Source organism: Arvicola amphibius, chromosome 15, assembly GCF_903992535.2.
Source record: "Arvicola amphibius chromosome 15, mArvAmp1.2, whole genome shotgun sequence".
NCBI classification, from domain to species: domain Eukaryota; kingdom Metazoa; phylum Chordata; class Mammalia; order Rodentia; family Cricetidae; genus Arvicola; species Arvicola amphibius.
In genome coordinates this window covers 31,408,713-31,552,891 of record NC_052061.1, presented here as the reverse complement: position 1 = coordinate 31,552,891, position 144,179 = coordinate 31,408,713, and the positions used below count along the sequence as shown (strand labels likewise).

Here is a 144,179-nt window from a genome sequence, read left to right as displayed (position 1 = left end):
GCTTTGATCCAACTTATATGAAATGCTTCGCCCATGGGTCAGAAATGTTGGATGTTATGGTTTGATTGGCCTCTAGGGCCTAGAGTACAAACATATAGGCTTTGCTCAGTAGCTGTGTCTTTTTCCTTAAAAAGCAAACAAACGAACTGGGAGGGCTGGGAAGATAGCTCGGTGGTAGAGACTAGCCCAGGTTTTAAACTCTGGAGCTGAGAAGAAAGGAAGGAAGGAAGGAAGGAAGGAAGGAAGGAAGGAAGGAAGGAAGGAAGGAAGGAAAAGAAATGTGTGTGGGTTTGAATTACTGGGACAATAATCTCTAGATCTAAACAGCCAGACTCAGTACAGTTGCAAGTGACAGGAAATCAGTGCAAACAGATTTAAGACATAGTTTTATCTGCAGAGCTGGGCCTCTGGGAAGTGGGTCACATTTTGAGCACTGTATTAGGGACTTTCCTGTAGCTGTGACTAAGACTCAGCAAGAAACAACTTAAAGGAGGGCTCCTTTGGCCTGGGCTTTGAGGGTACAGTCCATCATGGTGGGTTAGACCCGTTCTGGATTCAGTTTGGAGCTAGGCAGCAGGAATATGAAGCTGCTTGTTCACATCTCAGTGGGCTGAGAAGCAAAGAAAAGGAAAGCATAGACACTCAGCGGCTTCCTCGGCTTCACCTTTCTAGTCTGTCTGGCTCTCCAGATGGCCAGAGGGTGTCTTCTACATTCAGGCGAGTCTTTCCCCCTTAGTCCTCTCCAGCAAAGCCTTCAGACACCCCCTAAGGTTGCCGCATTCACGCTGAGGGTGCACTGATCCAATCCATATATGAAAGTTTACATTTCTTCTCTTTCCCTCTTATTTTTATTATTGCTTTTTTGAGACAGGATCATGCTATATTCCTGTTTTTCTAGACTAGCCTGAACTTGATGGTCCTCCTGGCTCAGACTTCCAAGTAGATCAGATGACACATGCATGTCACTAATTGAAGATCTTCTGTTTGTCCTTTAAAGAAAGATTAATTTTTTTATTTATTTGTATATGGGTGTGTGCCACATGTGTGCAGATGTCCTTTGAGGTCTGAAGAAGTCAGATCCCCCAGAACCAGAGTTCAGGTGGTTACAAACCGCCTGACTTGGGTGCTGGGAACCAAACCTGGGTCCTCTGGAAGATCAGGAAATATTCTTAACTGCTAAGCTATCTCTCCAGTCCAGATTTTCTTATTTTGAAAAAACGATTCTGGATCAGCAAAATGGCTCAGCTGGTAAAGGCTGAACAAACCTGATGACCTGAGTTTAGTTCCAGGGACCCTTATGGTAAAGAGAACCAATGTGCACAAGTTGTCCTCTGACCTTCACGCATGTGCTGTGTGCATGCACACATATGCACACATATGCACACACACACACACTAGATTAAAACTGTAAGAAAAATAAAAAACGATTTGTCTTTTTTTTTTTTTTTTTTTTTTTTGAGATAGGGTTTCTCTGTACAACAGTTCCAGCTATCCTGGAACTTGCTCTGTTGACCAGGCTGGCCTCTGCCTCCCAAGTGCTGGGATTAGAAGCATGCACCACCACTGCCTGGAGATTTGTTAGGATTTTTATGTATCCAGAGTATTAATCTTTTGTTGGATAAATGAGTTGTGAACATCAAAATTATAGATTAAGCTCTGGTAGTTTCTATGTTGATCTTTTGTACCACACATTATAATGTTTGTATTGTGTTTGTGTCAGGGGTGTCCCTGTGTGGGTGTGAACTCTGTGCTTGTACAGAGGCCAGAAGTCAACATGGGTGCTATTCCTCAGGAGCCATCTACCTCGTTTGTTTGAAAGAGGGCCTCTCATTGGAGCCTAAGTTTTACTAATTATCTTAGGCTGGCTGGCCAATGAGCTTCAGGGATCCCCCTGTGTCCACCTCCCAGGACAGAGCTGGGATTACAAGGACAAGCTTTCATAGCTTCATTCCTCCATGAATGGCTTTTTTTTAAAGCAACAACAACAGGAAAAAACAAAACAAAACAAAACAAAAAAAAAAAACAAAAAAAAAACATGCGAGTCCTAGGGTCCAAACTCAGGTTCTCAGGGTCCTCTCATGCTTGCATTTTTACTGATTGAGCCATCTGTTCATTCCCTGTACACAGATATTTTGTGGTGTGTGCGTGTGTGTGTGTGTGTGTGTGTGTGTGGTGTGTGGGGGAAGGGGTGGGGGGCCATCATTCGAGACAGGGTTTTTCTATGAAACAGCCCTACCTGTCCTGGAACTTGAGCTCACTTTGTAGACCAGGATGGCCTTGAACTCACAGAGGTCAGCCTGCCTCTGCCTCCCAAATGCTGGGATTAAAGACATGTGCCACCACCGCCTGGCTCACTCAACGTACTTTTTAAAATTGAATTTCTTCTAGCTCCAGGACAGGCTCTAGAAACTACAGGGAAACCCTGTCTCGAAAAACAAAAAAAAAAAAAAAAAAAAAAAAAAAAAAAAAAATTGAATTTCTTTCTTTAATTTAATTTGCTTAAATAGCTAATAGTTTCAGAACACCTAAGTTTTTCATCTTTTCCCATTGATTTGTAGTGCTGTTTCTGTTTTATAAGTTACTATGTGTATTTAAACTGTTTCTGGCCTATCTTCTTGGGTATTTGTCCGTCCCTCAATAAATAGTGCATTAAATGAAATAAGACTATATGATAAGTGCATTTATCTGATGGATGAAGTCTCCTTCCCTGTTGTTGTTTTTAACCTCAGAGTTTTTTTTGTGGCTATTTTGGTCAATTCATATAAAATTTAAGACTAGTTATAAGAGCTTTAGACGTACCCTTGGGGCCTGAAAAGATGGTTCAGCAGTTAAGTGCACCACCACTCTTCCTGAGGACTCCAGGTTTGATTCCAAACACCCGGATGGTGGCTCGCAGCCATCTTCAACTCCATTTCCAGAGGATCTGACATCTGCTCTTGGCCTCCACAGGCACCAGGCACATAGTGCATATACGTACATCCAGCAAAACATCCAAACTAAAGAAATGAGTTTTAAAAATGTTTTCAAGCCCTCTTGGGAGTCGAGCATGGTGTTAAATGCCGGCAGCCTCAGCATTTGGGAGGTGAAGGCGGGAAAATCAAGGTGGGTTCAATGCCAGTACAGGAACTTTCTTGGCAGGGAAAAGGTACTCGCCACAAAGCCACCCCAAATGAGTTTGATCTTCAGGATTCACACAGTAGGAGAGTGACTCTTAAGTTACACACAGACACACAAACACAGAGACACACGCACACACATGGTTTGGAGAGAAGACAAGACAAGAGCTTGCTTTTGCAGAGATTCAGTTTGGAGAACCCTTATGGAACCCACATCCTTTTGTAACCCTAGATCCAGGGGATCTACACCCTCTCCATGGCTTCCTAGGGCATCAGGCATGCACATGGTGCACATATATACATGCAGGTGAACATACACATAAAATAAAAATTAAATAAGTCTATAAAAAGCAAATAAACAAAAAATTCTTCTCAGATTCTTTGTAGGGGAGAAAGCACAGGGTATCACAACACAAACCTGGCTGGCTCGGTTGGTTTTTCACTGTCTAGATCAGGCTAGCCTTGAATTCAGAGATCTTCCTTCTTCCGCCTCCCAAATGCTGGATTTAAAGGTTTGTGCCACGTCACCTGGCTTCTCCTTGTAATTTTTGTGACGTGGCAGTGAACTTTCTAATACTAAGCCAATTTAGGAACACACTGCAGCCTCCAGATTTGTTTTTAAGATTACTTTTATTCTATGTGTATGGGTATTTTTGCTTGCATGCTTGTCTGGGCACCACATGCATGCAGGGTCAGAGTCGGGCATTCGATCTTCTGAAACTGCAGTCCTCTAGAAGAGCAGCCAGTGCTCTTAACCACTGAGCCATCTCTCCAGCCCCTTTAGTCTTCCTTTTAATCTTACCGAGTCCTTCAGCGTCTTTCTCCTAGACTTGTCTGCCTTCTGTTGTTTGTGATGGGCATCACCTGGGTCCATCAGGTTTACTGCTCTTGTACTCTTCATCATGAGCCCGGCAGAGTGTTTTGGATGATTTCCTTAACAGCAAGTTGTTGGGATTATTTATGGTTTTCCTGGGTTTCCTATGTAAACAATAATTTCCATTACAAGAACAAACACATGTTCTTTCTTTATCCTCCCCAAGGCAACGAAGATTGAAACCAAGCCCTTATCCATGCTAAGCAAGTGCACTATCACTGAACTTTAAACGAATTCCTTTGAAACCAGTGCTTTCTTAGTTTCTAATTTTGAAGCTTTTACATTTTTCTTATTATATTTACTAGAACCTCTATGACGATAATTAAGAGTTTCCTAGACTGGTCTCAAACTCACTGTGTAGCCAAGGATGACTTTGAAATACTGAATCTCCTGCCCCTACCCCCAAGTGCTAGAATTTTAGGTGTGCAGCACCACACCCAACTGTTTCCTTTATTATCCAATTTTGTTTGTCTGTTTGTTTTGATACAAGGTCTCTCTATGCAACCGTGGCTGTCTTGGAACTTGCTATGCAGTCCAGTCTGGCATCAAAGTCACTATATCACCAAGCCCCCCATTTTCCCCCCTTTTTTTGTTTGTTTGTTTGGTTTTTCTCTGTAGCTTTGGGGCCTGTCCTGGAACTTGTTCTGTAGACCTGGCTGGCCTCGAACTCACAGAGATCCATCTGTCTCTGCCTCCTCCTCAGTGCTGGGATTAAAGACGTGTGCTACCACCATCCCGCAATTCCCCCACTCTTTAGACAGAGTCTCACTAATGTAACTTAGGTTGGTCTAGAACTCACTGTAGTCCCGGCTGGCCTGATACAATGATCTTACCATAGCCTTCCATATGCCAAGATGAAGGATTACAGGTGTGATCCACCATTCTTGGCCTACCTTCTTATTGTAATGGAATCTTTCCAAATTTCTTCTTTCATTTGATGTTTTTGTAGGTTTGCTGTAGATTTTTGGTAGGTTGTTGCCTGCTATTGTCAGAAGAGAGTGTCTGATCCCCAAGAGCTGGAGGTACAGGCAATTCAAACTCAGGTCCTCTGGAAGAGCAGCGCCTACTCGTAGCACTGGACCATCTCTCCGGCCCCCAGAGCTCCAAATTGTTAACTGATTGTGCAGCTGTCTGAAATCCCAATCTTGTTCCACTTCACTTACAGTTAGCAGGTGTGACTGCACCTCTAAACTCTGGGTAAGCTGACACAATTGGAAGTGACCTTTGACCTTAAAGGGAAGGAACTCAAGATAGGAGGAATCTGGGGTAATGAGGATCTTGGAGCTGTCCTACTTGTTAGAGATTGCTCACATTCAAACAAGGAAGAAAATTAAGTCATTTGCAGCTAACTCTATCTTAATTAAATTTCTATTAGGTTAAGAAGCTCTTGTGGGAGGCTGGAGTGATGGCTCAGTGGTTAAGGGCACTGACTACTCTTCCAGAGAATCTGGGTTCAATTCTCCGCACCCACATGACGGCTCACAACTGCCTGTAATTCCAGTTCAGAATTAAAAAAAAAAATTTAGCCGGGGGTGATGATGCACACCTTTAATCCCAGCACTCAGGAGCAGAAGCATATGGATCTCTCTCTCTCTCTCTCTCTCTCTCTCTCTCTCTCTCTCTCTCTCTCCTCTCTCTCTCTCCTATACCCACCTCTTGGCACACCTACCTCACCAGGCCTGTACACCCCCCGCCCCTCAATAAACTCCTAGGCGGGTTTGTTGCGTGTTCCTTGTTTCCTTCTCACATGCGCCAGGTAATTTCGGCAGAGGATGACTCTGAACTCCTGATTCTCACGCTTCTCCCAAGTACTAGGATTATAAGAGTGCACACCACACCTGGATAACACTATGTTTTTTCTAAGAAATATTTTTTTTTTTTTTTGGTTTTTCGAGACAGGGTTTCTCTGCGGCTTTGGAGCCTGTCCTGGAACTAGCTCTTGTAGACCAGGCTGGTCTCGAACTCACAGAGATCCGCCTGCCTCTCCCTGCTGAGTGCTAGGATTAAAGGCGTGCGCCACCACCGCCCGGCAGAAATATTTTTATTATTATATTTTTTTATTCATTGTGCATATGTGTGTGTGTGTGTGTGTGTGTGTGTGTGTGTGTGTGCACGCACGTGCGTGCGCACGCGCTATGTCAAGGCTAGAGGACAACCTGCAGGAGTTAATTCTCTCCTTGCACCATGTGGGTCCTGGAGATAGACAACAGGTTATCAAGCTTGGTAGCTAAGTGCCTTTGTCCACTGAGCTCTCTAGCCAGCCCTAACACAAGTGTTTTCAGCTGTCTGCTGCCTTCTCCTCCTCTTTCGTCTCTTCCTCTACCACCTCTTCTGATGCTGGGGTTCAAATCCACGGCCTTGGCATGCGAGGCAACCATTTTACCACTGAACCCCATCGTCAGCCCTTGATTTTCTGAGTCAGGGTCTCACTGTACAGCCCAGGCTGCCCTTGAACTCTGATCTTTCTGTTCCTACCTCCTGACTGCGGGTGGGATTTTGTTCATATATCCATTTACACTTATGATGATTGTAATATAGTTTTTTTGCATTTTGATAAATTACATATTTGGGGTCCAGTATTGGTGGTGAACACCTTTAATACCAACAGTTGGGAGGCAGAGGCAGGTGGATCTCTATGAGTTTTGAGGTCAGTTTGGTCTAGATAATAAGTTTTAAGTCAGCCAAAGCTACATGGTGAGACCCTGTCTTTAAAAAAAAAAAAGCCAAAAAACCAACTTGACGTAAGTTTAAAGTTCAGGACACTTTAAGTGTCTGCCAGAGACCTGCTTTGGTAGGGGGTTAAGTCCCAAAAGGGATGGGTGGGGTCGGTGTAGGGGGTGGGGTTTGGGTGGAGTGGACAAGATCTGAGGATGAATCAGAATGGCTGGAAATGAGTTTATTGAAAAAGAATACCTTTTAAATTCTATAGTTGCAAATAGGGTTAAATCGGAGAAAGGAGGCTGATGAGTTGGGGTGTGGTTTGAGATCAGGGATTCAGGAAACTAAACTGACCTTGATAATAGGCACCAGTCTTATGTTAATAGAAGGGCCACAAGGTCCTCTTGCCAGAGATAAGAATTTGTCTCCCTTTTTAGCAAGCAGAAACTTTCTTCAAGCACCTGAGGAAATGGGTACTTGTCTAATGCCTGACCTTGGGAAAAGGACTTTCTTGGGGGTGTGGTGGGGGTGGGGTGGGGAGAGGGATTAAGGAATGGGAGGGGGTGGAAAGAGGCAGGTCAGGCATTCCATTATAGAATATTACAGTTTCTTGTCTGACTCAGTTTATCCAAATAGCTGAAGTTTAACGTGAGCAAAGACGAAGCTAGACAAGTATTTCTGTGAACCTGAGTAGACTTCAGGAATTTATAAATCTTGATTATCAAATATCAAGTGCATGCCACTCATGTAATTTTTCTAGCAGCTTGATGTTAGCTTGTATGGGAGTAGGCAGTTACCAGGCTATACGGTTCTACAGGGGCGTGGATTTTTTTTCGAAGAATTATTTTGTTTAGAGAGGTTGCCATTGTACACATTTCATTCCTCAGCAAACACGCACAAAATTTCCCAAAGGGAATGCCATAATAGTGAGAATCATTAAAAATGAAAGAAAGTCGGGAGGTGGTGCACCTTGAATCCCAGCACTCGGGAGGCAGAGGCAGGGCTGTTACACAGAGAAACCCGTCTCCAAAAACAAAAACAAAACAAAACAAAACAAAACAAAACAAAAAAACCAAAAACAAAAAAAAATAAATAAAAGGAAAAAAGGAAAGTGAAAGAGTCTTGGAAGCCGGGCGGTGGTGGCGCACGCCTTTAATCCCAGCACTCGGGAGGCAGAGGCAGGCGGATCTCTGTGAGTTCGAGACCAGCCTGGTCTACAAGAGCTAGTTCCAGGACAGGCTCCAAAGCCACAGAGAAACCCTGTCTCGAAAAACCAAAAAAAAAAAAAAAAAAAAAAAAAAAAAAAAAAGAGTCTTGGAGAATTGCGATCTGTAAAATTGAAATGCTGGGACTTTGTCAAGCTGCAGTGGTCGCCGCGAGGTGCGCACCAAGTCTGCTGGGCGGTGCACACCAAATCTCCACGTACGAAATGATACTTTATAACAGCGAAAGTATCCAGAGTCCGTCTCTCACCTCCAGCAGCCCTCGAGGATGACTGAAGCCTTTGCTTCTCTAGGATTGGCATTTGACGACAGACTTTGTTGAATGCTCTCAGATCATTAAGCTCTGCTCTGTTTAGTTTGGTTTTGCTTTGCAGGCACAGGGTCTCCCTATAGAGCAATGGTTTTGAATGCTGCGACCCTTGAGCGTAGATTCTCGTGTTGTGGCAACCCCCAACCAGAAAATTATTTTTATTTTTACTTCATAATTGTAATTTTGCTACTGTTACGAATTGTAGTGTAAACATCTGTGTTTTCTGATGGTCTTGGGTGGCCCCTGTGAAAGGGTCATTCGACCCCCCCAGCAACCCCTCCCTAGAGGCCGTGACTCAGATATTGAGGACTGCAGCTTGAAAGTTCTCACTGGCCTGGAACTCGCTATGCAGGTGTGGCTGACCTTAAACTTGCACAGGTCCTTCTGCCTCCTCCTTCTGAGTGCCAGAGAAACAGGTGTATTCCACTACACCTGGCCTTTAAATCATAAACTTATTTTTATAATAAAATGTAGGTCCGACTGTATGAATCGATACAAGCATTCATGTCTATATGTGTGCACGTTTTGAGACAGGGTCCCACACATCCAAGACTGTCCTCAAAGCCACCATATACTGCAGGATGCTTTTGCCCACACCACCACCCGAATACTAGAGTTATTGTTTATACCATGCCTGGTTTTATGCAAGCTAGGATTGAACCCAGGGCCTTCTGCATGCCAGGCAAGCACTCTATCGTCTGAGCTACACTCCAGCCCCCACATCATTAAATTCTTACATTTAGGTTGCAGCTATGCTTTCCAATCTTTGTGATAATCTGGGCGTGAGGAAAGACTGGGATTTTCAATACTTCATCAACGGTAGCAGCAACTACTGGAAACATCTGTGTCGCGGCAGCAACTACTGGAAACATCTGTGTCGCGGCAGCAACTACTGGAAACATCTGTGTCGCGGCACTACGCTTCACCAAGTGTTTTCTCGTAGCTCCTTTTGCTCCTGAAGACAGAACGTACTGTTATTAAAAAAGCACTTCTCCGAGGAGGGGACTGGATTTCAGAGTGACTGAGCCACTTTGGGACGGGAGGGGTAACTCAGGGGGTGCAGCAGAGCGGTGACATACTTCCAAAGTTCCGGGGACAAGGGCAGAGCTTGGTCCTCAGTCCTGATAGAGAGAGGAAAGAGAGGCCAGGAAGGAGGAGGAGAGAAAGGGAGAGGCTCAAAACATGGATGTTTCGCCTTTTCCACCTGCATTAATGGCTGTTTGCTTTGCTTTGTGAGACAAGATCTTATTTTGGACACGCTGGCTTCACTCCCGTGGAAGTCTCACAAATTAGTACTTGATGTGTCCAAACTTTCTTGCTGACGAGCTGTGCTCTGCTGACTTGTCTTAGACATCTCACGCTGGTCTGTGCCAGCCACTGAGAGATAGAATAGCATCTAAGTTAGCATGAAGTTCTGTGTTCTGTGATTCTTAAGTTTTAGCATCAGCATTTCTGCAATGTTCTGCAGAGAGCTCCAATTTCCAGGTGTTGTGCTATGGAAATACATTTTTAACACCGGGTTCTGCTGAGTAAGCCTTGGAACCTGCAAGCCTCATGCATTTTAGGTACAGGCAGTGGCAAACAGCTATTGCAAGTTTGTTTCACTCCCTACTATTGCATATGTTATTTTATTTTATTTTATTATTTTATTTTATGTTTGATTTTTCAAGACAGAGTTTCTCTGTAACTTTGGAGCCTGTCCTGGAACTAGCTCTTGTAGACTAGGCTAGCCTCGAACTCATGGAGATCTGCCTGCCTCTGCCTCCTGAGTGCTAGGATTAAAGGCATGTGCCACCACTGCCCGGCTCATATACTGTTTTATTAAGCTTAGGTCTCCATGTCTATCTCTGAATGGCCTAGAACTTGCCTTGTAGATCAGACTAGCTTCAAACATCTACAGACTCTCTTGCCTCTGCCTTTTGATTGCTGGAATTATAGGCTAAGCTTGGCTTTCCCATTTCGTGTGTGTGTGTGTGTGTGTGTGTGTGTGTGTGTGTGTGTGTGTGTGTTTAACTGTGATTGAACCCAGGGTCCCATACATGGCCTATGTCCTAAGCATCATCATCATCATCGTTATTAATATTATTATTGAGGTCTCATATATCCTAGGCTGGCCTCAGACTCACTATATGTGGAAGAATAGCCTTGAACTAATGATTCCCCTGCCTTCACTTCACAAATGCTAGGATTACAAGCCTGGGCCACCATACTTGTATATGGGTTTTGTGGTTTTGGGAACCAAATTTTGTGCACGCCATGTTAACACTACTAACTGAGATGTATGCCAAGTCCTCCTTTGACATTTTGTTTTGGGATGTGGATCTTCCTAAATTGCCCAGTGTGGTGGTTTGAATAAGTATGACCCATAGGTCATAGGATGTGGAGTGGACTATTAGGAGGTAGAACCTTGTTGGAGCAGGTACAGTACTGGAGGAAGTGTGTCACTGGCTTTGAGGTCTCAAATGCTCAAGCCAAGCAAGTGTGTCTCAGTCTCTTCCTGTTGTCTGAGGATCCAGATGTAGAACTCTCAACAACTTCTCCAGCACCATGTCTGCTTGCACGCTGCCATGTCCCACCACGATGATAATGAACTGAACCTCTGAATTGTAATTGAGCCACCCCAATTAAATATTTTCCTTTATAAGAGTTGCTGTGGCCATGGTGTCTCTTTACAACAATAGAACCCCAACTAAGACACCCAGGCTGACCTTGAACTTTGGGTCTTCTGTCTCATCATTTTGAATATCTGGGATTACAGGTTTATGCCATTGGGCCCAGCTCTCTAGCTTTCCCATTTCTCTGATATTTGTATTAATCCTCTTTATTAGTTTTCAAAGTAAATCTTACTGAGGATGAAGAGAGTGTATCTCGCAACAGCAGTGACTTTTTTATTTGTTATTTTTTTTTTGAGACAGGGTCTCGCTGTATAGTTTTGGTTGTTCTGGAGCTCACCACGTAAACCAGGCTGGCCTTGAACTCGTAGAGATCCACCAAGGCAGTGACTTTTAAAAGATCATAAGTACAGATTTAGCAGAAGAATGTTCATTCCAGTGGTATTTAAAAAGGTGGTTGTTTTGTTGTTGTTGTTTATTTGTTCGTTTTTGAGACAGAGCCTCTCTATATACCTTGGCTGGCCTGGCACTCACTAAATAAACAGGCTGGTTTTTATCTAACTGTGATCTGCCCTACCTCTGCCTCCTGAGTGTTGGGGTTAAAGATATGTAACACTGTGCCTAGCTACCCTTCACTCTTGTTTTAAAATGTATTATTTAACAATTTCATACACATATATAATAAATATGCCCAACCCCATTCCTCTCTCTGATCTCCGCCTCCCATTTCCTCTGAATCTCCTCTTCCCACCAAGTCTCCTTGCTACTTTTGGAAAGCATTGGTAAACATGTTCCCTGCTGCACTCTGTCAACTGAGGAAGCAAAGAAGAAAAAAATGGTTTGTGTCCAGAATTTAATTTAGACATAGAAGAGTTTCCTGAAGGTAAGACATTTTAATCCACTAAAATGGGAAAGGAAGTGGCCAGGGCAGACTCAGCTGGGCGGTGTGCAAAGTTTAATGGTGGAGAGGATTTTGAAGGTGGAAAATAAAAGATTTCTACAGAGAGCTACCTAGGATACAAATTGCCTTGGTATTGACTCTGAGAGGCTGTCAGTTAACACACACACACACACACACACACACACACACACGAAGACAAGGTTCTGAGGGGAGGGAAGAAATAGAAACTCAGATTTCAATCGTTCATTCATTCATTATTCACACATTATCGATTGCATTACAAGTCCAGCATTGTGCAATGTGTCCAGCTTTGCTCTTGACAGATTTACAGTTCAGTCAGGAGAGATGAAACAAGGATATGAAATCACTTCAGAAGCCAAGCAGCTTAGTTCACTCATGGAAGGAACCAGAATGTCTGGGGCTGATGTGAACAAACTTCCTGAAGACTGGTCTTTAAGATTGAAGAAAGGTGCCTGTGGCCGGGAAGATGGTTTAGCAAGGTAATGGTGCTGTCAAATCTGACAACCTGAGTTCGAGACCCACATGGTGAATGGAGAAAACTGACTACCACAAAATTGTCTTCTGACATCAAACATCTGCACAGATACAGTCACATACAAAATAAATAAAAATGTAGTCATCCTTAAGAAAGAAAAAGAGAGCAGGGTGATGGTGGCGAACACCTTTAATCCTAGCACTCAGGAGGCAGAGGCAGGCAGATTTCTGTGAGTTTGAGGCCAGCCTGGTCTATGGAGTGAGTTCCAGGACTGGTTCCATAGCTACTGAGAAACCCTGTCTTAAAAAACCAATAAGAAAGAAAGAAAGAAAGAAAGAAAGAAAGAAAGAAAGAAAGAAAGAAAGAAGGAAGGGAGGGAAAGAGGGAAGGAGGGAGGGAGGGAGAGAGGGAGGGAGGGAAGAGAGTTGGAGAGATGGCTCAGTGGTTAAGAGCACTGGCTGCTCTTCTAAAGAACCTAAGTTCAATTTCCAGCACCCACATGGCAACTCACAACTGTCTGTAACTCCAGTTCCAGGAGATTTGACACCCTCACACAGACACACATGCAGACAAACATGAATATATATAAAATAAAAGTAAATTGTTTCTTAAAAAATTAAAAGAAAGAATGAAAGATTTACAAGCAGGCAAAACACCTGTATTTATAAAGTAATAATAAAAAGTTTAAGGGCTAGAGAGATGACTTTAGTGGTTAAGAGCACTTGCTGTTCTTCTAGAGGCCCTGGGATCAGTTCCTAGCACTCACATAGTGGTTCACAACCATCTGTAACTCCAGTTCCAAAGGATATGACCCTCTCTTCTAACCTCCAAGGACACCAGGCATGCACATGGTGCACATCTATACATGTAAGCAAAAACATTTGTACACATAGAATAAGATAAATCTTTTTTACTAAGGATAGAAAAGAGATAGACATGTTGGTACACTTAATCCCAGTGCTAGGGAGGTAGAGGCAAGAGGGTCAGTTCAAGGCCAGCCTGGTCTACATAGTGAGCTCCAGTACAGCCAGGGCTATGTGGAGAAACCCTGCCTCAAAAAGAAAGAAACAGGGCTGGAGAGATGGCTCAGCAGTTAAGAGCACTGACTGCTCTTCCAGAGGACCCAGGTTCAATTGTTCTATTCCCAGCATCCACATGGCAGCTGGCAACTGTCTGTAACTCCAGTTCTAGGGTATCTGGCACCCTAGATATGAGATATCTAGATACATTCATAGAGATATGTTCAGGCAAAAACACCAATGCACATTAAACAAAAGAGAGAAAGGGAGAGAGGTGGCAGTGCCTGGAGAGATGCCTGAGCAGTTAGAGTATAGGCTGCTCTTCCAGAGTGCCTTGCATTCTTTAATAGAACCCCAGTTCCAGGAACTCTGATGTCCTCTCCTGGCTTCTAAGGGCACCAGACACACATGTGACATACAGAAATATACATGCAGGCAAAATATCCATACACATATATATATTTTTTTTAATTTTCAGAAAGAGACTGGGGTGATGGTTCAGTAGCTAGAACACCTGCTTTGAAAGCAAGAAGACCAGAGTTCAAATCCCCAGAATAAATGCCAGGTACACAGGGTGGCTTGCCTGTAGTTCTGGTCTGGGAAGGTGGAAGCAGAGTTCTATATCTTCCTTCCTCCTGCACCAAGTTAGTTAATGAAAGTAGGTTTGTTTGTAGGCTCTGGATTTAATTGAAAGAGTAAGAGGGGGATGAGCCATCAAAGAAGATCTCCAGTATCAGTGTTGGGTCACTATACGTACGTGCATCTGCAAGCACACACATGTGAGCTCACACACATGCAAACAGGCACATACAGATGCATGCATACCACACACACATACACATGGAAAAAAAGATTTTAAGCCAGGCAAGGTGGTGTGCACGATTGATCCCAGTACCTGAGGGACAGGAAGGCAGGTCTCTGTGAGTTTGAGGCCAACCTGTTGGGGAGTTGGGAGGTGTGGTTTAATGATAGATCACTTGCCAAATATCTGCATGACCTTGGTTCAACTTGCAGAGAGAAAGAGAAAGAGTTAAAATAAAATGAAAATAAAGGAAGGTGCTTTTATTATTGTGCAGTCTTTGGCTGATATTATAACCATCTACCCAACACCTATTCTCCCCACTTCCTTGCCAACTAACTTCTGGTTTTGTTTCGAGCTTCAGATACAACCCCCATACACACACCCAGCCATCTTTCTTAAATGGAATGACTCAATTCTGGCCAATGAGAGTTGAGTTGAGGATACTGTGTAGAGCTATCCCATTTGTCAGATGTCTTTTCTTCCTCTTGTCTAGACTGCAGACAGGTGCCTAGAAGCAACAGCTGTCTTCTTGTGAAAAGAAGGCAGTTTCTTTTTTTCTTTTTCTTTTCTTTCTTTCTTTTTCTTTCTTTTTTTTTTTTTTTTTTTTTTTTTTTTTTTTTTTTTTTTTTTTGAGACAGTGTTGCTCTGTAGTATTTGGAGCTCTGTAGACCAGGCTGGCCTTGAACTCACAGAGATCCGACTGCCTCTGCCTCCCGAGTGCTGGGATTAAAAGTGAGCGTCACCACTGCCCAGCAGGAAGGCAGTTTTTAATGGTGAGACAGGAGTTTGCCTATGTGCCTGATGGCATGGTGGATCTGTGAGACCAGCCTCAGACAGCCTGATTCCAGATCTGGGCAAGAAAAACACAAACCTATAAGCCACTGGTGTTTGTCATGAACAGTCAAACATAATTCCTGCCTGATAATCCAACCTGCTTATTCCATAGAGGAGAGACTGACCCGATCAAATTTCATAAACCTCTGGGCAGTGTGTATCAAGATTTTTCTTGCCCATCCTGGTACATGTACCTGTAATCTCAACTCTTAGGAAGTGGAGGCAGAAAGATCAAGAGTTCAGGTTATGCTTGGCTACATCAGGAGGTCAGCCAGCACGAAAGGAGACCCTGTCTCAGCTTTCCCTGAAAATAAAAACCCTACGAAAACTGAAGTTCCTACTCTGTGGGTAGGAGTCTCAAGAGAAAGGGTTGAGTTGTGAGCATTGGGTGGCTTAGTTTATGGTGTCCTGGAATGGAAGGGGGAGGACCCATGAGTTAAGGGGTAGAAAAAGAGGGGAAATCCAGAAGTAGTTGGGATTTTCCTGGAATAAAGTTTAATCTTCCTTTCGTGCAGGGAGCCGATTTGCTGGCCGCCATTACAAGATGGCACCGAGCCCCTGCACCACTGAGTAAACAACTCCATATTAGGCAAGGCTGTAGACAGAACCTCTCGCATGCACAGTAGTGCACAGTAATCTTGGCCAATCCCGTGGCCGGGGGCATCGAAAGACGAGCGAGTAGCCAATCCAGGCACGACCCGTGTCCGCTCTCCCTATATAAGCAGCTGCCGTTTAGTGCTCTGGGCCCTTCGCTTTCTGCTCTCCCTACAACCAAGAGGCTCCAATAAAGCGTGATTTGAGAAGAATCCTCGACTCGGTGGTCGTTCTTCCCTGCTGACCAGGGGGGTTCGCCACACTTTCGCTTCTTATATGAGGCTTACCTGACATGGCATGGAGTCAGGTGTGTGATGGGAACAGGCAATTCTGCAAGGTTAATGATATGGTTATGCCATTATTCTGAAGCAAAGTTAGTGTGGGTCTCCTTGGCAGTCTATGTTGGTCCCAGCCTGTGTGAGATAGTCTTGTGTTTCCTTGGGTCCTATAAGTGATTATGTGTTTTAGAACATCTGAAAAAAAAATCAAAGCAGTAAGCTTTAGTTTCTGAAACATGTGAGTATAATAGAAAAAAATCTATCTAGAAGGAATCGAAGCTGGGTAAAATGGTCCCCACATTGAAGGTCAAGATTGCTTTGGGATTTAGGGTTAATCTGCTTTTGAGGAAAGATGCAGGTTCCATCTTTCTCTTCCTTTAAGAGGGGCAGTTCTCAGCCTATGAGTTGAGACCCCTCTGGGAGTTGAATGATCCTTTCACAGGTTGCCTGAGACCATAGGAAAACACAGATATCTACATTACACATCATAACAGTAGCACAATTACAATTATGAAGTAGCAATGAAATAATTTTATGGTTAGGGTCACCACGACATGAGGAACTGTATGAAAGGGTTGCAGCCTTAGGAAGGTTGAAACCACCGCTCTAGAGGGAGCATATTGGTGTAAGTGTCTACATGGGTCTGCTTTACTTTCTCCGTTTCTTTTCCCTTTGGTCTGAGACTGACTCCAAGCCTCACATATGCTAAGCCTAGTTGTGTCCCTCAGAATTCCTTCTTTTTCATATCCCTGTGTATAAAAAAGCTTTCAGGCTGGGGCTGTAGTTCAGTTGGTAGAGTGTTTACTTAGCATCTACAAAGTTGTGGGCTCTGTGTACCCACATAACCTGGATCCCTGTCACTCCAGGACTTGGGAGGTAAAGGCAGGATGAACAGTTCAAGGTCATCCTTGGCTACCTAGTGAATTTGGGGCAAGCCTGTGCTACATCAGGCTCTGTCTCAGAACAAAAAGCAAAGTTTTAATAGACACATGGTTCATATAGATGGTCTGCTCATTCTTTACAACTTTACTTCAGCGGCTCAGGGCTAAGTTCAGAGTTCCTCACTCTTTTTTGTACCTTATTTCTATAGGCCCTGAACCTTGGTCCAGGCTTACAGAGCCAAATCTGGGTTCATTATTGCCCAAGTCTCCCTCAAGGGTTTGCATACTTATCTATCCTCTTCGAAGCCACCATAGCGCTGTTTTCTTCCTTCTTGCTTTCTGTCTCCACTCCCACTTTCTATAAAAATTATTGGTCTTTAGAATTCCTGCACCTCTTCCCCATTCACTTATTAAGAAAAATGGGTGTGGAATAGCTTAAACATTAATGCTTGAGCAGGCCTGGGGTGAACACTGTGCATATCAGCATATATTCTTTCTTATCAACCTATTCTTTCCTGAGTTTAGGCAACTGGTGTTTACTTTGATTTCCTACTAGTAAGGCATAGGTAAAAGATCACTAATTTTCTGTTCAGCCTTTATCCTCCCAGATAACAGTAGAAAGTCTCTGGAATGATTCACCTCCATTGTTGTTTGCTTCTCTGCTTTTTTGGGGGGTGAGGTGAGAGGTGGATTAAGCTACTGGATCCCATCGAAGAGAACCCTTAGTTTCTCCGGCTTTCCTCTCTTCCTTATGCTCACCATGTCGCTAGTTACTGATTTCCTTTTGTCAGTGCTACTTCTGCGTCTTGTGCACAGAATTTCCTCTTCCCACTTTTCCCCTCTGTCCTCTAGGATCCCATGAGCTCATGTCAAGCCTGAAACTATTGGGTTTTGCCTCACATGGTTGCCACAATTTATTCTTTAAAACTGCAACTGTGGTCAGCCATTGTCTTCTTGACAAATCTTTGGGCTTCCCCAGTGCTTCTAGAATAAGCAACAAAATCATTGGCATGGTGTCCAAGGCATTCTCCTCAGTGTTTCTCTCAGTCCTTGGCTTCTTCCAGGCTGGTAATCTCTTCCTCCTTCTCCTCCTCATCATCATTTTTGCCCCGCCAATGCTTAAGCATGCATAGGCAGCCTGTTTATGGCAGTTCTACAGTTGCTCCTATCCTGGGCAGTCCTAGATGCCTGTGTTATTGTCATACCCAAGGTTCCACAGTCTTCCTTTATGCTGTCTATCCAGCATTTTTGGGGGGCCTTCATCTTCACCTTATCCCGTGCACTCCTCCAAGCAGTGCTATCTTCAGGTATCTGCCATTATTCATTCTCATAACATGGCCGAAGCGTCTCAAGCACCGTTGCCATATTCTATAATTTACTTCCTTCTATAGATGGAGCTATTTCTTAATGTCGTCATTGTGCAGCCTATCTCTTTGTGTGTCGCCTAGAATCCTCCTGAGACATGCCATCTCAAAGACAGTCAGCCGCTGTTCTGAGGAGAGTTTCATTGTCCAGGTTTCGGAGTTGTAAAGAAGGCAGCTCAAGACAAGTGTCTCATATACTTGTAATTTTGCTGTTGTTGTTGTTGTTATGTCTCTTGCTGACCAAACCTCTCCTAGTGCCTGGAATGCAGCCCTCATTATCCCTACCTGCCTCTTGATGTCTGAAATAGCTCCTCCTTTGAACGGAGGGAACTATTTCACCTACTTCACTTACCAAATAGAGTGGTGGAAGTCAGTGAAAACCTTGGTTTGAAAGTAAACATCGAGAAGACTGAGATACAACACATGGGAAGGGCACACAAGGATTCTAACATTGTAATAAAGAATCAGAACCTCAAGCAAACAGTCAGCTTTGTCTATCTGGTAATCTCTTACCCAGAAGAAATTCTTTCTTTCTTTTTCCTTCCTCCCCCCAACCCCTGCCCCAACAGGATTCTCATGTATCATAGGCTGGCAGGCTGGTCTCAAACTCAACCAGCTCACCAACGACAACCCTAAACTTCTGATGGACTTATAGGCCTGACCACTTTACCCAGTTTTGGAGTGCTGGGGATAGAGATTAGGGTTCTGTGAAAGCCAGGCCAGTTCTCTACCAACCAAGGTACACCCACCAGGTCCCAATATTAAATTCTGACCAACATGTCAACAGATGGCTACTAGCGGACTTATTTCATCCTGTCTGGGTTCTGAAACCATGTGCTCACTATCAATTATAAGCTATTTAAGGAAAGGATTGTCTGTCATTTATTTATTTATTTTTTGGTGCCGAGTTGATCCCAGGTCTTAGAACACGCTAGGGACAAACTCTTTCACGAGCCCCTCTACCCTCCAGACCCATGTTTATCTATTTTCCCTCCCTGAAGGGTACATGTATGTATGTGGCTATGCCAGCAATTTGGGCACAGTGTTACAGAAAGCCATCAGACACAACAATTAGCACTCTTGGAAGCCAGGCCTGGTAACTCACACCTGTAATTCCAGCATTTGGGAGGCTGAGGCAAGAAAGAGAATTTTGTCAAGTTTGAGGCCAGCCTGGGCTAATAATAAGATATATGTGTGTGTGTGTGTGTGTGTGTGTGTGTGTAAAAGGTATTTTGTATGTATGTGTTGGGGCAGCAGGTAAAGGTGCTTGCCATACAGGCCTGACAGCTTGAGTTGAATCTTCAAAACCCATATGAAGGTCAAAGGAAAGAGTTGATTCTAAAAAGTTGTTCCCTTGTGACAGAGCATGTGGGCATGTGCAAGCATGTGAGGGTGAGCACGCGTGTGCGCACACACATCCACACAGATAAATAAAGCGGTTCAGTGTAGTGGTACAAGTCTTTAATCCTAGCACTCAGGAAGCAGAGGCAGGTGGAGCTCTGTGGGATCCAAGGCCAAAGTAGGCTATATAGTGAGTTCCAGGACTGCCAGGGCAACACAGAGACATCTGGTCACAAACAAATGAAAACAAACTAATAAATGAAATACTTAAAAATGTTGAAAAGTTCAGGATGAATTTACATAGGTAGGGCATTTTACCTTAGCTGATTTTGAATACAAAGGGAATTTTCATAGGTGGAGAAGGTGAATGAATAAGTAAAGCAATATTCCAAGTTTCATGTTTTATAATTACATTCTAACACCATTTACAGATCTTTTGTGAATTTCTTCCCATGTTTGGGGCAGGTCCCAGTCTTTTAAATTTCTTATTCAGCTGAAACAAATGCCTCTCAGACAGAATATGTTATTTCGAAAGTCAGTCCAGTTTATCCAATAACTTTACTTCAGCCCTTGAACCGGGGCTTAGCTGTGGATGACCAATTCGACTGTTTTAATCGCCGCATCCTTAACCAGAACATCCCACTGTAATCCTCGGTGAAGTGGAGGAAAAGACACCTGTTGTTTTTCCAGCCACCCGCTGACAAGGTCCAGTGAGGCGCAGGTATTCCTTGGAATATTTGCATCAACACATCATAGCCCTGGTGCATTACATTATCGACAGGAGTGTGCTGGGACTTTGCCCTGCAATATCTGGCTCCTTTCACCCTTTGGAAGCTGCCGCTGCAGCGAAGAGAGAGTGGGAGAAGAAAGAATGTGGTGTGTGGAGACGGCATTCCTTTCTTTATCCCTCTATCGAATGGAGTGAAAAGCAAACAGAGCTTATTGTAGATGCCACCAAGGATTTCTTGCCCAGCACTTATCACAGTGCAGGGGTTTGTTTACGGGGTAAATGACCAGGCTGAGTTTTCCTCTTAGATCTTTGTTATCTCCCATCCCTAGAAAAGCCCTGACATCCATTTGTGGAACAAAGAAAATGGATTTGCTTCATGTAGAGGAATTTTTTTCCCACATTTTCTGGATTATATATCTTTCTTGCAGAAAACTTAAGAAGGCTAAACTTTTAACCTTTGTTTGCTTCCCAAAGGAAGGATACATGTAGGCACTGAATGCTGAATGAAAAAAAAAAAAAAAAAAGAAAAGGAGACATGACTGCTTCTCCTAGGTGTGGTGGAGATGGAGGTTTATTGTAGATAAAAGAGAGAGCACAGCCAGAGAAAGAGACATCTGGGAGAGTCCAGAGTGAACAGGACCCTGAACCGAGCCATTGAGAACAGAAAGAGAAGGGCCAGAAAAGCAGGGAGACCAAGAGACCAGGAGCAGAAAGGGTAAAAAGGACTGGTGTAGCCAAAACGGCTGGACTATCTAGGGAAAAACTGCTGGGGATAAGGATAGGCAGTTCCTGGCCTGGAGCTTTTACGGTAGGGGGCAGGGTATGCCAGTCATACCCTGTGACAGGTTGGGACTGAGGGATGCTGGGAGAACCTGGTGGCCAAGTCTGCTTTGATTTGTTAAATAGGCATCTCTGTTAGCCATTTGTCTTGGCTTACAGAATTTATGTGCCAGTTTAGAGAGCTGATAAAGGCCTTGAAGTAAAGCGGTGGACCTCTAGGTAAAACTCAGTATGAGGAGCGAGAGAAAAAGGGAATGCTAACACCTCGGCCAGGTCATAAGCTTGGTCAAACTAGCGTCACTGCTGAGAGGGGGGTATTAGTTAGATGCAATTAATGACTAGAGGTGGAAAAGGACTTTCCCAAGGCCAGTAAGAATAAGAACTTGCTTGTAATCTGCATGCTTGACTGGCGTAGAGTTGGGAGAATTTAAAGACATGTGTCCTTTCTGGCTTATTAGTATTTTTATGTGTGTATGGCTTATGTGTGTGTTTACATTTGCTTTTGGATACATTTGCTCACCAGTGTGTGTGTGTGTGTGTGTGTGTGTGTGTGTGTGTATGTAGATCAGAGATTGACATTGACATTTGGGGACTTCTTCTGCTGCCCTCCACCTTAATTTTTTTGAGATAAGGTCTCAGTGATCTTTTTACTAGACTGGCTGGTCAGTCAGTGTGTTCTGCAGATCTTGCCGTGTCTGCCACTCAGCACTTGGGTTACTCATTCGTAGTGTCCGGTCTTCAATGAGGGTGCTGGGGATCCGAACTCAGGTCCTCATGCTTGTCACGGAAAGCACTTTACTCACTGAGCCATCTGTTTTCTATCCATGAACCTCAACGTCATAGATGACAACCCTGTGTCCCACTGTCAAAAGGCTGGACATCCCTGCAAAACCCTGAGAAACTTGACTGATGTTTGTAAGACTTCAGATCAAAAGTGACCTGGGCAATCTCATAACAGCATACAGAGGTTTTTTTTTTTTTTTTAAATTAAATGTCTGGTTATCATAAGATGTAGGCACTTTGGAAGACAGAGGAATCTTCTAGATCTGATGCAAATAGCACACAGTCTAATTTTGCCTTCAGGAATATTTGCCAGGACACGTTTTCAGTGTGGCTACTGATACATAAACATAAGCAAGTATAAGTTTAATTAGAATTTCAGCACAATGAGGTCACTGCTACTTCACACCACAATCAGTTCTCTTTTGTTATTATAAAGGAGTGCTCCCAAGGTGGGGCAAGAATAATCTGTGCCCCAAACCCGGTTTGGTTTATTACCCAAATTGCTCTGGAAAATTTCCTTTCTGTTTTTGCATTTGTTTAGCAGGTTCCTTACAATATATGTGTGACTAAAATCATTTTAAAAGCCTTAATTGTATTACAAGGGCAGCGATTCTGCAGATCTTGTGACAACACATTCCTCTCTTCTGTACGCGTTTATTTCATTTCTTTTCAGTGGTTGATATTTGAACCTCTTTCATTTATAGTAGATCCTGCCACACAGTTCACAAAAGTGCCTAAGCAGGTTCAGGAGGGGTTAAAGAATGCACTGCTGATATAAAAACTGCCACTCTGTTATGTAATCTCTGCAATCTTATATTCGAATCTGGGCTCTTGTGAAATGATCAAATGACTAGGGAATATGATATATGATTGGGAAGTAATATAAAAAGAATTGTACATTCTGCCATACCTGTACATTTTGTTCCATGAACCTATTATGATTTTTGACAAGAAGCAGCAACTTGCAAGTTTTAGATGTTTAAATGATTTAATTTTTGTTGTTGTTTGTCTTCATATTTTATGAAGAAGTACAGGTTGTGGATTGTGTCTAAAATATATCATTACAATTCTATACAAAATAGAATGTCACTGAGACATTAATGAACACACAGGGAAATTCCATGGGAATTAGAAGTCACATATAATTTACAAAGAAAACAAAAAACATTTTTTTGTTTGTTTTTTGTTATTGTTGTTTTTGAGACGAGGTCTCAATATGTAGCCTTGGCTGACCTGGAACTCACAGAGATCTGCCTGCCTTGCCTCTCAAGCACAGGGGTCAAAAGCATGGGTGCCATCACACCCAACTGTTTCTGACTTTGTTGTTTTGAAGCAAGGTTTCATGTGGCTCAGGATAGCCTTGAACTTCTGGTTCTCTCTCCAAGCACTGGGATGCCAGCACACACTTCCGCATCTTCTTCTTGATGCAGGATCCCATGTACTTCGGATTCTCCTGCTTCCACCTCCTGAGTGTTGGGGTTACAGACATGTATCCCCGCATTCAGCTCGCCATTTATTTACTTACTTCCTTGAGACAGGGTGTCCTGTAACCCAGGCTAGGGTCATGGTGGGTATATAATCAAGGAGATCTTGAACTTCTGTTCTTCTTGCCTCTACTGGGACTGAAAGTGTACAAGCGCCTGTCCTCAAACACAGTGCATACAGAGCAGGCAACTGGAACCAGGGCTTCGTCCATCCTAGGCAAACACGCTCCTGAGTTACGGTAGTCTTCTGTTTTTGTGTTTTGTTTTCAAGACAGAGTCTCTACATAGTTCAAGCTAGCCTTGAACTCACTACACAGCCCAAGCCAGCTTTGAAAACTTGTCATAGTCTTGCTTAGCATTGCTCTGTGTTAAGATTCATGCATGAGTCACCATTCTTGGCTTATTTGAATTAAGTCACTGAAATTGAAAAGACTAAAATGAAAATTTAGCTTTTTTTGGTTGTTGTTCTTGTTTAAGATAAGGTCTCAAACTATATTTGAAATGTAAACTCAGGTTTGTATTGATCCTCTTGCTTTAGCCTAGTAAGTGTTTGCATCATAGGTGTGAGCCATGCTTGGCATAAATCTAGGTTTCTATGTTGCTACAAAGAGTTTTCCAGGCTGGTAAGCTGCTAAGTGAGGAAAGGCACCTGTCACACAAACCTGGAGACCTGAGTTTGATCCTTAGATCCTTGGAACTCAATAATTCATTTCACGAAGTTGTCCTTGGACTTGGAAACATGCACCAAGGCACACATTTGACTACATAAGGCACATACACATATCATAACAAATAAGATTTAAAAATTTAATTGAAATAGTTTTTTTAAAGAATATATATATCTGCGTTAATTTAGTTATAATGAATGCTTGCTGTTCTTGGTGGCTCATGCTTTCTCAGTACTTGGAGGTTGAGGCAGGAGGATCACTGGGGGTTTAAGGACAACTTGATCTACACACTGAAAGGCAGGCCAACCTAGGCTACAGAGAGAGAGATGCTGTCTCAAATCACACACACACACACACACACACACACACACACACACACACACACACACACACAGAGTATTCAGTGCAGGACCTGCTGGGGTGATGGGTTCTGGACCCCTGGAATCGCAGTCTAGAGAATTAACAGTCAAGTCAAAGCCAAGAGGATCCCTCTTCATTTTCCTTTTTCTCTGTCTTTCTCTTTCTCTCTCTCTCTTTCTTCCTTCCTTCCTTCCTTCCTTCCTTCCTTCCTTCCTTCCTTCCTTCCTTCTTTTCTTTCTTTCGGTTTTTCAAGACAGTGTTTTTCTGTGTAGGTTTGGTGTTTGTCCTGGAACTTGCTCTGTAGACCAAGCTGACCTCAGACTCACAGAGATCCGCCCGCCTCTGCCTCCTGAGAGCTGGGATGAAAGGCGTGCGCCACCACCGCCCGGCCATTTTACTTTACTCTAATCAGGGGAAATTTGATAAACTAGAAAGCATACTGGAAAAAAGTCAATAAAGGGCAGAGAAGAGCTAAAGAAAGGGGAAGAGGCCTTGGCTCTTCTTGTTAATTAGGGCCAGAAAGGGGATTTCCTATACCCTAAGTGTGTTTCAATCTCATAGGCTTGGCGAAAGGAAAATGCTCAGTGATTCACCCCGCTTTCTCAGTAGTCAGGCTCAGTCTGGTGCACTGCAATTTCCTCTTCATGTATTATGGAGTGACTAATGGGAGAGCTAGGTCGCCAACCAACCTTTCACTCCACCTCAACGCTATAGGATTTCAGTTGGCCTTCGCCTGCTGGGAAAGAGGAGGTTTAAATCTTATCACGAGCGGGGCTCTTAGAAGTTATGAAGGGACTTCCCTTGGGACTTGTTGCAACAGAGGGCAGTGGCCATAGAAGTTTGAGGGTAGTTTCCTGTTTTGCTCTGCTGTATCTTGGGGTGGCTCTGAAACTCTTTCTTACCTCTGACAGAGGAAAATGCTCATGGGGTTGATTAATTATCACCGGGAATTCACTGAGGGAAACTGGGCAAGGATAGGTAGTTTCTGATGGCACGTGTAAATTCTAGGTTGTAGGTGAAGCTTTGTCAAGGGCCCACTCCAGAGACACCCACGCTGGGCTCTCCTTTGCTTGGAGAGTCTTCACCAATACCAGCATTCCAAGTTCTGATGAAGTGGCCAAATTCACAGGGACAAAGCTTTGGGAAGGATTTACACATACAAAATCGGCAGGGTTTTAGACTTTGTGACTAGCTTTGTAGACACAGAAGCACAAACCAAGCCATATTGAGTACCTCAAAAACTTTGCCCATGTGGCTGCTGGCAGCCATACTCCACACAAAATTAAAAATTATTTCCCAAGATGCACACCCTGTGCTCCAGTTGATATTTTAATAACTTGATTAAAAATTTCCCAGAAGTCTGTTAGAGTCAGGAAACAGTCTGTGGTGTAGGTGAGGATTTGTTTTTGCAACGGAAACTTTTAGCCCCCATGAACAGACTAGCCAAAAACCCTCAGTTACGTGTTTGTCCTCCATCCTTACTTGAATGGATAATGAGAAGTGAAAACCTGGTTGGAAGAGTAGGTTTGCTTCTTTCTCTCTCATGGTCAGGCGGACTCACAGTAGCCAATTCTCAAACTGTCTTTTATTTTCCATTTGGGCATTCACTATCTGATGTAGGAGTGTCTTATGAATACAGTTTCCGTGTTGTTATTTCGGGTGTAAAGCTATCTATGCGGGAGCCGGGCAGAATGAAAAGCAGGCCTGCCCGCAGCTCATCACTACAACTATCAGAGACATTGTTATCAATAAAATTAAAAAGATCAAAGCCAGGCATGGTGGCACTCTCCTGTAATATGAGATTCGGAAGGCCGAATCAGGAGGACTGTTCTAAATTTGAAGCCAGTCTAAATCTACAGAGTGAGCTCCAGGTCACTGACACCTACATAGCAATGGCATGTGTCTAAATAAATAAATGCAGTTACCATAAAGATGGTGTGAGTAACCTGGGGGAAATATTTTAATTAAAATATCCAATAGCCGGGCATTGTGGCACGTACCTGGCAGAGGCAAGCACAGCTCTGTGAGTTTGAGGCCAGCCTGGTCGACATAGTGAGCTACAGGCTAGAAAGGGTTAAAAAAAATCAACAAGAACAAAAACAAAAATTCACAAAAACAAACAAAAACCCAAAACTCGGTAACTTGGGGGGGGGTGGTTAGAGTATGGTTTGCCCTTTCTTAATTAAAACTGAGTCTGATAGTCCCTTTGGCCAGCTCACTGCAGAAACTATGAAAAACCCCGAGGGGCTGGGTTGCTGTCCAAGCCATGGAACTCCATTCCCCTGTGCGAGCTCCAGCCTGCCGGCCTCGGTCGCTGCAAGTCTCTGGAGGTCTTTCCCCTGCTTGTAGACATCTAGGTTCCCCAGGGCCCGGGTCCTCCTGCCTACACCACGGTGTAAGACCGGCCGCCTCAGGCTCGCCGCCACCAGGTCGTGGCAAAAATCTCTTCCCTTCTCGGGGCCCCAGGAGCCAGGCCGCCTCCCTCCTCCCTCCCTGCTGGCGGGGCCCTTTCCCAGCCCGGGATCAGCAGCAGCGGCAGCAGCGAAGGCAGGAAGCGAAGCCCTTGTTGATGCTGTTCCATGGCGCGCCTGTCCGCCCTCCGGTGGCCTCTAGGCTCTTCCCGGCTTCTGGCTTTCCCCCCCGCCGCGCGTGCGCAGTGCCTCACGAGGGGGCGGGGCTCAGATTCCTGTCAGCAGCGGCGGCGGTGGCGGCGGCCGTCAGTGTGCGCTGAGGAGAAGCCCGAAACGGACCCTTTGGCTCTCCCGCTCCCCTTCCCCGCCCGAACCGTCTTCTCTCTGGACTCACCGGGACTCAGTTCTCCACTCCGCAGAGCCTCTTTCCACGCCGCCGCCGTTCTCGTCGCTCGGCCGGCTGGGAAGTGACTGCCCTCGAGGAGGAGGAGGAGGAGGCAGCCGCCCTCACCTCGCCACCCCCGGTTCGGTGCCCGCGGTCCCGGAGAGGAGGTGCCGCCGCCACCGCCGCTCCCCCCCCTCCCGCTGCCCTCGGGCCGGGCTGGGTCGAGCTGCGATGCCCTCGGACTTCATCTCATTGCTCAGCGCGGACCTAGACCTGGAATCGCCCAAGTCCCTGTACTCGCGAGGTGAGTCAGATGGGGGGGGGGGGGGGTGGGGCGTGGGGGCGGGGAGCGCGGGCGCGCGGAGTCCCGGGGGTGCCCGTCGGAGCCCGGCTCAGCCGGGCTTGCCCCCTCCCGAAAGTCCCTGGCTGGCCCGGGGGTGCCCCGGGAGGGCCGGGGGTGATTTGAGAACCGCGGAGCGGCGGCCCCTCCCCAGCGCAGCGTGGGACGCCTGGGGGTTCAGGTTCCATGCCCCCCCAGCCTCCGAGTCCTCTGCGGCCCCCAAGGTTCGCATCCTGACGGGCGGCCGCTCCCGGCGCCGCCACCCTCGGCGGGCTGCCGGCCCAGCCCTCCCCCGGCTCGGGAATCACCCCACTGGTCCCCGTGCCGGCGCCGCCGGGGCGGGGGGGTGGGTCGGGACACCGCGGCTTCTCTCTCCCGGACCATCCTCCCCGGCAAAGTTGCCCCAGTCGGGGCTGCGTGGCCCCAAGCGCCTTCCAAACTCAGGGTCACCATTTTTTTCTCCCTCTTTCGGGGCTTGTTTGTGCGCGGTCGTCCTTATTCCCCCCCCCCCCCTCCGGCCTAGTCCACTCCCTCCCCATGTCGGGACGGCCCCCCTCGACCAGGCGTTCTTCCTTTCCTCGTCATCCTCCTGCCTGGAAAAGGCCCGAATTTTCTTCTTTTCTCTCTTTCACCTCCGTGGCATTCTAATTCTCTTCTTTGGCAAAGATAGGGATGCCCCCCTGGATTACTTGTATTCCTCTCCCTGGAGTACCAGGCTCGGGCACAGTCCTGCCCTTAGAGAAATTTCTCTTTGCTCTTCAAGGGCCCCTTGCAGAGAGGAGGCAATGAACAGAGCTTCCCATTTAAAACTATTTTGGCTAAACCTTCAGGGGATTCCCAGCATCTAAAACATTAACACTTGAGGTGATCTCTGCTGGGGTTAAATTCCTACACTGGACACCATAAGAATGCGTCAGAACAGGTTCCCTATGCAAGGGGTATCAAACCCAAAACACCCACGTTTGTACTCCACCACTTAGACCCGTGGGAGGGGGCAAAATACCGGCCTTAAAGATTCATTTATATTTTAAAACATACCACGGTGAACCCTTTTCCCGAGAAATCCAGCATTTCTCTTGCTTGTTCTTAATTTTACAAACCCACCAGATACTTTCACCTCTTGGGGTTGGGGGACTGGAGGGAACTTAAGCCTGGCATTAGTGTGTAGTCATAGTGAATCAGAGGGATATGGTTTATCCTGGAAGGTGCTGACTTTATAGACTATTGAGTTTGTACACGGAGCCATGCTTAGTAACTGTTAGGCCATTGTCTGTTGCGCTGGTGACATTAGTTGGCAGTCACTATCCTGTAGGATGTTTCTCAGATATTACCTAAATAGCTTAGAAATATTGTAGTCTGAAGTGTCAGAAGGAAAAGAAAATATCAAGAGATGATCCTTAGAATAGGGCTAATGTACAATTGGATGCTAAAAATAATCAAGACAGTAACACCATTTGGGCAGTAGTCATTAGATAATTTTCCATGAAACAAATGCTTTATCAAAATCTAAGTTTAGCTTTGAGACCAGTGTAGAAGCAACCCAACCTTCCTTTTTCCAGGGAATAGACTAAACTAATATGGGCTTTAAGCTCTTAAAAATACATAATAGTTATATAAGAGATGTATGCTATCCTTGGCATTTTTCTCATTCAGCATAAAAAGTACTTAATGCTTTTTGTGTTTTTCAGATTCTCTGAAGTTACACCCATCCCAGAATTTTCATAGAGCTGGACTATTGGAAGGTCAGCAAAGTGCCGTTTTACAGCATATTGTGTTAGTATGCAAAGGCTTTCTCTGAGATGGAGTTGAAATGGAAAAGAGGGAAACTTTGCAGACTCACACAATGTAGTTTTTTGCTAAGGAGCCTGATCCTTCTTTTAGAGCAGCTTAATGTTTCAGTGGGTTTTGTTGTTGTGCTTGAAGTGCTTGTAGGCCATTGTATCTGCTTTGAGAGGTCTCAGGGAAATCCCTTACAATCATTTAAAATTATATGTTGGGTGTTTTACTGTAGAATTTCAGTTAATTTTTTTTAACACAAACTGAATTTGAAAGGTTCAAACATAAAGATGATAAATTAATAAATACAGCAGTGACACCAAACACATACTTAGATTAAATTCTAAATTGGAAACTTTTTTGGATGTTGTACATTTTAAAATGATATATAATTTATTTACCAATTATTGATCTGATTTCTGTATCATTATATCTAAGGATAAAAAGCTAAGTAATCAATGATTAAACTATGCTTAGGAAAAAAAAGGCCCATAGAATGTTCTGGAAAAGTTAATAGGATATGTACCTTAAACAGATGACAATTGCTTTAAAATCTTTTTATTTATTTTTTTAGACTTTATGCTTAATCATCAGAGTTTGGTGTTAGATAGTAAGGATATTATTTCTCCATTATTTAGAAATGAGAAACAAGCTGAAAGTAAAAGACCTGGAGAGAAAGTTCAACAGCAGCAGAAACACTCTGTGTTAGTCCATACTTCTTATCCAAAGCCAAGTGCCACTATGAAATCTACGTATCCACTAACAAGTACTTTATGATCTCTTTGAAAAGGGCCTTGGATATTTTTCTATAACTTGAATTCATGGCTTTTTTCTTCCCTTAGAGGTAGGTTAGTCCTGTAGATATAGTGGGGGAAGTGGGTGTTGCAATTCACCTTAGGTTTAAATACCAGTTTAACAACTTCTTCAGCTCTGTAACCTGAGGCAAGAGATTTTTACTATTCTAAACTTTATTATTTCTTCTACAAAAGTAGCTCTCTCCTTAGTTAGCTAATGTGTATTAAAGTGCCTAGTTATAGTATTTGGCCTTATTATTATTATTTTATTATTGGATACTACTGGGGATTTATTTACTTTTGATTTTTGCGACAAGTCTCACTTTGTAGCTCTTTTGTTGTTCTGATACAACTCCATATAGATCAGACTGGCCTGAAACTTAGAGTTGTCTGCCTCTGCTTTGAGTCCTGAAATTAAAGAGTGTTCCACAGTGCCCAGCAGTACTGGGGATTTAACCTAGGACTTTAAGAATGGGAAACAAATATTCTCACTGTGCCATATAGCCCTTGCAGGGAGAATCATAATCGGAGAGATTACCAGGCAGTAGAAAGACAGGGAAAATGTGTTCATTACTTAAGGATGTATTTTATAAATGTTAAGGGTTTTCTTTTTTTTTGTTTCTTTGTTTTTAAGATTATTTTTATGTGTATGGGTGTTTTTGCCTGCCTATACATGTCTGTATAGCACGTGTGTGCCTTGTGCTAAGAGACCAGAAAAGAGTGTTGGATCCCCAGAGACTGGAGTTTCAGATGGTTGTGAGCTGTCATGTATGTGCTGGGAATCAGACTTGGGTCCTCTGAAAGAACAGCCAGTGCTCTTCTGAGCTACCTCTTCAGTTCCCTAAAAGTTTTTTAACTTTAGCATCAGCTATATTGTTTTAACAATATAATTTTGAGCATATAAAAGGTTCTCAAATATTTATTGATTATATTTGTACATATAAGCTTGTGTGTGTGTGTATTAATGTGAAGATGTTTTTAAAACTAAATAAGAAGAGAGACATTTTTAGAAGGGTGTTCTGTTTTGTTGTGCTTTTTGTTCTTTTGGAGACAGAATCTCATTATGTAGCCCTGGCTGTCCTAGACTCACTATGTAGAACAAATTGGCCTCAGACTCACATCCTCTGATCCTCTTTTGCCCAAGTGCTGCATTAAAGTTGTGTAGAAGTATTTTTTTTTTCAAGACAGGGTTTTTCAATGTAACAGCCTTAGCTGTCCTAGTATTTATTTTGTAGACCAGGCTGGCCTTGAACTACATAGATCCGCCTGCCTCTGTCTCCTGGGTGCTGGGTTTCAAGGCGTGCGCCACCACTGCCTGGTGAAATGTTTTTTTGTCGTCCCCCCCGTCCCCCCCCCGAGACAGGATTTCTCTGTGTAGCTTTAGAGCCCGTCCTGAAACTCACTCTGTAGACCAGGCTGGCCTCGAACTCATAGAGATCTGCCTACAAGGTGTGTGTCACTACTGCCCGGTGTGAAGTGTTTCTTAATGAAGATTTTTAGGTTTTGTTCTCAATGATGATAATGCCAGATCATATTTGTTTGCACTGTCCTTTCTCTTTCCTGGACTACAAACCCAGGGAGTATTATAATCAGAGAGAGTATAAGGCAGAAGAAAGATAGGGAAAATGTGTTGATTATTTAATGAGCTATTTTAATGAGTTTATAAAAATACTAATGTGCATACTACATGTTTGTGCCTATATGCTAATTTTTGTTTTTTTTTTTGTGTGTGTGTTTTAGAGACAGGGTTTCTCTGCCAAGCCCTGGCTGTATTTTTATAGTTTCATCTACTTTTTGTTTGTTTGGTTTTGGTTTTTTTGAGGTAGGGTTTCTCTGTGTAGCTTTGGAGCTTATTCTAGAACTTACTCTGTAGACCACGCTGGCCTCAAACTCATAGAGATCCGCCTGCCTCTGCCTCCTGAGTGCTGTGTGCCACTACCGCCTAACAGCCGGTACTTTGAATTAACCACTGGACCAGCCTTTTTTTTTTTTAAACTCCAGCCTTTTTTTTTTTTTTTTGGCAGGATCTCACAGCCTAGGTCCTCCTGACCCATCCTTTTAAGTGCTGGAATTAGAGGTGTTGCTAGCTACTACATCCTAGTGGATCAGTGGACTCAGAATTTTTGTAACCCTTTGAGATGTTAAATAGCAATTATCCCACTTTAGAGATAAAATGGAGGCATATGAGCATTTAGTGACTTGCCTAGAAGCACATACTTAATAAGTTATAGCATCCTGCTGTTGCAGCTGCTATTCCTTCTCTTCTTTTTCCCTCTTTCAAATTTTCAGTCCTCCTGCCTCAGCCTCTCAGTGCTTGGATTCCATGCCCAGCCAACTTAAGTTTTTAAGAAAACAAGTTATAAAACCTGCAATTGGAAATTATTAAACTTGATAAATAGGTTAAAAATTATCCTTGCCATTCAGCAGTGTTTGCTTTTAGCTGCCTATTAAAATAGTGCTGAGATTTCTTGCTACCGTGATTTTAGTTAATGTGATGATTGCCTGACAATAGGTACAGGGTCTTAACTAATTAGTACAATAATCCACAACTATTAAAATGGCTTCAACTGTAGGAGATCCACTGTTCTCTTCTGACTTCAGAGAGCTCCCTCACATGCCTGGCATATGCACACATAAATTTAAAATATATATAAATCTTTAAAAAACACTGTATTTTTGTTATTAAAGGTTTTATTTTATGAGTGTGAATATCTTGCTTGCATGCATGTGTACCATGTACATGCCTTTGAGACCATAGTGGGTGTGCGATTTCCTGGAACTGTAGTTAAAGGTGGTTTTGAGCCACCATGTGGGTGCTGGAAATTGAACCCCTGTCCTCTGCAAGAGCCAGAAGTGCTTTTAATTGGAGAGAGAGAGAGAGAGAGAGAGAGAGAGAGAGAGAGAGGGAGGGAGGGAGAGAGGGAGAGCGAGCAGGGGGGAGGGAGAGAAGAAATGTATATAATATTTATGTATTTAAAAATAGCATGATTTCTAGTTAGGTACAAATTAGATTACTAGCCGGGCATTACTGATGCACGCCTTTTCCCCAGCACTCAGGAGGCAGAGGCAGGCAGATCTCTGTGAGTTCGAGGCCAGCCTGGGCTACAAGAGCTAGTTTTAGGACAGGCTCCAAAACTACAGAGAAACCCTGTCTCGAAAAACCAAACGGAAACCAAACAAACAACCCCCCCCCAAACCAAACTTGATTACTAAAGCTAAGAATTATCTGGGGGGGAAAAGTCACCATATTTTAGAAATTGTCTACTGAAAGACACTTGTTTTGGTTTATTTTGTTTGCCTGACAGAAATAATAGCCAGGCCTGATAACTTAGACTTATGAGGCTGAGGCCAGAACATGACAGGGCCAGTCTGATCAACTTCTTGAGACATTGTCTCAAAATAAGTCTGACAGATGATCTGGGAATTGCAGCTTTAGTCCAGTGTTTTCAGTATTCTAGGTCCAGTGCTCAGTACAAATGTACTGAGAATGTACTAAGAAATGAAAGTAGACATTAAGGAAAAGTTCAAAGATGGGCAGTGGTTACCCATGCCTTTAATCCCAGCACTCAGGCAGAGGCAGGCAGATCTCTAAATTTGAGGCCAGCCTGGTGTAGAGAGCAAGTTCCAGGACAGCCAAGGATACACAGAGAAACTCTTGTCCTTAAAAAAGAAAAAAAAAAAAACAAAAAAACTATTGAATTCTTTTTTTGTTTTGAATTTTTATTTAACTTTTATTGATCTGGACCATACCTAAAGACTGTAAATATCATCAATATGAAAATAATGACATTAAAACATGTCAAAAGTCCTGACTAGAAGTTCTGATTCCAGCTTCTTGTTAATTCATTCTCCCAATGATTTCCTATCATGTGTTTTGTGTTACTTGTTTGTTTTTAGAGAAAGTTTTTGTTTCTATCTCTCAAGTACTAGAATTATCCAGTATGGGAATTACAACAATATAGGATTCTTGAAGAAGCATTCATAAGGTAGTGAAAGAAATTCAGCATGTTACACAGTAGAAATCAGTAGAAACATAATATTCTCTTGGCAATATTTATTTATTTATTTATTTATTTATTTATTTGGGGTAGGGGAGGGTTTTTTTTTTTTTTTTTTTTTTTTTTTTTTTTTTTTTTTTTTTTTTGGTTTTTCGAGACAGGGTTTCTCTGCAGCTTTTTTAGAGCCTGTCCTGGAACTAGCTCTTTTTTTTTTTTGGTTTTTCGAGACAGGGTTTCTCTGTAGCTTTGGAGCCTGTCCTGGAACTAGCTCTTGTAGACCAGGCTGGTCTCGAACTCACAGAGATCCGCCTGCCTCTGCCTCCCGAGTGCTGGGATTAAAGGCATGCGCCACCACCGCCCGGCTGGGAGGGTTTTTTTGTATGTAGCCCTGGCTATCCTGGAACTCACTCTGTAGACCAGGGTAGCCTCAAATCCAGAGATCTGCCTGCCTTTGCTTCCTGAGTGCAGGGAGTAAAGGTGTGTGCCACTACTTCTTAACTTGTTTTATTTATTGAAAATATTTTTTTTCATACCCAGTGAGGCTCCACTGGAGATTTTTCATTTTTGAGTAGTTATCAGTTGAAGATAATTGGTTAGCTTCTTGGTTAGGGATGGGAGGTCATGTCCACTTTGGGGGAATATTTTAATGTTCACAATTAGCAAATCGTTTGCTCTCTCTGGTGAGGGTCTTAGGGATTTCTAATGCTGCAGCGAAACATTGTTGCCAAAAAGCAGGTTGGAGAGGAAAGGGTTTATTAAGCTTTATACTTCAGTATTGCTTTTCATCATTGAAGGAAGTCAGGACAACTCAGACAAGGCAGGATCCTGGAGGCAGGAACTGATGCAGGGGCCACAGAGGGTCACTGCTTACTTACTGGCTTGCTTACCATTACTTGCTCAGTCTGCTTTCTTTATTTTTGTTTTTAAGTTTTATTTATGTGCATTGGTGTTTTGCCACCATGAGGGTATCGGGTACCTTGGAACTAGAGTTAGAGCTGTGATCTCCCATGGAGGTGCTGGGAATTGAACTTGGGTCCTCTGGAAAAACAGTCAGTTCTCTTAATCACCGAGCCATCTCCAGTTTGCTTTCTTATAGAACCTAAGACCTCCAGCCCCAGGATGGCATCACCCACCATGGGCTGGGCCCTCCTGCATTGTTGATGGCTTGATGAGAAAATGCCTTACAGCCGGATCTCATGGAGACATTTCCTCAACTGAGGCTCCTTCCTATTATGCTTTTGTCAAATTGACATATAAAGCCAGCTAGTACATTATCTTTATGAGGTGGTTGTAGCATATCAGAGGTTTAAACTCTTATCTTGGCTGATAATCAGGTTTAGAATTGGAAAGTAGGAAAAAAATAAGCAGAAGTCAGTTTTCTCTCTCTCTCTCTCTCTCTCTCTCTCTCTCTCTCTCTCTCTCTCTCTCTCAGTTTAATTTTATTATTGTGTATGAAGTGTGATGTGGATGAAGTGCTCATATTTGTAGATTGGGGGACAACTTTCTGGAGTTGGTTCTCTTTTTTTCCATCATGGGTTCCAGAGATGGAACTCATATTATCAAGCTGTTATTCTTGCTGACCTAGGGCACTTGATTTCTTTGGCAGAACTTTTATGACATCATAGGAATCTGTTTCTGCTTATTTCTGCTGGTACGTTTCAGAGACAAAATGAAACTGAGAAGAGATGGGCGACAGAATAGTAGCCTCAAAAATTAGTTCTTTATATTGCTGGTGTTGGTTTTTGTCCTGAACTTCCTGAAAGTTCTGTGTTAGGAATTAGAATATTGCCGTGTGGCCCAAGAATCTGAGGGACATCACAGTACTTTTCTTCACTACAAATACTCAGAGTATTTTCTTTGGAGTTGCTAAGTTCTCCTTTGTGTAAAGTTAAAAACAATATGAAGGGTTTTCGTTGGTTTTGTTTGAAACAAGATATCTTATAGTTTAGAAGGTTTGCCTTGAACTTGTTAGGCAGTTGGGAATGACCTTGAACTAATTCTTATTATCCTGTTCCTATCTCCCAAGCACTGGGATTAAAGGCCTATGCCCCCATTCCTACTTTATATGGTGTTGGGGATCAGACTCAGTGCCTTGTGAAAGCCAGGCATGCATTGCACCAACTGACCTACATCTCCAACACAGAATATGAGTTTTTTGGTTTTTTAAGGCAGCAAAATCCTTCTTGTGCTAGTAAATGTACGTTTTTTAAGGACACGCTGACTTTAATGCTAGTAAACTATATTTAACTGTTGACAGAGGTTTTCTGTCCTGCCCAGTTTCTGCAATCATTAAGTCCCAAAGAAATCACACAAAAGTCTACATTAACTATAAACCGAATGGCCCATTAGCTCAGGCTTCTTATTAACTCTTATAATTTATATTAGTCCATTATTCTTGCCTATGTTAGCCATGTGACTGGGTACCTTATTCAGCGAGTCAGTCACATCTTGCTTCTTCTGTGACTGGGTCAGGACTGCAAAGGAATAGGCTTCCTTTTTCCCGGAATTCTCCTGTTCTCAATGACCCACCTCTACTTCCTGTCTGGTTGTTCTGCCTATACTTCCTGCCTGGCTACTGGCCAATCAGTGTTCATTTAAAATATAATTGACAGAATACAGATCATTGTCCCACACCATTTAAGTACATACTCATTTTAATAATAGTTTTCACACATATTGCTAAGCATAATTTTTAGCATAAAACAATAAATTAAATAAATCACTTAACAAATCCATGTAAGATGTTCTTCATCATTAACATTGGGAAATATGATTAAAATTACCAGAGATACTTCTCTCACTTATTAGGATAACTATGATCAAAAAGATGAGCCAAACATTGTGGTACATTCTTGTCATCCCAGTTATACAGGAGGCTGAGGTAGGAAAATCCCTTGAGCCCTTTTGAAGCCAGCCTGTGTTGCCTAGTAAGACTCTGTCTCAAACAGAAAAAGGGCAACGTGTTTACCATTATGTGGTGATGAATACACTACCATTGGGAATGTAGAAATCATGACATTAATATTTTAAAGAATCTGGCATTTCCTCAAAGTTAAAAAATTGTGGGGGCTAGAGAGATGGAGAGTACTTACTGGTTCTTCCAAAAGACTTGGGTTCCTAGCACCCAGATGGGAGCTCACTACCACCTGCAACTCCAGTTCAGGGCATCTGACACCCTCCTTTAGCCTCTAAGGGCACCAAACACACATGTGGTGCAGATATACATGTAGGCAAGACACTCATACACATGAAATAAGAGTAAATCTTTAAAAAGTAAAGCATATGGAATTGTCCTATTATCTAGAAATTGTGCTTTTAGATAAGCACCCAAGAGAAATGAATACATATGTCCACACAAAAGTATTTGTAGCAGCATTACTTATAAATAGCCTTAATTGTCTCTAAAAACTTTAAAAACCCAAATGTCTGTAAACTGATTGATAAATGGTTAAGCAAAATTTGGAATATCCATACAATGGAATATTATTTGACCATAAAAAGAAATAAAGCTGGATGGTGGTGGCGCATACCTTTAATCCCAGCACTTGGAGGCAGAGGTATGTGGATTTCTGTGAGCTTGAGGCCAGCCTGGTCTACAAAGTGAGTTCCAGGACAGCCAGAACTAAACAGTGAAATCCTATCTCAAAAAAACAAAACAAAAAACCAACCAACCAACCAACCAACCAACCAACCAACCAACCAAATAACCAAACAAAAAAAAACAACAAAAAAAGAAAAAAAGAAAAAAGAATCCACTATATCGTGGACTTGAAACCATGTTAATCACAATAACTACATGTTATATAGTCCCATTCCTAATACTGTACAAAAGGTAGGTAAATCTAGAGACATGTAGGTTAGTGTTTACTAAGGTTGGAGTGAGGAATAGGGGCATATTAGTTTTCAAAAAAAGATATAGAAATCTTTAGGAGTGATAAAGTGTTTTGTAATTTATAATAATGGCTGTGAAAAACTTGAGCTATGCTAAAAACCATTATTTACTTAGGTGAATTTTACATGGTATATGAATTATATCAGTACACATACATGAATAGCATGTATAGGAAAAGTTGAAATAGTATGATTAAAACAATAGGGTTTATGTATTTGATTTTTTTTTAGTATAAAAGGCTAGCTCTAGTAATAAAATATTGATTGTGGAATATTAAATGTATTGACTGTAGGAATGTAGAATGGTGTAGCTGCTATGTACAACAGGCAGTTCTTCAATAGGTTAAGCATAATTCTCACACAATTCATCTATTTGTGGTTACATATGAAAACAACGATTTAAAACAATACTTGCATGCTAGCAACATACTTTACAATAGTCAAAAGGTGGAAAGGATGGGAGCTCAGTGGTAGAGTGCCTGCCAAGCATATACGAGCCCCTAGTTCATTCACACAGAAGTCTTGGCAAGGTAGCGCACACCTGTCATTTCAGCAAGTGAGAAAATTAGGAATTTGAAACCAACCTGGATTATGTATTGAGGCTGGCTCAAAATTAAAAAAATAAAGATGGAAACAACTAATGTCCATGAATACATGTCACGGCTAAACAAAGAACATTATGTGTGAGAACAGTGGAGTATTATTCACCCTTAAACAGAAGTGAAATTTTGATTCTTCCCACATTGTGTATTAACTTTCAAAGCATAGAAAGTAAGCTAGTCATGGAATATACCTATAAACCCAGCACTTAAGAGGTGGAAACTGGAAGAAGATCAGAAGTTCACGGTCAGCTTGGCTACATAGTGAGTTGAGGTCAGGCTTGGCTACATGAGATCCTGTCTCTCAGAAAATCAAAACAAATCAAAAACAAAGTGAAATATGCCAGACAAAAAGAGACAAAGCATGGTTAAAAGATATGCTTGTGTTTTATTACTAATTACTTACTGCCATTGAATTGTGAACTTAGAAATGGCTAAGATAGTATAAATGTAATATGTGTTTTACCACAAAAATATTCATAATTTTTAAAATTTAAGTGAGACATAGTAATTTTCTCTCTCTTTGAGACAGTGTTTCAAGTAGTTTAGGCTAATCTTAAATTTAGTATGTAACTGAGGGTGACTTTAAACTTTGATACTCTTGCCTCTGCCTTCTAATTCCTGGTATTGCAGGCTTGGCTACTATGCTGTATACTTAATAATCAAAACTAAAATTTAAGAAGCCAGATAGATGGCTTCATGAAAAATTTGTGAATAGGTGTATTAGCCTCATTTAGATGGGATGGAATATTTTCACTATTTTTCATTATGGTTGATTCATTTTGTTGATTTGTAGAAAGCAAATGTTTATATTTAATAATAGCAGGAGGATTGCAGTTGTCCAATAAATGTCACAAAATTGTGGCAGTGAGCCAGAAAGAAAAAAAATTACATAAGTGAAGTGAGACATTCTTCTGTAGCTATGGAAACTTTAAGCTCTACTGAGTCTCAAAAAGATGTTCTTGTGCTTATATTTGTATAATTAACTAGACATTGATGGGGTTAATGAGGACCTTGGATAATTGTTAAGTTAAATTGATATAATTATATCATTGAAGAGCTTGGTTAAAGGGCACTGTTGGGTGGTTTAATGCTTATTTTATGTGAACATTAAAGTAATTTTTGTTTAACTTATGAGATAATTTTGTATGAGAGTATATGAATTTTTGTATTTTCAGAGACAGGTCCTCACTTTTCAGCTCAGGCTGGCTTTTTAACTCATCCTCCTGCTTTAGTCTCCAGAGTACTAAGATTGCAAGTATGTGCTATTATGTCTGGCATATGTGAATTTTTTGGGTTTTACATTGTGCTAATACCTGTGAGTATTTTTTTTTTTTTTTGGTTTTTCGAGACAGGGTTTCTCTGTGGCTTTAGAGCCTGTCCTGGAACTAGCTCTTGTAGACCAGGCTGGTCTCGAACTCACAGAGATCCGCCTGCCTCTGCCTCCCGAGTGCTGGGATTAAAGGCGTGCGCCACCATCGCCCGGTCTGTGAGTATTTTTTGAAAGTGAATCCATTTTGCGCTGAGCGTTTTGAAGAAAAGTTGAATCTGTTCAAAGGAAATAAGGTATTTTTGTTTGTTTTGGGGTTTTTTTTGTTTGTTTTAGGGTAAGTTATTCAGTTATTCTTTTTTTAAGACAGGGTTTCTCTGTGTAGCCCTGGCTATCCTAGAATTTGCTCTGTAGAGCGGACTGGGCTGGGACTCAGAGATCCATCTGCCTCTGCCTCTGAGTTCTGGGATTGAAGGTATATGGCACCATCACTTGACAAGTTTTGTTTGTTTTTTTTTTTTTTTTTTTTTTTTTTTTTTTTTTACTTTTTTTTTTTTTTTTTTTTTTTACAGAGAAGTCTTTTAGAAATTGAAGCTTATTTTTCAGGTTCTAACAAAATTAAACTTTTAAATGTTGTGTGTGTGTGCTTGGAATTGAACCTGGGACCTTAGATGTGCTAGGAAAATAGTCTATCCACTCACCATTTAGCTATATTCCCAGTCCTAAAAAGGGTGGTAACCTGGGAGGTTGCTAGGAATTGAACTTTTTTTTTCCTCCAAGACAGGGCTTCTCTGTGTATCTTGGAGCCTGTCCTGGAACTCGCTCTGTAGACCAGGCTGGCCCCGAACTCACAGAGATCTGCCTGCCTCTGCCTCCTGAATGCTGGGATTAAATATGTGCACCACCACCGCCCTGCCATACAAATATTTTTAAGTTATATTTGGGGGAAGCATGCTATGGCACACATGGAAGTAGAAGACAACCTGTAAAACAAATCAGTTCTCTCTATGACGTGAGTTCTAGGGATCAAACTAGTCACAGGCTGGGTGGCAAGTGTCATTAACTACCAATACATTTCTGAAAGTAGTATTAGTCCACTATGCCAGCGATGAGAAATAAGTCAATTAGGAACTGATTACAAAAGCCTAGTTAGTTAAGTGATAAATATGAGAAGAGGAAGTAGCGGCAGATAGCTAAAAGCATTTGTGAAGAGTTATGACAAGAAACCCCTAAGGGAAGGTAGAAAATGCAGTAGCAGCATCAATAGGACTCTTTGGGGTGAAGAAGTTGATAAAAGGAATGACAAAAAGATGGGCAGGCCTAGTGGCACAGGACTGTTACCTTCTGAGCTGCTCTGCAGTTAGAGGCATTAGGTTTCCAAGTTTAAGAGTTGCCTAGTTTCCAGAATTAGTTAAAGACTGTAGGACCCAGCCATGACAAGCTCTGTGGAGGCCTGAGTCTCAGTAATTTACCCTGAGGCAAACTGAGACTACCCAGGAACCACCCCAGGAACAGACCTTCCAAAGGAAATTCCTAACGTTCCAACCATTGTAGATAGAATCACCTGCTAGCACACACCCATTGCTTCTCACCAGGACATCCCTAGATAAGCGTCAGCCAATCAAGGGTCCTAAACCTTAAAAATGTGTCACTACACACCCTGCTAATGTAACTTTTCTAGTTTTTTGCCTTTAAATAATGCCCTCTAGAAGGGCAGGGTATCTCCTATTGGTGCTGCTGCGCCAGTTGTTCCTGCCAGCTTGTATTGTACACACAATAAACCTTGCTTTTGCATTTCGGTGAGTTGGTCTCCCTGGTGGTCTTTTGGGGTCCCCACAGACTGGGCACAACAAAGACCAACCTGGGATAAAGTAAGACCTTGTCAAAAGAAAAAGGAAAGAAAGAAAGAGATTTGGGAATATGTTTTGGTGATAGAACACTTGCCTAGCATGTACAAGATGCAAAATTCAACCCTAAGTGCCACAAACAAAGCAAACACATAAATATAAGTTTTGTAAACAACAACAACAAATCCAAAAAACAAAAACAATCCCCCCCATCAAAGCTGAGTCGTGGTGGTGCACACCTTTAATCCCAGCACTTGGGAGGCAGACACAGGTGGATCTCTGTGAATTTGAGGCCCCAGCCTGGTGTACAGAGCGAGTTTCAGGACTGCTAGTCAGAGAAACTCTGTGTTGGAAAAAAAAAAAGTTTTGGCAACCAAGTTAAAAATGGATTTGGAGCCAGGCGGTGGTGGCGCACGCCTTTAATCCCAGCACTCGGGAGGCAGAGGCAGGCGGATCTCTGTGAGTTCGAGACCAGCCTGGTCTACAAGAGCTAGTTCCAGGACAGGCTCCAAAGCCACAGAGAAACCCTGTCTCGAAAAAAAAAAAACCAAAAAAAAAAAAATGGATTTGGGATTTAGAATTCTCTTGAATTTTAAAAGAACAGATAATAGTCATGTATGGGTATGCACCTTTAGTCCCACTGAGGTAAGTGAATATCTGTGAGTTTGAGCCAGTCTGGTCTACAAAGTGAATGAAGGCCAACCAGGGATAAACAGTGAGAATTTCTCTCAAAAATAGCTAGCTATCTAGCTAAATAATAATAAAGGCCCAGAGATGAATATAAGGTCTGAAAGTTGGTGATCCATGGAGAAATGAACTTCCAGGAGTGACAGATAAAGGGGAGTGACTTTCAAAGAACCATTGTGAGGAATTGTTGGGAAAGCTGACAGGATGACAAGGAATACATTTTTTAAAAATTTATTTATTAATTTATTATGTATACAGTATTCTGTCTGTGTATATGCCTTTGTATATGGCCTGTGTACAGGCCAGAAGAGGGCACCAGACCTCATTACAGATAGTTGTGAGCCACCATGTGGTTGCTGGGAGTTGAACTCAGGACCTCTGGAAGAGCAGGTGGTGCTCTTAACCTCTGAGCCATCTCTCCAGCCCCCAAGGAATACATTTTTATAAAAGGTTTCTGGGTTACTTGGAGGAAGGTCATGAATTCCTAGAGGTACTAGTCTGTAATCTTTGATTATTCTCCATCAAAACCTTGAAGCTGTGGGTTTAGGAATGTTGAAGATAAGTGGTTAGTTTTTCAGGATTGGACATTATTAATAGGATGAAAAACAGTATGAGCAGAGTATTACCTTTCTCTCTGCCCCCTCCCCCTTTTTTGTGGTGGTGGTGGTAGGACTGGTTCTTGCTTTGCTTTGTTTTTTTGAAACATGATCTCATGACCTTGAATTTTGTGATCCTTGTATTTCATCTCCACAATGCTGAGAATATAGGTGTGGGCCATTGTGTCCTGTTTAGGTGTTTCTTTGTATTGAACCCAGGCTTTATGAATGATGAACAAGCCCTCTTTACTACATTTCCAGCCTGCCTTTCCTTTCATCCCCTATTCCATCTACCCACCCATCCATCCGTTTGTCCATCCATCCATCCATCCATCCATCCATCCATCCATCCATCCATCCATCTCTTTTTTGACAGTTTTCCCACTGTAGGTTAAGGTGGCTTCAGAATTCATGGTAGTTCTCTTGCCTCAGCTCACACATGTTGAGAATAACAGGCATGATCTGCAGTGCCCTCTTACTACTGATTTTGTACTTTTCCCTGATAATACTGCCTTATGTTTGATCTGTCAGAATTTAAGTCTGCACATATAAATATATGTGAACACACAAATATTACACTGTCTCTTAAAATATGGGAAAGTACAAAGCAAGAATAAATCATATGAAATTCTGTGATAACTGGGTAGTGGCCACCATTAACTAAGTTCATGATGATTCTTTCATGTATATATCTATATGTACACACTTCTGTTTTTTTATATGTTGCCTCATGAGTAGAATTCTAGAATACATCCTATTGTAGCAGCTTAATGATGCTATTAAATGTAGATCTGTTACCATTTACAATAGCTACAAAGTATTACATTGTTTAAATAACCAGATTTACTCAATTAGCCAATTCTTTCATAATGGACTGTTAATTCATTTTTAATACTACTTATAAATCAGTGTAATTAACATAGCATGATTATTACCTGTGAGGAGTAATGCTGCTGCTCATGCAAGATTTTTGTATATGATGATCACTATTCCTGAACACTTTATCTTGTGTTTTTAAATTTGTCTTGTGTTTCTCAATTTCCCAGTGAATGGTGCAGACTTCTAGCTTTATTTTGAGAATAAGAGTACATAAACATAAATAAGATGACTTGTATGCTATTAGGTAAGACCTCACCAGATCATTAAGTATAGTTTTGTTAGTACAGGGTGTCTTGTAACCTAGTATGAAACTGTCCATGTAGCCAAAGATGACCTTGAACTCCTGATCCTCCTCTTTCTACCTCCCAAATTCTGGGATTATAGATCTGAGCCACCACACTTGATTTTTGAATTAAAAAAAAGGTCTTTATTGAATTCTTCAAAACTCTTGAAGAACCTTGTAAGTCTATGAAAGTTTATTCCTTTAAAAAAACAGGATGCATTTTTGTTCTTGTATTGAAGATGATGGCTATCACAGGTAGTTTCTTTTAAATTTTACTTGTGGCAGAAGGTGTTTAATCAAGAAAATTGGCCACTCATTGTTCTGGTCTTTAAACTTGAAAATTTTCATTGAGAAAGAAGTTCTCTGTCTCTGTCTCTCTGTCTCTCTGTCTCTCTCTCTCTCTCTCTCTCTCTCTCTCTCTCTCTCTGTCTCTCTCTCTCTCTCTGTCTCTCTCTCTCTCTGTCTCTCTCTCTTTCTCTCTCTCTCCTACACAAAACACCTCAATCTTGCAACCCTAATACTAGAATTGAAAACTCAGCTGCAAAAAAAAAGAAAACTCAGCTGCAAAATGGGCACCAACAGTGTAATGCAAGTCATTGAAACTGGCTTAATGGTACTTTCTACAACTGAGCTCTTAAGGGATAGGCAGCTCCAGCTTTTTTATATATTGGCCAGATCTTGTGGTTTGGCAAGAGAAGCCCAAATTCTGTATTTTTATGTAAAATTTGATTATTCAATGTTGACATTGACAAAAACTGTAAAGGCCAAAGGGAACAATTATTATTATTTTTTATCATTTTTGTGTTTGTTGTATGTAGTGTGCATGTTTGTGTGCAGATGTGCTCACCCAAGTAGAAACAAGAAGTTGAAATCAGGTACTTTCTGCTAATGCTTCCATCTTATTTTTTGAGGTCTCTCTCTAGCTAGGAAGCCTAAGACCTATAGTAAGGAAAGCTATATGTTTTCCCATGAAATTAAAATAATTTAGAATGGGCATGAGATATTTATATGATTAATTTTTCAATAAAAGAAATAATGTCCAAGTCATATCTCAGTAATACTTCCTTATTGCATACCCTTTTGAGGGCAGAAACTATGGCTTCCATTTCTTTTTAGATGTTCTAGTTACTATATAATATTAATAGTAGTTTTGGGTGCCTTTTAATGTATCCCTGCTAGCTCTCACAAGGCAGATAGGTATTGCCACTATTTTAATTAAAGTAAGTCTTCATCTCTTGAGTAACTTACATAAGATTATGTTTGTATACAACGGTGCCCACAACTACCCCAAATCCAGGGTGATTGAAACCACTGATAGTGCTGTTTCCACCATAGTATGTTTTTTCTATGTATGAATACCCATGATAAGAGCAGTTTGAAAGACCATGTGTGATGCCACATGCTTGGAATTCCAAATGCCGAGGAGATAGACACAAGAGGATCACCACAAATTGGAGGACAGCCTGTTCCATGCAGTATTTTTTTTCAAGCCTGGGATGCATAGTGGGAGCCTGTCTAAAAAACAAAACAAAACAAAACAAAACGAACAAATAGAAATTTACAAATATGTCACAATAAGAGATTAGCAAAAATAGCTAATAGTAAAAGTAGAACAATCACAAACCATTAATATAATAAAACTGCCAGTGTAATTACTCTTGCCCATTGGGATTATTATTAAGTACAATAAAGTTCGCTTGGTTTCCTGAATAGTTGGGAATACAGTCACATGCTACTATGGTAGCTTGATGGTGTTTTCTAAAATGAATTTTCGTTCCTTTTTGGTATCTCAGGCTTTTTCTTATTAACTGGTACCTTTCTTTATATTGTCAAGTATATGCATATATGCAATCTTTTTTCACCAAATAATATAAAATAAATAAGCCTTCTCAAGTATCTTTTTTTTTTTTCCTCTTTGGAAAGGTTATAGAGCAGTAGTTTTGTTTTAGCTTACCCTGAACTTACTTCCTCTGTTCCACTTGGACTTCAGCTCTGCCTTTTGGCTTCTACCTCTGTCATTCCCTTTGGCAGAAGTAACAGAAAGTACCTTTATCCACACATCAAATAAGTGAGGCTTTTTTTTTTTTTTTTTTTTTTTTTTTTTCCTGAGACGGGCTTTCTCTGTATAACAGTCTTGGCTGTCCTGGAACTCTTTGTAGACCAGGCTGGCCTCACTGAGATCTGCCGCCTGCGTCTGCCTCCCAAGATTAAAGGTGTCCCCCCCTCTCCCCCAGTAAGTAGATTCTTTCAAGTTCTTTCTTCCTTGAGCTGAGACATTTTCACTTGTGGAAGTCCTCAGTATTCTGCTTTCTTGTTGACACTTTTAAAAAAAATCCTTAATGCTTATTAATTTGTTTTTGAGATGGGTTCTCTGTAGCCTTGGCTATCCTGGAACTTACTACATAGACCGTACTGACCTCTTACTCAAAGAGATCCCCTTGCTTCTGTCTCCCAAGTGCTGAGATTAAAGGTGTGTGCATCACGCTCAGCTCTTGATACTGTTTTCTTTGTTATTTGTTTTGTTTAGGTGTTTTAGGTTTTTGTTTGTTTGTTTGTTTTGTTCTTTTCCCCTTCAAGAAAGGGTCTCACTGTGTAGGCCTGGTTGTCCTGGGACTCACTATTAGACCAGGTTGGACTTGAACTCACAGAGATCTACCTGACTCTGCCTCCCAAGTGTTGGAATTAAAGACATTAGCCACTCCACCCTAGCTTGGTTGTTTTCTTTTTCTTCTTCTTCTTCTTCTTCTTCTTCTTCTTCTTCTTCTTCTTCTTCTTCTTCTTCTTCTTCTTCTTCTTCCTCTTCCTCTTCCTCTTCCTCTTCCTCTTCCTCTCCTCCTCCTCCTCCTCCTCCTCCTCCTCCTCCTCTTCTTCTTCTTCCTTCTTTTCTTCCTTCTTTTTTAAAATTGGTTTATTTTTACTTTATGTGCATTGGTATTTTGCCTGCATGTATGTCTGTGCGGGTTTCAGATTCCCTGTAGTCAGCTGTGAATTGCCATGTGGATGCTGGGAATTGAATCCTGGGTCCTCTAGAAGAGCAGCCAGTGCTCTTATCCACTGAGCTCTTTCCAGCCTGGTTCTATATTCTTAAAGTTCCTTCCTCTCTATGATTTTCCTGCTCTATTGCTTTTCCTGTTCTCATCTCTCTATGTATTTTTTTAAAATTTATTTTGTGATATGATGTATGTTTATGAGTGTTTGTACCACAATCAGTGTGGAAGCCAGAGGAAAACTGTGGAGTAAGTAATCTTCACCTTTGTGTTGATTTCAGGGATTAAACTCAGGTCACCAGGCTTGACTGGCCAAGTATCCTTACCATCTTGAAGCCCTATTTTTTTTAATGTACTATTAGCTCCCTCTCCCCCCAAAAAACATACAAAATAACAGGTAATTTAAAGTGTAGGGTTGGTTTGTTTGTTTTGTGGGCTTTTTTGGACATAATTTTCCTGTATAAGCTGGTTTTGAACTCCCTGAGTAGCTAAGAATGACCTTGAACTGCTGAATCTCCTGTTTCTACTTTCAGAGTGCTGGAATTACAGGATAAGTTTATGCTACCCTGGGGATTGACTGTACACTTGGCAATTACTTTACCAAGTGAGCTACATCCCCTGTCCTAAACTAACAGATAATGAAATAACTGAATGATATCTGTGGAACTCTTTAGTTTCCCGTTTCCTCCAGTTGGCATAATGTGTACAGTGTATCCTATCTAAATACCTTAAAACACTAATATGTTTGGGAAAACTATACAATCTAGAAAATAATTCAAATAAATACATATTTGGTAGCAAATTAGTAAGTTGGCTTACACTTTAAAATAGAAAAATTTGTTAAAACAGAGGGTCACCTACCAGTTATTCTTGGACTCTATAATCTTTCAGAAACAAAATATCCAGTGGACCTGCAGCCAGTACATTTTTCCAGCAGAGATGCCAAGTATGATGACTGTCAAGGCTGAAGTGTTTTTGTTTTTTGTTTTTAAACAAAAAGAATGTTGTCTCTTCAGTGCATAACGGGGTTGGCACACTGGAGATGTCAGGACTTGGTTGTAGAGTCACCTGCTTATCGAGGCAGTGAGCGGAGGAGGATAAGGGGAATGCAAATATTTCCCAAGCCTTGTTTTGTTTGGAGTCAGTTGCGTTAAGGACATTTTCTATGCCTTATGGTAGTCATATTTACAAGGGTGCCGGGTGTTGTTTTTGTTTTTATATTTAAAACAAGATGCAAGTGTTTACAAGTGGATTTTTCATTTTTATACCTGATGATTGGGCATTGGAGATGGCATGACTATAGACAGTATCTATACTTTGGTAATCAAGGGAACTTCTATTATTTATGTAATAGTACTTGTTTTGGGCATTAATTCATGTCTTTAAAACGTTTTATGTGTATGGCTATTTTGCCTGCATATATGTCTGCATGCACGGTTCTCAAGCCAGAAGAGGGCATTTGAATCCTTGTAACTGGAGTTACTATTGTGTTGTGAACTACCATATGGATTATGGGACTTGAACTTTGGCCCATTGTAAGAGCAACCAGTGCCCTCTAACCATTGGCACCATCTCTCATTTTTTTTCCCCTGGTGTTTTGAGACAAGGTTCCTCAGTGTAGCCTTTTTCCTAAAACTCACTTTGTAGACCAGACTGGCCTCGAACTTACAGAGATCTTTCTGCTTCTGCCTCCCAAGTGCTGGATTAAAGGCATGCACCACCACTGCCCTGCTTCATTTTTGTATTTTTAAAGCGTTCTCAACACAAACTGTCATCTTTGCCCAGCATGGTAATGCACACTTAACCAGAGCTACACAACAGAGAGACCCTATTTTAAGACAGGGTCTCACTATGTAGCCCTAACTGGCCTGAATTCACTATATAAACAAGGCGGACACAACTCACAGAACTTTCCCTGCTTTTTCATCCTTTTTCTTATCACAAATATTTTTATTAAAAATATTAAATATTAAAAATAAATTTTATTTATTTTTACTTGCCTGGCAAAAATGCTTGTGTGTGTTCACATATACATGTACATGTCCCTAGCCAAGAATTACCATGTAGAACTGCTTTTTTTCTCTTTCATTTCATTTTAGGCATAAGTCAATTTTCATTGTGTTCAGCTTGATTATTTGAAAGCAAATCAGAGATTCTTGAGGAACATTATAAAGGAAATGAGCTTTCTGACAATTTTGGTGTTTAGTCTAATCCCAAAGCAATTAAATTTCCATTCTCAGATCAATAAAGGTGAAGTGGAGACTAATAATTCAAAATCTATTAATAATATATTTTTTAGGAACAGATCTTGCTATTTAAACTACAGCTGCTCTATCAGCTGTGCCCCATTTTTGAATACCACCTTTATTGTGTGTGCTTATTCAGTGATTTATCTCCTAAAAAGATTGCGTATGAATCCACTGTCTATTCCAGTTTGATTTTTTTTTGTTCCTTTGTCCTGTCTCCAAGTTTCTTATCAGAGGAAAACTATTTTATTTTTATTTTCCCTTTGTTTCATCACACATTTTTATGTGTGTGTGTGTGTGTGTGTGTGTATTTGGCCTTTTTGAGACAGGATTTCTCTGTGTAATAACCGTGGTTGTCCTGTAACTAGCTTTGTAGATCAGGCTGGCCTGGAACTCACAGAGATCCGCCTGCTTCTGCCTCCCAAGTGATAATATTAAAGTTATGTGGTGCTGCCACTACCACCTAGCAATTCTGATATTGTTCTGTTTCTCATGAGAATTGTTTTGAGATTGAGACTATTTATATGTGTGGGTTCTCTCTCTCTCTCTTTTTTTTTTTGAGACAGGGTTTCTCTGTGTAACAGTCCTAGCTGTCCTAGAGCTTGTAAACCAGGCTGGCCTCGAAGAGATCTGCTTGCCTCTACCTCCCAAGTGCTGGTATTAAAGGTGTGCACCAGTACTGCCTGGGTGTGTCTTTTGCATAGTGGTTGGTTCTTGAGAATCCTCCATCAATGTTAATTGTAATTGTTTTACTAATATTGGTATTTTGCTGAGAGAAGAGTAAGAAAATTATTGGTTGTCTTCCAGCTGTTTTCTTGGTTTGTCTTCCTAGACTCAATAAAGTGAGAGAGGGAGGTATGGGCTTGCAGACCTGTTGTTTTTTGTTTTTGTTTTTTCTGAAGTGAGTAATAACAGAATAAAGCTGTAGACAGTGGTACTTAGGGCACTAATGGCCACCTAGGAAGAAAAAAAAGTGCACTTTAAGTTACAAATATTTTTCTTGCAAGGGCTTTAGTTCAGGTCTCAGTACTCTACCACAAGGCAGCTCACAACTTAACTATATCTCCAGTTCCAGGGAATCCAGTGCTTTCTTCTGACATTGATAGATAGGTTCTTGTACACACGTGGTAGGAATATATACACTTAGGCATGCTCACATGTGTGTGTGCACACACACACAGTTCTCCTTGGTTTTTTGAGACGGTTTCCCAGTGTAACAGTTCTAGCTGTCCTGAAACTAGCTCTTGTAGACCAGGCTGGACTCAAACTCACAGAGATTAACCTGCCTCTGCCTCCTGAGTGCTGGGATAAAAGCATGCGCCACCACCCCCCACTTTTTTAAAAACCACAGTTTCAGCCAGATGTGGTGGTTCATGCCTTTGATCCTAGTACTTGGGAGGCAGAGGCAGATGGATCTCTTGAGTTCGAGGCCAGCCAACGTTACTAGAGAGACCCTGCCTCAAAACAAACAAAAACACAATTTCTCCTTCCCTCTTCTGCCACAGGGTAGGATTTCTATTTTGAGCTTGATGTGCACTATGTTGAAAGTTCGTTGAACATTGAATAAAGAACTAAATTGACCCAGAAGTAATTGGTAACATAAATGGATCAATTAGAATTTGTAGAGCAGGAGCAAACAAGCCAGCCAGCTCATTTTCACATTGTTGCCTTTGTACCTAGAGACATTAATTTGTTTTGAGTACCTAAAAATGCTGATTTCATTCCTCCTCCTTTTCTAATTGGTCTGAGCCCTTACAACAAATTCCTAGTTTCTGAATCTGCTCTCCATTCTACTTATTTTCTTTCTGTGCCCTTGAACCAGTCATCGGACTGGGGGACCTTTTGTCCTACCTCTATAGAAACCTTGAGTAGGTAAGGAGAGAAGAAGCACTTTGTGGACTGAGCTTTGGTGCCCCTGTGTTTGACACCAGTGAGGTGGCCCCAGGCAGGACAGTACAGTGGCATTTGGCGCCCTCTAGTGTTACAGCTCCTGTGCAGATCCCTTGTAGGATTTTAGCCCTACAAAATGTGAGCTGCAGTACTTCTACACGCCAAGGACGTTAAAATGCCTTAGCTCTTGGCAGAAGCTGAGTTCTGGATTATGTTAAATAAGGACATGACCTTGACAGCTGTCAGTTTTATAGCTCCAGACCCTGAAGTATCTGAAGCCCTCAGTTCCAAAGGCTTGACAAGTCTCTGGAAATCTTCCAATAACCACGATGTGTCTTTTGGATATCATAGCCTTCTGTCCTTCAGCCTCTACTCTTGTTCTTTGTCTGGTTTCACTGTCTCATCCCAACTTGATCATCTCTGGGAACTCCAGCTCCCTCTTTTTCAGCTGTCAGCCAGCTACCTTGCCACTTTCTGCAGTATGGCCTGCAAGCTGCCATTCTTGCTTTTTTATGGACTCTGCTTCTTGTGTTGGCAGTTCAGCCCTTGTTACTGGAAGCCACAAGAAAGGACTGCTAGAGAGAAACCTTGTATTGGGCTTAGTGATGTAATACTGAGGTATCACAGGGTGGTCTCCCAGCTAAGTCACCAAGTGAACCAACCAGTCTGCTTCTATAGCCAGAGAAAGGATCTGTTATGGAAGTTTCTGTTCTGCCTGGTCCCGCAGCCACTCACTTCCAAAGAAACACACAGAGGCTTATACTAATTATAAACTGTTTGGTCTAATAGCTCAGGCTTATTAATTTGTTCATACAACTTAAATTAATCCATAAATGTTTAGCCATGTGGCTTGGTACCTTTTCTCAGGCATTCATTCTCATCTTGCTGCCTCTACATCTATCTATATGCCTTTCCTCTTCCCAAAAATTCTTCTAGTCTGGTTACCCTGCCTGTACTTACTGCCTAACTGCTGGTCAATCAGCGTTTTATTAAACCCATATAAGTGACAATTTTTTACAGTGTAGAAGAGCATTATTCCACAGCATTTCCCCCTTTTTCTTTTCTAAACAAAAACCCTGAATCTTATCTCCTCTGTTTAGCCCTTTTCTTGACCATTATCTATAACTTGTAACCAACACGCTAAACAAAGATAAACATCCATGACCTATTTTTTTGGAATGTAGGCGTAGTTTTCTGTGCTACTTCCTGTGATTGGGGGTGCTGGTAATTTTATGGGGACCCAAAGAAAGTTTAGGATTATGGTCAAATCCTGAGAGTCTTGATAATCTCAGCCAGCAGACTTGATGCTGTTCTGGATGCAGAACTCAGAAGAAACTGCAACAGAGGTGCTCTGAAATGTTGGCTCATCTGAGCCATCCATTCCCAGTGGAGATTTTTCAAGGGGTCTTCCCTAACCAAACCTTATTTTTCTTAACCAAGAATAAATCTATAGCCTTTATTTCCTGTGGAAACAAGCAAAACCTCTTCTCCAAAGTAGCATATCTTTGACTTAAATTTTGAAGTCGTGGCATTTTCAAACTATATAGGTTAGATTAATCCAGCAGCATTTATAATCAAATGTCTTTTTTTTGTGTGTGGGGGGGAGTTTGAGACAGGGTTTCTCTGTGTAGCTTTGAAGCCTGTCCTGGCACTTGCTCTGTAGATCAGGCTGGCCTCAAAGTTACTTCCCTCTGCTTCCCCAGTGCTGGGATTAAAGGCGTGCACCACCACTGCCTAGCTTCAAATGTCTTGTAGCAGATGTTGCTCAAAACAACACAATAACATACAGTATCTAGAGTCTCTGTGTATTTTCCACCTTTATGTGGCTTTTTAAAAACCTCTATTTCTTTTATTTTTTAATTTTTGGTTTTATGAGACGTTTGGCTGTTCCGGAACGCACTCTGTAGACCACGCTAAAGTCGAACTCTCTGAGATCCACCTGCCTCTGCCTGGGATTAAAGGCATGTTCACCACACCTGACTACTCTCTTTCTCTCTCTCTCTCTCTCTCTCTCTCTCTCTCTCTCTCTCTCTCTCTCTCTCTCTCTTTTTCAAGACAAGGTTGCTCTGTAACTTTGGTGCCTCTCTCTCTCTCTCTCTCTCTCCCCCCCCTCTCTCTTTCTTTTAAAGGACTTTCTCTATCCATTTTCTTTTCTCTCTCAAGCCTACGTATATTTTTTTAAGCACAGTGTAAACCATTTAGAGGTTTTTTTTTTCCCCCATCTGAATCTCTCTTTATTGTATATCTTTTTTTCTGAGCATATGAGTCTTTAACCTACTAAACAACATGGCTAGGATTAAAGCTGTGGCTTTGGGGATTGGTTCTGCCCCATTCCTTAGTTTTCTGAGAGTCTAGCTTCATGGCGGAGGTACCAGTGGAAACCATGTTTATTGTCACAACACTATAGAGTTGCAAGGTCCATGCCACCACCAAGAAGCCTGCCGCAGCTAGCTGCTCATAAATACCATTTAATTGTTTGGTAGCAAGCCTCTTAAAAGAGCTGCAAGGGTTTTTGCCACTATCGCTGAGTCAGGAAGCCTCTCTTAAGGGAGCTGTGCCTCTGCTTGCCTCTAGCAAACAGAGTCCACCTGTGAAAAATGCTGCTACCAAGAGCCTCTGTTTGACTCTGTTCTTCTGTGTCTAGAATCCTTTCCCAAACTCTCTCAGGTTTTATGTGGATATAGTTGCTGAAAATTGGGCACCTTTTATAGATGGAAGTTTCTGTCCTGCCTGGTCCTGCAGCTGTTCAGTCCCAAATAAACACAGAGAGGCTTATTAATTATAAACTGTTCGGCCTGTTAGGGATCAGAATGTATTTGCACTAACTTTTCATTATTTGTGATGAGTTATAATGATGCATATTTATCCCTCTTAATTCTCTGTCATTTGCAAATTAGAAATATTCAAGTTATTGATGCAACGACCATTTCCTTCTTACATCCTTGAGTGTAGTTGGTAGAAAGTTACTTATTTTATGAAGCTGACATTTCTTTATCATATATAAAGGAACTTCTTCGGTTATTCAAGACAGGATTTCTCTCTGTATCCCTGACTGTCCTGGAACTCACTCTGTAGGCCAGGCTGACCTCTAACTCAGAAATCCCAGTGCCTCTGCCTTCTGAGTGCCGGGATTAAATGTGCTACCACTGCCTGACTCACTCTTTCTTTCTTTCTTTCTTTCTTCCTTTCTTTCTTTCTTTCTTTCTTTCTTTCTTTCTTTCTTTCTTTCTTTCTTCCTTCCTTCCTTCCTTCCTTCCTTCCTTCATTCCTTCCTTCCTCCCTCCCTCCCTCCCTCCCTCCCTCCCTCCCTCCCTCCATCTCTCCCTCCCTTTCTTCCTCCCTCCTTCCTTCCTTCTTGAACTTTTAAAAATCACTGAGTTAAACATAACTGTGTATGTAGCATCTTCCTGATTTCCAGGAAAACCAAAACAAACAAACAGAAACCCACCTGCTTGCTATTTGTCATTCATAATTTGCTTCTCACAAATAGAAGCCAATTTTGTCCATGAAGTTTAGCAGGGACATTTTTAGGAGCCCTACTTGTTCTTGTGCTTCTCACTTGTGCTTCCCCATTCTTTTTTTTTTTTTTTTTTTTTTTTTTGGTAAGACAAAAATTTAGAAAATTGAATAGTGGGTTTATATAACCTATGGTGCTGTGCTAGCCTTATGGAACTGTTACAGAAGCATAAAACAAGAGCTGGCAAAGAATATGTTACATATTGTCATCATCTGATTTATCTTTTCAAAGTTTCCTAAGCCTGTTTCTTCTCTGCTTTCTCCTTTATATCTTTTAGAATGATTCCATATTCCTTTAGTTCATTCTCCAACCCATCTGAGCTCTAGTTCAAAAGCTTTATCCTCAAAATACTTCGCAACCCCTTTAACTGTACCACAGGAAGTAATTTCTTTCATCAGAAGCTTTTTTCTTTCTTTGCAGCTCCCTAGCTTTGCTAATGGTACAACCCCAGTAACCATGAAATACCCGATGGGTTGATACATATAGAGCTGTGCATCCTCTTTCATACTGTAAGATCTAACTTGAAACTGCAGCCAAAAGGCTTAACAGTGGTGTGTATAAGTGTGTACAGATGGCCACTCTACAAGATGTTTTAGAGGAGTGTTTCAGCTAAAGTTAGAACTAATGTTGGGGTGCTTCTCTTCTTGCAGCGTCTGCTAATGAATGTACAACTGCCAACAAACCTGTGGCTGCCATTCTAATACGTTGATCACCATTAAAGAATTGTTTATTGGAGCCTTCTTCATAAAGTTTAGAAAGGACTTATTTTTCTACCCCAAAGATAGCATAGATGTCTTTATATCCGCTCCCAATAACTGTCCTGCTGTTTCCCACAACCTTCATAGCATATTCATCTTGAAAACTCTACCATCAGGAGAGAGTTTTACTCTAGATTTTTACTTAAGATTTTACTTGATTGTCCAGGCTAACCTGGAACTTAACTGTGTGACTCAAACTGACCTAAACATTCCTTCTGCTTTGGGCTCCCAAAATGCTGGAATTACTAAAGCATAAACATGGCATTACTCAAAGCCAGGCTCCTTTTCTTTCTGGCTTGTTTTTGTTTTGTTTTTGAGACACTGTCTCACTGTATATCCTTGGCTGGCCTGGAGCTTGATCCATAGACCACCAGGCTGTCTTCAACTAACAGACCTGACTGCCTTTGCCATGTGCATGGGCGTGCATGTGTGCGTGTGTAAGAATACATTTAAAACAGTAAAATTTAATAGTTGTTTACAGAGTTGTTTAACCATCACCTTAATCTAATTATGGAACATTTTTATCATCTCCTAAAGTGTTTTTACTTACAGAAGTCTTAGCAGGGGCCTAGTGGTGAAGTGCTTGCCTAGAATGCCTGAAGCCCTTGGTTTAGTCTCCATTGTTGGAGGGAGCATTTTCTCTCAGAAACACTTTTTTATTTGTTTTTTAGTTTGTTTTTTTCAAGCAGGGTTTCTCTGTGTATCGCTGGCTGTCCTGGAACTCACTCGGTAGATCAGGCTGTCCTCGAACTCAGAGATTCTCCTGGCTTTGTCTCCTGAGTGTTGATATTAAAGGAGTACCTCACCATTGCCTGGCTCAGAAACACTTTTTGAGGGGTAGTTTTTATTTTTGGAGATAGCGTCTTTCTGTATAACCCAAGCTAGTCTGGAATTAACTTTATGAGTCAGGATGGCCTCAAACCTGTGGTTTCTGGTCCTGCCTTAGCTGCTTGTGTTAGGATCATAAATGAATTTCTCCTTGCTTTTCCATTTAAATTTATGTGTTTGTGTCTGTAAACCTTTATAAGTTTTTGGATTATGATTTTAGTTTTAGCTAGTTTTAAAAATATGTTTTTTTTTTCTAGAGATGATCTTGAACACATAAGAATAAAAGTAAAACCAAAATCAGAGTAGAACCAATGGAAAATTCATTCTTCAGTTTTTAATAAGATTATATACTAAAAGAACGAATACTGCTAATAACTGTTCACAACCTTCATGATACAGTTTTTTGTGAATTTATAATTCTCAAAAGAGAAAAGATACATGCAATTAGGTTATTGACTTACCTTCAAAATTTTTTCCTCCCTACAGAATCTGTCTATGATCTTCTCCCAAAGGAGTTACAGTTACCTCCACCTAGAGAAACTTCTGTAGCGTCAATGAGTCAGACAAGTGGTGGTGAGGCAGGCTCGCCTCCTCCAGCTGTAGTTGCTGCTGGTATGCATTCCATTTTACTTCACTCACAAAACTAGGGTACTATCTGGCCTACATGAACAGTATTGGCAAAGTTATATCAAAAAGAGTATGATTTGAGGGTTTGTTTTAGAAGGGTTTAAAGACTATACCCTTTAAATTGAAAGGTTTTTAATTTTTTCATTTTTTAAAATTTATGTATATGTATGTATATATGTATAAAAATTTTAAATTTTGTACATTTGTAAATGCTATCTCCTAAAATGGACTTTGTGTTCAGATATGGGAACCAATTTAAAATGACTGTTGAATGCACATAAAATGGTTAAATACCAAGCTATGGCTAGAAAATGGTATTTTTTTAAAGACTTGCTCAAAGGGAAAAATGTTATATGATCTGAAAAAGGACTCAAGTTCTCAAGTTTCTTTTATAGGCATGTAATTATAACCTTTTTCCTATATTTAAATATACATGTGGCCTGATTTATTTTAAATTCATGGAAAATAATAAAAAAATTGAGTACTATATGTAAATACATTCTCCAGTACCAGTGAAAGCATTAAAAATGTTTAAAATTTGTCAAGTTTATTTTTACTCAGCTCTCAAATCATACACTTTATAACTATAGTTAAATTGGTTCAGACTTTACTTTGAATTAGGATATTCAAAGATAAACTAATAGGAAAAAGTCTTTAATAATAAATTAGTATGAATGATTTCCTTATTAGCTTGCCCAACTATAGTACTTTAAGAAGTTGGGTTTATAGGATGCTAAATGTATTTGCTTTAGAAAAATGGATACATTATTTCTACTTTTCTGAAGGTTGTATCTTTCCTATAGAGGTTTCCTGCCTTGTGATACTTGTTATCTTTTAACATGGTATTTAAAGTTCATCAAAACATTCACAAGGAAAAATCAAAAAGGAAGGCTGTAGTTCTAATGACAGTATTGATACTGTGTTCTAGCAGCAGGTATTTAATTTCTTATATGCACTAACCTATATACCATTAGCCTTTTCAAGCCAAACAGTGCAGTATGAAGCCTTCTTGGTTGAGAGCAGGAAAGATTTAAGCATGATAAAGAAATATTGGCCCTTCTCACTGTTCATGTGTGGCCAGACATTTCCTAACAGTTTCTGTGGATTTAATTGTGAATTATTGCTTTTTTTATGATCAATTTGATAAGATGATCTGGTTCACTTCATATTTACCAGATTCTAAAGTGGCTCTGAATATTTTTTTTTTAATTTGGAGCTTCAAATCTAGTTTTTAAAGATTGAATCATAAAATAAAATAGAAAATATTTTAAAGAAGTATTGTTTCACTTTAAATCCACATGTAGAAATTGACTAACTGATTTCTTTTGTGTCTTGAAATTGTTTTTTAAGGACATTTTGAATCTACATAGAACTACAAGTCTGTTTCTTCTGTGCTTTTTAACATCTGTTTACAGTAGATCCAGTTCCTTTTAAAAGCTGAAAAAAATTAGCTAAGTTTAGAAAAAGAACAACACTTGCTTTTAAATAGCACTACATGTTTCAGAAATTCTTACGTGTAAATATTTAAAGCCCTTGATTTGGGGTTACTAATGAAAAGTTTCACCTCCTATATAGTTGAGAAATTCTTTCCAGGTAAATTAGATTCAAAGCAATGAGTTGGAACATGAAAATAAAAGATTTGACTAAGGGAAATATTCTAAAACTATCTGTTTGTGTATATATATATATATAAATGTATTTATATTTATACCTTGGGATTAAACTCAAGGTCTCATGCATGATAGGCAAGTGCTCTATCACCAAGACAGACCCCAGTAAATTCTTACTATCTTGAAATCATTGGCATTATAAAAGTGGTAAAGAGAATAAAAAGGTAACTTTGAAAGTTTTCATTTCACAGAAAGTTTCTGTAATTTAAATCCAAGTAATCAATCTATTAATTTGCAATTCTTTTTTAGTAACCAACATAGTTTATTCTATTTTCTGATGTCTTATTAATTGAAAAGACTTCTTTATTATATACTGTTAAAGATAAGAGTTTAAATTACAGAGTAGTAGTTCTAGGGACATTAGTATGTATTATATGTGAAATCATTGGAGCCACAATTTTATTTATCAGATTGATAACTTTGGTGATACAACTATCAAAGAGAAAAAAAACTGGGAATATATTACCAAGTTACTCAAGTGTCCTTCTGACCAAAAAGCTTGATAGCTAGGAAAATGCACATTAATTTAATATCTGATGTTTTTAAAAACAAAAATCTGTAGCATTTGCTGTTTACATGTGAAATGCATAAAAATGATGACTCTTGATATAGTTAATTCTTCAGAGTTTGGAAGGAGCTGGATTGGCTGCTATCAGGTATGAGGGCCTGGTGGGAACAGACTTCTAGTTCTGCCATAAAGGTTTGTGTTTCACACATTTTAAATCAGTTTAAATCTTAAAAAATTTTAGAGACTGGGAATATGTGTGTTCATGACATTCTTTATTATTTATTAAAATGTGTTTCTCAGATTCACCAATTTTTTTCTTTCTGCCTCACATATTACTGAGGGAATAAATAAATGTGATGCTGCTGATCCACAATCCAGAATCCTGGGTAAAAGGATATTTCTCAGCCCCTTTTAATTTGTTAGGATTTTGCTTTACATACTCTAGTATCTTTTTTTTTTGCTCTATGAGACTCAGGGTTAGGGTGAAGGACAACAAGGGCAGGAGGCCTCTCCTCTTCTATATGAAGACAATGTCAAAACCTTTCATTAGTTTGAAATTTGTTCACTTGCCTGTACACAGAGAAACCCTGTCTCGAAAAAAAAAAAAAAAACGGGGAAAAAATTCTTTTGGGAAACTAGTTAAGAATTCGAAGTTCAATATGTCAATAAATGACAGATTCAGAAATAAAAACTTTAGATCATGTTGCAGGTTCCGTAGGTAGCTATGACAGAGGCCATTTCTTTAAAAAAAAAAGTCAATGAATTAATTGTTGCGCGAATAATAAAAACCCAGAGACAGATATTCAAGCTGAAGATCAAAAGAGCAAAGCAGCCAACCACTAGAGACCTTTTACCTCCACCAAATCTTCAGACGGAAAGGGCAAGATCCTGTCTCCAGGAATCCTCAGATTCTGTACTCCAGTGAGTTCCTGTCTCTCCCCCAGTTTATATTCCCCTCTCAACCCAGCCACATCCCTCCCTCCTGTCTCCACTTCCCTAGTGCTAGGATTAAGGGTGTGTGACTCCCAAACACTGGGATTAAAGGTGTAAACCACCACCACCTGGATCTGTTACTGGATCAATCTTGTGTAACCCAGGTTAACCTTGAAATCTGTCTGCCTCTCTCTCCCTAGTCCTTGGATTACAGGTGTGTGCCACCACTCTGGCCTGTGTGACTGACTAGTGTGGCTGCTTTGCCCTCTGATCTTCAGGCAAGTTTTATTTATTAAAACACAAATAATATACCACTATAATTAATAGTATTAGCAAAATAAGGAGTTGACCAACAAGTTATAGCAAATCAAATATTATTTTTAGGCTTTTAGAGTTTTTTTTTTGTTTCTTGTTTTTTTTTCTTTTTCTTTTTCTTTTTTCTTTCGAGATAAGATTTCTCTGTAGCTTTTGGGGACTTTCCTGAACTAGCTCCATAGACCAAGCTGTTTCTTTTTTCTTTCGAGATAAGATTTCTCTGTAGCTTTTGGGGACTTTCCTGAACTAGCTCCATAGACCAGGCTGACCCTGGACTCACAGAGATCTGCCTACCTCTGCTTCCTGAGTGCTGGGATTAAAGGTGGGTGCCACCACCACCCAGCACATTTAGAATTTTTAATCCTGAGATTTGTTTATAATAATAAATCTTTCATGGAAATCAGTATTAACTTTCTTTGTCTCAATTTAAGAAATCAGGTCTAGTATACCTATAGTACCAGTATTTGAGAATGGTGGGAAGATCAGGGTCTTCCTCTGCTACATAGTGAATTTGAAGCCAGCCTGAGCTACATGGGACAGCCGCCTTCCCCTGCCCCAAGACACCAAAAAAAGTCAAATTAGTTTGTCTATTTTCATTTGGGGGATATCTGATGGGTATTATATTTCTTAGTTTATACTTAGAATAAACTTCCCTCAAACAATGGGGATTTCCCCTTCTTTTGCCTCTAGGGTGCTGGGATTATAGGTATGTGCTACTATACTCAGTGCACAATTCATTGTTTACCTCAAGAATTTTAGTTAAAAATCTTTCAATAGCTTTCAAGGATGGCTGCTAGTTTGAGGCCAGCCTGGGCTACTTAGGGTGATTCTCTGTCTTGGAAAAAAAAAAAAAAACCGCAAAAAACCTAAAATAACAATAAAGAATTGATAAAACTATACGTTTTATAATTCAGTGAAAAGTTAATAACTAGTGTATAATTCATTGTTTTCATAAAGTTTATATTTTACTTTAAGTAATTATGTTAGTATTTATTTTGGATGTATGTGGACAGGATCTCAAATTCCCTATGTAGACAAGCCTAGCCTGGAACTCCAATTCCTCTGGCTTCCTTCCAAATTCTGGGTTACTAGTTTGTCTTTCTTAGAAGCAGTATAGCCTCAGTATGCTAATTCACAACGCAGCTTTTTAAAACATGTATAGATAGCTACAGTCATAAAGCATGCACAATAGAATGTCTCTTGAGGTCTAGGGAAATGCTGAAAGTGATTGAAGAACGTAGCTCAGATTTGCAGACTCCATGTAAAACCCTGTCACTGCGGTAGAGTGTATGTGTGAAAAGACAAGTGGATCTTTCAAAGGCTCCATGGTCAGCCAGTCTAGTCAAAAATGAACGGCAAGCTTCAGTTTTAGTTAAAAAACAAAACAAAACAAAAAACCAAGCAAAACGAGTCCCCCCCAAAAATAAAGTGGAGAAGTGATTGAGGGAGATTATCCTGATATCAATAGCTGGTCTCTATACATACTCCCACATGAGTGAACACCCCCCCCCAATAAATCACACATAGACAGTCTCTGTTGAGTATTTCCATTATTAGATCAGTGTAGGGTTTTTATTCTGTTCTATTTTGGTTTGGTTTTGGGTTTGTTTTGTTTTGGTAATTTTTTAATTTGTTCTATAACATTTATTTATTTATTGAGGAATGTGTTTTCTGTGGTGTGCTTGTGAAGGTTTGAGGACAACTTTTTGGGAATTTCTTTCCTTTTATATGGCCCAGGATCAAACTCAGATCCTTAGGTTTGGCAGTGAGTGCCTTAACTTGTCCGAGCCATTTGATGGGCTGTTATTATTTATTTTTTTTTATTTTGTTTATTTGAGAGAAGATCTCAGATAGCCTTGAGCTATGTAGCAGAGGATGATCTCAGATTCTTGATTGTCCTGACCCTCCAAGTACTGGGATTACAGACGTGTGTCAGCATACCTGGATCAGGGTAAAATTTTATTGTAGCTTTTTTTGTTTGTTTAGAAGAAAATGAGCCAAGGTGTTTGTATTTTTGTCTTGTTGTTGTTCATTTTTATATTTGAAGTTCTCTTTGACATCCTTGGCCTGTGAAATTTGTAAGCCCCACACAACTGCAATCAACCACTTTATTGGGTTTCTCTCCTGGTCATTTTTGTTCCAAGTTGACATCAACCTTATTAGGTTTATATAGTTCTCAGCATAAAGAGCCTCCACCAACTTGACATACACAGGCTCATTACCATTGTATGTTAGCATACAAAGGTGTTCTTTGGCACCTGTTTAAGGTTTTAAAAGCTTTGTGAATTCTACATGTTATGCTCTTGTGGATGAGAGCCATCTTCAGCACCTCTAATAAAGCAGTGTTAACATCCAGCAGCAGTGCCTTCCTCAGCCACTGATGGTGAGTTGTTTATGAAGTAGAGGTTTGATTGCAGATGAGCCTCCACTTCTGCTGACTTGGAAATATCACAGAAAGGATTAGTGAGTTTTTAATGATGTAATTTGAGTTTGTAATTTTTTAATATCTATGATACAAACTTTTTAAGAGAACCTTTTTAGGTTCTTTGAATTCTATGCTATGGCAATTAATAAATTTCAAGTATTTAACAAGTATTTTCTACATTGAAGCAACCTGTTGAGTGAGTGCTATTTATACTAGAGGAGAGGACACTAGAAAATTAAAGATCTGTAACCAAAGAACAGATACACTTTAAGTCATTTTAGACCTATTAATCATCTAAATTAAAACTATAGGAATTTGGGGCAGGGGTGGTGTTTGTGCATGCCTTTAATTCCAGTTCTGTGGAGAGAGGGGTGGTAGCAGGTGGATCTCTGAATTTGAGACCAGCCTGAAGTTCCAGAGAGAAATCCTGTCTCAAACAAAACCAAACCAGTAATCCCAGTACTTTGGAGCAGAGATAGGAGAATCTCAAATACATGTAAGACTCTGTTAAACAACAAAACAAGAGCTGACATGTAACTCAGTGGTCCAGTGTATACCTAGCACGCACATGGATCGGAGATCAATATTTAGTACCCAGAAAAAGAAGAAAAGAAACAAAATAACAAAAAGTCATAGGAAAAAGGTGAAGAAAATGTTAGAATTGTATAACCTTGCAGCTGTGTCTCAATCCTTCTAGCCACAAGCCCCTGTCTTCTTACTCCTTGATGGATGTAGGGCGGGGCTTAAACTGTTTACTCAGTCATGTTTCACTCAAAAAGTGTTTTACATGGCCTCAGGTGCATAGATGCATGAAATATATACACACCAATAATAACATTAGTTATGACATAATTATCGTAAATTATAAAGTCATTTTAAGGCTGTGGATACAGTTCGGTATAGTGCTTATTTAGTGTATTCAAGGCCCTGGGTTTAATTTCCTACACTGTGTAAACAGGACATAGTGTCATTCACCTGTAGTCCCACAATATTGGAGGTGGAAGCCAGGGGATTAGAAGTTCAAGGTCATTCTTTGAACAAGGGAGTTTGAGGTCAGCCTGGGCTACAATAAAACACAGTCGTCCCCCCCTTTTAAAATATGATAGTTTTGCAGAGTTGACTAAGCACTTAAAAAAATCTTTAAACTATGTTTTATTCATAAAACGAGCAATCTCTGTATCAGCATTAGTTTTTTTTGAGGTGGGGGGGTCCTCACTATGGATCTTAGGCTAGCCTTGAACTTACAGAGGTCTGCCTGCTTTTGTCTCCTGAATGCTAGGATTAAAGGTATTTACTACTGCATCCATTTTTGTTTGTTTGGTTTTTGTTTTTGTTTTTCTTGAGACAGGATTTCTCTGTATAGCCCTGACTGTCCTGGAACTTGCTTTGTAGACCAGGCTGGCCTAGAACTCACAGACATCTACCTGCCTCTGCCTCTTGAGTGCTGGGATCAGAGGTATGTACCACCACCCAGTTTACATCCATTTGTTTTGTTGAGACCCCATCACACTATCAGGCTGGCCTAGAACTCACTATTTAGCCCATTTTCTTAACTCTTAGCAATCCTCTTCTTCGGCTTCTAAAATGCTGAGATGATAGTCATCGACCAACCACATCTAGTTGGTAACTTTTTGAAAGACCTGTATGGAAGTATGTGGCCACTGGTATGACAAAGAAATTAAAGATAGTTGGTATTTTGTTGTTGTTGTTTTGTTTTGAAATAGGATCTTCGTTATAGCTTTAAGTGCTTTTGTTCAGAATATGTGTCTTCTTAAGAATGTTTGGATAAAGGCGCAGCCTAAAATTTTTAAACAGCCACACAAAATACAGCATTCTGGCTTATGGATTAGATTGCATTTATAAACCAGAAAATTTATTGGTGAATATGAGTTAACCAAAGTTGTGGGTAAAAAATTTACAGCATTTATTTGATGTTAATAATTAAAATTTTAAAGTTTATCTTAAAAGATGATTATTATAGCATGTAAACTTATATTGGGTGGGAGAAGTACGTGTGGGAAATTGAAACTGTTTTAAACATGTAAATTGATCAATCCTACAGTTTTTGGGTTTTTGTTTTTTGTAAAGTAATCTGGATTGCTTATTTTATATGCTGGGATGCTAGTTGTTTTTCTATTAATACACTTAACTTGCATTCTAGCTTCGCCATTCAAAGACAGGCATCGTGTGGTGGGTTGTATGACAGTGTCTGTCAATAGTGAAGACAAATAGTACCAGAGACACTTAACCCATCCAATCTCACCCAGGGTATAGGTCGGTCTTGTTTTCAGACTTCTTTATAAGTCCTATTTTCTTTCATTCTTTCTTTCTCCCTTTTTTCCCCCTAAATAATGGATTGATACTGATTGAAACTAAATCTGTTTGTAAAGTTTTAAACTTTACATTAATTTATAATAGGAAGAAAAGTAGAAACTAAGGGTTGGCATGTAAGGTGCTGAAAAGCAGGTTTGCAGCCACTTTGTGTCTTCTGTGTTTCAGTTCATTGATAACACAAATGTCCTTAGAATTTTTTTCTGAGTGCCTATCTTTTTTGATCTGAAAATATGATTTGAAAATATATCTGGTGACTTTTATGGGACAAGATGTTTGCCAGTAAGACAAATGTTGCTCCTCATCAAGAATAACCAAGATTCAGTGGTGTGTTATGGATCAGAAAGTGTGTACCAGTGCCCGTATTGGTTTTAGGAATATTTTTGAGTAGGCAGTGGTTGCCTCCTTCTCTGTTCCACTATTGGTTTCCATAATACAATACAGAAGGTCATGGCCTTTGTAGTGACCTTTTAGAAAATTCAACTAATGTGCACAGATAGTTGAAAATGTACAAAATATGTGCATATTTAATTGCTAGGATCAGATCTGAACTCAGGGTCTTAGTTAAATACCATTTATGGAATGATATTTTAAATCAGTGAAACCTGTTTGTTTATTTTGAGGACTTTAAAGAAAAGTTCTGATTTCAGAACTCTCTCTAAGTATTTTAGATCAGATAAAATATAAGCCCTTTATAATGTCATTTTAAGCACCAAAATGTTAATGGTTGTTGAATAACTTGTAATTGACATAACCCATTTAGAACTGAATTCTTCAGGTTAACGAGTACTTTAAGCAAGAGATAAATGAAATAGACATTTTTCTGTATGTGATAATCCAGTTTTTATTTTTCTAACAAATTAGATATTTGTATATTCTAGTATATTTATCTGACAAATTTTTTATCTCAGGCACTTTGAACATTCCTGGTGGCCTTTAGTGATGTGTCACTTCTCTTTGTAAGGGGAGTGAAGCCAGGGTTGCCTGTGGTAGGCATTGCTCTGCTACTAAGCTATGTTCTAACTCCCTCCATCAGTTAAAAGACGGCACACAGGGCTAGTGAGATGGTTCAATGAGTGCAGACACTTGCTACCACACCTGACAACTTGAGCTGGATTCCTGGAACTCACACGGCAGACAGAGAACCAACTCACAGTTTGTCATCTGACCTTGATTTGTATGCAATGACGTGAGCATACACACATAAAATAAGTAAAGAGATCAATAAATATAACAATAAATTTTAACTTAAAAAATCCATATGCACAGTTCAAGTTCATCATCATGGGTGACATTTAATTTGCAGAGAATAGAACTATAGGACACTAGAAACGTGATGTTGATGGTTTCCTCGTAGAGATTTACCTGCCTCTGCCTCCCAACTTCTGGAATTAAAAACATATGCCACGATGCCAAGATTCACTTCCTTTTTAATCTTTAAAATTAATATATTCTCTTGAGGTTATAAATTTTCACCAGTAAATTGTAGACTGATAGGGTCAGTTTTCCTCTTGGTTTGTAATATTCTCTGTGGTCACAGGAAGTATAGTGGGAATAGTTATCTTATATAGATTAGGCTAAGTGCAAAAGGAAATGAAAATATATTCACATGCTACTTAGATGATTCAATGAGCTCAGGAAAATTTTCATGTTTATCAAATGCTTTGTAGGGCAGTAAAAGTGCTTTTCTGGGGACCAGGGTTTGGGTCCCAGTACTCACATGGTGACTCAGAGTAGTCTGTAACTGTAGTCTCATGCAACCCAGGCACACAGTACAATGACATTCATACAGGCAAAACACCTGTACACATACAATAAAAATAAATCTCTTAACACATACAATACAAATCTTTTAAAAGAGAAATAAAAGCATTTATTTAAACATTTTTATTTGGGGGTATCTATATTTTTTAATATGCAGCAATTTAACAAAGACTGAACAGTCCTAACCGATAAAATAATAGGGTCTTTGCTGCTGGGCAGTGGAGGCACGCAGTCTTAATCCCAGCACTTGGGAGGCAGAGGCAGGTGGATCTCTGTAAGTTGGAGCTCTGTGAGTTCTAGGCCATTCGGTCTACCAAATGAGTTTCAGGACAGCCAAGACTGTTATACAGAGAAACCCTGTCTTGAAAACCCAACCAACCAATCAGCCAGCCAGCCAACCATACTAAAAGGTTTGTACTGAAAACAGATCAGGGAAGTAATCACTGTATTTTGTTCATAGGAACTTATAAATAAAAATGAGTATCCAAGGCCAGGGTGGTAGTGCACAGCTGCAACCTCAGCACTCAGGAGGATGCAGCAAGAAGAGGGCTGCGAATACAAGGCCAACCTGGGCTACATGGCAAGACCCTAACTCAAAAAAACAAAAAGCAGAGCACATTCGCTTAATCACAGCACTGAAGAGGCAGCAGCAGGCAGGTCTCTGTGGAACAGGTCAGCCAGAGATACATAGTAAGACTGTTTTCAGACAAATCACCTCCCGCCAATGAAAAAATGAATTGGAAAAAATATGTACATATAAATAAGCAAGGTTTTTATTGTCACTTCAGTTCTATAGAATACCAATTAATCTTTTTTTTTGGTTGGTTTTGGTTTTTAGAGATAGGGTTTTACTGTGTAGCTTTGGTGCCTGTTCTGGAGCTGGTTCTTGTAGACCAGGCTGGCCTTGAACTCACAGAAATCTGCCTGCCTCTGCCCTCTGTGCTGTGATTAAAGGTGTGCACCACCACGGCCAAGCTCCAGTTAATTTTCTGAATGATTGAATGTTTATAGTATTCCCAGAAATATTCTGTATTACTTTTCTGGGAATGCTTGAAATTGACAGGCTAGTGTTTAGAAATCTAAAATGTCCTTGTTATTGTTTTTATCTTTACATTTTAATGAAATAATGCTATAGAATTTTTTCATGGTAATTTAATGCTAATATGTAAATAAGTAATTGTCTTACATATATTTTTTTAGGAAATGCTGTTGTAGTGCTCTCTGGAGGAAGGGGGCAGATAGTTCTCTATAAGCTCTCGGTGGTTTGCCTGTATCAGACACTGCTGCTGTAATGCTTATACAATCTAAGTATTTTACATTTCAAATACTAAATCCTTTTTAATCTCCAACCCAGCTTGTTTGCCAATTTAACTTAATAGAATTCAGTATTGATCTGATTGCTTATAATTGAACTTCCCATGATCCCCTCTTTGAGTGTAAATAGTTTACTAGTACAGCAACTCCGAACTCAGGAAACATTTACTAATTCATTATAAATAGTTTTGGTTTTTTGAGACAGGGTTTCTCTTTGTAACAACCCTGGCTCTCCTAGAACTAGCTCTTATAGACTAGGCTGGCCTAGAATTCACAGACATCTATGTGCCACTTCCTCCCAAGTGCTAGGATTAAAGGCGTGCACCACCATTGCCCGGCTATAAAAAGCATTTTAAAACAGAGAAATGAATAGATAATGAAGTGATGCATAGGACAAGGTCTAGAAGCCTCAGTCTCAAGTAGGAGTTTGGCCGTGCCTCTTTCTTGGGACATGGTGTGTTCTTGTTCGCTTTTCTGGATATCTGAATTAAGTCTGTTTGAATTTTTATATAGAAAAAAATTTGAAGAGACTTCCATTATATAAATAGGATTGACTAAATTTTTGACTGTTGTTTATTACTCTAACCCCCAGGCCTTCTGCTGCCTGGAAGTTGGAGGATGGGTGAGCAGTAACCCTTTTAGGACATAGTTTATTCTTGTGGCAACCAGCCTCTCCTCCCATTTTATGTCACTTAGCAACTTTCCCCAAATCACATTATTAATACAGTCTCAGGCAGTTGAAAGGTGTTTGTCATAAATTAAAACTAAAAAGCAAGAGAAACGCTGTCAAGGAAAGCACCAAGCAAACAAAACCCAATTTTATCTTTATCATTTTGAAGTAGAAAGACAAAACTTTAACTACAGATGCTTATTACTCTATTTAATGTAGGATGTTGCTAGGAGCTGTAAGCCAGGAACCCTGGATCAAATCAAAACAAATATATCAGAATATGCCAACTATATATCATTTGCTGTTGACTTCATTGTAGCTTTGCACATATATACTTTCCCTTTGTCCTTGGCAGGGATGCTTGTATTTTGCATTCTTGTGTGAATGAAAGTTAAACTCAAAAAGGAGTGGGAGAAGTGCTTTAGAAATACAAGTTCACAACATTCATGCTGCTTTGTGTCATCCATTGCAAATAGTGCATGCTGTCTTCTAGTGTTTCTCTGAAAAATCAAGAATATAGACACAACTATCACAAAATTTAGGTTCATTTATAGCTAATAGTTGGAACAGATGGAGGAACATTAGATATATCTTTCTTGTTTTGTCCAAAATGAGGATCATAGCATTTTCCAAAGGGGGGAGGGTAGGGAAAGGAAAAAACTTTAAACCCAAAGTGGCTACAAATCAGCTTCTAAATTGTCATTGACATTAGCATCTAGATTTTGTAGTTTTTACAGCTCTTTAGGAATATTTATTTACTAAGAAAACATTGCATTAATGCATGATATAAAATTAATAAATTTTTCTTTAAATTGGAATGCAGTTTAAAAGTGACTGAATTTTCTAGTTTCAGCTGCTGCATTTGACAAGGATACAAACTAAAAAGTGGAACTGGTGTCATCTACTCCTTCAGGTTCCTTGACTTATGGTAGTTGGGAGAAAAATTTTGAGTGTGGCATTACATAGATCACATTACGGATGGCTAACATGACTGTGCTCTTCAACCTTGACAACAATGGAAAATTTGGGGGTGGTCGTCATTCTTTCATGTAATTTACATGTTGAGTTCAGCTAATTTACTAGCACAGCCTTTTATTATCTGACCATTGACTTTCTTACATTTTAGCACTATAATTGGCAATGAATATTGTGATTTCAGTAATGGTACATCAATTTAAATAATAGTACATCAAATTAAATTTTTATCATACAGTTTTAAAACTGGCATAAATGGCTGTGGACACAAATTTAAGCACATTACCAATTTTTCTTTATGCGTTCAATTATATCTTGTACACAATAAAATAGTATTTTTGAAATTACAGGTAACGTCCAGCCTAAGCAGTATTAATATGTCTTGAGTTTATGCTGTTAAAGGGTGAGAGCAGCAGTGTTGCCAGCACTACTGCTAGTTGCCAAACAGTCTTTCTGCAGATATTTATGTAAATCTACTTTTTTTTTGCTATGCATACTTGATAAATAATTGAAAATATTTTTATAGGAATTCTGGTGTTCTAGAAATTTTCATGCTTAATTTTTTTGTTAAACTTTAGACAGTAAGATTTACTATTCACTACCATATATAATTAGCAGGCCTTTTAAAAGAGAGCTAATAGGTAAGGAGCTAATTTTTGAGCACATGAGACTTTAGGACAAGTCCATCTAGTAGCCACCCTTTGCTGCTTTTTATTCATTCTTAAAGGATGGGTTTTTTTTGTTACTCTTAGTTTTGATGTGCTATTTTTAATCTTTGAGATTCTCAGTGGCCAACCTGTTTATCTTCTACAACCAAGCATGTTCCCATTAAGTCTTCCTCACCTCTCATGGATTTTACAGCTATAGTAATGGTACCAGTTCCATTTTGCCTCCAGTTCAGTTGATTATCTTTTTTTCTCTATTTATTTTTCATTTTATAATTGGTATCTGGAATAATCAGCAGCTCTTTTCTCATTTATTTTCTCATATTTTTATTCCAGGATTTGCCTCTGAAGCAGGGAGTGTCTGCATTAAAAATGACCTGTAGTTCTCTGCTTCATAGGTTAGAAACTTATTTTAATATTTTGTGGCTAAGCACAGTCCCACTTTTCAAATTCTATAATGAATTATTTAATTGGCATTGAATGTGGACCACAAACATATATATTTCACATTGGGGTTTTCTGTATTACTTTAATGATTAAAATTCAACAGAACATTCAGCTGAGGCAAAAAAGCTTTATTCTGGCTTTACAGCTTAAAACACTAAAATAGATTTTAAAAAAATTATCAATTATAACAAAAGTAAAAATGCTATTTGGGCATTTTTAAAAAAATTGTATTTCTTAGGCTTTGTATTGCTTAAAGCATTTATATTCTAAAACTTAACCAAATTCCAATTATTCGTTTGGGGAAAACAATCACTTCACAAATCACATTTTCATTGGGACTGCTAGCCAGCATAGGTGAAAACATGTATAGTGTATTTACTCTTGGATTGTACACTGCAGATGCTTCTTCAGCTCCCTCCTCTTCCTCCATGGGCGGTGCTTGCAGCTCCTTTACCACCTCTTCCAGCCCTACCATTTATTCTACCTCAGTCACCGACAGCAAGGCTATGCAAGTGGAGAGCTGCTCCTCAGCCGTGGGGGTAAGTAACAGAGGGGTAAGTGAAAAGCAGTTAACCGGTAACACAGTCCAGCAGCATCCATCAACCCCGAAGAGGCACACAGTGTTGTACATCTCACCACCACCTGAGGACTTGCTGGATAACAGTCGGATGTCCTGCCAGGATGAGGGGTGTGGATTGGAATCTGAGCAGAGCTGCAGTATGTGGATGGAGGATTCCCCCTCCAACTTCAGTAACATGAGCACCAGTTCCTACAATGATAACACTGAGGTACCTCGTAAATCACGAAAACGAAATCCAAAGCAGAGGCCGGGGGTCAAACGACGAGATTGTGAAGAATCTAATATGGATATATTTGATGCCGACAGTGCCAAAGCACCTCACTATGTGCTTTCTCAGCTTACCACGGACAACAAAGGCAACTCAAAAGCTGGAAATGGGTTGGTATCCACATTTTTTAAAGTTCTATCAACATTATGCAAAACAACAGTAAATCATTCCCAAATTTTCTTAATTCTCAGTTCAAATTTGCATATAAAGCAAAAATGCTAATTTTATCCTTGAAGTACATGAAATTTTCAACTTAAAATAAATTTTACTAGAAAAAATAATTTGAAAATAGCTGTAGATTATAGCAAAGGAATTTTGTTCTGGGTTATGTTTAGGGGTAGTAGAAAAGATCTGTTTCGAAATAACTTAAACTTCAGATGGGCTTATTTTAAAAGAAATAAGCAGCAGTGTGATGATGCTAGCTAAAACACTTAAATGTTCTCCAGAAGCTAATTTGTTCTTTTAGCAGTTTATTTCATATGGTTCATTCCATTATATTTTCAAACAATTTTATGTTTTATTTTTGTTTTTCATCTTTACTTGATGAAAACAAGAAAAAAACAAAGATGACTCAATTCTCATGTAGGTACCTCTGTTTGAATCTTTTTTTCCTTTGATACATTTTCCTAGTTCAGGGCTTTTAAAAAAAATTGTCCCACTGCCCTCTGGATTCTGTTTCTTTCTTGAAGGATGATGAAGCAGGATCATGGGTACATATTTCATCTGTGCCTTTGGTGCACTGCTCACCAAATATATCTAAATGGTTATATTACAGAATATTCCATTACAAATTAGCATGATTTACTTTAGGATTCCTTTAGTGTTTTAATTGTAATATTTAGTTGCTAGACTTAAATTTTATACAGTATATTCAGTAAAATTTAACTCACTAGTTTTTAAGGAGGCAGACTATGATTCCTTAGGTGACCCAAGATCACTTGGAATCTGTGCTTGCTGCAAAAAAATAAAAAAGCCTGAAATGTTAGATTGGCGTACTCTGTGATGACATCTTTGATCTGTTACATTAAAAATCCAACTCAGTATTATATTTGTTGTAGTCAATATTAAACATGTCCGCAAATAATTCCCTGTGTGCATTATAAATTCGTAAGTCATTTAAGCAAGAATTAGTTAAGTCTATACTTAACATGTTTGAAAACCCATAATAAAACTCATTTCCTTATAGTCTAACCTGAAAATTAATTTGAAAAAATTAACATACTTTTTTCCTTTATACTTTTATTTAAAACTTCTTTAGAATGCTATACTTAAGTAATTTAAATGATTTACAGTTTCAAAAAGTCTAGATTAGGCAATTTCCAAAAGCAAACAAGATATATGGCCATTCCTAGTCTGTCACATTTTAATAGTCCAGAACTTGAAAAAGGAGTATTTACTCAGCTATAAAATGTAGGTTAAGGTTCTGAAACATGATGAACACCCCGAGTCATGTGAGGAAGTGTGACTGATGGTACAGATCTGAAAGTTGTGTGAATGTCAGGAAATGTATGTGTGCTTATTTGGGATGCAGTGGAAAAGGTCTTTATAAATTTTCAGAGAAAGATATTTTCCTATTTGTACTGAAATAATTATTAAAATTACCAGTTAAGAACAGTAAAGTTTGGACTTGGGGATGGCCAGCTTCAAACAGTGATTTACTGTTGCTGGTTGAAGAGATTTCCTGACCTGCTTTTTTCTGCTTCTGCTTTTGTATGATAGATATATCTTAGAAATGATTTGAGGTTACCAGGGAAAGTATAGTGACATTGGTCAAGACAAACCTTTTATGAAATAATTCATGAAGCAGAAACTCCATCAAGCAGCAGAAGAAATGCCCATCTTCTTAGGTAATGGAAAATTATTTGACAATAGTCTGTGGAAATGATGAAGAAGTTTAAAATTTGAATTTATAAGAAATATATTGAGGAAAGGATGAAACCAAATGTAAAATACATGAACAACCTATTCTTAATCTGTAGTTGGAGCTTATTGCCTATTTTTCCAATGATGAGAAAGATGTTAGAAACATGAAACTTTGAAATGCTTTGAGAGATAAGTAATATAGTCTTTAATATGAGGTGACAACAATTTGCAGTTTATATAATGCTAAATATCTATTAAATGAACTTTCAAGTGTGCTGCATATAGAAGTTTATTTATCTTCATGATGCCAGAAGTCTTGATAACTGATGGACAGAAAGACAATTACTTTTACAACTAAAAAATTAGAGCTTATTAAGGAAACATCTGTTTTCAAAAAGTTGCTTGTTTGTAAATATTGCTGACCATATCATTCTTAAATTCTTCAGCTACAGTCCTGAGAATCAATAGCACAGTTTCATCTAAAGTTCTAGAAGTCTAGATATATCATGTGCATCTGAAAGTCATTTAAGGCCTTTTTGTAGTGAAAATTATTTTTATAACGTAGGTAACCTGTAGGAATATCTATCTAGCACAGAAGGACCTGAATGTCATTCTAAGACTTCTACGTAGAACATGACACATAACGTTGTCTGTGGTAGTTGTCATTTAGATGTCACCTGCCTTTGATGTCTAGTCCTGCAAAAATCAATCAACTAATCCCCCATGTAATGAATTGCTGCTTGCTTCCTTTTTCTAATGTTTTACCTTAACAATTTACAAATTGAATTGCTACTCTTCTAAGAATTAGTTGATCTTTTCATTGTTTTATGCGTCTGTAGATAAAAATATACATGTTTTCCATTTTTTCATTTAAACCTAGAGAATAAAGAGAATTTTAGAATATAATTTCAGGGCCAGGCATTGTAGATGGTAAATTTGTGAAAACTCAGCAAAAGAGAGGCTAAGGTAGTGGGGTTTTGAGAAGGAGACCAGCCTCACCTGTAGTGAGTTCAAGACCAGTTTGGGCTGTGTAGTAAGAGCTCTCTCTCAAAAAAGGAAGGAAGGAAGGAAAGCAGAAGCATTTTCAGTATTTTAGAAATTTTTTATTACTTCCTTGTGATTGTTTTTAGTGTGTGTGTATTTAAATATTTAATTTTTTAGCACATACATATTAATTCATTCAACAAATATAGATACTTATTTTACAGGAATCATTGTTATTTACTTTCAGAATACTAGCTTGACTGGTATAAATATAAAAAGCATAGCTGATAAAATTAGTTGTCATTCCAATTTTCTTAGTATTTCAGTCTAAAATTTATCATTTTTATTATGACTAATACATATGAACTATAAATTTGAAAAATACAAGAAAGTAAGTAAATAACCTATAATTCAGTCACTCATGTAAACTACTATTATTATTATGCTATAATTTCTTTTAGTTCTTGTGTGTGTGTGCATATATATGTGTGTGTGTGTATACACACACACACACACACACACATATATATATATAAATATGTGGGGCATATTTTTTCATAGTTTCACAATACTTCTCCCCCCCCCCCCCCCCCCCGCTTGGTAATAAGATAAATACAAACAGATTATTATAGAATCTTGTGTTTAAGACATTGTACACTCTTCAAACATTTGAATTCACCCAGAACTCTAAAACAAACAAACAAATTTCTTGCCCCCATTGTTCTGGCTTCAGCCTAGTATTTTTATTCATAGATTCATTCCTCTAGGGCCTTTAAAATGACTTACACATACAGGTAATCTTTGACTTAGTAGTGTCAGACTTAGGTGAACGGCATTTCTTGTCCAGTTAAGGTCTGGTCTTGCCCATATCCTCATTATAGAAGCTCCTTTTTCTCTTTGCTTTCCTTGTCCATTTCTTCTTCCTGTTTGCCTTCATCAGCAAACAGCCTATGTGGACTTTCCCTTGCTACTGAATTCTTTATCAGTGCTATCCTTTCCCCCACACTTCTGCCCTTTTCCTAGGTAGTTCGTTTATTGAGTGACTGCCTTTTCCTTTGTTCTTACCGTTGAACAACAGCTTGGTTTACCTGGATTGGTAGAGTATGGGGTCAGGTTTAAAGCTGCTCTTTGTTTTTAGAATCACATTATTCTGCTAGGGACCCGGCTACTTCATTGTGAGTGAAAGAGAATGGCGGCCCGACTTTTCCAGAGCACAGGGACGATTTCAAATCTGCTTCATGTGTTTGGAGGGGTGGGGGGTTGTGTGTGTGTAGGAGTTTATTCTGTGTATTTTTATCAGGTATTTGCACTGCATTAACTACTTCATTAGAAGCCCTAATCACAAATTTGGGTATTATATTATAAACAAAAAAATGCTTAAAACAATCTTAGAACCAGGCATGTGCTTGGGGTAGGTAGGGCAGCAGATCTTCAACTGTTGAGCAACTTGAAGACAGCCTGGGATATATGAGATCCTGTCTCAAAAACCTACAAAACAAAGCTTCCACAATTAAAAAAAAAAAACAAAAACAACAACAAAAAAAACCAAGTAAAATTACCTTTGCTATAGATAGAGCTCAGATAAGATTTTTATTGAGCTTTTACTGTTTAACCAGTCACAGATAAAAATAATCTGAAAAATCACACTTATTAAAGTAAACCTTATTTCCCAATAAAAATTGAATCACTGATTTTTTATTATAAATTTCTTATTTTGATTTACTGAGAAAGAGATTCAAAAGGATATTTCTGATTAATGATTGGCATATACCTCCATTGTCAATCTTTTAGGCCTTCTGTCTGTTGGTTTAGTAGTTCTTACCATTCCCTTTTTCTTTTGCTTTGCAAATCTGATTTAAAAAGTAATCATGATCTTTAGTTTTATATAAGACTCGTGTGAGTTTTACATTTCATTTTAACTGAATTGTAGTGTGAAAACAAATTATTGCATTGTTTTCCTTCTACCACCCAATGGTTTTTTTTCTTTTCCCTTTCCAGCTTTCTTTTTCATGGCATTTAGTTATACTTGGCTCAAAAATATTTTAAAGATACTTTGGTTATATAGGATGTTTCTTCCTTTAGAGTGTATTCTATTTTATCAATAATCTAAACAGTTATTTTCTATGTTATCGCCTCTCTGTTTCTTCCTTTAAGTAGCTTTCGTAGAAAACTGTTTCTGATATTTTCTTCCCATGTTGTGCTTTGGTTTCTCAGAACATTGGACAACCAAAAGGGAGCTGGCGTAAAGAAGAGCCCTATGTTGTGTGGACAGTATCCTGTTAAAAGTGAGGGGAAGGAGCTGAAGATAGTTGTACAGCCTGAAACCCAGCACCGAGCTCGGTACCTGACAGAGGGCAGCCGAGGCTCAGTAAAAGATAGAACACAGCAAGGCTTTCCAACGGTGAAGGTACTCATTTTATTTTGTAATGTCTGAAGACTGGCCCATGAGATGACTTTGTGGGTAAAGATTTATTCCCAGAACCCAAAAAGAACGGACTCTACTTAGTTGTCCTGACCTCCACACACCCATGCCACGGCACAAACATGCCCAAATACGTGCTCCCACACACAACCATCAAATAAATGAATACATGTAAAAATAATACATATGTATGTGATGAATTTCCTTCAGTTTTATTAACATCAGACAAAGCTTCCTGGAGTAGAAGGATAGAATTATTAGTTAGCTCAGTATAATAGAAAACAAATGTCTAATTGGACCATAAGCCAAATAGTATTTAAATAATATTTGAATTGTTGTTTGTTTAGCTGGTTGGTTTTGGTTTTTTTTAATGTTTTACTATAACCCAGGAACTCAATATGTATAGTCCAGGCCAGCCTTGAATTCATGGCAAGCCTCCTGCCCCAGTCTCCTGAGTGCTTGAATTATAGGTATGAGCCAACATGCCTGGTTAAATTTTAGTTAGAAAGATGAGGGTATGTTCTGAAAAGAAAAAAAAAATATCTGTAGTTCATCATTTATTTTCCTTGTTTGTTTGGTAGTAATAGTAGATTCATCCGAAAATATTTAAGAAGAAATTTTAAAGTGAATGCAAAGAAACATAGCAGAAATTGCTAAGAACTTAACCAGACTTCTAGCATATGCATTCATTCGTTCGTTTGTTTACTCATTCATTCATTCATTCATCCATCCATCCATTCATTTATTTTTATGTATGAGTATTCTGTCTATATATACAAATGCATGCCAGAAGAGGGCATCAGATCCTGTTATGGATGGCTGTGTGCTACCATATGGGTGCTGGAAATTAGGACCTCTAGAAGAGCAGCAGAATGGTTTTTTAACTCTTTCTCCTCTGGGGGCTCGCACCCAGCTCCCAAATAAGTACATGGAGACTTTATTCTTACTTATGAATGCCCGACCTTAGCTTAGCTTGTTTCTAGCCAGCTTTTCTTAAATTATCCCGTCTACCTTTTGCCTCTGGGCTTTTACCTTTCTCAATTCTATATACCTCTCTCTTCTTACTCTGTTACTGACTGTGTGAGTGGGTGGTTGGCCTCTGGGATTTTCTTCTTCTTTTCTTATTCTTCCCTCCTCTCTTCTATTTTATTCTTTCTTTCTGCCTGGCAGCTCCGCCTATCCCTCTCCTGCCTAGAGATTGGCCATTCAGCTATTAAACAAATCAGGTGTTTTAGACAGGCATGCATGTAACATGGAGGGCCGGTTTGTTGGGGTTTCTGTCCCGCCCGGTACCCCACAGCCGGCAAGTCCCAAAGAAAATCACACAGAGATCTCCATAAGTTATAAAACTAATTGGCCCATTAGCTCAGGCTTCTTACCAGCTCTTATCACTTATATTAACCCATTATTCTTATCTATGTTAACCATGTGGCTCAGTACCTTTTTCAGTGGGGCATGTCACATGTTGCTTCTTCAGTGGTCTGGGCTGGATGCCAGGAATGGGCTTCCTCCTTCCCAGAATTCTCCTGTTCTCATCGCCCCGCCTCTACTTCCTGTCTGGTTGACCCCGCCTATACTTCCTGCCTGGCCAATCAGTGTTTATTTAAAACATGATTGACAGAATACAGACAATTATCCTACACCACATACAGTTTCACAGTGTTAAACAAATGCAATATAAAAAATGCAATACATCTTTGCGTCATTAAACAAATTTATTCCACAGCATAAACAAATGTAACACATCTTTAATATTCTACAACACTTAACCTCTGAGTCCTTTCTTTAGCCCCTAGTAGTACATGCTTTTAATACCCAATATTTAAGAGGCAGAGACAGGGACGGGAGAGATGGCTCAGTGGTTAAGAGCACTGATTGTTTTTCTAGAGGACCAGGGTTCAATTCCCAGTACCCACATGGCAGCTCACAGCTGTCTGTAACTCCAGTTCCAGGGGACCCAACATCTTCACACAGATATACACATAGACAAGATATCAATACACATAAAAAATTACTATATATATATATATACACACACATATATATAAAAGAGGCAGAGACAGGCAGAGCTCCATAGAGTGTTCCAGGCCAGCCAGGAGTACCAGTCTCAAAACATAAGAACTTGGAAAATAAAGAGTTTCAAAGATATCAGAATTACCTTTTAAGAACTTTGACTTGTAGTAAAATTTTACTACTTGGTGTATTTATTATAAAGAAAGTTATCATTGAAAATATGGACTGTCATTCATTTCACACTTGAATGAAATGATTGAAGCTCAGGATTGGGAAACTTGTCTATGATCATTTATTTACATCAGTGTTACCACTCTGATCCATCTGCAACCAGTCCCTCAAGTCCAGGACACATAACAGGCAAGAGAGAAACTCAAGTTTTGCTTTGTGTGTGTCTAGCTGGATAGTTTAATAGTTTTGTCAATCTTCTTAATCTGATTATCTGCCTTTAAGTTCTGCTTGGTTTAAGAACTTACACAGTTAAGTGTATTAGTATTAGATTAATTGCCTCACTATGATAGGAATGAACTGACTGCCCTGAGCAGTTCATTTACTCACTCACTCACCAGACACTCAAAAAACAAACAAACAAACAAACAAACAAACAAAAAAACCCAAAATTTTTTACGTTTTCTTTCTCTGCTAAAATATTATATTATCAATCTGTAAAGGGAGGCCAGAATGGATACATGTTTCCTTATTTCTTTGTCTGGTGATGTTTGTCTACTGCAAAGAGATATAATGGGATAGAAAGATGTGACATTTTTGTAATTTTTTTCTTGCATTTTTTAATCAATAACTTCAGTGTCTTTTACTATAAAACATTATATTCTATATATGAACTAACATTTATTTATGAGAGTTTTGTTAGAGGCTTATAGTGATCATGTATCTGACCATAGATGTTCTGGCCCAGGATTTTATGAAGCAGTCTTTAGAAGTGAACTTCAATTTTCTGTCATTTCAAATGCTTTTCTTCTTAAACTGCTTCCGTAGTAATAATTTATCATATATATTCTCATTTGATGATGAAGACGTTGCTGTTAATATAATTCAGTGGTGGTAGCAGATCCCAAGTAATCTAATCTGTATACTCTCTGAGCAATTGCGTATCTATTCCTATCTGCTTATATAAATAGATTTTGTGATAGTTTAGCTTAGACATTTCAAGTAATTTAAAATGTAGTTATTGTAGAACTAGTACAGTATTTTTCTTTATTTTGGTTGTGAGCCTGGCCTTTGATGGTTGATCCATCTCTCCAGCTCCCCCTGCATACTTTATGTTTTTGTGACAGGACTCTGTGTAGTTCTGGCTATCATGGAATTCACAGAGATCCACCTGTCTGTACTGTGCCATCAGGCCTGACTGCAGTTTTTCTTTATAAGAAAATGTTTGAGCTGGATTGTGGGTAGAGTACTGACTAGCATTTGTGAGCATCTAGGTTTAGTCTTCAACACACCAAAAACAAAAAGGAAGGAAAAGAAAAGTTTACATAGTTTCTTTTATGTTTAAAACTAGATGTAGTCCAGTTTTAAATATAGTATTTGATTTTGGTTTTTGAGACAGGGTTTCTCTGTGTAGTTGTGGCTGTCCTGGAACTCACTCTGTAGACCAGGCTGCCTGGAACTCAGAAATCCGCCTGCCTCTGCCTCCCAAATGCTGGGATTAAAGGCATGTGCCACCACTGCCTGGCCAGGATTTGATTTTGAATGTTGAGTTTATAATGAGCTTATTTAAAATGCTACCTAATGCTTATGCTACATATTTTCTGGTTCCAGCTGGAAGGTCATAATGAACCGGTAGTGTTGCAGGTGTTTGTGGGCAATGATTCTGGTCGAGTGAAGCCACACGGATTTTACCAAGCCTGTAGGGTAACTGGGCGAAATACCACCCCCTGCAAAGAAGTGGACATTGAAGGGACCACTGTTATAGAAGTCGGCCTCGATCCTAGCAACAACATGACACTGGCGTAAGAACTTAATAAAATCTCTCTCTTTCTCTCTCTGCTTCTCCCTTGCCCTTCTCCCCTCCCCCCCTTTCCCTTTTCCTCTTTCTTTAGGGGCAAGGTTGGGCAGGTTGCAGTACATCATTTTGACTGGCCTGGAACTCACAGAGATCTGCCACCTGAGTGCTAGGTTAAAGGTGTGTGCCACTATGCCTGGCAAATTTTTATTATTATTTTTTATCTGTTTGTTTTGTTTTAGTTTTGGTTTTATTCTTTTTGGAGACAGGATCTCTCTACATAGCCCTGGCTGCACTGTGTAGACTAGGCTGGGCCTGTCTCTGCCTTCCAAGTCCTTAGAAGTTGTGCACCACTACACCTGGCTGATGGGAAATTTTAAAAATAGATTCACTTTATTTATGTCTAAGTGTGTATTCCTTTGTGAGTTTATGTGAATTATGTGTGTGCAATTGCCCACAGAGGATATTGAATCTCCTGGAATTAGAGTGACAGGCAGTTGCAAGACAACCTGCATGACTGCTGGAACCAAACCCAAGTCCTATGCAAGAGTAGCTAGTGCTCTTAGCCTCTGAGCCATCTCTCCAGTTCCTGCGATACTTTTTGGTTTTTCGAGACAGGGTTTCCCTGTAGTTTCTAGAGCCTGTCCTGGAACTACCTCTTGTAGACCAGGCTGGCCTCGAACTCAGAGATCCGCCTGCCTCTGCCTCCTGAGTGCTGTGATTAAAGGCATGCGCCACCACCGCCTGGCCCTACGATACTTTTTATTATTTATTATACTTTTATGATACTCGGGAAAATATTGTTCCAGAGAATAGAAGATTTGGAGGCGCTCTCTCTCTCTCTCTCTCTCTCTCTCTCTCTCTCTCTCTCTCTCTCTCTCTCTCTCTCTCTCTCTCTGTCTCTGTCTGTCTTTGGTTTTTCAAGACAGGGTTTCTCTATATACCCCTGGCTGTTCTGGAACTAGCTCTGTAGACCAGGCTGGCTTCTAATTCAGAGATCCACCTGCCTCCTCTGCTTCCTGAGTGCTGGGTATTAAAGGTGTGGGTCACCATGTTTAGCTGATTTTGAGGATCTTACTAAAATGTTTTAAATAGAACAAACTCTTCTTTTAAAGAGGTTCCTACAGGGCTATAGCAGTGGTTCAGCCATTAAAGGCTAGGCTCACAACCAAAAAGACAAAAAGGGTTCCTCTAGAAAGGTGATGGACTAAATTACGCCCTTTTTTTCTTTCCTAAAAATTCCCAAAGCAGGGAAATGAAGGCTCAGGAGAACGCTGGCTTTTTAGAAGATGAGATCAAGACTGATCTATTGAACTTTTTAATATTAATACTGAGAATAAAAGTTACACAGCCAGGGGCCTGGGGAATGTATCTTGATTGGCCCTACTTTGGATATCCAGCACAATGTGACTTAGGTGTGATGGCACATGTCTGTAACACAAGCACTCAGAGGTGGAGTCAGAAGTTCATAGTCATACTTGACTACATAGTGAAATTGGAACCCTGTTTCCAAAAGAAAACAGAGAAGAAATATTTTTTTAAAACCCTAAAATATACCCTTCCAGAGGTGGCTCAGAGAATGAGGTACTGAGTCACAAAAGCTGTCTTCTGACCTACACACGTACCTTGGCATGCATGCCCCCAACAAGGGTGAACAAATGAATGTTCTAAAAATTGTATGAATAACTTAAATTTTATTATTCGGATTTTTGGTGGATTTGTTTGTTTGTGTTTTGTGTTTGTTTTTGTACAGTCCTGGCTGTCCTGGAGTTCTCTATATAGACAATGTTTATCTTTCCAGGTTTTTGTTCAGTTTTGTTTTTGACAAAATTGAGATAATAATATGTCCATTATTTTGTAATCTGCTTTTCAGTTAATTTAGGAATATTTTGCAGTATTTAAAAATGCTACCAATTTTTAATGCCTATATAACCTTCCACTGCAGAGGCTAGTTACTAACTTTTTTTCCTCCGAGATAGGGTTTTTCTGTGTAGCTTTAGAGCCTGTCCTGACACTAACTCTATAAACCAGGTTGCCCTTGAACTCACAACGATCTACCTGACTCTGTCTTCCCAAGTACTGGGATTAAAGGCATGTGTCTGGCAATTTTTTTTTAAAAATAAAGCATAACCCATTTTGGTTTTTAAAAACATTTTACTTTAGGTGTATGAAGTTTTGCCTGTATGTCTGTGCACCACTTGCATGCCTGATGCTCACAGAGGGCATCATGACCTCTGAGACTTTAATAACAGTTTTGAGCATCATGTAGGCATTAGGAACTGAGGCATTGTCCTCTGTTCTAGTTAGATAGAGCCAGTGTTCTTAATTGCTGAGCCATTTCTCCACTCCCTCATTCTGTTTCAATATCTGAGTTAGCTACAAAAACAAAGTCCATTTTCCTTTCTAAAAGAAACAGAACAGGGGCTGGAGAGATAGTTCATCAGTTAAGAGCACTTATGGCTCATTTAGAGGATTAGGGTTTCAGTTCCCAGCACCCACATGGCTGCTTAGAAGCTGACTTTAACTCCAGTTCCAAGAGATCTGATGCCCTCCTCTAGCTTCGAGGATACCAAGCACACACATGGTGCACAGATACAGTGACAAACAAATGCATACAATAAATAAATAAGACAGTATATAATATCCATAAACACATATGGTTTTTTTTTTTTTTTTTTTTTAAAACAGAGTCTCACTGTGTAGCCTGAGTTTCCTAGAACTTGCTATGTTGACGAGACTGGCCTCAAACTCAGAGAGGTCTGCCTGCCTCTACCTCCCGAGTATCCATTACTTATCTTCATATTTTTGGAATAATTTTGTTTCTTTACTGTTTTTCATTTTAAATAGAAGACTGATGAGAGTAAGAGCTTTAATATTTAAAATTTATTCTTTGGGGGCCTTTTAACTATTACATATTCAAAGAATTAAAAGAATCAGCCTTTTAAATAAAGAAACTTGTTTTAAAATGTTGTACTATTGCTGGGCAGTGGTGGCACTGACCTTTAATCCTGGCACTGAGGAGTCAGAGGCAGGTAGATCTCTGTGAGTTTCTGACCAGCCTGATCTACAACCATCTCAAAAAAAAAAAAAAAAACAAAAAGAAAAAAACCTCAGCAAACAACAAAATATTGTACTATTTAGAGAATAACAGTATCACTTGGTACATTTTTTCTGTTTTTAGCGTGGACTGCGTAGGAATATTGAAGCTGAGGAATGCCGATGTTGAAGCCAGAATAGGAATTGCTGGTTCCAAGAAAAAGAGCACTCGAGCCAGATTGGTTTTTCGAGTCAATATCACAAGGAAAGACGGCTCCACTCTGACATTGCAGACACCCTCTTCCCCTATTTTGTGTAGTAAGTAAGAAAATGGAAATGCTAGATATATGAAGAGTTCTTAAGCTCAATTTTTCAGGTATCTGTAAAATTTAATGTTTATACTTCAGCTTATGAACATGTCAGACTTGAAGCACTTTAAAGCTACAGTCAAGAGAACACAGTGGTGCTGGATGGACTGTGGTGTATGCCTTTAATCCCAGCATTTGGGAGGCAGAGGCAGGCGGATCTCTGTGAGTCTGAGACCAGCCTGATCTACAGAGTGAGTTCCAGGACAGGACAGGCTCCAAAGCTACAGAGAAACCCTGTCTTGGAAAAAAAAATTGTTAGCTGGATTGGTAGCACAGACTGTAATCCTAGTTAACTAAGAGTAGAAGCAAGAAGACGGCCAGAGTATAGTCCAGTCTGTTCTGAAAGACAAGATATGTTTCAGACTCTAAGTCATTCTTAGCTCTTACCTTAGTGTGAATTTAAGGACAGCCTGAGCTACCAGAAATCCATCTCAGAACTTAAAAATATTAAAATACATTAGAAAGATACATAACCATTTATAGGACCCTATTATCATCATATGCTGATTTTGTAAAGGGCTGAAGAGAGGATGGTTGTTCTTCTAGAAGATTTAGATTTGATTCCTAGCATTTACAGGGTAGTGCAGAGTCTCAGGGATCTGATGCCCCATTCCCCCTCCATGGGCAGTGCATGAATATGGTACACAGACATACACGCAGGCAAAACACATAACATTATGTTAAATTAAAAATGAGTAATTTGAGGGCTTCTAAGATAGCTCAGCAGATAAAAGCACTTGTTACCAAGCCTGCTATTATGAGTTGGGTCCCTGGAACCCACATGGTAGAGAGGGCTGACTCCCATAAGTTGTGATATACAATAAATAAATTTTAATGTAATTTAAAAAATATTTTACATAATTTGAGCCGGAGATCGTGTTACTTAAATGTCCTGGATTAGTTTCCAGCAGTGTCCTCCCAAATAAGTTAAATAGGATGCCAGAAGGCAATTGCCTAGCCCTAGGAATTCTAAGCATCTTTGCCATGAGCTTTTAGAACATTAAAGTGAAACAAGCATTATGTGTAGTATGTGTTTAGGTGTGTGCTCCATGTTGCACATGCAAGGTCAAAGACTGCTTATAGTAATGGTTTCTTTGCTTCTGCCATGTGGATCCTAGGACCCAAGTCTTCAAAGCCATCTCACCAACCCAAACACATTCATTTCTTTAAAAATAGAGTTTTAGGGGCTGCTGAAGGTGGCTCAGAGGTTAAGAGCACTGACTGATCTTCCAGAGGTTTTGAGTTCAATTCCCAGGAAGCACATGTTGGCTAACAACCATCTGTAATGAGATCTGGTGCCCTTTTCTAGCCTGCAGACATACATGGAAAAGGACTATTTATCATTATTGTTATAAATAATAAATAAATCCTTTTAAAAAATAGATTTTTAAAATTTAGTGTGAATGGGTAGTTTTGCCTGCATTTATAACTGTTTACCACATCGTTCCTGGTACCCAAAGAGGCCAGAAGATGACATCAGATCTCCTGAACTGGAGTTACAAATGATTGTGAACGGCCATGTGGGTGCTAGGAATTGAACCTGACAACTTGAGTTTGATACTCTGGACCCACATAGTAGAAGTAAAGAACTGACTCTCACAGGTTGTTCTTGGGCCACCTACCTACTGTGGTATGCATGTGTACATGCGTGCATGCACAGAGAAAGACACAGGTGGATACACAGTCTGATATAAATAAAATGTAATAACTCCCCCCCCCTCAAATTTGTGATTAACAGAAACAACTCATAAAACTGGATTCATGATATAAGTTATAGATAAGACTGAGTGTTGGTGGCTCTTTTTATGGGATGTTTATCTGTATATATCCACAGCTCAGCCAGCAGGAGTTCCTGAGATCTTAAAGAAAAGTTTGCATAGCTGTTCAGTGAAAGGAGAGGAAGAAGTGTTTTTAATTGGGAAGAACTTTCTGAAAGGAACTAAAGTTATTTTCCAGGAAAATGTTTCTGGTAAGTAGGGCATATAAGTGTTCCATGTTTCCCTTGTTATAAGAATACAGTTAAAGCTGCAGAGTGGAAAAGTTCAAAATTTTTTAAGTCACTGTTTTTGTTTCCATCAGATGAACACTCTTGGAAATCAGAAGCTGAGATAGACATGGAATTGTTCCATCAGGTATAATTTAAACATTTGAAGTAATTTTGTTGTTTATTCTGAGCAGTTTCACTTTTGTTTGGGCAACTTCATCAATTATGTATTTTATTTATTCTGTCATATAACCAGGTGACCCCCACTTTGCCATGAGCAGCAGGAACATCCTCTAGAGCACTTTGGCAGGAACAAGTGGGGTCCTTGCAATACCAAGCTTGTAATAGATATTGTGGAAGACTTGGCAGTTCATTTCATTGTCCTGAAGGAAAAGTGAACTGTGATTTAAAGTCTGCTCTTTCTGAGGGCACTGTACCCCTTGTTCTAATTTAATTCTATGTATCTAGTTTTACTAGGTAATTGAAGCCTATGACTCAATAGAATATTTTCTTGTGCTGTGAACACATATCAGTTTGCTATTGTTATTGTTACCTATTTAGACAGGGTCTCACTAGGTACATGCTTTGAATTTTGACATATTGGTTAGATTACTATAATTTTGCTTTGAATTTTGACATATTGGTTAGATTACTATAATCCCCTTTCATTTTAGTACTCTCTCCCCTTTACCCTTGCTCTTCTCTTTACCCTCTCTCTCCCCTTTACCCTGTCTCTCCCCTTCACCCTCTCTCTCCCCCTTTCCCCCCCTCTTCTCTTTCCCCCTACTCTCTCCCCCTTTCCCCTCCTCTCTTTACCCTCATTCTCTTCCCTTTTATTGTCTTCTCTCCCACTTGTTTTTCCTCTCCTCTTCCATTTTTTTATTCTTCCTTCCCTTCTGAGAAATGGGATGTTACCCACCCCACCTCTGTTTTTTTCTTTTGATGAAATGCTCATGTAGTCTAGGCTGGTTGTAAATTCACTATATAGTGAAGGATGACTCTGAACTTCTGCCTCTGCTTCCCAGGTGTTGGGATCATAAACACGTATCATTATGCCTGGCTTCTCCAGTACCAGGGATTGAACCCAGGGCTTCATGCATGCTAGACAAGCACTAACAATTGAGCCATGTCCATCCTCAGCCTAAAAATTAAATTTACATAAAAAATATGTATGATGTATATGTGTGGGCACACATGGCATGTAGTATGTGCATAATAAGTCAGGACAGATTTATGGACTTGGCTTTGTCTTTCCACCATATGATCCAGGTATCAAATCAGTTTGTGTGGTAGATTTGGAATGCTAGAGGTCTTTAGAGGACTGTGATTTTGTTGTTGTTTTACTATCATATAGGATGTGTTGGAGTGTGTGTACATGTGGCAGTCAGAGAACAGCTCTGTGGTGTCTGTTCTCTCCTTCCACCTTTCTATGGGTTCCAAGGTCAAAGTAGGTCATCAGGCTTTTTCAGCAAGCATTTTTACCTGGTGAGCTATCTCCCCAGCCCAGTCTTGGACTTTCTGCCAATGAACTTATAAACTAAATTATTGTCATTGGTCTGTGGTTTTGTTCATTTTTAATTTTTTTAATTTATTATTTTTTTTTTTTCAGAGAGAGAGAGAGGAGTTAAGTGCCTTTCTGGGAAACATTTTCTTAGAGTAGAGTAAGATCTGGTATTCTAGAGAACTGACCTAGAGGTTGCATTAAATGGAAAATAAAACTGAAGTATTCGAGAGGAAAAGGTGTTGAAATGACAGAACCTTGAAACTGGCGTGGTGGTGCACACACCTGTAAACCCAGGTTGAGGGGGAGTAGTAAGACTCACAGGCCAGCCAGGCAAGGTGTTTTAGAGGACATCTGAGTGCGTTTTGTATTGTGCATCCTGACAGATTGTGAGGCAGAGCACCGCAGATCTTTGTGGAGCTTCTACTTTCTTTTGTTTGAGAGAGACAAAAAACAGTACTTTGAAGTGATTAAAAAGTGTTATTATGCTGGGCAATGGCGATGCATGCCTTTAGCTAGAGGCAGGGGGATCTTTGAGTTCAAGGCCAGCCTGGTCTACAGAGTTAGTTCCAGGACACGCTCCAAAGCTACAGGGAAACCTTATCTTGAAAAACAAAACAAAAAACCCAAATCAAAACAACACTAAAAGAAAAGAAAAAAGGAAAGAAAGAAAGGAAGGAAGGAAGGAAGGAAGGAAGGAAGGAAGGAAGGAAGGAAGGATGAAAGAAAGAAAGACAGACTTATGTTGTGAAAATAAATATAATTAGGTTTGGGGAAGAATAAATACTTAAAAAGAATGGACGGGAAAGGGAAGACTTCTGAGGAGGTGGTATTTGTGTATAAGACCCGGTATGGGTAAGGAACTTTTTGTCTGAGAGAGATGAAAGTATTACAGTTTGAGAGAACAAGTCTGAGATAAAGCTGGAAATCTGAATGGAGCAGGAAGACCTAGAGATTGAAGCGGGTTTGAGCTCTATAGCAAGACCTGGCTCTAAAAAATCTAGTGCATTTTTTTTTATAAACAAAGTTTTTAAAATCTGTGCAGATTATGTATTTTTCTCTTTTAACATTGCCTTTCTTTCTGATTCTTAACACTTTTCTTTAATTAGAACCATCTTATTGTGAAGGTTCCCCCGTATCATGACCAACATATAACTTTGCCTGTATCAGTGGGAATATATGTTGTGACCAATGCTGGAAGATCTCATGATGTTCAGCCGTTTACATACACTCCAGACCCAGGTATGTCAAAATGAAAAACTCTGAACTAAAATGAATAATTAATTTTTAGTCCTTTTGAAAAAGTTTGATGTCCAGACAACCAAAAAATAAAAAAAAAAAATCCTGTAAATATTAATTTTTACTAATTTGACTTAGAGATGGGTATTTTCTAAAAAGACAGCTACAAGATACTACTGTTGTTCTTAGAAACCTTTCCTCCTGTTCTCAATAATAGAAGAGCTGACAGTGCTTGAAGGCAAGTGCTCCAGAGTACGCACAGCTCACTTCCTAGTGAAGACCACTGTTCATTGAGTGCCGTTAAATGTAAAGGTGAAACTCCCAACTGGAAATTGCTAATGCTCTAGTTTGGCTGGTTTATTACTCCCTCTCTCCCCTTACTTTGGGTTTGGTTCCAGGGCCTTAATATGCTAATTACATGCTTGACCACCAGACTAGTTCTCTGGCCCTAGTGTGCATTCTAAAAAGGAGAATCTTGAAGTGATAAGTAATAACATAAAACTAAACTTATGATAAATGTTTTGGTAGTTTGGCTGGTTTGGTTTGGTTTTTTGAGACAGGATTTCTCTGTGTAACAGCTCTGGCTATTCCAGAACTCTCTATGTAGACCAGGATGGCTGCCTGCCTTCTGAATGCTGGGATTAAAGGCCATTTGCCACCACTCTCTGGCAATGTTTTAAATATAATTTTAAGCACTTCATGGTTTAGAAATCAGTGTGGCATGTGCTTTTAATCCCAGCAGGCAGATCTCTGTGAGTTCCAGGATAGCCAGAACTGTTACACATAGAAACTGAGAACCTTTATCCAGGGAGGAAAAAGGAAAACAAAATTGGAGCACAAAAGTAACTGGGGTTAAAGGCTACACCACTACTGCCTTGCTTTAAAAACATTTTTATTAGGTTTGAGAATTCAATCTGTAGTGTAAAGTGCTTGCTGTGCAAGTGTGAAAACCTGAACTTGATTCCCTGAACACATTTTCTAAAACCAGTTGTAATGGTGTGAGCTTGTAAGTACCAGAGCTAGTGAGTGTGAGATAGGAGACCTGAGACTTGCTTGCCAGCCAAGCCTAATCAGTGAGCTCCAGGCCAATGAGAGACCCTGTCTTAATAGAAAAAAGTGGTTGGTTCCTAGGGATACCTGAGGTTTACACATACTGAACACACATACATATAATAAAGGGAATTAAATATAGGTTAGGGAGATGGCCCAGTCAGTAAAGTACTTGTTGCACAAGATTAAGATCCTGAGAACCATGGCCAGGGCCCACACAAGAAAACTGACTACAGTGGTACATGCCTGGAGAACTGGATTAGTGACTGTTTTAGGGTTTCTGCTTTCTGATAGAACCCAGGACCGCCAGCCCAGAGATAGAGCCACCCACAATGGACTGGGCCCTGCCCCATCAATCAATAATTAATAACATTCCTTACAACCAGATGTTATGGAAGTGGGTGTTATAGAAGCATTTTCTCAAGATTGTGTGTTGTTGAAAAGTTACTGCTCTTGTAGAGAACCCAAGTTCAGTTTCCAGCACCCACATGCACTGGGGAAGTGGAGGCAGGAAGATCTGTGGCTTGGTAGCCAGCCAATCTAGCTAAATCTATAGATGACCACCTGATTTGACTAAGACAGTGTTTCCTCAACCTTTCTAATGTTTTGACACTTTAGTACAGTTCCTCACCCCAGCCATAAAATTATTTCTTTGCTACTTTAATAACTGTAATTTTGCCACTGTTATCATAAATTTTTGGTATGCAGGATATCTGATAAATGACCCCTTTGGGATTTTGACGCATAGGTTGAGAACCATTGGGAAAGGAACCCTTGTCTCAGCAATAGTAATAAAAATGATTACCATTTGAAGCCAAACCCACTTATTTGGAGTTCAGTATTATCATTTAGAAATGATCTTTGTTCTTCAGCTCATAAAATCAAAAGCTGTTCTGGAAGATTTAATAGTAGGCTTACTGTTCTCCGTTAATGCTAGTAAAGATTCTTTTCCAAAGTTTTACTGAAAGAATAATCATAGAGCTAGTATGTTCATCATGCATATTTTAATTTACTTTAAATATTAACAAATGTTTTTGGGTTGGTACTTGTAAATAAATTCATATAGGTAAATAATTTTTTTTCTTGCCAGTGCTCTAATATAGCTGTTAAGTTTTAAATGTCTGTCTTCGATTCATCTCATGTTACTAATATGTATAGTGTTTAAAGGATTCTTAAAGTTTTCTGTTCTGGTCAGTGATCATATGTCCTATCTACTTGGAGATGAATGCATTTTAGAGGGTAGTCTGCTGGTTATAAAAATTACCTCAACCTAGGACTTAGAGTAAATAAGTCAGTGATGTGCTGAGAAGGTATTCCAGTTAAAGAGTAAGAATATGTGCTTTACCAGGATCAATAAATTGAAATAAATATGTGACTTTTATTTTCACAGCAGCAGTTGGAGCTTTGAATGTCAGTGTGAAAAAGGAGACGTCTAGTCCAGCAAGGCCTTGCTCTTTTGAAGAAGCCATGAAAGGTACCAAGTTGATATTTCTTAGATACTAATTTGGCCATCCTACGTGTTCACTAGTAAACCTTAGTGCATTGTCTGCTCTGATGTGCTCTGATACTTAGCAAGGTGTTTTCCAAATTATAAAATATTTGTCTGACTTTACTGATGCAGAGACTTGTTTTTCAGTTTGCTTTTTTCCTTTATTTAGCGTATTGATAGACTTTAAAAACAAAACCATAATAGACCAAATATGATGGTGAATATTTAATATGAATATTAAAAATTTCCATCTCCCCTCCTCCCACTTCTGTTTTTAAATTCTTAAGTGTAAAAAAGAAAATCTTTAAAGGGAGACTGAAGACTTGGCTCAGCAATTAAGAGCACTGCATTGGCTGTTCTTCCAGAGGTCCCAGGTTTGATTCCTAGCACCCCCGTGGCAGCTCACACTGTTTTAACCCCTGTTCCAGGGTAGTGGACTCCCTTGCATACATGTAGGCAAATGTACATAAATTTTAAAAATATAATGAAAACAAAACAAAAACTTTAAGGGCCTTCAAGATGACTCAGTGGATAAGAGCATTTGCCAGTGGTCTGATGACCTGGCTTAAATCCCCAAACACACATGGTGGAAGAAAAGAACCAACTCTGACATTTTGTCCTCTAACCTTCCCGTAGTATGTACACTTGGGTACCCACACATACACATAGATTAATTAATACATAAATAGAAAAAAAAAAACAAAAAACAAAGTCCAAAGCCCTTAAAAGTAATAAACACACACACAAAAAATAAAACAGAAGTCTGCTGGTAGTGGTGCACATGTTTGATCCTCAGCACCCATGAGGCAGAGTCAGGTGAATCTCAGAGTTCAAGTCCAATCTGGTCTACAGAGCAAGTTTCAGGACAGCCAGGAATACACAAACCCTTTCTTAACGCCCCCTCACCCCAAAAATGTAAAGTAGAAATTATGAAGCTTTTTTTTTTTTAATGAAAGGATTGTACTTGTTACTAAGACCAAAAAGACTGACATGAACTGTAGATAATATGAAAAGTTGCCCTGGGATCTAACCATTCTTCCTTCTGATATGTTTATAATTTCCTTACCAATTAGGATGTTTGCTTTTCGAAACTATGACAGTTCTGGCTGTCCTGGAACTGGCTTTGTAAATCAGACTGACTGCAAATTCAGAGATCTGCCTGCCTTTGCCTCCCCAGGGCCACCACTGCCCTGTTCTACCTTTTTTTTTTTTTTTTTTTTTTTTTTTTTTAATTTTCTTTCCGAGACAGGGTTTCTCTGTAGCTTTGGAGCCTGTCCTGGAACTAGCTCTTGTAGACCAGGCTAGCCTCGAACTCACAGAGATCCGCCTTTCTCTGCTGCCCGAGTGCTGGGATTAAAGGCGTGCGCCACCACCACCCGGCTGTTCTACCATTTTAAAACAACAACAAAAATGGGTGTGATGCCTACAGTGCCAGTACTGGGCCTGTCAAGCCTGCTGTCTCAGAAAGCCCTAGTACAAAGAAAACCATAAATATAAAGTGATTTAAGTCTGTTACAGTGTGGTAGGCAGATTCCTGCTCCACAGTATGTTGTGATGATGCTTTTATGCCTTTATCTATGAAGGTACAGATTACATAACGTTACCAGTTTATATCCCCCCCCCCATTTCCTGCCGTTAAATTCATGTGGATTAAATGATATAAAAGGGTATAATGAACTTGGTTACAATGAAACTTCTCAGTAGTAAAACTGAGAATTCATATGTAGAATATAGTTCCTTACTTGCTATTGTAATTGTGACCATGAACCTTTTCCAGAGTAGATTAGTAAAAAACTATGAGGTTGGGAACACACTGGGAAGTTTATGAGACTCAACTAAAGACAGCCACAGCCTGGCTGTGTAACTAGTGTTCATTGAGCATTTACTTGAAGTTGATGCCAAGCTCTTCATAAGAAAATGAAGCCGGAACTCAGAAATTAAGTGACTTGTATAAGGTCACTCAGCTTGATTGAAAATTTGTTTCAGCTTCATTCTATAGATCTTTGTCAGGCAGTGGTGGCATATGCCCTTAATGCCAGCCCACCACCCAAAGTCTGAGGCCAGCCTGGTCGACATAGTGAGTTCTGGGACAGCTAGGACTACACAGAGAAACTGTTATCTCAAAAAAAAAAAAAAAAAAAAAAAAAAAACCAAAAAACAAAGGGAGAAAGAAGTATTAATTAATTAATCAATTAACATTCATTAAATGAATACTCTAATTACTAAAGAATATCAAGTATGTTTGTAATCTGACCTGTTTGTTTTGCAACAGGATTTCATTCTGTTAACCAGGCTGGCCTGGACCTCCTGGCAATCTCCTGTCTCAGCCTCCAGTATGTTGGGATTACAGGCGTGAGCCATAGTTCCTGACTATAGTCCACCCTTACACCTGTGTTCCTAGAGAATCGGATGCAGTAGAATAGATCACAACCCAGTCCTGCATGGAATTTCATGTAAAAGAGCATGTATTGAATTTTTAAAAGCAATGGTTTTTATTGTGTTTTTAGTGATAAAATATTTAGTCATTTGAGCAAAATTTTACTAGTTCCCCCTTCCAAACAAACTGAATATGAAACAGGCATTCTTTTTCATAATTCAGATCTTATTTTGATAAATACCTTATCAATTAAAAGTAGGATAAAATGGGGGGTGGGTGGGAACTGGAGTTAAGAGCACTGACTGATCTTCCAGAGGACCTGGATTCAATTCACAGCACCTACATGGCAGCTCATAACTGTCTATAATTCCACTTCCAGGGGACCCAATGCCATGGCAAAACGCCAGTGCACATAAAATAAATATATTTTAAAAAGTAAGGTAAAATAATTTTGTGAAGATGTAAACTAAATTGAGTTCTAAACTGTCTTATAGGTTTAGACTATAAGATATTGAAAATAAATGATATTGAAAATATATGATATTGAAATAATATGTAGATATTGAAAACTCTCTAAAGTACTCTCGCTCTCGCATTTCTTAGCAAAATCCGAGGTGGTCTTGAAATAATTTTTAAAAACATTTGTCATATTATGAATCAAGAAAAATCAGAACTGGAATAAGAAAAGATAACTAATGTGAATATTAATAAGTGTTGCAACTATGTAACAAAAAGTTCAACCATGAGATTATGCAACAAGTAATTCTGAATTTTCTAATGAAAGTCAAAATAAAAACAGAAGATTTTAGTAAAGAAAGTAGAGGTTTTAAGAAAAGAACCAAATGGAAATTATAGACTTAAAACTGAACTGATTTTTGTTTTTGTTGTTGATGTTGCTAGTTATGTTTCGTTGAAACTAGGGGGAAATTATGTCTTCCACTTATAGTGAAATCAAACAAGAAATCATTAATAAAGTGAGACAGAAGGTCAGTCTGGTCTAAATTCCAGAACATAGGCCCGCTCTCCAAAAGTAAATAAACAAAAATGAAAGAAAGTAATCAGTAATAAAAAGAATAGGAAAGTCTTCACATTTTCCTATTTCTCTTAAAGTTTCTGACTGCGGATGTGGCTCAGTTGGTAAAGTGCTTGCCTGACAGATGAGGCCCTGGGTTGGCTCGCCATACTGCGTAAACCAGGTGTGGTGGTATCCACCTGCAATCCCAGTGCTTGGAAAGCAAAGGCAGTGGTATTGGTTCAGATCTTGGGCTTTGAGTTTAAGCTACCTTAGGAAACATGAGAGTGTCTCAAAGAGTGCAGGGGGCTAGAGAGATGGCTCAGTGGATAAGAGCATTTGTTCTTGCAAAGGACCCTGGTTTCATTCCCAGTACCCACATGGTGGCTCACAGCTGTCTGTATGTAACTCCTGTTTCAGGGATTCTGACCCTCAGCAGTGCATAGTACACATACTTAGAAACAGGCAGAATGCTTATACACATAATGTAAAAATAAATATTTTTTAAAAGAGCAAGAATATCAAAAGGAAATTGAAAAATAAATGAATAAAAATTAAAATAATAACATTTGAAACTTTCTGAGATGCTAGGCACAGTGGCATGTGATCTGTTATGCTTACACCCTGGAGGCTGAGAAGGGAAAATGAAATGTTTGAGATCAGCATGAGCTGCATATTAGTAAAAACTCTTAATAATCTGTATTTCTGCTGGGCTCGTGGTGGCACACACCTTTAATCTCTTTAATGCACTCAGGAGGCAGAGGCAGGCAGATCTCTGTGACTTGAGGCCAACCTGAAATACAGAGAGAGTTCGCTGGGACAGCCAGGGTTACACAGAGAAACCCTGTCTTGAAAAACAATAAACAAGACAAAAAAAAAAAAAAAAGACATTTCTTTTCCAGAGTCTCAAACTTCTGGATCAGGCTTTAGCTGTGTGATCAATTCAGAGACTGTGATAAACAGTAACAGTAGGCTCCATAAAGTACCAGTGGCAAATTCAAGTAAAGTTAAAAAGAAAAAGAATTGAAGTCATGGGGTGGGGGAATGGGACTGAAGTAGAAAAGTAATAGTTGCCACTCCTAGCTATAAATCAATAGCTACTGGAAGTGGGGGTTGATAGAGGTAAAAAATAGTGAGAAATGAATTTAATGCACCACCTTGAATTGTTCAAGTTTCTAAAACATTGAACAGAGAATAAAAATTTATAAATTACTTTATGTTTTCTTAAATTTTTACTGTGAGATACTTCAATAATCTTAGCCTTTAAAAGGTTGGAATGCTTGGAGATTACTAGTCTGTCTACTAAAATAAGCTAAGCATGATCTTTGTTTAGTGTGGCATGTGGGATACAGCTTGATATTTGAACCAGTTTAGTTTATTATTTAGCCTACAATCTGGGGTATTTCTTTAGTGGTGGGGGGCTCTCTAGGTTTCAGGTGTTCCTCAGTTTGATTACCTGGCATGATACTGCATAAATAAGCCCGCCTTCTCAGCCCATACCAAGAATTTTCAAGCCGAGTAGGGGTGGGGATAAGTAGCAGAGTGGGCAGAGTGCTGGCCTAGGATGCATGAAGCCCTTGGCTCAATAACTGTCTTTGCCTGTATTAGGCATAATGACCCACACATGTACTGCCGAGTCAAGGCAGGAGGATCAAAAGTTTGAGGTAACTCTTAGGGTACATATCTAGCTTGAAGCCAGCCTGAACTACATGAGAGCCTCTCAATGGGGTAAGGGTAAATATATCATCCATTATAACATCAAAAAAATAGACATTTAAGTAAATAGAATAGACATTTATGCCAGTTATAGTGGTACACCCATACTTTGAGCTGTTGGCGGCTAAGGCAGTAAGATAATAAGTTTGTGGCCAGTCTAGACTGTATAGAGACTACTTCAAACAAAAAAATAGGTTTAAACAATGGCTTATAGTAAACAGATGGGTTTTTTTGGTTATTTTTATGATTTGCAATTTTTTTTATGTGTGTAGCAATGAAAACGTCTGGATGTAACTTAGATAAGGTGAACATTCTTCCTAATGCCCTGATCACTCCACTCATATCAAGCAGTATGATTAAGACTGAAGATGTCACTCCAATGGAAGTTACAGCAGAGAAAAGATCTTCCCCTATTTTTCAGGTGAGTTATGTTACTAGTGCCACATATCTTTATCTCATATATAAAAAACTACTATATTCACCTTTCTAATTTCTTTGACATTTAATTTTCATCGGATATACTTACTTAATTTTGCTTTTCAGAGCATATGCTCTATATGTCAGTAAAATTGTTTGCAAAGTAACTTCCAGTACACATTTTGACAAGAGGAGGAATTAATACGTGTGACATGAGGGGTTTTTATAAAGGTATTACAAGTTAGTTTTTGGGATAAGGAACCAAGGATGTGAGTTCAAGTTTAACCTGATTGAACAGAAAGACCCTGCCCCCAAAATTGGTTGATTTAATTAAAGCACTAATTTTAGCATTTTCAGAGGTAGGAACATTTGATTATGGCTTCTTCTCCCCTGTCTTTTTAATTCCCCCTTTAACTCATTTTTCCCCATTGTAGTGTTACCCATGATCCACAATGTGGAAGTGTTTTAAATTTGGTTATGAAGTGTTTTAAATTTGGTTACACACAAATCATAGGATTAATAGGATTAATGTTCTCTTACTATTCTTAATTTGGCTAAACATACCAATACATGATTACAGTACTGATCGTCAGAAATTAATTATATCATAGAGAATCAGTCTTTTTTTTCTCTCATGTTTTTATTAAAAATTTTTATCTCCTCCCCTCCTCCCCTTTCCCTCCCCTCCCCTCCACCCAGAGAATCAGTCTTACACCAATTTCTGATTGGTAGTGTAGAGTAGAAAATTAGCTCTGTGCATTCTTAGAAATAATTTTGGAGTAATAATGTGGTTATTGTATATGTACATATTATTTGTGACTTTTTATATTTTAGACTACAAAGACAGTTGGATCGACTCAGCAAACTTTAGAGACTATTTCTAACATAACAGGAAATTCATCTTTTTCATCACCATCATCTTCCCACTTACCTTCTGAAAATGAAAATCAGCAGCAGCTTCAGCCCAAGGCATATAACCCAGAGGCCCTGACAACTATCCAAACACAGGACATCTCGCAGCCTGGGACTTTTCCAGCAGTTTCTGCTTCTAGTCAGCTGCCCAGCAGTGATGCATTACTGCAGCAGGCTACACAGTTTCAGACAAGAGAATCTCAGGCGAGAGACACATTGCAGTCAGATGGCACAGTGGTTAATTTGTCACAGTTGACTGAGGCATCACAACAGCAGCAGCCGTCCCCGCTTCAAGAACAAGCACAGACATTACAGCAGCAGATCTCATCAAATATTTTCCCACCGCCAAGTAGTGTGAGCCAGCTCCAGAGTACTATTCAGCATCTGCAAGCAGGAAGTTTTGCAGGTGGCACCGCTGGTGGCAGCAGTGGAAGTGTTGACTTGGTCCAGCAGGTTCTAGAGGCTCAACAACAGTTATCTTCTGTTCTGTTTTCTGCTCCAGATGGTAATGAGAATGTTCAGGAACAACTTAATGCAGACATTTTCCAAGTCAGTCAAATTCAAAGTAGTGTAAGCCCTGGAATGTTCGCCTCAACAGAGCCTGCAGTTCATACCAGACCAGATAACTTACTACCTGGGAGGGCTGACAATGTCCATCAACAGACTGAAAACACACTGTCTAATCAGCAACAGCAGCAGCAACAACAACAACAGCAACAGCAAGTGATGGAATCATCAGCTGCAATGGTGATGGAGATGCAGCAGAGCATTTGCCAAGCAGCTGCCCAGATTCAGTCAGAACTATTTCCTTCAGCTGCTTCAGCAAATGGAAGCCTTCAGCAGTCTCCAGTTTACCAGCAGCCTTCTCACATGATGAGTGCACTGCCTACCAGTGAGGACATGCAAATGCAGTGTGAGTTGTTCTCTTCTCCTCCCGCAGTTTCTGGAAATGAAACGTCAACAACCACCACACCACAGGTTACAACCCCTGGCTCTACTATGTTTCAGGCACCAAGTTCAGGAGATGGAGAAGAAACGGGAACACAGGCAAAACAAATTCAGAACAGTGTCTTTCAGACCATGGTTCAAATGCAACACAGTGGAGACAGCCAGCCTCAAGTAAATCTCTTCTCATCTACAAAAAATATAATGAGTGTTCAGAATAGTGGTACCCAGCAACAAGGGAATAGCTTGTTCCAGCAAGGGAATGAGATGATGTCACTTCAGTCTGGGAACTTTTTGCAGCAGTCTTCTCATTCACAGGCTCAACTGTTTCATCCTCAAAATCCTATTACTGATGCTCAGAACCTTTCCCAGGAAACTCAAGGTTCAATTTTTCACAGTCCAAATCCTATTGTCCACAGTCAGACTTCTACAGCGTCCTCTGAGCAATTGCAGCCTCCAATGTTTCACTCTCAGAATACCATTGCTGTATTACAAGGCTCTTCAGTTCCTCAAGATCAGCAGTCACCCAACATATTTCTTTCCCAAAGTTCTATGAATAATCTTCAAACGAACACAGTAGGCCAAGAAGAACAGATTTCATTTTTTGCAGCACAGAACTCAATTTCTCCTCTTCAGTCAACATCAAACCCTGAACAGCAAGCTGCTTTTCAACAGCAGCCTCCAATCTCACACATCCCAACCCCTATTCTTTCCCAGGAACAGGCACAATCCACTCAGCAAGGTTTATTTCAGCCTCAGGTGGCCCTTGGCTCCCTTCCATCTAATCCAATGCCTCAAAGCCAGCAAGGAGCAATTTTCCAAACACAGCACTCAATAGTTGGCATGCAGAGCAACTCTCCATCCCAAGAACAGCAGCAACAGCAGCAGCAGCAACAGCAGCAACAACAGCAGCAGCAGCAACAGCAGCAACAGCAGCAACAGCAGCAGCAGCAGAACATTTTATTCAGTAATCAGAATGCCATGGCTACAATGGCATCTCAGAAGCAGCCACCACCAAACATGATATTTAGCCCAAGCCAAAACCCAATGACTAGTCAGGAGCAGCAGAACCAGTCAATTTTTCACCAACAAAGTAATATGGCCCCAATGAACCAAGAGCAGCAGCCCATGCAATTTCAGAATCAGCCTACGGTTTCCTCACTTCAGAACCCAGGTCCTACGCAGTCTGAGTCACCACAGACCTCCTTGTTCCATAGTTCTCCTCAGATCCAGTTGGTACAAGGGTCATCTAGTTCTCAAGAGCAGCAAGTAACACTCTTCCTCTCTCCAGCATCCATGTCTGCACTGCAAACCAGTATAAACCAACAAGACATGCAACAGTCTCCTCTTTATTCTCCTCAGAACAACATGCCTGGAATTCAAGGAGCCACTTCTTCAGCCCAGTCCCAGGCTACTTTATTTCACAACACTACAGGAGGCACAATGAACCAACTACAAAATTCTCCTGGCTCATCTCAGCAGACTTCAGGAATGTTCTTATTTGGCATTCAAAATAGTAAGAAACAAATTTCTCTGTACTCAGTTGAGATGTTCAGATTATTATTAAGAAGCACAAAGCACAATGTTTTAAGAGCAGAGTAATAATTCCACCAACTGAAGACTGAGGCCTTGAACAAGTTATTTGGCCTTCATGGGCCTGAATGGCCATATTTTCAAAAGTGGTCAATTTTAGATTGGTCATAATGGTTCATTCCTCTGTAGTCCTAATCTTTTAGAGGTAGAGGCAGGAAGACCAGAAATTCAAAGTCATCTGTAGCTTCGTAGTGTATTTGAGACTAGCCTAGGATACATGAGACCTTGTCTCAGAAATGGAAAACAAGGCAATAATTTTTTATACCTCACAAAGATAGTGGGAGGGTTTAAATATAGTTGTGTATTAAACTGTATTTGCCATTTTAAGCCATTAATTTGAAAGGAAAATGAAAAATAAGGACAGATAATATCTTAGGCAATTAATTTTTTTAAAGACGTACACATGAATTTTAACTGTTATGACAGGTAATTACATAGGACTTGGATGATACCTAAGTAGTGTTTTTATTTAGAATTAGGAACTCTCTGTGTAGACCAGGCTGAGGCTGACCTTGAATTTAGAGGTTTACCTTCTGTGCTTCTCAAATGCTGAGATTAAAGGTGTGCTCCACCACACCCATCCTAAGTATGAATGAATTTCCTCCGGCAAGTAAAGTATTTTTTCATGGATCTTGATTAATGAGATGTCTCTGATTTCATTTCTCTACAGATTGTAGTCAGCTTTTAACATCTGGACCAGGTACCTTACCAGATCAGCTGATGGCTATAAATCAGCCAGGCCAGGCACAAAGTGAGGGCCAGGCTTCTGTGACAACACTTCTTTCTCAGCAAATGCCAGAGACTTCCCCACTGGCCTCGTCTGTGAGCAGCAGTCAGAGCATGGAGAAGATCGATTTGCTGGTCTCATTGCAAAGCCAAGGGAACAATTTAACTGGCTCATTTTAATGAGATGCGTAAGTATTACATTTAGGCTTCTTAGATTTAAATGAGTTAATAGCACTGCTTAGACTTTATCCTTTTAAAATAGTACATTCCCTTTGAGCACACTATGAATGATAGCTTAGATCAGGTTGGGAATACTGGACATTCCTTTTGACTGGAAACTTCTTTACTTTAGAATGACAGAACATCCGGCTAACACATAAAGCCCTAGATTCAATCATAGTAGAGAAAGAAGAGCAAGACACAGGGAATTCTGTAGAATAATAAATATTATAAGCTGAGAATATATCTCAGTTGGGCACTTGCCTAGCATGCTTGAGACCGTAGGTTCAATACCCAGCACCAGAGACTAGACTAAAGCCAGAGAGACTAAAGATGATAAGGTTCCCTGCATGCATATTGTCCTTTGGGATCATCCATGGTGACAGACATTTTGCAAATGCCTTTCTTCCCTGAGATAGTGATTTTTTTTTCCCCTAGAAATTCCATGAAGAAAGAAATGATTCCAAGATGTCCTGAGAATTTGTGGTTCCGTGAAGATTATTGAACTATTATGGAGAGCTACATTTGAGTAAATGGGTAGATTTCCTGGCTGTAAGAATACACCCATACTGCCTGTTGCAGTAATTCGCTACCAATGTGCTTTTTGTTTCTAGTAACAGTGATAACTGAGAATCTGTTGGATTTTCCAGTTGTGACAGAAATGTTTTTGTCCTAGGTTTTAAAGTGCAAGGCTGGGCCTCTCAGTTATTATTGCTATTAGAAAATCACATTTGTCATGTTTACTTACATTCTTTTTTTTTCCCCTGCATTATTTTAGTCAAGTAATGGCTTAGGACAAAGTAAAGTTTAGTAATGAGTAAGTCTGTGATTTTGTTGATGTAAAAAACACATGGATGTTGGCCAAAGTGAAGGAGTTTCTTTCAGTTTTCATGGAGAAGCTGAAGGGGATAACTTACAAAAATGCTGTATTAAGAACTCATCACACACATTCAGATGACATGCTTTTAAAACTGGATACAGCTGGAATGTTACTGAATTTATTTTTCAGAGAGTTGTTAGTTCTCTGTATTTTCTACTTAGGGATTTAGCCATAACTGCATAAAATTATTTTGTTCTATGAATGAAGGGGATAATACATGACATTATGATCTCATATTCTCCTTCAGTAGTTTAAACTGACAGAGTAATTTGAGTCTGTTTTCTTCTAATCCAGCGTTAGGCTAGTGCTCCCATTTTATATGCATCTGTATTGTTTTCCTGTTTAGTTTTAGACAGCTATTAATATACTACGGCTTTATGACCCTGTAGTAATTTAGAGAAGGCAGCCACATTGATCCAGTGACCTGGCAGTCTGCAGCACGGGGCCAGGAATACTCTTAGGAATTATTGGGAGTTGATTCCTGAGAAAAAACAATTCTCTCTCTTTTTTTTTCTTCCATGAACGGTGCTGTTCTGAAGTCTTCAAATTTTCCCCTCTAATGAAAAACAGCATAAATTTTTACTTTACAAACAAGGCAAACAAAAATTTCTCAAACTATTACTTCTCCCTGAGCTGCAGTGACTATAATTCACGTGTCACCTCAGTGCTTTACAGTTGAAGTGGTCACTTAATTGATGTAAAGCCTTGGGCTTTACAGGGTCATATCACTGATTTAAAAGGAAGAATTAACTTGTGTTACATCTACAGAGAGCAAAATTACACACTCCAGAACTCACATTTGTAGCATTAGTTGTAGAGTTTGGGTGTTCTTGCTGCCCGTGGGGTGCCTGCTCCTCACCACCACCTACATCTGGACACATGCTTATGTCCCATTTATCTTTGGCATGTGGAAAGAGTCAATGCAGCATAAGGCCAACGTGTGTGGCTTCTGTGTGCTGATGTGTTTTGGCGTCCTGTTTGTTTCTTTTACTTTCTAAGTTAAAATAGCCAGTTTGTAGTTTTCCTTTCATCTTATCTCCACACATTTGTTGAGCTGTGTGGAGCTGTCTTTGGTTTTGTTTATATAGCCAGATTCCCTCTTTTGTGATCTTCTTTTGTTCTTTGACTGTTGTTCTTGTCATTTGTTTTTTCTCTTTGTCCTTGTTTTTCTGCCCTAGCCCTTCTTTCTCTCTCTGAGAGGCATTGGATTACGTTTTCAGTAGTACAGGCTTCTTGCCGATATGAAGGGAACTTTCTAGAAAGAGACCTACTCTGGTCATTTAATTTTGAAAACAGTTTTCAATCGTTCAAGTTTTGGATGGTTTATATCTAATGTGTGTTTCATTTTTTTGGAAAGCTATATTTTATATTTAGGAAATGGTATACTATTTTGCTATTTGTACTGAGTGAGTACATTGGCATAAATATAGAAATTTATATATATATATATATATATACATATATAAACTATTCTTTTTTGCCACACATTTTTGTGGTAAATTTGTGAGTTTGTCTGATGTTCTACCACAACGTGGCGTCTGATAACAGTGAGGGGTTTGTTATGTCTTTAAGTACCTTTTGAAACAAATGGCCTATTTATCTGTAGCCATTCCACCAGGCAGTTCCTTGATGTTACTAGTGAGCGAAAGGCAACTACTGTATGTTTGCGGATCTTCACTCAGCAAGGTGTTAAAGAGCAAGGAAACTCATTGAGGCAGTGTGTCAAATGGTGTTTGACGAGAATGAGCCACTCTGTCTTTGTTCACTATATATTTAATATTTTATTATTGTTGTTCTTATTAATTGGCTTTCTGTATCCTATGCCTTTTATTTATAAAGACACTAAAAATACCATGTTTGTAATTTTAATAACATTTTCCATCTTTTAATAGCCAGAACTACTTTATAGATTCTCTAAACCAAAAGTATTTTCCTCAGTATCTCCCTTCTCCCCCATGCCCTACAGGGAAAAATCTCCCAACATGGTTCAGATTCTGAAAAGGGTCAGCCACACAGTTCAGTGCTTCAGCTTTAAAACGCGCAGTGGGCACTAGTGTGCTAACTGGAACATCAGAGGAAGCAGACCTGTGAGGCTGCTTAGGAAAGACGGAAGTCAGAGTTAAAACCACATTGACTTCTGAGTTTTCTGGATTACTTTCTGAGATCATGTAGGAGACTCAGGAAATCTGTTTATTCCAAGGTGAAGGAATGTTTGTTGCGGCTGCACCATGGATGAAGTGGCAGCAATAGGTCTGGCTTGTGTGGTGACTTCTGTTTGTTCTGTACTAGAAGCTTATCCTTAATACAGTGCTGATTGGCAATGCCGAGTCACTGGGACCAATTTCTGTCTTATACTGTCAGAGTGTAGAACAGAACATCACCTGAACTGTAGTAGTTTGAGTGGATGGAGGCAGAAACCCCTATTTTTAGTCTCTTCACTTCTGTGGTTATTTATACAAGGGCTGTGCTGTGCTACCATATTCCTGTTCAATAATGATGGAGGTTTATTTGTTTTCTTACATTGTTAAATGTTCCTTGCCCCTGAAGGTGTGTGTTAAGTACAATGTTCTGAATATATGATTTGGTTACAAAAAGTATGTGTCTTCTTATTGAAGAGTTAGCTCAGTGGTTGATACTTATGCTAAGAATTCAGTTTCTCAGTTCCTGTTACTTATAGCTACCTGTGGGAAGACTCAGTGAGCCAGCAAAGACCTTGGGAATCAGGATATATTAAATTTTTATCTGGCAGAAGGACCTAAATAAACTGTGAACTACATTTTATTCCTTTGTTACATTCAGTTCTTGCTTTCAGCAACTCACAGAAATGCTTGGAGCTTATCTTCCCCTGCATGCTTTTGTGTCCTTGTTATTCCTTATTGTTATTCCACACCAGCGAAAAAGACAATTAGATATTTTTTTTGTTTGTTGTTTTCAAGGCAGTGTTTTTCTCTGTGTAGCCCTGGAACTCACTCTATAGACCAGGCTGACCTCGAACTACAGAGATCTGCCTGCCTCTGCCTCCTGAGTGCTGGGATTAAATGTGCACTACCACTGCTCGACTTAGATAATTAGTTCCTAAGATTTGCTGTGGGCTTTTCTGATTCTAACATGTTAATCTGTTATTTAGCCAATGTAGGTCTGTCTATCCCATCTCCTTAGAACACATGTTTAAAGAGCTTTGTTTATTATAGAAGCTGTATTAATGAGAGGCCTCTTTCCCTCTCTGCCATTTTCCCATCCTTCCTTGCCCCAACCTCCTTATAATATTGTGAATTATAGTTTAGAATTTCATTATTGTGGATTTATTGTCTACCAGAATTTTGGCTAATCTACCCAGAAAAGGAAAAAAAAAAAAAAACAGAAGGAAGAAATTGTGCATATGTCCCTTCAGAATGAAAATAATTTCTTTCGACCTTTTTGAAAGTTTGTTCTTGATTTTTCAATGAGGTTGCACTGTGCTGCCCAAGTACTGAGCCTGGAGGTATGAAACACTTACCTGGGCCCCTTTGGCCTTTTTAAGCCATTGTAAATGTTTGTTTGGGGAAAATGGAATCTGTCAGCAAATAAGAACCACAATAAAATGACCGATTACTTCTTAAATTCAGCATAGTTGTACATATTCTCAGGAGCTAGCTGAGAATTTTTCTAGTAAATTTTTTTATCCCTGTGTCCCGATTTTCAGCTGGTTGAAACTAGTTAAAAGTTATGGGGAGACCGTGTCGTTTTACTCTGTGTCACAGTGCAGCTCCATCTCTAAGGAGATGTGTCTGCGTGCTTTTGGGTATGTGAAGGGGCTCAATGAAAAAGAAAAACTGTGAGTCAGCAGATGTATTAGAGAAGTAGCTCAGACCTGGGGGTGTGGCTCAGGGATAGAGAGTCTGCATACCATGTGCAGGGGCCTGAATTTGATGCCCAGCACCACTGAAAGGGAGAGGAGCAGAACGTGGGTGTACACACTAGCAGGAGGACTCATCCATCACATATTGGGAGCTTTCCCCCTCTGCCTACCTTTGTCATTCATGCTTAGCGGTGACGGTGGCATTCATTATGCAGGAGACCTACTCTATAGTATCGTTGGTCAATTGTCCCAGCGCCCTAATTACTTTTTAGCTCTGTTTTCATGCCATCCTAAGCCTTGTATATTAATAAAATTCTGTTTTTATTGCTCTTGCTCTTTCAGACAATTTTTACATTAGTATTTTATATATAGATTAAATGTTTATGGAAAAGTGCCTTTTTACCATGCCAGTGCACCCTTCCTATAATCCTACCTTCCACTGTTGCCAAGAATATACGAATAACTGATTTCAACAAGTCCCAATGCTGTTGTGGCTTACATGAATTAACTCCAATTTTCTCATCCCAGAAAATTAGTATCTGGGTCTTACCTGAACAATAATGAAAATTTGTGTGTGTGTGTGTGTGTGTGTGTGTGAGAGAGAGAGAGAGAGAGAGAGAGAGAGAGAGAGAGAAAGACAGAGAGCGGGAGAGAGAGAGAGATTCCATGCACACAAATGTGTGCATTAAATATTATGAAGGCACTACTTATAGCATCTTCTCTGGTCCTAATTAACGGCCTGAAGAGTGGTCACTAAAACATAGGTTTTGTAAGGCCTGGGAATAATGTTGATTTTTTTTTCCTCTCTAATTAAACATGGCAAAGTAGTTTATTATATTTCTTTTCTATCAGGGCTCTAGTTAATTGACCTTGGAAAACTTAGTGTCAGGAAAAATTGAAGAAGTCATTGAGTACTGGGAGAGCTAAGGTAATTTCTTTAGTGTCAGATACAGTTGAATTAAATGTCCTGGTTTTTGTCCATTCTGTTTCTGATCTAGCACCTTACCAAGTGATGGCACTTTAAGAAAGGGCCATCAGCCACAAATTAAGGACAGCCATAACCTAGGCTTTGGAATGTGTTCTTGTGATTGTTGGTGGACTGAAGACCGAAGATGGCAAACTTTTATGCAATATTCTTAATACCCTATTGTGCACTTTAACCATTCCAAAAACAGCCAAGAATACACCTTAACTGTTCAGAGCACTGCATCCGTTCTTATTTTAAATAGCTGGCTTGCTGTGTTAGATGACGGCTTTTGAAAGTAACCTGGAGCAAGTGCGGAATGGCTGTTTTCTAAAGGACGTTTAAGACTTTGACAGGTAGTGCAGGGAAATGATTCCACTCTAACAAACCATAGTAAACCTTTGACTAGCTGTTGAGTATGTCGAGAGCTACTTAGAGCCATTCCCCTTCCTGTGTATCTTATGTCCTTTCTATAAGAATGCTGTAATGTATAGTTTCTATCTGTGTGGTGTATGTAAATCAGTATGGCCCTCCATCCAGCAGCTAGCATCAGTGAGCAGGAAGCCAGCTAGAGGCGCATATTCTTGGGCAGTAGCCCAGTCTTGCTGAGTTAGATCTGAAATGGGGCCCAGCAGTCTGTCTGACCCAAGTCCTCAGTTGAGTCTGATGCACCTGAGCTTCAGAGCCTAGCAACAGTGAGATTCTTTCTTCCTTATGTATATTCCGCCTCACCTGGTATTCTGTGATCATTTATCAGCAATGGTAATTTATTCTTAGTACTGCCTAAGAAAATGCATATGTTTTATGTATGTATAGTGTAGTTACTGATAATTCATTTAACTTGGTTTGGCATTTTTCTACCACTGACCAAAAAGTTTACATTAACTGATTTCAAAATATAGGTGCAATGGTCTGTATTTCTTTAGTTGTTGTGACATTTACTTAGCTAAAATAACTGATGGGTGCTACAGTCTCCTGTTTATGCATAAAATGGGTACGTTGTGGGCAGGGTAATATAAGCTCTCTCTTCATTGCCACTTACTTTATCAGCAGACCATGGTTCTGCTTTGGCTAGGCTAGCTCTCAGAACAGAATCACCATTCCATATCATTTGTCTTGTATCTGAGATAGTAAATCAGATGGCTGGCCAGGCCAACATAGCACCTTGTTTAATTTCTTTTATGAGTTGATGAAGATTCCTTTCAAGTAGCTTATTTGACATTTGAATACTGCAGTAGAGTAATGGTTCTCTTTGGTACTCATGCTTCAGGTGAAGTACTTCACAGAATGCTAAGATAGTGCATTTTATAACTTGGGTGTTTCTTCCATCTCAGTTGTGTGCATTCTACAAATAAACAGGCTTATTCATATTTTTCCTTTGTAATTCAGCACTTCAATCATTAATCTTCCTTCCATTGTTTACAAGTCACCGGTGAGTTAGCACATGAAGAAGGATTGATTCCCTTTTCAGAATAAACTAATGAATACTTGCTTTCTGAGGGTCACTGCTCTCTGTCCTACACAGCAGTGCTAAGTGGCTTCCTCTACAAACTGGTGCTGGACAGTAAGTAGGCAAACTGCTGAGATGTTCTAGAGACGCCTCCCTTCCCCTCCTGATTATGTCATTTGTTGCTGGACCCAGAGCATTCTACACAATCTATTCAGCCCCCGTTTATAATACCTCCTTAAAAATCCTGCATTCAACCATGTCACCCTACCTGCTCTTTCACACTGATCTCCCCCACCAGAGCCCATCCCAGGAGAAATACATATGATTTGTAGGGGTGGCCTGTTAGCTGCCATTTTAGCTAATGAGCCTCAGGACAGCTTACACTCACACATAATCCCAGATGCTTGAGAGTGGATTTAGAATCAAACTTCTGTGACCAATAAAAGCCTGTCCTGGCTGGAGTTAGAGCTAGGTAGTTATAACCTAAGGTGGATGCAATCCCTAGTGCAAAAAGAGAGAGATACTAGAGAAAGAAAAAGGAGCTGTCCTGTACAGAAGTGATCATGATTTTACTCAGTAGAGACCTTCTGCAGTGCAATTGAACTAACTCCTGTCTATCAACTGTACCTGCTCATCTTGTTCTTTTCAAGGATAAGCTCCAAGTGCTTGCTGCTTTCCTGGCAACTTGACTGAGTTTCACGCTCTTCTTTTTACTTCATGTTTTAATGAGTAACTTGGAATATTTTATTAACTTGTTCTCGAGTGATTTAGCTGTCATTCTGCCATTTTGAGTTTAATTTTATCTGCTTGAGCACACTGATCAACCACTGACCTGCCTTCTTGCATTGTCCTGCAATGATGTAAGAGTGACATTTGTGTAATGGCTTCATAGTTGGAATTTCAGAGCACTGACACCAGATATTCTCAGTTTGTTCTCTGGGGGAATTTCATTTGCATCTATGTTTTTAGCTATCTGTGATAACTTGTTAAATATTAAAAAGATATTTTGCTTCTATTGGAACATTTGTATACTCGCAATTATATTTCTGTAAACAGCTTCAGTCAAAAATAAAACATTGAAAGTTTTCATTTTGTAGTGGGCTGCCATATTTCTTCCTCAGACTTTGTATTTTGGCCTGAATGTATCTGCAGTGTGGGGAAGTGACTGAGACTAGAGACCATTAGGGAGGTGATGGGAAGCAGAGGAAGGCACTTTTTGAGTTGTTATTTTGTATACCTATCTTTTCCCCAGGCAGAATACTCAGTAGGTTTCTCTTTAGTTGTTCATATTGATTGTATATGTAGATAATACAAAGAGAGCCTTTCAGTGAAAACCAGCATCTCCTTCTGCTCCTCACTCAGAGGCCATCTCTCTATTCTTCTAGTTGCTTCGACTTGTATGAACTGGTGTTTGTATCAGAGTGTGCCAAGCATAGCTAGCTATTGGTAGATCTTAGGGATCTCCATGAGATATGCAGATAGTCCTAAGAGTTCATGTGTAAGTGACTCAGCATGTAGCTTATGATAAGAGTGTTCACTCAAATTTACAATTCCCTGGTTTCAGTTCAACATCTTGAAAAATAATGTGTTCACTAAACCAGATCATGTGGGAATAGGTGAATTAAAGAAAAAGAAATTAGTAATATAGGTGATACAAGGATCATGAATATAGCAAATAAAGAACAACTTCAGACTGCCTTAGTAGGACATAATGGCACATGCCTTTAATCCCAGCACAGGGGAGGCAGAAGCACATGGATCTCTGTGATCTCAAGGCAAGCCAGAGGATGAAGAACCGAGTTGATCCTACCACCCCAGAAAAAGCCAGGTGTGAGGTGTGTGTGTGTGTGTGTGTGTGTGTGTGTATTCCCAGCCCTGGAGAGATAGCTCTAGGTTCAGTGGAGAACCTGATTAAGGAATCGAGGTGCAGAGCAAACAAAACAGACACACGAAGTCAACCTCTGTCCTCCATATAGAAACATGGGTGCACTTGCATGTATAAATGCACACAGAGATGTACAAACACCACACATGTACACATATAAAGTCAGAGAATGTTAACATTTGGCATTAATAATCTTAAACAGCACTAAAAGGGTATAATAGCCCAAATGCAAAGGCAGCTAGAAAGATGAATTAGCAGTTGAGATGCCTGCTACTTTGCAGGAAGGCCTCAGTTTGGTTCCCAGTGCCCATATCTGGGCATATCTCAACTGCCAGTGATTCCTACTCAGTGGGACACCCTCTTCTGGCCTCTGCGGGCACCTCCATGTGTATGCATATATACATGCACACTTACATATAATTATAAATTAGTCTCTCCAAAAAAACAAAAACAAACAAACAAACAAAAAGAAAACCAAACAAGGACCACCACTATGGCTCATTGTCTCATAAATCTGTCAACCTGAGTTCAGTCCCCAATCCAGAAAAAAATGGAAATTGAGATCCAACTCTGTGAAGTTGTTCTCTGACCTCCACAAATTCACCATGGCATGAATGCACACAACACAGAAACGTGTAAACAAAAAAATAAGAGCTCTAGAGTTTGGTACTGCTGGAGCCTTGACTCTCACACTCTACAACCACTCGCCAATGTGTTTATCTGTAAAGGAAACTGCCTTTAGGGCTGTCACCAGAGTTACTATGTATTAGTTAACTTAGTTCCTGGTTCACAGTATATACACATGTTAACATTTACTAGTCTCTCGTATGCTAGGTACCATTTTCCTTTACTGAAAGATCCAGTACTGTGACATGGTAATCATGAACTCACAGCAGCTAAGATTGTACAAGATCAAGCCAGCAAGGTTCTCGCATAGATGGGGAGGTACTCTTCAGGCCTCACCCTTACTGTGGTGCTATTAGCAGTTGATCACTGCTGGGGGAAGGGAGGACCATTCTTTTTGAGTGTGTTCCCACTGGTAGATTTCTCAGGCTCCAGTGAAAGGCCCTACACCCATGCATACAAAGACAGCACTAATTGGACCTAGTGGGTTAGCGCATGCACGTACACACACAAGCACAATAGAAGACGGGAAGTTGTGAGGGAGGCTTGTTGGAGGGCGAAATTTGGGTGGCTATATTTCATTTTTTTCATATATTTGCAGAAATGTATGAAATTCTCAAGAATAAAATTTATTTTTAATAGAAAGATACAGTCCTTTTAATTGTTTTTAGCACCAAGGCTCTCTGTTATCCCATTTGTCTATAAATTTCTTAAAACATAAGGTAAAAAATTCATGGCCGTAAATGCAGTCCTCAGGAGCCAGGTTCTGTTTAGGCTATACTGTGTGTGCTAAGGTTTTTGTTGCTGTCATGAAACACCAGAGCAAAGGTAACTTGGGGATGAAAGGGTCATTTCTTTCACCCATTTCAGAAGTCAGGGCAGAGACTCAAATGGGACAGGAACCCTGGAGGCAGGAGCTGACGCAGAGGCCATGGAGGGGTGCTGATTATTGACTTGCTCCTCATGGCTTGCTCAGTCTGCTTTCTTGGAGGACTCAGGACCACTAGCCCTGAGAAGGACTCACCCACGGGCTGCATCTGCCACATCAGTCATTAACCAAGAAAATGCACTACAGGCTTCCCGCCTGGCCAGTCTGGTGGAATTTTCTCAGTTGAGGCCTCCTCTTCCAAAATGATTCTAGCCTGTGGGAAGACGGCATAAGAACTGGCCAGCACAGCCTCCTTTCTGAGGCCTGAGTCTGACTCAGGTGGGACTTCCTTTCGCTGTCCTTCTGCCATTGTCTTCCCGATGCTGTCCAGAGCTGCAGCACACTGACCCTAGTACTCCACCTTCCTTCCTCTGTTTCTCAAGTTCCCCTCCTGTTGGCCATGCAGCTCACGTCATGGCCAACTTCCATGCTTAGCTCAAATGGCATGGCTCTCCCTCTCCCCTACCTAGAAATCTATATCAAACTTCTCTCTATGAAAGAAGGGGAAGAGAGCCCAGTGTGAGTCTTGTCCTGCAAGCAGGCCCAGCAGAAGGCCTGAAGCTGGCCTGTGTCAACAGCGGGTGAGTATTCTCTAGGATCACTTCTCTTCCGTAGTGTTTTCACTTTCTCTCCCATCTCCTTGCACACCCAGCATGGATCACCTACTCCACTGAAGCAGCCCTTGTGCAGAACACCAAGGAGCGGTTTCCATGTGGCCAAGTTCAGCGGTCTGTTCTCAGGCCTCCTTTTACTCTGTTTACCTACAGTATTTGACACGCTCAATGACTCTCTCCATGGCAGCCTTTCTTCAGTTGGCTCTCAGCATAGAACAGTCTGCTCTGCTACTTCCCTGGTGTGAAGGAGAAGACCTGGAAGAAGCTGTGTCTGTCAAGGCTGTCTGATTAAAACTTCAACGACTGTGGAAAGTTTGGGATGCTGCAGGTCCACAGCCTCGTTAGTTTCTCTTGGACTTTCTTCAGCTCCCTAAAGAGCTCTTCCTTACCCACCTCTGTGCCAAATCAAACATCCTGACAGCAAACGTCTTGTTTGCTTTCTATTGCTGTGCTAAAGCACTACAACTAAAAGCATCCTGGAGAGGAAGGACAGCCAGGGCGGGAACTTAGAGCAGAATCCCGGGACCACCTGCCCAGGGGTGGAATCACCCACAGTGAGCTGGGTCCCTTGTCATACCAGTCATTAATTAAATGTCCCTCAGATTTCCCTACAGCCCAGTCTGCAGGAGGCAATTCCTCAATTGAGTTCTTTCTTCCCAGATGACTCTAGCTTGTCAGATTGTCAAATGAAACAAGAAACAACTAACCAGCTCAGAGATTTCAAAAAACAAACACAAAATAGGAATGTGCTAACCCTGTTCTCTACCAACCCAAGGGCTAAGACAGCAACTGAGGCCCAAAGCTGAGATTCCTGGCTGTAACCGCCCTCTGATGTCTCCACCAATGCATTTTTAAGATGCTTTGGTCTTTAACTTTGTTCTCTGACCATAAAAACTTTGTAACTATGGAAGTACTTACACACAGGGAATTTGGGACAACCTAAATCCATGCTCCCAAGCCATGGTCACTCAGCTTGAGTCTAGGACAATGTTGAGGTAGGAGCTATGTTTTTTTGTGCTTGCCTTGGCCACCCCATTTCAAACTCATTTTGACCTTAAGTGTTGAAGAGCCGCAGAGATCAGTCGGCAGACCTCCATACACAGCTCCAGGAGAGCGCCCCCAGTTTCATCGCTTTAAAGATGTGGTGCACACGTGTGTACCTAGATGATAAATTCCTTAAGTTCTACGTATGTTCCTGGGATCCTGCTATTTGCTTATCAGCTTCACATCAGTTGTCTTAGCAGATCTCAAATATGAGGTGAGGGAAGGCAGATGCTAGTCCCACCCCTCCTACTCCCTATCGCAACCCCAGAAGGGTCCTTCCAGATCCTAGCAAATGCAATCTCTGTCTTTCCAATTGCTCAGGCCAATATACCTTTGAAGTTTTGGACTCCTCCTCCTTCAGATCCATCATCAAATCCTGTGAACTCTGACCTTTGATCTGGTCTGATATCGGGTGCCCCTCTGTATATGAATATGTTTTCTTACCATTGGTTAATAAAGAAGCTGCTTTGGCCTATGGCAGGGATGAATATAGCTATGTGGAAAATCCATACAGGGAGAAAGAAGGCAGAGTGGAAGACGGGATGTCAGCCACAGGGCCTTGGCGATACACAGATTAATTGAAATGGTTTAATTTAAATACGTAGAGCTAGCTAGTAAGAAGCCTGAGCCATCTGCCAAACAGTTTGTACTTAATATTAAGCCTCAGAGTGGTTATTCAGGAACTGGCATGCAGGAGAGAGATCTCTAGTAACACTGGTCAAACACAAGGTTGCCTCTTCTGTATTAGCACCCTGGGAGGGCCAAGTCTACCCTAGTCTCTTATATTTGATTGCTCACACACCAGCCAGAATCACCCTCTTCAAACAAGCCTTAGCACACCCCTGCTCAGAAGCCTGCAGGGACTTCCTTACCGCTGGGGCCCACAGCCCCATTTGCTCTGACCTGTCAGTACCCACTTTCTCTGTGATAGCGCTGCCCACTTCCAGGCCCTTGAACCTATTTGCACGATCCTGTCCCAGGGGGTTATTACAGACACCCCGGTGCCTGGAGTGTTCCTCCTGGTATCCAGGCTCACTTAGCACCTTATCTGATAAGCATGGGCTTAGTGGGCAGCTTTCTCTATTGGCCTGTATGGAACAACTCCCTCAGCCCCAGCTCTGTCCCTTTCATTCTTTTCTCCACATCCCATTGGATGGGAATGTCAGAGTAAACACTGACCCCACCCCAGGCATCCACAGCCCATTGGATGGGAATGTCAGAGTAAACACTGACCCCACCCCAGGCATCCATTCACTCCCTTTTCACTGTGTGCTGTAATTCCACTTTCTTTCCCAATGCTCTTGAAATAATGAAAGCAGGACAGAGATGGGTGCTTTTAATCCCAGCACTCAAGCAGAGGCAGATACAGACCTCAGAGTTCCAGGACAGCCTGGTCTACAGAGTGAATTCCAGGACAGCCAAGGCTACAAAACAAAACAGAACACATTATTACTTTATGTGTGTGTTTCCACATGTGTGACTGCTTTCAAGCACATATGCAAGGCACATTGTATGATCAAAGTATGGCTTTCAGGGGTCAGTTCTCTCCTTCCACCATGTAAGTATCAGGAACGGTTGATTCCATGGTCATTCAATATGAAGCAGCCCTCCTGGGTCAGCTCAGGCTACGTCACCTTACCTACACACGGCCACCACTTGTTACTGAATCTCTTCAGATGGTCTCTCAGAAGAATCTCGTGTGATGCCAATCCTTGGTTGTCAACTTGACTACTTCTGGAATTACCTGAAACTCAAGTGGCTGGGTATACCTGTGAGGGAAGTTTTTCTTAACCAAATCATTTGACATGTGAAGATGCACCTTTTGTTTGTTTGTTTTGTTTTTCAGTACAGGGTTTCTCTGTACAGCCCTGGCTTCCTAGAACTTACTCTGTAGACCAGGCTGGCCTCGAACTCAGAGATCTGTCTGCCTCTGCCTCCTGAGTGCTGGGGTTAAAGGCGTGTGCCACCACCACCTGGCTGGAAAGATAAACTTTTAATCCAGATACTTGAGGTGGGAAGACCCACGTTTATCTGCCACACTTGTGCTGGCAGCCTAGATAAAGGACATGGAAGCGGGAAGCTTGCTTTCTTTGCCTGCTTGCCTTCACTCTTGCTAGTAAATTCATCCCTTCCCTGACATTATAGCTGGTTTCTTCAGGATTCTGGCATACGCTGAAGACCAGCTGAGATAGCCAGCCTCGTGGACTGAACATCTACTCGATTCTTGGTCCTTTTGTTGTCAGACAGCCATTGTTGGATTAGTTGGACCACAGCCTGTAAACCATTCTAATAAATCCCCTTTATCTATCTAGATTCATCTTTTAGGTTCTGTTCCTCCAGAGAACCCTGAGTATATCAACCTGGATGCCTGTGCCACTGGTACCAGTGAAGTGGGTTTATTGTTAAAATGGATTCAAAGCATCCAGCACTAAATTAGGTCTGCAGATTTTCTGACCACCTAGCTTTGTGTGTTTTTCTGCCATTTGCCACAAGAGGGTGCACAATTGAAATCTCCTTGAGTTGCACCCACAGTGGAAAGAGATGTACCTTAAGATCTGTTTGTTTCCCAAGATGGCCTCAAACTCACTATGTGGCTCAGGATGACCTTAGATTTCTGATCCTCAGCCTCAGTCTCCTGAATGCTGGGATGATAGTTATGACACCATCAATACGCCCTAATGCATTTCAAGAATTTAAATTGGGGGTGGGGGTGGGGTGGAGCTAGAGAGATGTTGATTTAAGAGCCCTCACAGAGGGCCCAAATGGAGTTCAATTGTGAGCACCTACATCAGATGCCCGTGACTCCAGGAGCTGTGACTCCATCTTCTAGTCTTCATAGGCATGCACACTCGTGTGCGTACACACCTGAGGCATGCACACTCGTGTGCATATACACCTAAGGCATGCACACTCGTGTGCATACACACCTAAGGCATGCATACTCGTGTGCATACACACCTAAGGCATGCACACTTGTGTGCATACACACCTAAACAAAAATTAATTTTATGCCAAAATGAGGAACTGAGAATGTAGTTCATGGGAAGAATGCTTGCTTCACATTTGTGAGAAGACTATTCTTTAGCTACTCCCACAATTCACACACACACACACACACACACACACACACACACACACACACAGTGTTAAAGTTATTTACCATAAATAATAAGACCTACAACTTTATCCCAACAGTCATGAGATCCAAATATTCTCTTAAAATGATTGTGCTCATAAGGCTGGAAAGATCATTTAGTAGCTAAAGAGCACTTTCTGCTCTTGTGAGAGCCTGAGTTTGGTTTCCAGCACCCACTTCCTGTGGCTCACAACCACCTGTACCTCATACACTCAATGACAGAACTATCCAAGGACATATGAAGTAAACCTACTTCTTTTCCTCTCCTTGTGGAATAAAGGGAAAAACAAGTCAGGTAAGCTGGAAGAAAGATAACTAGGTTTAACTTACATGTTAGAAAAAAAAATCTTATTTTCTAGCTTTGGTCTGGTTGTCAGCTGGAATGGATTTGCCCAAGTGATGGCCCACAGAAAGGCCGATTTTGTTCTTTTTCTGCTCCTCTTGAACCTCTTTTCTCAGTACCAATCCTGCCTGGAAGCTGAGGTCAAACATGCTGCTCGGAGGAAAGCAGAGTGGCTTCTCCTCCCAGATAGTCTCCAGGCGCTTCTTCCACCCTTCAAAATCTGCCTCCGAAAAACTGGTGGGGGGTGGCCAACGCCATACGACTGCTGTGGTTCTAAGACCTGGAAGCCACAGAAATGCAGAATGCCACTCTGCAAGAGAAAGAAACAGAGTGAAGTCATTAAAGTCTCAGGAGCAGTCTGGCAGGTTGTACTGTATACAAGCATCAGAAGTTGGTCTGGAGGCTGGAGAGATGGCTCAGTGGTTAAGAGCACTGCCTGTCCTTCCAGAGGTCCTGAGTTCAATTTGGCATGCAGGGATACATGCAGTCACAACACTGTATACATAATTTTTTTTTTTTAAAGAGTGGTCTGGGCTTGTCAATGAGAGAATCCAGTCAGACTGAGGTGCCCTGGGAATTACCACAGTTCCTTCTCTTACCTCTGCCCTCCCTCCCTTTCTGTCACCTCATTTAGCCTCCTCGGTGGAGCTTCCTTTGAATGAATAAAATATTGAAACTGTGCCAACCTGGATCCTCCACTAAAAGAGCCGGAAGTTCTGTTACATTAGGGAGAGCGCTTGCTCTTTGGCAGTAGCTCTGGCCAGGGCATGTGGATGTCCATTCTTCTGCAGCTCCACAGGGTGAGCTTAGTCTTTACACCGCACACCTCACTCACTGTCTCCTCCAATCCCCTTCCCTCATCCTCAGGGCCCAGACACCCCAAAGCCCACCTCCAGAGCAAGCTGAATGAATTCAGTTCTTAACTTGTCCTGGGGAGCCAGATGTGCTGGTCCGTGACTTAAAACCAGCACCCAACACGCTGAGGCAGGAAAACTGCCACAAGTTCAAGTCAGCCTGGGCTTACATATAATGAGACCTCCCCCTTTTAAAGATTATTTTATGTGCATTGGGGGTTTGCCTTCATGCATGTCTGTGTGAGGGTATCGGATCCCCTGGAAGTGGAGTTGCAGACAGTTGTGAGCTGCCATGTGGGTGCTGAGAATTGAACACAGGTCCATTGCTCTTAGTCACACACTTAATCACTGAGCCATTTCTCCAGTCCATGACATACACCACCACCACCCCCTTTTTAAAAAAATATAAAAGGAGTCAGGTGGTGGTGGTGCATGCCCTTAACTCCAGCACTCGGGAGGCAGAAACAGGCCGATCTCTGTAAGTTCAAGACTAGCCTGGTCTACAAGAGCTAATTCCAGGACAGGCACCAAAGAAGGACTTGTATGACACAGCTGTCTAAAGCACAGCCTACGTACCGTGCACAGGTTGTTTCCAGTTTAAACAGAGGCTCATTAAACTATGACCTAATAAACTGAACAGATCTGTGCATGCAGGGGCCACATCTCACATAACACGGTTTATACTAAACATCCATCCCAGGCCCCTTGGGGTTGTCCCTGGAGTCCTGAGGTTGGCTGTCTCAGTCCTGCAAATGACAGCACCTGCGCTGTGGATCCTTGCAGCAAGCTCCTCATGTACAAATCCCAGCATGTTTGAGGTCATAATGTCATCTGCACAGGCTTTGTGCTGTGCTCACCCTTGTCCTCCCTGTCTCTCTAAACCCCTCCCCACACACTAATGACATCAGCATCTTCAGAGGCAGGCTCAGGACACTCCTACTTGGGAAACCCTGATGCTGAGACCAGTGTTAGTTATTTTGCAGAGCTTGTGTGAGTGTTTCAGAGAAACAGTGAGACAGTTCAGCATGTCAGGCCACACATGCATAGGATTTTCTCTGACATTTGAAGATCAAATAGGAAGGGATGCCTGGCAGTGATGGTGCATGTCTTTAATCCCAACACTGGGGAGGTAGAGGCAGACAGATATCAATGAGTTTGAGGCTAGCCTGCTCTACAAATTGAGTTTCAGGACAGTCAGCACTGTTAAACAGAGAAACACTGTCCCCCCCCCCAAAAAAAAAGAGAGAGGGGAGGGAGGGGGGGAGGGGGGGAGGGAGAGAGAGAGAGAGAGAGAGAGAGAGAGAGAGAGAGAGAGAGGGAGGAAAGGTAAAAGTGTGCTCCATCTGGAATAGAAGGGAACCTGTCATTCACAGAGCTACTGCCCTTAAAGGTGCCGGCTCTGCTTAGTTACTAACAGTGTGAAGCCAATGAAGCTACATAAGACATTGTTTCAAAAGCAAAACATAGGAGCTGAGGATTTGGCTCCATCTTTAGAGACTCTCGGCTTCCTGATTGTGGGTGCAATGTGACCAGCCTCCTTCAGCTCCTACTGCCGTGGCTGCTCTGCCATGACAGTCACTACCCTCCCACAGAGCTCAGGTAGCCTAACAAGTCACTGTTGTCTTAGCAACAGGCAAATAACCAACACACCACATTGCAATGTTGGACACTAGATTTTCCGGTGTTTCTGAACACTTTGTGGCTGAGGGCAACACCTTGTATTATCTCTCAGGTATAAGGAAGTGCCAACATAAGAACCAGAGCACTCATTTTAAAGGAAATAAGCAATAGTTTATTCTGGAGCCATTTAGAATGAGCATGGCCCGGAAACACAAATTTAGGTTACCCAAAATTCCATGTTCCAATGTGGAAGCCGTTTCACATGACTCGTGCAGTTTTACAGAACAAAGAAAGTCAGAAGTCAAGGCAACTTTACAATACATTTGTGTGTGCACCAGGGTGGCAGGTACATCGAGATGGGGGTTATTTTATAGCCTGAAGGGGCGATCTGATGACATTCTTAGAGCTCTCGGGTTGGAGAAGCTAATGTTCTGCCAAGTTAATAGCTTCAAGGAGGTTTTTATTTATTATCATGAGATGTTAGTTTAGATGAGTGGGAGCCAGGCAGTGATGGCACATACCTTTAATCCAGCATTCAGGAGGCAGAGGCAGGCAGATCTCCAGAGTTCCAGGCCAGCCTGGTATACCAAGTGAATTCCAAGGCAGCCAGGTTTACAAAGAAACCGTGTGTTATGAAAAGCCAAAGGAAGGAAGGAAGGAAGAAAGGAAGGAAGGAAGGATGGAAGGCAGGCAGGCAGGCAGGAAGGAGGAGGAAGGAAGGAAGGAATGAAGGAAGGTAGGAAGGAATGAAGGAAGGTAGGAAGGTGTGGCGGCTGCCAGCGGTCGGAGGGGTTAGGAAATAACCACGATAGTCCTTTTATAATTAATTAACTTTAATACAAGGGGAGAATAAGGGAACTTACAGATCCAAGGGTCCAGTGGAGCAGAAGGTACGCAGGGAAGAATCAAAACGGGGCTCCTTCCGGCGCCCCGATCCTATTTACCCTGCTGGAGCAGCCACGCCCCTGAACGCAGGGATTGGGCCAGCTGCCCCAACATCTCCCCCTTTTGTCTAAATAAGACAGATTCAGAAACCAAATACAACTATATACAATGGGAACAGATCATATAAAATTACAAAAAGTAAACAATATCAGGCGAGAAGTATATAACGAAAAATTTTTCTAATCACTCTACTTTGGGAAGTCTAAATAATCTAGAAGGTAGCTACCATTATCTAATCTTCAACCCCATCAAAGATCTGAGAAGGAGAGTAAAATTACCAAAGCAACCAGGAAGCACAAACGAGAAACTTCCAAAATGTGCAACACAAGACAGAGACAATTGACTACCTGGGCAACCACACGAAGTCTTGATAGCAATGTTGAGGCAACCAACTTTGGCTGAGGCCTGAAAAAACCTGACATACCATTATACAATGGCAAGGAACCTTTAGTAGAACAATCCTATCCTGTCTTGGCAAGATAAGACAATTCTGTTTTATCCACTTATGGATATTTCGTAGTTTAGTCAGTAATGGAGGTATGGGCTTTTCTTTGCCCCAAGGCCAGTTCTGCCAAGTAGAAGACAAACTCCCAGTGGAGTGTCTTTGGTGCTCAACATTCTCTCGGGAGTAGAGCATTGTTGCCAGGAGTGATTGTGTCTCATAAATACAAAACTCTAGGTTAGATTAAAGGCCATGTTCTACAGCTCTTCAAAGAGGTTGAAGGTTATGCTATCTATACTAAATACAACCTCTATGTGTCTAAAAAACCTGATTGTCCTAAATATAAATATGACCAACATATAATTCTCAACACTTACGTAACTGTATGACGAATAGAATAGACAACTGTGCAATAAATGAAGACAATGATTTCCAAATATAAACAGGGTCCTTACATAAATAATATCTGAGGTAGAAATGTACAGTGCAATATGGTAAACAATGTCATTACATAAATAATATCAGAGGTAGGGATGTACATTGCAATATAGTAAACAATGTCATTACATAAATAGTATCAGAGGTAGAGATGTACATTGCAATATAGTAAGCAATGTCAATATAACAATTGTTTCAAACAGAGGTAGTATCATACTCTCATACAATGTTCAATATATCAATATACAAGAATCAACACTCATATAGTTTTTTTTAAAAAAAAACAATAACTCACAAAAATCAATTATTCCTTCAGATCACCAGTTAATCCCTCCCTCCCCCCTTTTATATATATATATATATATATATATATAGATATACACATAATTTATACCCCTGAGTCCATATAAAGCCTTCCACAACCCGACCACCCTATACCAGCCACCAATTAGTGTCCCTAAATCTGAGGGTAAACTTTGTTGGGAGGGGGGGCGTCGTCATCCAAGATTGCTTCCAGCTGACATAGGGGTGACTTTTCTTCCCAGGGGTTCCTGTGAAAGCAAATGATGGTAGAATACCCAGGGTAACATTTCATCTAGGAAAAATGTGTCCAGCCTCTGAATTTTTTTAGAAAATGAGGCCAGAATGTTGTCAAAAATGTGCACCATTCAAAAGTGTTCTGTGCAATTGGTACCAAAAAACAGGCCAAATATTAGCGCTACAAAAACATGACGTCATAATAACCAGTTGGAGTTGATGTTGCGGGGCCCCGTCTTCATCCTGGAAACTGCAAAGATTACTGAAGAAAAAATTTTGTTGTTTGTTGCGAGAGAGATAAGCATTATCTACAAGGACACATATAGACGTATACGTGCATATCTTCAATGAAAGGTGCATTAAAAACAACCATAGATATGAATGAATGCAAAGAAGGCAAATATATTGGTACCATTATCAACATTATTGTTATTAATATTCTGTCTCATAATTTGACTCCTAACCTGAGACAGAAACTCTGAGAAATCTCTTATAAACAAGCTTGGAATTGGAGAGGGACTGGGCCAGAGTCCAACTCCAAGAAACCAGCTCTAAATATCTATGAAGAAATGCATATTGACACACATACAAAAATTGTTTTTTATACTCACAGAGCTTACCCAATGTTAATGCTGATCCTTGTTGGGTTGCAATTGGTTCCAATTCATCAATATTCAAGGTATCCAGGGTCCCTCAGGTCCTTTGAAGGTGAGTGTCTTCCTGTGGGGATAAGAAAAGAACCCTGCCCCCAAACTATAGGTCTCTTACCATCAGTATGTTCACCATCCTTGTGCATGGATTGTTACTTTTCTTTTCCAAGGGGCTTCTCCTCTTCAAACCGAACCTTTATTAACTTTGATGGCATCCACGATTTTTCTTCTCCTGTAGAGACAAGAGCAAAACCCCTTCCCCAACGCAGCACATCCCCTGGCTTCCATTGTGAGGTTAGCACATCCTTGAAATAAACTGGTTGATTTAATTCAACAGACTTTTCCATTATCCAATGTCTCTCTGCAGCCGTTGTCCCCTTTTCATTAGCGTTGAGAAAATTCAAAGTTAGTAAAGCATTATGTAATCTATTTCTGGGGGTATTCTCCACCCCCTTTTGCTTGTTCAACATATCCTTTATCGTCCTATTTGATCTTTCAATGACTGCTTGACCTGTAGGATTGTAGGGTATGCCTGTAACATGCTTAATATTGTAATAGGCAAAAAAACGTTTCATTTTTCTAGAGACATAAGCTGGACCATTATCCGTCTTTATTTGCGCAGGTATACCCATGATGGCCATGACTTCTAATAAATGAGTGATTACTGAATCTGCCTTTTCTGAGCTTAAAGCAGTTGCCCATTGGAATCCTGAATAAGTGTCAATGGTATGGTGTACATATTTTAATTTTCCAAATTCTGCAAAATGGAACACATCCATCTGCCAGATTTCATTCCTTTTGGTGCCCTTTGGATTAGTTCCTGCAGGCAGTGGTGCTTGGTTATAGAAAGAGCAAGTAGGGCATTTCTTTACAATCTCCTTAGCTTGTTGCCATGTAATAGAAAACTCTTTCTTCAAGCCTTTGCTATTGACATGATGCTTTTCATGAAATTCGGAAGCCTGCAGTACACTACCAATCAATAGCTGATCAATATCTGCATTGCCACGTGCTAAAGGACCTGGCAGACCCGTATGGGATCGGATGTGTGTAATATACATAGGGCAAAGTCTGTTCCTGATCATTTCTTGTACCTGGATAAACAATGAGGTTAGTTCAGTATCATCAGGTATGAATTCGGCAGTTTCAATATGTAAGATAACTCTTTCTGCATATTGTGAGTCAGTAATAACGTTAAGAGGTTCCTTAAAATCCCTTAGTACCATAAGAATGGCAAATAACTCTGCCTTTTGGACAGAATCGTAAGGACTTTGTTCCACCTTACTCAAGTCTTCTGATTTGTAGCCTGCCTTCCCTGATTTATTAGCATCAGTATAAAACGTGTGGGCTCCAGTTATTGGAGCATCACGGACAATTCGAGGAAGAATCCAAGAAGTTCTCTTTATAAAGTTAAGCCTTTTGCTTTTTGGATAGTTGTTATTAATTTCTCCTAAAAAGTTAGCACAAGCTCTTTGCCATGGTTCATTATCTTCCCACAATTTTCGTATCTCATCAGCGGTGAAAGGCACTATGATTTCTGCTGGGTCTATGCCTGCTAGTTGACGAAGTCTCAATTTACCTTTTATGATTAGTTCAGAAACCTTTTCCACATAGGTTTTTAATTTCTTACTTGGCTTATGAGGTAGAAAGATCCACTCTAAAATAATATCATCTCTTTGCATTAGAATTCCTGTAGGAGAAATTTTTGAAGGCAATATAACGAGAATACAACGGAGTTCTGGATTCACCCTATCCACATGTGCTTCTTGCAATCTTTCTTCAACCATTGTCAGTTCTTTTTCTGCTTCAGCTGTTAATTCTCTGGGACTGTTTAGGTCTCTTTCCCCATCTAAGGTTTTGTTTAAGTGAATTATCATATCAGGTGTTATCCCAACAGCCGGTCGAAGGCTGGAAATGTCTCCCAACAACCTTTGAAAGTCATTAAGAGTTTGCAGTTGATCTCTTCTAATTTGTGCCTTTTGTGTCTTAATTTTTTTGCAAACCTATTCTATAACCTAGATAATCAACAGAATCTCCTCTCTGAATTTTTTCAGGAGCAATCTGTAATCCCCATTTAGGTAGAACTGTTTTTACCTCTTCAAACAGTCTCTCTAAGGTATCCATGTTTGAATCAGACAATAAGATGTCATCCATATAATGATAAACAACAGATTTGGGAAACATCTTGCGTATTATTTGTAATGGTTGATTCACAAAGTATTGGCACAGGGTAGGAGAGTTCAACATGCCCTGTGGGAGGACGGTCCACTGGTATCTCTTGGTAGGTTGAGAGTTATTATAAGTAGGCACTGTGAAGGCAAACTTTTCTCTATCCTTTTCTTGTAAAGGTATTGTGAAGAAACAGTCCTTCAAATCAATAACTATGAGAGGCCATCCTTTTGGTAATAAAGAAGGCAAAGGAAGTCCAGCTTGCAGAGAGCCCATAGGTTGAATAATCCTGTTTATAGCTCTGAGATCCGTCACCATTCTCCATTTACCAGATTTTTTCTTAACCACAAATACAGGAGAATTCCAAGGGCTGGTAGATTCTTCTATATGTTGAGCATCCAATTGCTCTTGTACTAGCTGTTCTAAAGCTTGCAACTTTTCCTCAGATAAAGGCCATTGTTTTGTCCATATCGGTTTCTCAGTCAACCATTTTAGAGGTAGGGCTGTTGGTGGTTCTGGAGGGGCATCCATTGGTTTGTGTTCTTGTACAGCCTGAATGGCTGGTTTTTGCCATCTGTAATACCTTTTGATGTTTTCCTCAGAAATATATGCTCTAGAGGCAGCAGGAATGTTAATTTGAGTATTCCATTGCTGCAATAGGTCACGACCCCATAAATTTACTGCAATATTAGCTACATATGGCCTTAATTTTCCTATCTGTCCCTCAGGACTGATGCATTCGACCCATCTAGTGCTTTGCCTTACTCGAGATAGGGTCCCAATTCCCAAAAGTCGAACATTTACATCCTGTAGTGGCCAATACGGATGCCAAGATTCTGGAGTAATGATACTAACATCCGCTCCTGTGTCCAGCAGGCCAGTAATGAAAATGCCATTTACACACACTCTTAACTTTGGTCTTTGATCACTTATAGAAGTTTGCCAAAATACACGTAATTCATCTTTTGGGCTATTTTTGCTTCCAACAGCAGACATGGGGATTTCTAATTGTCCTGACAAGGCATGTTCTCCGTTGTAACGGGAAATGACTGGACCACATTCGCCATGGGGGCTTGCGAGAGGCCCCCCCATGGCGTTTCCCGCCTGCAGCGGATTTCCTTGCCTATCTCTTGATGATTTGCATTCACTATCCCAATGTCTACCTTTCCCACATCTCCTACATAACCCTGAAGGCTGAGGCCTTCTATTCCTGTTATTCCTGGCAAAGGCATTATTATTATTATTATTTCTGTAAGTCCTTTGTCTGCAATTCCATTTCATATGTCCCATTCTGCCACAATTAAAACATTTGGTATTCTGATATCTTCTTGTACCGTTGGCAATGGCGTCTTCTACCCACTTATCGGCATGATGGGCGTGAATCTCATTTGATTCAATATTCATTGTATGTAAGACCCATTCCTCCAGGGGTGCTGATCTGATCTTTAGAGGCGTCAAAACCCTTTTGCACTCTACATTGGCATTCTCATAAGCCAAGGACTCAATTATTACCTGCCTTGCTTCTGGGTCAGATATCCCTATTTGTACAGCTTTAGTTAGTCTATGTAAAAAGTCCACAAATGGTTCTCTCGGATCTTGTTTAACTCTGATATATGATTCCGTTCTCTGTCTTGGGTCTTGAACCCTGTCCCAAGCCTTCAAGGCTGCGGTAGTACATATGGATAGAGTGTGTTCATCATAATTAGCTTGTTCTAGAGGATCAGAATAAAGTCCTTCACCCATAATTTGATCTAGGGTGATGTCAACTCCCTTTGATCTTTCCTGCTGTTCTAAAAGCCTAGCCTCTTGTCTAAACATGCACTTCCAGCTCAACTGATGACCATTCTCTAAAACAGCTGAGACTAGGTCCAACCAGTCCCTAGGGGTTGGGTTAATTGTAAGGGACCAAGACTTTAGCATCTCCTTAACAAAGGAGCTATGCATCCCAAAATTCATAACAGCTTGTTTAATTTCTTTCAGATCATTCATACGGATAGGTTCCCATGTATATTCCTTGGTGATCTTAGGGTTTTTAGAACCAGTCACCTTTTCTGTAGTTATCACTGGGAAAATAGGTAGAGTTCTATTGAAGCTATCCCAGAGAGTTCTATTCGATGGGGTTGGGACTTTCTTTTGTACTATTTGCTCCTGTTCATGAGAGTCCATAATTTCCTCGATCTTTTCAAATCTATTTACCATTGCCTTCTGCAATGCCTCAATCTCTTGCCCAGTATTATGTTCCAAGGCTTTCATAGAGGATTCAAGGGTATGAAGTTTGTCCAACACCGATAACGTCTCATCCTTGGACAGAATTTTCATGGCATGAATGGTGCCATCTTGTATTGAAATTCTGTCCAGCAATCTTTCATAGCTCTTTGATAAAGTCTTGTTAATACATTTAACGGTTCGAATCTCCTCAGATAATGTTTCAGTTTCTACCGACAGGGATTGTAACTTATGATTCAGATCCGTTGTTCCTGACTCCATACCTTGCATTTTCCTCTCAAGTGATAAAGCCATCTCAGAGAGAGATCTGTTATTCCTTTCCTCATGAAATTCAAACTTCTCCTGGAAAGTTCCAAATTTCTCAAGTAACAAAGCCATCTCAGAGGAAAGTCTATTATTCCTTTCCTCGAGAGCTGCAACCATCTTTTCAAGTTGTTTATTAGTGGCCATCTCAGAGGAAAGTCTATTATTCCTTTCCTCGAGAGCTGCAACCGTCTTTTCAAGCTGTTTATTAGTGTTTTCCAAACCAGTTATGTCCTTGTTTAGTTTTTTAGCTCCTGCCTGTAAGGACTCTATCTCCTTTTTATTTTCCAACCACGTTGTAATGAAACAAACAAAAATAAAGAAGATACCAAGCCCTGTAAATATCCAGCCAAAGGGAACCACATCTGTATCGCTCAAAAATTCAGTCATCGTGTAATTAAACAAATTATAGAATCCTTTAATAGTGATATTATCAGACATGGTCAATCTAAATGCTGATTCCGATTAGATGAAAAATTACCTGTAATTACCGTTGTCTGCCACTAGATGGCGCAGTGCATCGAGTTTCACGTGTTTTGGGAAAACCAAAGATGGCGTCCCGCGCAGAGCACAGTAGCTGGGGAAGCAGCGGCGACGTTCCGGTAGTTCAAAACCAACGGTGAACCTCGGCAAAAGCTGCACAAACCCTGGCGGGTGAGCTTCGGTTCCCTGCAAGAACTTCACAAACGATTTGGCGGGCGACCTGGCGCCCTGAGGTGGGGGGAGGGGGAGTGCAGTGGGGCGCGCGAGCAGGAGCAGGAATCTGCCGACCGCAGCAGACTTTGGGGTACAGGTGGTTTCAGGTGGCTTGGCAGGTCGGAGCAAGCTGCGGTTTAGTCTGGGAGGGAGGGGGAACGCGCGCTCGCGGGACTCCCAACAACCGGCTGCTGGACGACCTCGTGCCGCGGGGCCTGAGCGAGCCGCGGTTTCGTCTGGGAGGGAGGGGGAACGCGCGCTTGCGGGACTCCCAACGACTGGCTGCTGGACCACCTCGCGCCGCGGGGCTGGAGCGAGCCGCAGTTTTGTCTGGTCCCGCGGTGCGGAGCGGTCCGCGTTCTGTCCCACGTAAGGTTTTTAAGTGGATTTAGCCCCACGTTGGGCGCCAGATGTGGTGGCTGCCAGCGGTCGGAGGGGTTAGGAAATAACCACGATAGTCCTTTTATAATTAATTAACTTTAATACAAGGGGAGAATAAGGGAACTTACAGATCCAAGGGTCCAGTGGAGCAGAAGGTACGCAGGGAAGAATCAAAACGGGGCTCCTTCCGGCGCCCCGATCCTATTTAAGGGGAATGCTACCCCGCTGGAGCAGCCACGCCCCTGAACGCAGGGATTGGGCCAGCTGCCCCAACAGGAAGGAAGGAAGGTAGGAAGGAAGGAAGGAAGGAAGGAAGGAAGGAAGGAAGGAAGGAAGGAAGAAACTCAGTTATAGAGTGGGACAAGAAGCTAAAACCAGCCCAAGGTAAAGTGAGTAGACTCTGAACTGTAGCACAAATAGTAAAAACCCAGAGGCAGATGTTGGGGTTCAAACTGAAGATCAGAAAAGTAAAAAAGCAAACCACTAGCGAGACCTTCTACCCATACCAAAACTTTAGTTAAGGATGAGATCCTGTCTCCACGAATTATCAGACTCCACACTCCAGAGAGTTCCTATCTCTTCCTTTTATATTCCTCCATTTATATTTCTCCAGTCCATGACATACCACACTGCACCACCACCACCTCCTTTAAAAATATTTTCAAATATTTTCCTTCTAGGAACCAGGAAAGTCTTCAGCTGTGGTGGGCAGTGGTTGTCAGCAGACACCTAGATTACAGCAATGAAAGCTTTCAGGCTTGAAGCCCCAACCTGACTGCCTGGTGAGGTGCAGCCAACTACTGGTCTCACCCGGACTGCAGCAATGCATTAAGGCCTGGGCAAGAGCATCCCTCTGCTCAGTTTCTTAATCAAGGCTCAACATTAGCCTCATCTATTTCCTAAGTAGGCAACATGACATCTTTATTTTCAACCCAAAGGTCATGGTGCATTATGATTTGTATTCAGTGCAGTGGCTGGGAAAGGGGGGACTGAGCTCTGGAGAAATGGCCCAAGTAGGGCGAGATGGTGAGAGGTAGAGGAATGGGGAGGTCCTAGGGCCTGCAGGACACAAGGCACTCACCACTCCTTAATGAAAGAGAAAGTGCTCCGGGGAAGTGAAAGTACAGACAGAGCAGAATTTGGCACCTTTGTAAGGGTCAAAGTGCAAGAGACTTTGTACTGCTGGGGTTGAAACATTTAAGGAAATCAATCACACAGACTATCAAGAAGATTAGGGGATGACCAGGAAGTCAAGAGGCTTCTGGAGGATCCATGAGGGCAAGAAGACAACTCCATACAAGGAGAAGCTTGCTCAGGGCAGCAGGGACAAGGGTCTCTTCTGATACCGCCCCATTTCCAGGACACACTCATTGGACAATCATTTTCACAGAGGTGACAGATTCAAGCAAGGGTGGGCTTCACACTGCCTGCAGAACTCCTGATCCTAAGAGCAAACTTTAGAAAATGGGGCACTGAGAAACCCATGTAGTTCTGATCAACTCCCTAACTCCTGACCCAGATCGAAAATCCCATGAACATGCCTAGTTCTGCTTCTGCAGGCATTTGTAAAATTTCGTATACAGGGGACATATGTAGGGATTTTTTTTCTCATCAGTTGGCATCATTTGTGGCCAATAAAAGAGACCTTTATGAGCTATGATCTGAAAGCTATCAAATTTATTTGCTGAAATCTAATTTCTGATCCAATGCTATTAAGAGTTACAACTCTGGGAAGGTCCAAGAGTGTCATTGTTTGCTCATTCTATCCAAGGAGGATGCAATGTGAAATCTTCTGAGCCAGAGGCCTAACTCTCACCACAGAGCAAATCTGATGACATTTGGCCTTGGATTTCTTGGTTTATAAACATGTATAATTTTTTTTGCTATTTGTATGTTATCCAGATTATAATTTGTTTAGAGATGTTGGTCTTACTATGTTGCTCAGGCTGTCCTGAATCTGTGGGAATCATATAATCTTTCTGTCTAGGTCTCTGAATAGCAGGGCCCACAGATACCTATTACAGAGCTCAGCTTGCAATTTGTGAAATATTGGAACAATAACCTGACTGAATACATAAAAACAATAGGTAGGACTTTGGCTATTAGGTTTCTTTATTGGCCACTTACAAATAAGAAGCATGAGACTTGCTGAGAGAACATAGGATTTTGACACAGTCCACTCCCATATAATAAATATTTCCAAAGCTCCTCTTTCATTTGAAGACTGTCTGGGGCTTGGAGAAGAGGAGAGGGGATGCGAGCAGATGAAGAAAGGAAGGGAAGGAAAGGGCCTTGTCCCAGGGGACAGTGAAAGAAGATTGGGGCACCTAGGGGTCACACATCTACAGTCATGGGAGCATTCACTGAGTCTCATACAAGGTGTCCCAGCATGTTGAGGAACGAGTGACACACCAAGGGTTTGTCGTACATGCAGACCGAATGGACAATTGGAGAGGTAAGGGATGGTGATGTGACTGTTAGACTCTAACCAGGATTCTCTAAGAAGGTTAGGCTGACCCCATGTGTATTCAGCCCTTCACACCATTCCTCTCACAGGGTACTACTCCTTGTGATTATTCTGAGACCCCTTTAGCTCCTGGATCTTCTCAGGCAGAGTCTGGGTCCAGAACTGCAGCCTTCTGGCCTTCAGGGCTTGGCCCACAGTAGGCTGGAGGTCCAGCTGCAGGTACTGCTCATTGTCCATCATGGGCCAGTTGGGTAGACCCTGGCTGTTGGGATTCCTGTGGATATGCCACCCAGCAGGGAATGGTAAGGTCATGCTCAAACAAGTTGTGATCCCCCAGTTTGTGTCAGGGTAGTAGACTAATTGTGTCAATGGTTGAGGGGACTGATGAGCCACGTGTCCTTATACAGGGATACAAGTGTCACTTACTAGTGTCTGCTCCATGTGGGGCAAGACTACCTGGATAATTTTGGGTCTCCCTCTCAGAGGCAAAATCTAAAGAACAATATCATAGCTCCTGTCAGGTCACTGCAGTATGACCAGTAACCAATATGTACGATGTACTTAAGTGTGCCCTGGGGTGAGGAGGACTCTATCATGTGATGAGTTATCCATGCATACTAATGAGGTCATCAACCACCAAAGGAACCCTAGATAGTGACCCACCACTGAGGAGGTTGAGGGAGGGGTGTGCTCTCACCCATGTCGTGCAAAGTTGGTCCAGTACTTCATCATTGTCCTGCTCAGCAGCTCCTCCTCCTCAGTGAAGTCAGCTGTAGCCATGGGGAAGACAAAGGTCCAGGTCCCAGTCACCCCATGCAGCTGCCTATTCATGCTCCTCAATCACCATCCTTCCTGTAGCCTGACCTTTCTTGAACTCTAGGCCTCTTTCCCTCCTTTACCACCAAGGATCCAAGAGCCACCCACACCTCTAATTGAATGCTTCCAGATTCAGTTTTGTTCAGTGTGTCCTCATTCCATCTAACATAGGTGTGGTGGCTCAAATGATAAGACTCCTATAGACTCATATATTTGAATATGTGGTCCCCAGTTAGTGGAATTGTTTGGGAAGAATTAGGAGGTATGGCCTTGTTGGAGGAGGCATATCACTGGAAGTTGGCTTTGAGGTTTAAAAGTCCAGTCAGGTCCGGTTAGCGCTCTCTCTGCCTTGTGTTTGTAGATCAGAATGTAAGCTTTAGTTAGCTACTCTTCCAGTGCCTTGCCTGCCTGCATGCTGCTAATCTCCCATCCTTGATGGTCATAGACTCTAACTAACCCTTTGAACCTGTAAGTCCCAATAAGCTCTTTCTTCTGTAAGATGACTTGGTCATAGTATCTCATCGCAGCAATAGAAAAGTAACTAAGAAAATAAATTATATTTGTAAGGGTCCAGATTCTAATCTGGGTATAGCTTTTTTGAGGTTGGAAAGGGTGCTTACTTGATTATGTCCTCTCCCAGAGCCTTGATTTTCTCGGCTGGACAGAGAGCTCAGTTACCCATCAGGTACCCACCTGTGACCCCATCAAGCTCATGAAACACAAGGAAGACTCACGTTTTATGCCCCAGCGGGAGGACCCCAAAACAAAGGGAATCTCATCACCATGGTCAGCTTTCACATAGGCTGGCCTCGTATCTTTTTCGTAGCTGGGCACATGACAGAATTCATAAAAATAGACAGGGGCACGGGAGCCTAGAGGTACAGACACATAGTTACATAGTATTATCATACATGTAACTTTCCTGCCTAACCCTTAGTGATAAGTTATGTTGGTTTACAGTTATCTGGTGTTATAATTGTCAAGTGGGCGGCCCCATGCTGGAACACTAGTTATGGGAAAGCCTTTGGCTCAACAGTGACCCTGGCCTTCCCAGCTGAGTAGTTTTGGCAAATCAATGGAGTATCAGCAACCTGTTTCATTGTTTGTATCTGGATAAGATATCACTTCCCTATCTTACACTAGAATGAAGACATACTAATGTAATGGTCCTCGGGAGTTTGGTACCAGAGATGTGATCCAGACATGAGCGGCGACCTTGACACTATTATGCTTATCTGGGACTCATGGCTCTGAGCTCCTCCCAACTAGGCCTCATCACAGATATACTCACATTGAAACTTTGCTACTTGGAGTGCAGGAATCACAAACAAATAGTCTGCTATCATTTCCTTGTACTGTATTTGGAGGGTCTGGGCATCTTCAGTGTTGTTCATATACTCTTCCATTAGCAGGTTACTACACTCAGGAGGTAACAGCTACACCAGGGAATCAGGAAGAATGAGTTTAGGCAGGTTCTTGTTTTGATAGGCAGCAGCCTCAGTGTGGAGAATGTGGCCAGGGATAAGACATGGTGTAGAGGGAAAGGCATAGGTTCTGAAGTGAGCCCTCCATGAACCACACATACAGATCTTTGTTTGTAGGCATGCTGTCTGGAAGGATACATAGTGGCTCTTTCTATTGGAGGCAGTACTCAAGGTGGCTTACCATATGTGTTGTTGTGTTCTTCAGGATAGCCGGCAGGGTCTCTCTGGTTATGCCCTTTATTATTTGTTCAGAGCCCTGGGACTGGCAGAGAGAGGACAGTTTTCTATAGTATACGGTGAAATAGATATGGATCAAGTTTCCTCTGCTCACCTTATGAGTCCCCAGACTTCTAGAGAATTGGAACTGTGCCTCACCATAGGGAGAAGCCAGCCATACTCGTCATTGTTGACTCCAATGATGCTGGGGACAGGGTAAAAATCCACAGCAGTCAACAACTCTTGGGGATGCTTGGGTAGGAATACCCCATCTACCACAGCAGGGATGGACTGGAAGACCTGCGGGACATGCAAGGGACATGGAGGTCAATTCTGATGGCCACTGAGAAACCCTAACCATTACCCCTGCCCCATTTAATTGTCTCAGGATGTTTCTCCACCCCTGACAAAAATCTACATATATTAGGATATTTGGTACTCATTTTACACACATGATTAAGAGGATACTAAACCATGGAGCAGAAGTAAATTGTTTAGAGTAGTAAGGACTGACTCTCCCACATCCCACTGATGAGGTCCTCCAAGTCACACGACTCTCCCAACCTTGTTAATAGCCAGAATCTCCTCTTCACTCTTGCTTCTCAGACAGTGTACCAGGGTCTCTGAGTTCATAGTCTCACAACCAGATAAGCCAACCACTTTCTGTAAAGGGATCAGGCAGGAATTGATCCATCCTCTCAGGCAAGTAGAAGAGTTTTCCCAATCCCAGTTGATTGGCATTGTGTCCAAATATCACATTGCACTTTGTGCTGGTGAAATAAAGTATGAAATTCCCATTTTCTTGTTGCTCAGATGTGACAGCCAGAGAGGTTATTCTACCTAAACACTTTTAAATATAAGTTACATGTGTATTTCCACAACATGTGACTTCAGGAATGCCTGTACCATGGTTTCCATGCAAAGATTCGAGGACAACATTTGGTTGCTAGTCCTCACTTCCCATCTTGTTTGAGAGATGATCTTTCATTATTTATTCCTTCTAACAAGAGTCTATCTTATTTGTGACATTTCAGGGATTTTCTGTTCTCTGCCTCCTATCTCATCCTATGATATCACATAATTGTTGCTGCATGCAGCTTTTTGTGGTTTCTGAAGGAATTTGAACTCAGGTCCTTATGTTTATACCTACTGAGTCATATCTTTATCCCATATGTTTCTGAACATAATGGCCCCTACAAGGTACTTATGCATGGTTATTATACCCAGCCTATATAGAGAGAAGTGGACTCTAACCCATGAATCTCTCAGAAAGTACTGAAAGAAGCTATTTCCCATGCTCCTTGTTTTCCCAATTGAGAAAACTCCCAGAGTACCAGAGGGTGGAGGCTGAGGCTGCAGGGTCATCAATGGCTGAAGTGACTCACTGTGTAGACCACCTCAGAGGTGTTAGAGATCAGGTAAGGCAGCAGGGTCACCCCACTCTCCATGATGGCTCTGTGGAAGAGTCCTTTGGACATGGGGGACACAACCTGTGAAGACACACTTGTGCCACCTGCAGACTCTCCAAAGATGGTGACAAGGTCAGGGTTGCCTCCAAAGTGGGCGATGTTCTGCTGGACCCAGCGCAGGGCGGCCACTTGGTCCAGGTAGCCCCAGTTTCCTCTGGCGTGGTCATCTCCAGTGCTGAGAAGATGCAGAGAAGGAATCACAGGGCTGTCTTATTCCTCTTCATCCCTTACTGCACAGTGAAAGCCAGCCCCAGACTCACCTGAAGAAGCCCAGAACACCCAGGCGGTACTGGATAGTGACCACCACCACATCTTCCTTGGCTGCCAGCATGGATCCATCAACAATGGAAGCCATACCCCTAGACAGTCCACCACCATGGATCCATACCATTACCTGTGGAAATCAAGTCAGATGCCAGGAGGTTCCCACCCAGCTCTAGCTCCACCTGGGGTATCTTCTACTTTACCTAATGCTTTATCTCAGTGTACTTAGACATGCAGACAAAACTCCTCAGGACATCCTCACCTGGACCACAGACAGGGCTCTAGTACCATTAGGATACTTGCTAGTCTTTTTCCTTCTCTACGACCAAAGCCTTAATTAATGGCTCTAAATCTGGAGTAATAACATCCCTACTCTCAGACACCTATGAAATGTAATGAAAAAAGGGTATATTCATCAGTGATTCTCCTGATTATTAACAAAAAAATCATTGGCACAGAGCTGGTCATGGTGATGTATACCTTTAATACCAGAGCTCTGGGACCAGGTAGGCTGCCTGTGGACCTTCCCCACTCTCTGTTCCCCCAGACCCAATTCTCAGGGTCACCCCTAGCACTGCAACAGATCATCTCTCCCCAGCATTCCCAGGGAACACACCGGCTGAGCAGGCAGCACACTTTCTCAAAATCCAGAGAGGAAACAGAAATTAAGTATCAAAACACCCACCAAACAAAGAGAAACCCAGAAATCAACACCTAGAGCTATAACCACCCCAAATCCAGATACCTAGTTGCCAGCATAAGAACACAATAAATAACAGTCAGGATAATGTGTCTCCAACAGAGCCCAGGTATCCCACCACAGCAGGTTCTAAATATTCCAACAGAGCTGAAAAAGACCTTAATATGTAGATGAAAGAGGTCTTTAAAGAGAAAGTGAAGAAAATAAAAACAATAGAAGGAAAGAAATAATACTGTTCAAGACCTGAAAATGGTTATAGAAAAAATAAAGAAAACACAAACTGAGGGAATCCTGAAAATGAAAAGTTTAGAAATATGAGCAGAAACTACAGAGGTGAACTTCACCAACAGAATACAAGAGATGGAAGAGAGAATCTCAGACTTTGAAGATACAATAGAAGAAATGAATACATTGACCAAAGAAAATGTTAAATCTTAAAAACTCTTGACACAAAACATCCAAGAAATTTGGGACACTATGAAAAGAACAAATTTATGAATAATAGGAATAAAGGAAGAAGAAGAATACAAAAAATTCAAAGGCCTAGAAAATATCGTCAACAAAACCATGGAAGAGAATTTTCCTAACTTAAAGAAGGAAATACCTATATAGTTACAAGAAGCATGCAGAACATCAAATAGATTGGACCAGAAAAGTTTCCTCAGCACATAATAATCAAAACACTAAACATACAGAACAAAGAAAGAATATTAAAAGCGTCAAGGGAGAAGACCAACTAACATATAAGACAGACCTATTAGATTTACACCTGACTTCTCAATGGAGACTCTAAAATACAAAAGGTCTTGGACAGATGTGCTGGAGACCACAGGTGCCAGCCGAGATTACTATACCCAGCAAAACTTTCAATCACTTTAAGACATTCCATGATAAAATCAAATTTAAACAATATCTATATACAAATCAGCCCTACAGAAGGAAAACTCTAAACCAAGGTTAATTACACACATGGAAACATAGGAAATAAATAATCTCATGCCAGCAAAACCCAAAGAATGAAAGCACATACACACCACCACCACCAGCAGCAAAATAACAGGAATTAACAATCATTGATATCTAATATCTCTCAATATCAATGACTCAATTCTCCGATAAAAAGATGCAGATTAACAGATGGTTATAAACAGGATCAATTCTTCTGCTGCATACAAAACATACACCTCAACACCAGGGGTAGACATTAGTTCAGGGTAAAGGGTTGGAAAAAGATATTCTAAGCAAACAAACCCAACAAGCAATCTGGTGTCATTTTAATATCTAATAAATTTTATCAAAAGAACTGTGGAAGGATACTACATATTAACCACAAGAAAAAATACACCAAGATGACATTTCAGTTCTTAACATCGATCCCAAACACAAAAGCACCTATTTTTTTAAGAAACACTATTAGACCTTAAATCACATCTTGACTCTCACACACTGATAGTACCCCATTCTCACCAATGGACAGGCCAACCAGACAGAAACTAAACAGAGAAATACTAGCGCTAACTGACTTATTCAGCCAAATTAATCTAACAGATATTTACAGAATATTCCACCCAAACACAAAAGAATCTACCTTCTTCTCAGCACTTCACAGATTTTTTTTTTTCAAAATTGACCACACATTTGGTCACAAAGCAAATCTCAACAGATACAGGAAAATTGAGACAATTCCCTGCATCCTATCAGACAACTGCAAACCAAAGCAGGATATCAACAAGAACAGAAACAACAGAAAGCTTACAAACTCACGGAAACTGAGCCACTCCTTACTGAATGAAAAATGGGTTGAGACAGAAATAAAGAAAGGAATTAAAGGCTTTCTAGAATCCATGAAAATGAACACACAGCATCCAAACTCATGGGCACAGTGAAGATGGTGCTAGAAGGAAAGCTCACAGCATTAAAGGAAATTGGAGAGCGCTCACACTAGCAACTTAACAGCACACCTGAAAGTTCTAGAACAAAAAGAAGTAAGCGCACCTAAGAGGAAGAGAGAGCAAGAGATAATCAAACTGCAGAAATCAATAAAATACATAGAGAACAGTACAAAGAATCAATGAAATAAATAGTTGGGTTTTTTTTGAGAAAATCAACAAAATAGACAAACTTTATCCAACCTAACTAAAAGACAGAGCAAGAATATCCAAATTAATAAAATCAGAATAACCAAATGAATAAAAGTGAAAAGGGGGCCATAACAACAGACACCAAGGAAATCCTGAGATTCATAAGGACATGGTTTTGAAACCTATACTCCACTAAATTAGAAAATCTAAAATAAATGAATAATTTTCTCAATAGGTATCACTTACCAAAGTTAAATCATGATCAGATAAACAATTTAAATATTTCTATAACCCCCAGTAAAATAGAAGTAGTCATTAAAAGTTTCTCAACTAAAAAAAAAAAAGACCAGGGTCAGATGGTATTTATTGTAGAATTATACCAGACTTTCAAAGAAGAGTTAATATATGAGAGAGAATCTATTTTCAGTAGATGAAGAAAATGACAGAGCCCCACATTGGAGCACCGGACTGAGCTCCCAAGGTCCTGATGAGGAGCAGAAGGAGGGAGAACATGAGAAAGAAAGTCAGGACCGTGAGGGAACCTCCAGCTGGCGACAGATGGGGAAGGTGACTGAGCCCCACATTGGAGCACTGGCCTGAGCTCCCAAGGTCCTGATGAGGAGCAGAAGGAGCGAGAACATGAGGGAGAAAGTCAGGAACGTGAGGGGTGCGTTCACTCATGGAGACGGCGGGACAGAACTAAAGGGAGATCACCAACTCCAGTTGGAATGGGACTGATGGATCATGCGACCAAACCCGTCTCTCTGAATGTGGCCAACAGTGGGGGCTGACTGAGAAGCAAAGGACATTGGCGCTGGGCTCTGATTCTTCTGCATGGACGGGCTCTGTGGGAGCCTTCTCAGCTTGGTCGATCACCTTCCTGGTCCTGGGGGGAGTTGGGAGGACCTTGGACTTAGCATAGAGTGGGGAACCCTGATGGCTCCTTGGCCTTGAGAGGGAGGGAGGGGAGGTATGGGTGGAGGGAAGGGGAGGGAAGGGGGAGAAGGAGGGGCGGGAAGGGGGAGGAGGAGCGGAGGGAGGGGGAGGAGGAGGGAAGGAGATGGAAATTTTTAAATATAAAAAAAAAATAAACCATGAGAAAGAAAAAAAAAATTTCAACCTGATTAGGAATAGCTACAAAGATCAAAACCAAAATATAAAACCCAAAAGTCCACAGTTAAATTCATATGCAGCATCAAGCGTCTTACTTTTCTGCTTAAAGTCATCGAGAAGACTTTATTCAGTATTGTATTTGTGTTCAACATTAAGCTGGATTCAAGTCAATGCCACAGTAAAAAATAAAACACAGATTAAAAAGAAAAAAAAATACCATACCTCTGGAGGCAGAGATCAAAGATCTCTGTGAGTTTGAGGCTATCCTTGTCTACATAGTGAGTTCTAGGCCAGCCAGGGTTATATAGAGAGACCCTTTCTCAAAACAAGAAAAACATCATTGACACAATGGAGAGTCCATTCCAGTAAATTTGCAAGAGCTCAGGATGTAGCTCTCAGGCCTCTGGTAGGTGGTGTGAAACCTGAGTTGATCATGGAGCCATAGCTACTGACTTCCTAGAGTCTTTAGGTCTCTGTGTCCCATACCTAGGGTTCAGCTGCATGCCACGGCAGAGAAGGATTCCTGGACACCTGACAGGGAGGGCTTCTCATCAGGGTCTCACACTGAATTTGCCCCCTTTAGTCATCCCGAAGAAATGCCCACCCCAGATCTGAGTATGGCTTGCCACTCACAGTCAGGTTAGAGCCCTCATGGGCATGAGCTGGTGTGTAGATGTTGAGATACAGGCAGTCCTCAGACATAGAGATGGAAGGCACGCTCAGTTTCATCATTGCCAGACTTTCTGCATTCACTGCATCAGGATTTTGTAGACACCTGGGGACAAATACAGTTATTTGAAGAGATGTTCAGTAATTAAAAACAGACTCTTAGTTCATATTTGCTCCCAGCCACCAAAACCCCACTTTCTGGCCCCATGATGTCATGATAACATGAGATCCCACTCCGAAATCTCTTCCAACTAAGGTAAAGGTCACAGACTTTGGGAAACTGGTATGAAGCTCAAAATTCTAGTGAGGCTGCCAGATGGGTCTTTGGATCCCACTCTTCCTGATGATGGGATACTGATATCTCCATGAACTTCTTGGTGTGTGTAATGACACCATTTCTTTTCGTACTCTCCAAGGCCTGGGTATCGGGTCCTTTACCCATATAGGTGCTGCATTAATAAACAGGGTGCTGGGACATCCTTCACCTCATATCCAGACTCTCAGGGAACAGCCTCTTGGCCAATGCTTCCTGGACACCTATAGGTTGGTCCAGTGATTGTGCAGTGTGATTTGCTAAGGAGCCGTCATCACTTTGGCCTTTCTCTGGCATCTGCAGCATATCCCATCACAGAGAGAACGCAGTGGGGGAGGAGATGGAGAAAGCACTGCAGTCTGGCTCAGAGTTCTGAGCTGCTGCCCATTTCAGGACCTGGCATTTTCTGGGTCTCAGGAGGACTTACATGGCTGGGTAGGTGGTCCCATCCCTAACACCACTCCATGGTTCGGGAGGCTCAGGAGGTGCAAATCTCAGCTCTCCTAGAGGTGGCTTGGCAAAGGGAATTCCCAGGAAGATGTAGACTCTCTCTTTGGTGCCATTCAAGTGGACAAGACTCCCCCGCACCTGTCCCGTGTGGGTAGTCCTGATGGGGCTGGCTGAGTCTTCACCTGTAAGTGACATACGGTATCAAGGTTGGATTTGCCCAACCATCTACCTTCACACTATGGCTGTTACTTCTTTCTTGCTATCCTCAATTCAGCCTTTTCCAGGTACCCACCTCTCTGGCAACTTGTCTCCACAGCATCATGTTCCAGTGTGCAAGAACTTGGCAGACATGTCGTATTTCCATAAAAAGTAAAAATCTTCCACATCAGATAAACATGAATTGCATGTTTGATGCTAATATGTGTGGTAACAAGTAGCAAAGGCAGCAGCCACTCTCAGGGACCAAAGGGCAATTTGCCACCATCTTTCCAGTGCTGAAAACTCACTCCTATCTCCAGCAACATGCTGTGTGCAGGACACTATGCCACATGCCATACCTGTCCATACAGATCACTCAGGACTTGGGCCACTAGAATCTGTCACTGCTACAGCAACAGGTAAAATCTGCTGAAATGGGTTTGCTAAGAGTCAGGCTACAGCCAGGATGCTTCACCCCCAAGAAAAGCTCTCCATGGAGTCCCACATATTGGAGGGAGTGTACTTTCAGTCAGGAGGCAGGAAAACAGGCCACAAGGGACATTTTTTAAACAAATATGTTAAAAATAAAAACTATGCATACATTTTCTTTTTTATTTTTAAATGAAACAGTTGAAGTTTATTATGCAGAGATTCTTTTTTTTTTTTTTTTTTTGGTTTTTTCAAGACAGGGTTTCCCTGTAGTTTCTAGAGCCTGTCCTGGTCCTGGAACTAGCTCTTGTAGACCAGGCTGGCCTTGAACTCAGAGATCCGCCTTCTTCTGACTCCCGAGTGCTGGGATTAAAGGTGTGCGTCACCACCGCCTGGCGTAAGCAGAGATTCTTTTTTTCTCTTTTTTCCCTCGTTTTTCTAGACAAGGTTTCTTGGTGTAAAAAGCTCTGACTGTCCTGGATCTGGATTTGTAGACTAGGTTGGCTTTGAACTCATAGAGATTCACCTGCCTCTCCCTCCCAAGTGCTGAGATTATAGGCACGCACCACCACCAATGAGCTAAGTAGAGATTCTGATTTTGAGTGGCATATGGGGAAAGGATAATACATCTCTCATTACACGTGTAGCCTTCTCAAGAGTTACTGTGTCTTTATAATGGCTGCAGTGCAAAAAAGAGGCCCATGAAAAGTAAAAACAATTGCAGAAAACTATCATGTAATTAAATCTCAGCTAATGTCATCTATATCATATTTAAAACCAAAAGTCACCATTGATTGGATTGCCATCTGACCGTTTATGTGATACTTTAAATTCCTGATTTTGCTAAGGTAAGCATTGCTGACCAAGTTTACTTCCAGATGTCTTCCTTCTCCCGATTATTACCGATGCTGAAATTGCTGTGGTATTCTGTTTTAACATTTCTACATTTACCACCCCACCAGACTGGTTCTTGCCATGTAGCCCAGGCTGGCTTGCAGCTGAAAAGCATTCTACCTTCTCTGCCTCGTCTAGAACACCATTTACAGGTGTGTGCCATTACACCAGCTCACACCATCTTGTCTTGCTCTCCCATGCATGAGCCTGGCCTGGGTGGTGCACAACTCTGTGCCCTCTTATAGTTATCAGTGATTCTGAACCCAGGATCCAAAGAAGAATGTTCAAATAAGCCAAGAGTGAGTTGGGCAGATCTTCCCGTCCAGGAGTCCCTGGTGATGTCTCAGAACCTGGACAACAGCAGGGAAGACTCACAGTGTGAAGTCATTATGGCCTCCTTAGGGTAAATCTGATTGAGGAGGCCTGGCAGGAGGTCAGCATGACTCAGGCTTGGACACTTTTGGACAGGAGGCCTCGGGGCTGCACACTGACCCCGGGCACAATACCCTCCTGGCTCATCTTTTCATAAACCGGAAGACTTTCTTGCAGACAGAGCATATGCCCTTTGCCTCGGACTCCAAGTTGTACCTTTTCCAAAGGTCAGAAGATGAGAAAGGGAACATGGGCCTCTCAGCTGGGCAACTGTTGTATGGCTGGAGAACTGTATGACTGAGGGCCAGGAAAATTTCCCAGGATTGTTTGGAGTATACCGTGATGCTTTTCTGTTCAAGAGGGTGACCCATTTGGAGTTCAATGCTAGTAGGAAGGTGCAATTAATTTTATTATTAACCCATGGGTCAGTAAGAGCTACAGTCACAGGCACAGCCCTATACAGAAAGGGGACATGGCCCATCTGCCTCTCTGTCCCCAACACACTTCCCTCTGACTTTCAGGCCCAGGGCTTGGCAGAGTAGCCCTCTGTACTATTGACTGTCCTCAGACACCAGTGACTCTCTGGGCTACAGCAGCCACTTTCCCACTCTGTCGTCTCTACCTGTTCCTCCTCCCTTGCTACCTTCCCTACCACAGCTTCAGCCTCTGCCTCTGCCAAAATTGGCAGCTCTGGCCCCCACCACCCACGTAAGGATTCTCACCATGCGCACGGAGAAGAAACACAAGCCCACAGGCTACAGCAATTAACAGAAGCACACAGGCTCCAGCAATCAGCCAACCACGATGTTTGCAGGACGGCATGATCAGCTCTGAGGCCTGAGTCTGCTGCTATGGGATGCACTGTGTGCAGGAAGCAGAATATGTGGGCTCTGCCTAGACAATTCTTTGAACCCTAAGATTTATAGGCAGGAGCTTGGTAGGTGGGGCAAAGTTGCAGGAGAGCTGCGACTAAGCAGAACTGATAGGAACCAGGGTTCAGCAGGTGGGGCTAATGCTTTTCTGTGATGTGAATTTCATTTTTAGTCTCATTGCAAGGCACAACATAGCTTCACAATCTAATTATTCTGATACCAGCAACCATCACCTCAAACCTGGGGTCACCATGTTTACTGTCCTTGGAGTCACAGGTCCAGTGTAGGTGTGGGACAGAGAGCAAGGAACAGAAAGCTATGGTAGCCAGGGTTGCATTTCTAAGGAGGTGTGCACTGAGGGATTCTCACATATGCGTGGAATGAATACTTGAGAATTGTCCTCTTGATAAAGGAAGAGCAGGAGCAAGCCTAGGGTGTTCTCGGCACACCCTTTACTCCCAAGCTTCTTGCTTTCTTGAGTCATAATTCACAAAATCTGCATTCAGGTCTCTCTTCCCTTACAGTGATCATCTTTTTAAAATTGTTTTTATTGAGCTATATATTATTCTCCACTCTCCTCTCTTCCTCCCCTCTACCCTTCTAACCTCTCCTGGCACCTCCCCACCCCCAATTTACTCAGGAGATCCTGTCTTGCTTACCTTTCTATGTAGACATGTAAGTCTCTCTTAGGGTCCTCTTTGTTGTCCAGTCTCTCTGGGGTTGTGGTCTGTAGGCTGCTGTTTCTTTACTCGATGTCTAAAAGTCACTTGTGAGTGAATGCATGCTATATTTGCCTTTCTGGGTTTGGTGTATATAACTCAACCAAACATGTTTTTTCTAAATCCATCCATTTCCCACCAAATCTCAAGATGTCATTATTTTTCACCACTGTGTAGTTCTCTATTGTGTAAATGGACCACATTTTCTTTATCCCTTCTGCAGTTGAGGGGCATCTAGGTTGTTTCCAGGTTCTGGTTATTGCAACTAATGCTACTAT

The 144,179-nt window shown here is 40.7% G+C and overlaps 2 protein-coding genes and 1 pseudogene across 8 annotated transcripts; 1 reads left to right on the top strand and 2 right to left on the bottom strand.

Annotated features, from left to right (window-relative positions):
• Positions 1 to 26,808: 26,808 nt before the first annotated feature.
• Nfat5 (nuclear factor of activated T cells 5) lies at positions 26,809 to 109,632 on the top strand. 7 transcript variants are annotated; one of them, XM_038312284.1, is made up of 15 exons: positions 26,809 to 27,208; positions 28,933 to 28,986; positions 56,577 to 56,702; positions 71,134 to 71,692; positions 76,644 to 76,836; positions 80,644 to 80,834; positions 84,009 to 84,181; positions 86,066 to 86,200; positions 86,311 to 86,363; positions 88,826 to 88,958; positions 91,396 to 91,479; positions 96,872 to 97,020; positions 97,851 to 100,389; positions 101,137 to 101,380; positions 101,850 to 109,632. In XM_038312284.1, exons 1-14 carry the CDS (start codon positions 27,136 to 27,138, stop codon positions 101,370 to 101,372), a joined length of 4,698 nt encoding a protein of 1,565 aa, XP_038168212.1. In that variant the 5' UTR covers positions 26,809 to 27,135; the 3' UTR covers positions 101,373 to 101,380; positions 101,850 to 109,632. The 7 variants fall into 7 exon arrangements, with proteins under 7 accessions (XP_038168212.1, XP_038168213.1, XP_038168215.1 ...); XM_038312285.1 differs by having other exon boundaries at positions 91,399 to 91,479; positions 101,850 to 105,072; XM_038312287.1 differs by lacking the exon at positions 28,933 to 28,986 and having other exon boundaries at positions 91,399 to 91,479; positions 101,850 to 105,072.
• On the bottom strand, positions 54,700 to 55,689 carry LOC119802187 (annotated as a pseudogene).
• Positions 109,633 to 130,531: 20,899 nt separating the features above from the next.
• LOC119801725 (acylcarnitine hydrolase-like) lies at positions 130,532 to 143,132 on the bottom strand. Its single transcript, XM_038312338.1, has 12 exons — positions 143,033 to 143,132; positions 140,395 to 140,599; positions 139,619 to 139,760; positions 135,088 to 135,221; positions 134,744 to 135,002; positions 133,923 to 134,021; positions 133,518 to 133,658; positions 133,324 to 133,404; positions 132,950 to 133,094; positions 132,393 to 132,530; positions 131,540 to 131,612; positions 130,532 to 131,116 (listed from the first exon to the last, which is right to left on the bottom strand). The coding sequence occupies exons 1-12, from the start codon at positions 143,130 to 143,132 to the stop codon at positions 130,936 to 130,938; spliced, it is 1,698 nt and encodes a 565-aa protein (XP_038168266.1). The 3' UTR covers positions 130,532 to 130,935.
• Between the last annotated feature and the right edge of the window lie 1,047 nt (positions 143,133 to 144,179).

What these genes read in the sequence shown, in the direction of transcription:
- Nfat5 (XM_038312284.1), top strand. Translation starts at nt 27,136, where the DNA reads ATGCCCTCGGACTTCATCTCATTGCTCAGCGCGGACCTAGACCTGGAA. An exon ending in ACATGGAATTGTTCCATCAG is followed by an intron (nt 86,364 to 88,825) that starts GTATAATTTAAA and finishes TTCTTTAATTAG; the next exon opens with AACCATCTTATTGTGAAGGT. An exon ending in TTTTGAAGAAGCCATGAAAG is followed by an intron (nt 91,480 to 96,871) that starts GTACCAAGTTGA and finishes TTATGTGTGTAG; the next exon opens with CAATGAAAACGTCTGGATGT.
- LOC119801725 (XM_038312338.1), bottom strand. Translation starts at nt 143,132, where the DNA reads ATGCCGTCCTGCAAACATCGTGGTTGGCTGATTGCTGGAGCCTGTGTG. An exon ending in ATGAGGGCTCTAACCTGACT is followed by an intron (nt 135,222 to 139,618) that starts GTGAGTGGCAAG and finishes TGATTTCCACAG; the next exon opens with GTAATGGTATGGATCCATGG. An exon ending in CCTCTGAGGTGGTCTACACA is followed by an intron (nt 134,022 to 134,743) that starts GTGAGTCACTTC and finishes ATCCCTTTACAG; the next exon opens with AAAGTGGTTGGCTTATCTGG.